Genomic DNA, 124,009 nt, shown 5'->3' with positions numbered 1-124,009 from the left:
GGCCCCTATCAGAGAGATCACACTGGAACAACAGGCCCCTATCAGAGAGATCACACTGGAACAACAGGCCCCTATCAGAGAGGTTAATCAGAGAGATCACACTGGAAGAACAGGCTCCTATCAGAGAGGTTAATCAGAGAGATCACACTGGAACAACAGGCCCCTATCAGAGAGATCACACTGGACGGACGACACAGGACAAAAGAAGGGAAAGGAGCCAAAAATACATGACCGGGACACCCAACGCAAGGCTGCTAGAGATCACACTGGACGACACAGAGCAACGTGGACTCAGGGCAATTCGTATTATTCTGTACGTAAATCTGCGACACTCCATTTAGTATGATATATTATGTTACGTTAGGTTACATTATGAATGGAATAGCGGTCGTAAAATGTCATACGGATTATAGGATGTATAGTGTCATACGTCTTACCTAGTCGTACATTAGCGTACAAATTGGATGAGTAACTTTTCATACATTTTGGAGGATGTATAGTATCATACATCTTTCTCTGAGACCAGGTTGCTTGTTGCGCTGTAATAACAAAGGAAAATGATGGGAATAATTTACGTTAGCGGTTAGGGGAATGAACAACAAAGGTTAAAGGTTAGGGGAACTAACGACAAAGGTTAAAAGTTAGGGTAACTAACGACAAAGGTTAAAGGTTAGGGTAACTAACGACAAATGTTAAAGGTTAGGGGAACTAACAACAAAGGTTAAAGGAACTAACGACAAAGGTTAAAGGAACAAACGACAAAGGTTAAAGGAACTAACGACAAAGGTTAAAGATTAGGGGAACTAACAACAAAGGTTAGGGGACCTAAAAAAGGTTAAAGGAACTAACAACAAAGGTAAAAGGTTAGGATAATTTACATACAAGGTTAGGATAACTACAATGACAAAGGTTAGGTGATTTAGGTAGCAGGTTAGGTGGTTTAGGTAGCAGGTTAGGTAATTTAGGTAGCAGGTTAGGTAATTTAGGTAGCAGGTTAGGTAATTTAGATAGCAGGTTAGGTAATTTAGATAGCAGGTTAGGTAATTTAGGTAGCAGGTTAGGTAATTTAGATAGCAGGTTAGGTAATTTAGGTAGCAGGTTAGGTGAATTGGGTTAAGTTTAGAATAAGAGTTAGGGGAAAGGTTAGATAAAAGGCTACAGTTGGCGCCGACGTGACTCGAACATGCAACCTTTGGATTGCTAGACGGTCATAGATTACGCCCAACCATCCTCCCCGACCAACCTCCCTACTTTTGTCTCTGTCTAAAGTAACTAGACCATGAGTAGGGATCATCCATCTTGGAGGTGCTCGGAAATACGTAAAGTATGTTTCGTTTGGCTCTGAGACCAGGCTGCACAGAGACAGAGAGAGACAGAGAGAGAGACAGAGAAACAGAGAGACAGAGAGAGAGAGAGAGAGAGAGAGAGAGAGAGAGAGAGAGAGAGAGCCCCCCACTCCCACAAAGAGGGCCTCAACATGAAAGTCACACATACGCCCAGGCCGTGAGCAGGCAAACAGGCCCAACACCCACTCTTACACAAGCCCAAGCCAATGGCATGTACCAGATGCTCAGCAGGCTCTGCTCACAATTACTGGCCTGAGGCCAAACCACAAAACCAACAACATTAGACACTTTATGGAACACAAAGCCTTCACTATTTCATCCTGGAATATCCAAGGCCTGAGGTCATCTGCCTTTGGCCTAAAGAGCAGGAATCTGGACTTCACCAAAGAAATACAGACATTGTCATCCTACAAGAAACATGGTATAGAGGAGACGGACCCACTGGTTGCCCTCTAGGTTACAGAGAGCTGGTAGTCCCATCCACCAAACAACCAGGTGGGAAACAGGGAAGGGACTCAGGGGGTATGCTAATTTGGTATAGAGCAGACCTAACTCACTCTATTAAATTAATCAAAACAGGAACATTTTACATTTGGTTAGAAATTCAAAAGGAAATTATCTCAACAGAGAAAAATGTCCTCCTGTGTGCTACCTATATCCCCCCACTAGAATCCCCATACTTTAATGAAGACAGCTTCTCCATCCTGGAGGGAGAAATCAATCATTTCCAGACCCAGGGACATGTACTAGTCTGTGGCGACCTAAATGCCAGAACTGGACAAGAACCTGACACCCTCAGCACACAGGGGGACAAACACATACCTGGAGGTGACAGCATTCCCTCCCCCATATGCCCCCCTAGGCACATCTACGACAACATAACCAACAAAAACGGCTCACAACTCCTGCAGCTCTGTCGCACACTGGGTATTTACATAGTCAATGGTAGGCTTCGAGGGGACTCCTATGGTAGGTACAGTGGGGAAAAAAGTATTTAGTCAGCCACCAATTGTGCAAGTTCTCCCACTTAAAAAGATGAGAGAGGCCTGTAATTTTCATCATAGGTACATGTCAACTATGACAGACAAAATGAGAAAAAAAATCCAGAAAATTACATTGTAGGATTTTTTATGAATTTATTTGCAAATTATGGTGGAAAATAAGTATTTGGTCAATAACAAAAGTTTCTCAATACTTTGTTATATACCCTTTGTTGGCAATGACACAGGTCACAAGGTTTTCACACACTGTTGCTGGTATTTTGGCCCATTCCTCCATGCAGATCTCCTCTAGAGCAGTGATGTTTTGGGGCTGTCGCTGGGCAACACAGACTTTCAACTCCCTCCAAAGATTTTCTATGGGGTTGAGATCTGGAGACTGGCTAGGCCACTCCAGGACCTTGAAATGCTTCTTACGAAACCACTCCTTCGTTGCCCGTGCGATGTGTTTGGGATCATTGTCATGCTGAAAGACCCAGCCACGTTTCATCTTCAATGCCCTTGCTGATGGAAGGAGGTTTTCACTCAAAATCTCACGATACATGGCCCCATTCATTCTTTCCTTTACACGGATCAGTCGTCCTGGTCCCTTTGCAGAAAAACAGACCCAAAGCATGATGTTTCTACCCCCATGTTTCACAGCAGGTATGGTGTTTTTTGGATGCAACTCAGCATTCTTTGTCCTCCAAACACGACGAGTTGAGTTTTTACCAAAAAGTTATATTTTGGTTTCATCTGACCATATGACATTCTCCCAATCCTCTTCTGGATCATCCAAATGCACTCTAGCAAACTTCAGACGGGCCTGGACATGTACTGGCTTAAGCAGGGGGACACGTCTGGCACTGCAGGATTTGAGTCCCTGGCGGCGTAGTCTGTTACTGATGGTAGGCTTTGTTACTTTGGTCCCAGCTCTCTGCAGGTCATTCACTAGGTCCCCCCGTGTGGTTCTGGGATTTTTGCTCACCGTTCTTGTGATCATTTTGACCCCACGGGGTGAGATCTTGCGTGGAGCCCCAGATCGAGGGAGATTATCAGTGGTCTTGTATGTCTTCCATTTCCTAATAATTGCTCGCACAGTTGATTTCTTCAAACCAAGCTGCTTACCTATTGCAGATTCAGTCTTCCCAACCTGGTGCAGGTCTACAATTTTGTTTCTGGTGTCCTTTGACAGCTCTTTGGTCTTGGCCATAGTGGAGTTTGGAGTGTGACTGTTTGAGGTTGTGGACAGGTGTATTTTATACTGATAACAAGTTCAAACAGGTGCCATTAATACAGGTAACGAGTGGAGGACAGAGGAGCCTCTTAAAGAAGACGTTACAGGTCTGTGAGAGCCAGAAATCTTGCTTGTTTGTAGGTGACCAAATACTTATTTTCCACCATAATTTGCAAATAAATTCATTAAAAATCCTACAATGTGATTTTCTGGATTTTTTTTCCTCAATTTGTCTGTCATAGTTGACGTGTACCTATGATGAAAATTACAGGCCTCTCTCATCTTTTTAAGTGGGAGAACTTGCACAATTGGTGGCTGACTAAATACTTTTTTCCCCCACTGTATACATATAGCTCATCTCTTGGCAGTAGTACTGTAGACTACTTTATCACTGACCTCAACCCAGAGTCTCTCAGAGCGTTCACAGTCAGCCCACTGACACCCCTATCAGACCACAGCAAAATCACAGTCTACTTGAACAGAGCAATACTCAATCATGAGGCATCAAAGCCAAAGGAACTGAATAATATTAAGAAATGCTATAGATGGAAGGAAAGTAATGTTGAAACCTACCAAAAAACAATTAGGCAACAACAAATTCAATCCATTCTAGACAACTTCCTGGACAAAACGTTCCACTGTAATAGTGAAGGTGTAAACTTGGCAGTAGAAAACCTAAACAGTATATTTGACCTCTCAGCTTCCCTATCAAATCTAAAAATCTCTAACAGAAAACCGAAAAAAAGTAACAACAGTGATAAATGGTTTGATGAAGAATGCAAAAACCTAAGAAAGAAATTGAGAAACCTATCCAACCAAAAACATAGAGACCCAGAAAACCTGAGCCTACGCCTTCACTATGGTGAATCACTAAAACAATACAGAAATACACTACGGAAAAATAAGGAACAGCATGTCAGAATTCAGCTCAATGTAATTGAAGAATCCATAGACTCTAACCACTTCTGGGAAAATTGGAAAATACTGAACAAACAACAACACGAAGAGCTATCTATCCAAAACGGAGATGTATGGGTAAACCACTTCTCCAATCTTTTTGGCCCTATAACAGAGAACAAACAGCAAAAAAATATACATGATCAAATGCAAATCTTAGAATCAACTATTAAAGACTACCAGAACCCACTGGATTCTCCAATTATATTGAATGAACTACAGGACAAAATACAAACCCTCCAACCCAAAAAGGCCTGTGGTGTTGATGGTATCCTCAATGAAATGATAAAATATACAGACCACAAATTTCAATTAGCTATACTTAAACTCTTTCACATCATCCTTAGCTCTGGCATCTTCCCCAATATTTGGAACCAAGGACTGATCACCCCAATCCACAAAAGTGGAGACAAATTTGACCCCAATAACTACCGTGGGATATGCGTCAACAGCAACCTTGGGAAAATCCTCTGCATTATCATTAACAGCAGACTAGTTCATTTCCTCAGTGAAAACAATGTACTGAGCAAATGTCAAATTGGTTTTTTACCAAATTACTGTACGACAGACCACACATTCACCCTGCACACCCTAATTGACAAACAAACAAACAAACCAAAACAAAGGCAAAGTCTTCTCATGCTTTGTTGATTTCAAAAAAGCTTTTGACTCAATTTGGCATGAGGGTCTGCTATACAAATTGATGGAAAGTGGGTTTGGGGGAAAAACATACGACAGTATAAAATCCATGTACACAAACAACAAGTGTGCGGTTAAAATTGGCAAAAAACACAAACATTTCTTTCCACAGGGCCGTGGGGTGAGACAGGGATGCAGTTTAAGCCCCACCCTCTTCAACATATATATCAACGAATTGGCGAGGGCACTAGAACAGTCTGCAGCACCCGGCCTCACCCTACTAGAATCTGAAGTCAAATGTCTACTGTTTGCTGATGATCTGGTGCTTCTGTCTCCAACCAAGGAGGGCCAACAGCAGCACCTAGATCTTCTGCACAGATTCTGTCAGACATGGACCCTGACAGTAAATCTCAGTAAGACAAAAATAATGGTGTTCCAAAAAAGGTCCAGTTGTCAGGACCACAAATACAAATTCCATCTAGACACCGTTGCCCTAGAGCACACAAAAAACTATACATACCTCGGCCTAAACATCAGCACCACAGGTAACTTCCACAAAGCTGTGAACGATCTGAGAGACATGGCAAGAAGGGCCTTCTATGCCATCAAAAGGAACATACAATTTGATATACCAATTAGGATCTGGCTTAAAAATACTTGAATCAGTTATAGAACCCATTGCCCTTTATGGTTGTGAGGTCTGGGGTCCGCTCACCAACCAAGAATTCACAAAATGGGACAAACACCAAATTGAGACTCTGCATGCAGAATTCTGCAAAAACATCCCCCGTGTACAACGTAAAACATCAAATAATGCATGCAGAACAGAATTAGGCCAATACCCGCTAATTATCAAAATCCAGAAAAGAGCCGTTAAATTCTATAACCACTTAAAAGGAAGCGATTCCCAAACCTTCCATAACAAAGCCATCACCTACAGAGAGATGAACTTGGAGAAGAGTCCCCTAAGTAAGCTGGTCCTGGGGCTATGTTCACCAACACAAACAGACCCCACAGAGCCCCAGGACAACAACAACAACAACACAATTAAACCCAACATGAGAAAACAAAAAGAGAATTACTTGACACATTGGAAAGAACAAACAAAAAAACAGAGCAAACTAGAATGCTATTTGGCCCAAAACAGAGAGTTCACAGTGGCAGAATACCTGACCACTGTGACTGACCAAAACTTAAGGAAAGCTTTGACTATGTACAGACTCAGTGAGCATAGCCTTGCTATTGAGAAAGGCCGCCGTAGGCAGACCTGGCTCTCAAGAGAAGACAGGCTATGTGCACACTGCCCACAAAATGAGGTGGAAACTGAGCTGCGCTTCCTAACCTCCTGCCAAATGTATGACCATATTAGAGACACATATTTCCCTCAGATTACAGCGATCCACAAAGAATTAGAAAACAAACCCAATTTTGATAAACTCCCTTATCTACTGGGTGAAAAACCACAGTGTGCCATCACAGCTGCAAGATTTGTGACCTGTTGCCACAAGAAAAGGGCAACCAGTGAAGAACAAACACCATTGTAAATACAACCCATATTTATGTTGATTTATTTTCCCATTTGTACTTTAACTATTTGCACATTGTTACAACACTATATATATATATATATATATACATACATACATAATATGACATTTGAAATGTCTTTATTCTTTTGGAACTTCTGAGTGTAATGTTTACTGTTAATGTTTAGTTTATTTCACTTTTGTTTACTATCTACTTCACTTGCTTTGGCAATGTTAACATACGTTTCCCATGCCAATAAAGCCCTTAAATTGAATTGAAATTGAATTGAAATTGAATTGAATTGAGAGAGAGAGAGAGAGAGAGAGAGAGAAACATCTGTGAAGACAAAGAGGAATTGACTGTGAGCAGTGTTTGTACCTAATGCGCCTGACCTAATGATTGGAAGAGGAGGGTGAAGAGTGAGAAAAAGAGAGAGCGAGAGACACACAGTCTTTAAGAGTATAGTTGCTGTGGCTGAGCTCTCTCGCTATCTTCACCTCTCTAATTACGCAGCACAGCCCTGCTCTCTCCTTAGCCACAATCAGCCAAGGCAGGCAAGAATTACATGCTCTCTCTCTCTCTCTCGCTCTCACACTCACACGAAAGCATGCCGACACACTTGCACACATTCATTCAAACATTTTTGGAATTAGGACATGCAGTTGATTTTCCCCCTGCTTTCAACAGTACTGTAATCTACTGTACATCGATCCTTCTCCCCCTGGTTAGAGTGGTTACACTGCATCCATCCTCCACCACACATACTAACCACTATATCAACTTTTATCTGTGACAAACACACACACAATCCATTCGCCATCACGCATACTAACCACCGTCCGCTTTTATCTTGCTCACATACACAATCCTCCACCATAGTTACCACTCAGCTTCATTCAGTGTGTGATGGTAGGGCCCCTACACAGCCCATCTGATCAGCAGCAGCTCTGAATTAGGCTAGCGCGTGTCACAGGAGCGACTTAAACCAAACTGTCAATGCCTTTTCTGGAAAACTAAATATACAAGGTATATGTAAACGCTCACTCTCCTTTCAATTTGTGTTGAGTTTAGTATTAATAGATTATACTACGCCCCCTGGTGTTAAGCAAGCTAAACCACACTCTGCGAATGTCATATACTTCTAACCCACTATCATCATTACAGTAAGATGGCACCGACAGAGAGGGCTGCCTCGCTTCTAGTCTTTAGGAAACGTTGCAGTATTTTCTTTTTTTATGTATTATTTCTTACATTGTTAGCCCAGAAAATCTTAAGTGTTATTACATACAGCTGGGAAGAACTATTGGATATCAGAGCGGCGTCAACTTACCAGCACTACGACGAGGAATACAACTTTCCCGAAGCGGATCCTTTGTCCGCACCACCCAGGGCATTTGAACTGATTCCAGAGGCCGACCCAAAACAACGCCGCCGGAGGAGAGGGAGTTGGAGCGGTCTCCTAGTCAGACTTAGGAGGCGTGCACACCACCCATCACTTCCGAGTATATTACTCACTAATGTCCAGTCCCTAGACAACAAAGTTGACGAGATCAGGGCAAGGGTTGCTTTCCAGAGAGACATCAGGGATTGTAACATACTCTGTTTCACGGAAACATGGCTCTATCGGGATAAACTGTTCCCGTCCATACAGCCATCTGGGTTCTCAGTACATCGCGCCGACAGGAATAAACAGCTCTCCGGGAAGAAGAGGGGTGGGGGGGGGGGGGGTATGCTTCATGACTAACGACTCATGATGTAAGTGTAACAACATACAGGAACTCAAGTCATTTTGTTCACCTGACCTAGAATTCCTCACAGTCAAATGCCGACCATATTATCTCCCAAGAGAATTCTCTTCGGTTATAGTCACGGCCGTGTATATCCCCCCTCAAGCCGATACCACGATGGCCCTCATGGAACTTCACTGGACTTCATGCAAACTGGAAACCATATATCCTGAGGCTGCATTTATTGTAGCTGGGGATTTTAACAAAGCAAATTTGAGAAAAAGGCTACCTAAATTCTATCAGCATATTGACTGTAGCACTCGCACTGGAAAAACACTGGACCATTGTCACACTAATTTCCGCGATGCATATAAGGCCCTCCCCCGCCCTCCTTTCGGCAAATCTGACCATGACTCCATTTTGCTCCTTCCTTCCTATAGGCAGAAACTCAATCAGGAATCACCTGTGCTTAGGACTATTCAACGGTTGTCTAACCAATCGGAATCCACGCTTCAAGATTGCGTGATCAAAACAGACTGGGATATGTTCCGGGTAGCGTCTGAGAATAATATAGACGTATACGCTGATTCGGTGAGTAAGTTTATACGGAAGTACATAGGAGATGTCGTACCCACTGTGACTATTAAAACCTACCCTAACCAGAAACCGTGGATAGATGGCAGCATTCGCGAAAAACTGAAAGCACGAACCACCGCATTAAACCATGGCAAGGTGACGGGGAATATGGCAGAATACAAACAGAGTATACCAGTTTAATTTAAGGACCAAAGGATTGACAGCCGTCCCATATAGATTGCAAAATAGTTGGGAAGAGATTTTTGACGTACCGATTCCATGGCATAGTTTTTATGAACTGATACGCAAAACGATGCCAGATTCAAAACTTGAATTTAAATGATTATATACAATTCTTGCTACCAATAGAATGTTATTTATATGGGGGATACAATCTTCCCAGCTCTGCAGATTTTGCTGCGAAGAGACAGAATCATTAGATTTGTTTTGGTACTGTCCATTTGTAGCTTGTTTTTGGACACAGGTCCAGGAATGACTAAAGGATTGCAATATTGACCTGGAGCTAACCCTGCAGATAGCATTACTGGGTGATCTGAAAAGTCAATCGCTCAATAATATAATAATACTTTTAGCAACCAAAAAATATTTTCAATTTACAATATGTAGAAACAATGAGAATAGAAAGGTTCAGAACATTTGTAAAACATTACAGTTGAAAAATATATGGCAAATAGAAATCCAATATGGATGGTGTTAAGAGATAGATGGGAGGTGTTGAATGGAGTTGAAGGATGGGACTAATAACAACAAAATAAGTAATAATGTAACAATACTGTGTCCATAATAAGTATATAGGTTATAGGGTGAGAGCTTTTGTGAAAGAGCACAGTTAGAAAGATATGGCATATAGAAGCAAACCGGATGGACATCATGAAAATTATCAGAGAGGTTGAGGAAGTTCAGGAGTAAAAACAAACAAAATAGAATTCTTGTAAAATTGACTGTGTCCATAAAATGTATATAGTATGTATAAGCTGGAAGTAGAGGGCTAAGCATTGTTGTTCACAAGTTTACTCCAATTAGGGAAGGGGTGGTGGGGTTGGAAAGTAATAAAGGGAAATATATTTTAAAAAAGGATATGTACAGTGGGGAAAAAAAGTATTTAGTCAGCCACCAATTGTGCAAGTTCTCCCACTTAAAAAGATGAGAGAGGCCTGCAATTTTCATCATAGGTACACGTCAACTATGACAGACAAATTGAGAAAAGAAATTCCAGAAAATCACATTGTAGGAATTTTTATGAATTTATTTGCAAATTATGGTGGAAAATAAGTATTTGGTCACCTACAAACAAGCAAGATTTCTGGCTCTCACAGACCTGTAACTTCTTCTTTAAGAGGCTCCTCTGTCCTCCACTCGTTACCTGTATTAATGGCACCTGTTTGAACTTGTTATCAGTATAAAAGACACCTGTCCACAACCTCAAACAGTCACACTCCAAACTCCACTATGGCCAAGACCAAAGAGCTGTCAAAGGACACCAGAAACAAAATTGTAGACCTGCACCAGGCTGGGAAGACTGAATCTGCAATAGGTAAGCAGCTTGGTTTGAAGAAATCAACTGTGGGAGCAATTATTAGGAAATGGAAGACATACAAGACCACTGATAATCTCCCTCGATCTGGGGCTCCACGCAAGATCTCACCCCGTGGGGTCAAAATGATCACAAGAACGGTGAGCAAAAATCCCAGAACCACACGGGGGGACCTAGTGAATGACCTGCAGAGAGCTGGGACCAAAGTAACAAAGCCTACCATCAGTAACACACTACGCAGCCAGGGACTCAAATCCTGCAGTGCCAGACGTATCCCCCTGCTTAAGCCAGTACATGTCCAGGCCCGTCTGAAGTTTGCTAGAGTGCATTTGGATGATCCAGAAGAGGATTGGGAGAATGGTCAGATGAAACCAAAATATAACTTTTTGGTAAAAACTCAACTCGTCGTGTTTGGAGGACAAAGAATGCTGAGTTGCATCCAAAGAACACCATACCTGCTGTGAAGCATGGGGGTGGAAACATCATGCTTTGGGGCTATTTTTCTGCAAAGGGACCAGGACGACTGATCCGTGTAAAGGAAAGAATGAATGGGGCCATGTATCGTGAGATTTTGAGTGAAAACCTCCTTCCATCAGCAAGGGCATTGAAGATGAAACGTGGCTGGGTCTTTCAGCATGACAATGATCCCCAACACACCGCCCGGGCAATGAAGGAGTGGCTTCGTAAGAAGCATTTCAAGGTCCTGGAGTGGCCTAGCCAGTCTCCAGATCTCAACCCCATAGAAAATCTTTGGAGGGAGTTGAAAGTCCGTGTTGCCCAGCGACAGCCCCAAAACATCACTGCTCTAGAGGAGATCTGCATGGAGGAATGGGCCAAAATACCAGCAACAGTGTGTGAAAACCTTGTGAAGACTTACAGAAAACGTTTGACCTGTGTCATTGCCAACAAAGGGTATATAACAAAGTATTGAGAAACTTTTGTTATTGACCAAATACTTATTTTCCACCATAATTTGCAAATAAATTCATTAAAAATCCTACAATGTGATTTTCTGGATTTTTTTCCCTCATTTTGTCTATCATAGTTGACGTGTACCTATGATGAAAATTACAGGCCTCTCTCATCTTTTTAAGTGGGAGAACTTGCACAATTGGTGGCTGACTAAATACTTTTTTCCCCACTGTATATGTGTATATATATATGTGTATATATATATGTGTGTGTGTATATACAGTGGGGAGAACATGTATTTCATACACTGCCGATTTTGCAGGTTTTCCTACTTACAAAGCATGTAGAGGTCTGTAATTTTTATCATAGGTACACTTCAACTGTGAGAGACGGAATCTAAAACAAAAATCCAGAATATCACATTGTATGATTTTTAAGTAATTAATTAGCATTTTATTGCATGACATAAGTATTTGATCACCTACCAACCAGTAAGAATTCCAGCTCTCACAGACCTGTTAGTTTTTCTTTAAGAAGCCCTCCTGTTCTCCACTCATTACCTGTATTAACTGCACCTGTTTGAACTCATTATCTGTATAAAAGACACCTGTCCACACACTCAATCAAACAGACTCCAACCTCTCCACAATGGCCAAGACCAGAGAGCTGTGTAAGGACATCAGGGATAACATTGTAGACCTCCACAAGGCTGGGATGGGCTACAGGACAATAGGCAAGCAGCTTGGTGAGAAGGCAACAACTGTTGGCGCAATTATTAGAAAATGGAAGAAGTTCAAGATGACGGTCAATCACCCTCGGTCTGGGGCTCCATGCAAGATCTCAACTCGTGGGGCATCAATGATCATGAGGAAGGTGAGGGATCAGCCCAGAACTACACGACAAGACCTGGTCAATGACCTGAAGAGAGCTGGGACCACAGTCTCAAAGAAAACCATTAGTAACACACTACGCCGTCATGGATTAAAATCCTGCAGCGCACGCAAGGTCCCCCTGCTCAAGCAAGCGCATGTCCAGGCCCGTCTGAAGTTTGCCAATGACCATCTGGATGATCCAGAGGAGGAATGGGATAAGGTAATGTTGTCTGATTAGACAAAAATAGAGCTTTTTGGTCTAAACTCCACTTGCCGTGTTTGGAGGAAGAAGAAGGATGAGTACAACCCCAAGAAGGAAACATTATGCTTTGGGAGTGTTTTCCTCCTTCACCGCATCAAAGGGACGATGGACGGGGCCATGTACCGTCAAATCTTGGGTGAGAACCTCCTTCCCTCAGCTAGGGCATTGAAAATGTGTCGTATATGGGTATTCCAGCATGACAATGACCCAAAACACACGGCCAAGGCAACAAAGGAGTGGCTCAAGAAGAAGCACATTAAGGTCCTGGAGTGGCCTAGCCAGTCTCCAGACCTTAATCCCATAGAAAATCTGTGGAGGGAGCTGAAGGTTCGAGTTGCCAAACATCAGCCTCAAAACCTTAATGACTTGGAGAAGATCTGCAAAGAGGAGTGGGACAAAATCCCTCCTGAGATGTGTGCAAACCTGGTGGCCAACTACAAGAAACGTCTGACCTCTGTGATTGCCAACAAGGGTTTTGCCACGAAGTACTAAGTCATGTTTTGCAGAGGGGTCAAATACTTATTTCCCTCATTAAAATGCAAATCAATTTATAACATTTTTGACATGCGTTTTTCTGGATTTTTTTGTTGTTATTCTGTATCTCACTGTTCAAATAAACATACCATTAAAATCATAGACTGATCATGTCTTTGTCAGTGGGCAAACGTACAAAATCAGCAGGGGATCAAATACTTTTTTCCCTCACTGTATGTAAGAATGCTGTTCATTGACTATAGCTCAGCATTCAACATCATAGTACCCTGCAAATTCATCATTAAGCTTGAGGCCCTGGGTCTCAACCCCACCTTGTGCAACTGGGTCCTGGACTTCCTGACGGGCCACCCCCAGGTGGTGAAGGTAGGAAACAACATCTCCACTTCGCTGATCCTCAACACTGGGGCCCCACAAGGGTGTGTGCTCAGCCCCCTCCTGTACTCCCTGTTCACCCATGACTGCGTAGTCATGCACACCTCCAACTCAATCAAGTTTGCAGACGACACAACAGTAGTAGGCTTGATTACGAAAACGATGAGACAGCCTACAGGGAGGAGGTGAGGGCTCTTGGAGTGTGGTGTCAGGAAAATAACCTCTCACTCAACGTCACACAGACAGTGGTGAAGAAGGCGCAACAGAGCCTCTTCAACCTCAGGAGGCTGAAGAAATGTGGCCTGTCACCTAAAACCCTCACAAACCTTTACAGAAGCACAATTGAGAGCATCCCGTCGGGCTGTATCACCGCCTGGTATGGCAACTGCACCGCCCACAACCACAAGGCTCTCCAGAGGGTGGTGCGGTGTGCACAACGCATCACCGGGGGCAAACTACCTGCCCTCCAGGACACCTACAGCACCCGATGTCACAGGAAGCCAAAAAAGATAATCAAGGATAATTACCACCCGAGCCACTGCCTGTTCACCCCGCTATCATCCAGAAGGCGAGGTCAGTACAGGTGTATCAAAGCTGGGACAGAGAGACTGAAAAACAGCTTCTATCTCAAGGCCATCAGACTGTTAAACAGCCATCACTAGCACAGAGAGGCTGCTGCCTACATACAGACTTGAAAATCACTGGCCACTTTAATAATGCCACTTTTAAAATGTTTACATATCTTGCATTACCCATCTCATATGTATATACTGTATTATATCTATTACATCTTAGCCTATGCCACTGATAATGACATTGCTCATCCATATATTTATATAATCTTATTACATTCCTTTACTTAGATTTGTGTGTATTAGGTTTTTGTTGTGGAACTGTTAGATATTACTTGCTAGATATTGCTGCACTGTCGGAACTAGAAGCACAAGCATTTCGCTACACTTGCAATGACATTTGCTAACCATGTGTATGTGACCAATAAATTGATTTGATTTTGATTGGTGGAGTGCTGCAGAGATTGTTGTCCTTCTTGAAGTTTCTCCATCTGCACAGAGGAACTCTGGAGATGTGTCAGTGACCATCGGGTTCTTGGTCACCTCCCTGACCAAGGCCCTTCTCCAAATCATGTCCAATCAATTGAATTTACCACACGTAGAGTCCAATCAAGTTGTAGAAACATCAAGGATGATCAATGGAAACAGGATACCCCTGAGCTCAATTTAGAGTCTCATAGCAAATACTTATGTAAATAAGGTATCAGTTTTTTATTTTTAATAGATTTGCAAACATTTCTAAAAATCTGTTTTTTGCTTCGTCATTATGGGGTATTGTGTGTAGAATGAGATTTGTATTTATTTAATCCATTTTAGAATAAGGCTGTAACGTAACAAAATGTGGAAAAAGTCAAGGGGTCTGAATACTTTCCGAATGTACTGTATGTCATAATGGCAGGAAGAAAACAGAAAAATAAAAAGACACAGAGGCTGAAATTATATGAATGAATATATTATGTACAAAAGGACTCTGGCAGTGCAGAATACTTTCACACATTTAAAATATTTGGTAGATTTAGAATGAACAGAGATTACAGTGCTTGAGTTACACATTTTTTATGACTATGTACGACCCAAAAACACTTTCTCCTGAAATTGGGACACGAGATAAATGGATTCGTACTAAAAATCACACGTGCCAAACGAAAAAAGTGGGCTTCACACAGAAATACTTTATTATTCCTTTCTATCAAACTTATAAAACATGCATTGGCCCAAATTAGGGAATACTGTGTACTTGGGGTCATTGAACTAAGAAAATACACTTATGTGAGTCGTTTAAAGATAATATTATAGTGGTTTCTCATGGGACTTTATCCCAATATGAATTTTTTGACCAATCTCTACGAGGCCGGAAACCAGCAACCACAGAAAAGCAGAACCTCCCCACCACATTTAATAACAATTATTTATCTCAGACAGTTACTAAACAAACAGGGCTGTTTCCCAGACTAACCTAAGTCCTGGACTAAAAAATCACTTTCAATGGAGAATCTCTACAAAAAAATACAATGAAGAAAACGTCCCAGAATGTTTTAGCGTCTGGTGAGTAATCATTTGAATTTTAATCGTAAACCAACCAACCACAATGGTCTCACAGGTAAAGAAAATATACATATAAATACGGAAATAAATAGCCAGCACCTGTCTGTACACAGTTTGAGATATAGAGTAGTGTGGACTAAGAAAAAGGACTTTGTGGTGAAGAATTCTCATTTTTAGTGGCAGCTACAGTTCCTCACCCCACCATGAGAGGCTTGTTGTGATTCACTGGATCTTGGAGCAGTTTCCCATATCCAGATTAAGGCAAATCCTGAACTAAAAAGCTCAATTGAAACTCTATATTAAAAAGTGCTTTTTAGTTAATCACTACGCTTAATCTGGGTCCAGTAAACTGTCCCATTGCGTTTCAAGCCTTAAGTGGCAGAATAAAGAAACCGCTTCCACGTATTACCAGTGCAGACAGCATTTGGTTGGCTACAACCATTCTTTGGTTCAGACTAAATACTGACATGGAAGCCTCATGTCTACAGAACGGTGAGAATCTGAAGATGGAACACCAAAAAGGGAAATACGGTGTAGTTTGGGCACTTCCGTGTCCAAAGCATCTCCTCTACAGTTTTGGGTGTCACGGGGACAGAGAATGACAGCCTAACGCTGTAGGGACAGACGATAGTGTGAGAAGAGGGCTTTACTGCAAAGTGTTGAACCCATTCCTGGAAACCAACCTCCAATAACTGCCATTAGTAAAATCAGACAGATTTAAACAAAAGATGCAGCTAGCTTTGTCTTACATAGCTTCAACTAGCCACTTTAAACTGCTGAGATGGACCCTCAAGCTTTGGTCTTGCCTACAGACATTCAGTGAGTGTCCCGTAATAGGACACACAGAGAGGGTGCAGGGTCTAGAGAGGGTAGATGGAAACAGAGAACAAGTAACATACTTGGTTCATTTGACAAACAAGGTGCTTATTTCCCAGATATCTTAAGGGCTGGCGAACTAAACTTGAAACAAACATATAGAAAAAAGTTGGAGTCAGTTCTGTGTCAAAATCGCCCAAACAGATGTGGAGTGTGCATTTAAGCTGTTGGCCATCTGGTAGTGGTAAAATGAAACATGGATTAATACATTGAAAAACAAGGTTCTGTTAAGTTGGTGGTACACCTTTCTGCTCCACTCACTCTCTTTTAACTGAGATCTTCACTATGGGCGAAGGTACATTGCAATGGCCCACATAGCTAAGGCCAATAGCCCAGTGTAGCGCAAGCCCTGGAACATGTTCTTTAGGGCATGACAAGGAAAACATTTGAACATTTTTGCCAAAGGAAAATGAATGTTTCTTATTGGAGAAATCCAGGTAGTCCCGATCTGTTTCAGTCTGTTTTATTCCATTTGGTGCCTAACTAACATTACCATTTTAGGAGGCAGGTTGCTTGGCACCAAGGGAGAGTGGAAAGGAGGCACCTCTTTCTTAGGGAGGAACTGAAACGTCAGGGTGAATCTGCTGCAGGCTGGATGGCTGCTGGGTCTTTGGAGTGGTGGTCTTTGTGGTTATTGGTTCTCCTTTGGTGTGGAGGGCCTGGTCCGTTCTGGTCTGGTGGTATTGGCATGGGAAGAGAGAGACATGGATGGGAGATGAGAGGAGAGCCCAGTTACCTAGGCCACAAACCCCAGACAGCAGTAGTACTGATGCCAGCCATAGGGCTAACTGATGCCAGCCGTAGGGCTAACTGATGCCAGCTGTAGGGCTAACTGATGCTAGCCATAGGGCTAACTGATGCCAGCCATAGGGCTAGTAAGGTTTTAAGGCTTCAAGGTGTTGAGGTTCGTTCCCATGCAGAGGCTAAAGGCCCAGCTGTGGTCAAGGGGGACTGTTGATGTCTTCTGGTCCATTATTACAGTCCTAATGCTCTCTTATGTTATAGCACTCATTATGGTGTCCTCCATTTTATTAGTCTGAATATTGTCCTCCATCACAACAACAGTCCTACTGTTGTCCTTTGGGGGGAGAACACGGTCCATTTAATATCGAGTCCATCGGCTCAGTCAGTGTCCATAATGGGGTCCCAGTTTCAATAAAAGGCCAGAATTGAGGAGGAAAAGTGTCACGGTAAAGTCTTCACCAGTTGTATTGGGTGCATGTGACAAATAAAATTTGATTTGATTTGAAACTGTGCTCAGGGCTGCCAGGGCTTCCGGTCTTTGCCTCTCTGTTCAAGAATGTGTTTGTAGCGACACTTGTCCCCAAAATGGCAACCGGTGGTCCTCCAGAAGTAGCACTCATCTCCGTTCACTGGGCCACAACGTCTGGGACTGGAAAAGGGGCAAGAAGGTTAGAAAGTTACGTAAATGTGATTTTGGGATGAAATTATACAAATGTTAAAGTGGGCCACGTGGCTCATCCTCAACGGATTTGCTCTTGCTTTATCATAAAGGGATACTTCAGGATTTTGGCAATGAAGCACTTTATTTTAAAGGGATTCTTCAGGATTTTGGCAATGAAGCCCTTAATCTACTTCCCCAGAGTCAGATGAAGGATTTTCATATGGATTTTTTAACAAGGTGGTGCTGCTGAGTACGGCTGGGTGGGAGGCCCGGAGGGGGGCAGTGCCAAGAATTTTGCGGTTTTGAACACCTGTAATTGCCATTTCCTGTAATCTAGAGCAAAAAAGTTCCTTATATCATAAAGTTTTTTCACAGTGGTGCAGACAGTCAACAAGGTGGCACAGTGGCGCCGTTTCACCTTTCACGTATCTCAGCTTTAAAAGGTGTTTTCTTACCCAGCAGCTGCCTGTTGCAATGCGAGGGGGCTGGTCTTGAGGGGGATGGGTAGAGCCCTCTGGGTGCGATGGTCTGGGTAGCGAACCACCAACCTTGTGTTCTCTATACTGTAGCCCTGTGGGGGAACACATACACCCACAAAATACAAATACATTACGGTCAATAGAATAGAAAACTTCACTGTGCATTTCTGTAATAAATATAAAACATTCAAATATATATTTAATAAAACAAGACATTCAAAAAAAAAAAACACTGAAAAGAGCCACATTATGACCTCACAGAAGGCCACTCACGTGGAGTTTCTCCATGGCCCGCGATGCCATGTTGGCGTTCTTGAAGTTGACGAAGGCACAGAACCGCTCGTGGAGAACTCGTATGCTGTCTATCTCCCCGTAGGTTTTAAAGAGGTCCAATAGGTGTTTCTCAGTCAGCTCAGAGGTCACGTTCCCCACCCAGAGAGACGCACAAGGGGACCTGAAGGAGGAAGAGAGAGGCCGAATAGGGAAGAGACATCACTTACGTCCACACAGATGTCAAGTTACACACACTTGTCCACACCAAATAAGGAAATCAAAAATGTATGTTTTTCTATTGGGGGCCATGACCCCTGACCCTTATTGGGTCAATGAGATAGGATAATATCCACCTACCCTGGCAAGCCCAATGAGGAATCCTGGCTCACCACTGAGGAGAGAGAAGGCAACAACTGACTTTATTTGTAACCTTCTACAATTCAGCAATAACTCACAGAAATGTCTTCTCTTTCCTTCCCATTCCATTTAAATTAGACTAATTCCTGACATTGCTGCCCTCTTGGCTTAAGAAGAGGAATTGCATGTATTTCCATACCACTGGCACGGCCTGCACAATGGTGTGTGTGTGTGTGTGTCCTCACCACTAGAAGCCTCAGGTGAGGTCAGCACAGCCTGTAGAGTGGTGAATCGCTCCAGCAGCAACACACTCTGCACCTCCTCAAAACCCAGATCCTAGAGACAGAGAGAGTGAGAGTTAGAGTGAGAGAGACACACACACAGAGCGAGAGAGAGCGACACACAGAGCGAGAGAGACACACAGAGCGAGAGAGAGCGACACACAGAGCGAGAGAGATCGACACAGAGAGAGAGACAGAGCGAGAGAGACAGAGCGAGAGAGACACACAGAGCGAGAGAGACACACAGAGCGAGAGAGACACACACAGAGCGAGAGAGACACACACAGAGCGAGAGAGACACACACAGAGCGAGAGAGAGACACACAGAGCGAGAGAGAGAGACACAGAGCGAGAGAGAGAGACACAGAGCGAGAGAGAGAGACACAGAGCGAGAGAGAGAGACACACAGAGCGAGACACACAGAGCGAGACACACAGAGCGAGACACACAGAGCGAGAGAGAGACACACAGAGCGAGAGAGAGACACACAGAGCGAGAGAGAGAGACACACAGAGCAAGAGACACAGAGCGAGAGAGAGACACAGAGAGAGAGAGAGCGACACAGAGTGAGAGACAGAGAGAGAGAGAGACACACAGAGACACAGAGAGAGACACACAGAGACACAGAGAGAGAGAGAGACACACAGAGACACAGAGAGAGAGCGACACAGAGAGACAGAGCGAGAGAGAGACACAGAGCGAGAGAGAGACACAGAGCGAGAGAGAGACACAGAGCGAGAGAGACACACAGAGAGAGAGAGAGAGACACAGAGAGAGAGAGAGAGACAGAGACAGAGCAAGAGACACAGAGCGCGAGACACACAGAGCGAGAGAGAGACACACAGAGCGAGAGAGAGACACACAGAGCGAGAGAGAGACACAGAGCGAGAGAGAGACACACAGAGTGAGAGAGAGACACACAGAGCGAGAGAGAGACACACAGAGCGAGAGAGAGACACACAGAGCGAGAGAGAGACACACACAGAGCGAGAGAGAGACACACAGCGCGAGAGAGACACACAGAGCGAGAGAGAGACACACAGAGAGAGAGAGAGAGCGTGCGAGACACACACAGAGAGAGCGACACACAGAGAGAGAGAGAGAGACACACAGCGAGAGAGACACAGAGAGAGAGAGACACACAGAGAGAGCGAGAGACACAGAGAGAGCGAGAGACACAGAGAGAGAGACACAGAGTGAGAGCGCGCGAGAGAGAATGTGAGAGCGCGAGAGAGAGCGAGAGCGAGAGCACGTGAGAGCGAGAGCGAGAGCACGTGAGAGCGAGCGAGAGAACGTGAGAGCGAGCGAGAGAACGAGCGAGAGAACGTGAGAGCGAGCGAGAGAACGTGAGAGCGAGCGAGAGAACGTGAGAGCGAGACACACAGAGTGAGCGAGAAACACAGAGAGCGCAAGAAACACAGAGCGCGCGAGAGAGGGAGCGCGAGAGAGAGGGAGGCGAGAGAGAGGGAGCGCGAGAGAGGGAGCAAGAGAGAGGGAGCAAGAGAGAGGGAGCGCGAGAGAGAGGGAGCGCGAGAGAGTGAGAGAGAGAGCGCAAGAGAGAGCGAGAGAGAGAGCGCGAGAGCAAGAGAGCGTGAGAGCGCGCGAGAAAGCGCGAGAGAGAGCGCGAGAGAGTGCGAGAGCGAGAGCGTGAGAGAGAGCGAGAGCGTGAGAGAGAGCGAGAGCGTGAGAGAGAACGCGAGAGCGTGAGAGCGAGCGAGAGCACGTGAGAGCGAGCGAGATAACGTGAGAGCGAGCGAGAGAACGTGAGAGCAAGCGAGAGAACGTGAGAGCGAACGAGAGAACGTGAGAGCGAGCGAGAGAACGTGAGAGCGAGCCACACAGAGAGAGCGAGAAACAGAGAGCGCGAGAGAGGGAGCGCGAGAGAGAACGCGAGAGAATGAGAGCGAGAGCGCGAGAGAGAGCGCGAGAGAGAGCGCGATCGTGAGAGAATGCGAGAGAAAGCGAGAGCGTGAGCGAGAGCGTGAGAGAGAACGTGAGAGAGAGCGAGAGCACGTGAGAGAGAGCGAGAGCACGTGAGAGAGAGCGAGAGCACGTGAGAGCGAGTGAGAGCAAGCGAGAGAACGTGAGAGCGAGACACACAGAGAGAGCGAGACACACAGAGAGAGCGAGACACACAAAGAGCGCGAGAAACACAGAGAGCGCGAGAGAGAGGGAGCGCGAGAGAGAGGGAGCGCGAGAGAGAGGGAGCGCGAGAGAGCGCGTACATACCCCAACCAGTGACCGTACGTACATACCCCAACCAGAAGCCATGGATTACAGGAAACATCCGCACTGAGCTAAAGGGTAGAGCTGCCGCTTTCAAGGAGCGGGACTCTAACCCGGACGCTTATAAGAAATCCCGCTATGCCCTCCGACGAACCATCAAACAGGCAAAGAGTCAATACAGGACTAAGATTGAATCGTACTACACCGGCTCTGACGCTCGTCGGATGTGGCAGAGCCTGAAAACTATTACAGACTACAAAGGGAAGCACAGCCGCGAGCTGCCCAGTGACACAAGATTTCCAGACGAGCTAAACCACTTCTATGCTCGCGTCGAGGCAAGCAACACTGAAGCATGCATGAGAGCACCAGCTGTTCCGGATGACTATGTGATCACGCTCTCCGTAGCCGATGTGAGTAAGACTTTTAAGCAGGTCAACATTCACAAGGCCGCAGGGCCAGACGGATTACCAGGACGTGTACTCCGAGCATGTGCTGACCAACTGGCAAGTGTCTTCACTGACATTTTCAACATGTCCATGACTGAGTCTGTAATACCAATATGTTTCAAGCAGACCACCATAGTCCCCGTGCCCAAGGACACTAAGATAACCTGCCTAAATGACTACCGACCCGTACCACTGACGTCTGTAGCCATGAAGTGCTTTGAAAGGCTGGTCATGGCTCACATCAACACCATTATCCTAGAAACCCTAGACCCACTCCAATTTGCATACCGCCCCAACAGATCCACAGATGATGCAATCTCTATTGCACTCCACACTGCCCTTTCCCACCTGGACAAGAGGAACACCTACGTGAGAATGCTATTCATTGACTACAGCTCAGCATTCAACACCATAGTGCCCTCAAAGCTCATCACTAAGCTAAGGATCCTGGGACTAAACACCTCCCTCTGCAACTGGATCCTGGACTTCCTGACGGGCCGCCCCCAGGTGGTAAGGGTTTGATTTGATTTGAGAGAGCGAGAGAACGCGACAGCGAGAGAGCGAGAGACAGCGAGAGAGAAAGACAGAGCGAGACAGCGAGCGACAGCGAGAGAGAGAGACTGTTAGGAAGCAAGACTAAGGATCCATCCCAACAGTCTATAGAGCGGTGTCCTCTCCTCTTCTGGAGAGTCAACACAATGATTTCCCTGTCCTGGGTTTTCAGATGTAGGACTATTCAAAAGGACAAACAGTGCATGATTACTTGTGTGTACACTAGCTCAGTGGTTTTCAAACCTCTCCTCAGTGACCCCTAGACGTTTCACCTTTTTGTTGGAGCTTTTTAATAATTGGTCCCGTTATGCCTGGCGAAAACCAAACACTGCATTCCACAGTAAGAACCTCATACCAACGGTCAAGCATTGTGGTGGTAGTGTGATGGTTTGCTGCCTCAGGTCATGGACAACTTGCCTTAATAGAAGGAACCATGAATTCTGCTCCGTATCAGATAATTCTACAGGAGACTGTCAGGCCAGCTGGGCATGCAGCAAGACAATGATCCAAAACACAAAATCAAGTCTACATGAAAATGGTTAAAAAGCAACAAATTTGAAGTTTTGGAATGGCCTAGTCAAAGTCCAGACCTAATCCCAATTGAAATGTTGTTGCAGGACTTGAAACGAGCAGTTCATGCTTAGAAACCCACAAATGTCGCTGAGTTAAAGCAGTTCTGCATGCAAGAGTGGGCCCAAATTCCTCCAAAGAGATGTGAGAGACTGATCAACAACTACAGGAAGCATTTGGTTGCAGTCATTGCAGCTAAACGTGGCACAACCAGTTATTCAGTGTAAGTGGGCAATTACTTTTTCACACAGGGGAATTGGGTGTTGCATAACTTCGTTAATTAAAAAAATAAAATAAGTATCCATTTTTTCTGTTATTTTTAAACTCAGGTTCCCTTGAACTAATATTAGGTTTTGGTTGAAGATCTGATAACATTCAGTATCAGAAATATGAAAAAATAGAGAAAATCAGAAAGGGGGCAAGTACTTTTACACAGCCCTGTACATGGAACGGTTGGTGGTCTCAAAGTAGAGGTTTGAAAAGCACTAGCCTAAACTCCTCCTGTCCTCTACTGCTTTTCCTCAAAGAAAGGAGACAAGGAAACAGTTTAGGGGATCTGTAACATAGCTATACTTTGCTATTTCCCATACGTATCGTGAGCACGTTGGTAGCACATAGCCACATTTGTGTATTCAGAGATGTGTTTGTTTACCATTAGCTGTAAGACTTTGCAGTTGAAGAGATCGTTGACAGCCTCCTCACAGTCTTTATCCAGCTTCAGCACCTGTTCCATGGCTTTCTCCGCCTCACTGTACCGCTACAAACACACACGCTTAGAGGTCAAGACACAAAATGCCTGCATAAACCTATATTACATAATTTATGAATAATCACTAAATGGAGAATTTGCATCCTATAGAATAGATTACAATAGAACAGGAGAGGACAGTTATGCAGTCTGTGGTCCACCTTCATCCCAATGAGTGCGCTGCCCTTGCGGAAGTATCCTTTAGGCCAGTCAGGTGCAAGCTGGATGGACCTCTCAGCATCAGACAACGCCTGGGGGTACTGCTCCAAACAGCTATAGCAGTACGACCGGTTCCCAAAGAACCTGGAAGGACGGACAGATAAACACACACGGACAGATGGAGACGTGCACATATAAAAACACACATGCATACAGACACACAGAGGGTAAATTGTTGTTTATAGTCTATGTCATACTGTATCAATGTATTGATGTCGGCTCGATACAGTGAGCTCCAAGAGTATTGGGACAGTGACATGTATTACTTTTTTTGGCTTTGAAATTAAATTGTAGACTGTCAGCATTAATTTGAGAGTATTCATCCATATCGGGTGAACCGTTTAGGAATTACAGCACTTTTTGTACATAGTGCCCCCATTTTAGGGGACCAAAAGTATTGGGACAAATTCACTTATATGTGTATTAAAGAAGTAAAAAGTTTAATATTTGGTCCGATATTCCTAGAACACAATGATTACATCAAGCTAGTGACTACAAACTTGCTGGATGCATTTGCTGTTTGTTTTGGTTGTGTTTCAGATTATTTTGTGCCCAAGATAAATGAATGATAAACAATGTAGTGTCATTTTGGAGTCACTTTTATTGTAAATAAGAATAGAATGTTTCTCAACACTTCTACATTAATATGGATGCTACCATGATTACGGATAATCCTGAATGAATCGTGAATAAGTGAGTGAGAAAGTTAGAGGCATAAATATCATACACCCCCAAAAATGCTAACCTCCCCTGTTACAACAAAAATTGTGTCACTGTCCCAATACTTTTGGAGCTCACTGTAACTAGCGTATTGAGGTCAGAGGTCATGCGGTAGTAAGTCATATAATGCAGATATATAACATGTAATGGTGTGATATTACCTGTAATCCTTTGGGTCGTATTTGATGGCTTCTGTAAACATAATGATGGCCTGAGAATACTGGCCCTCCTGCACCAGCTTGATCCCTTTTTCTACAGGACGGACACACACAGCCAGAGGCTCAAATGTACAAACAACATCTGAGCATGTTTGCACAGCAATGTGTGCGCACGTGTGTGCGTGCCCGTGTGAGGGTGTGTACAGAGAGTAGTGTGTGTAATTGATCACTGCCTAACGCTGCCACACCTGGATGGATGGATAAACGTGCACACTCACCTGTCAACGAGGCGCTTCTCTTAGTCACAGCATCTGTTCCATTCACCTGAAGAAACCAGAACATGTTCCGAAAATGTAGGGCAAAACGTTCATTTGTTTGCATATTCACTCCCTAGAGTTTTTCCAACCTAGGAACCTGTTTATTGTCACTGTCACCTACAGCTTTAGGCCTAGGTTGCTGTTATGCTAATAAGGACTTGGTGGAAATGTGTTTTAAAAAAGCACTTAGGCCTAGGCTATATCAGTAAAATGTGACACTTTCTATGAATTTATATAGATTAAATTGTTGGTCACCTCCGACCCAGTGACACGAGTGACCGTGCTCTAGCATGTGCACTGAGGCAGCAGTGTGTGTGTGTGTGTGTGTGTGTGTGTCTAAGACTATGAAAGGTCAAAACACAGAAACATTCCAAGAACTGTTTACGGTTTAAGAACTTCCAGATCCAGAGTTCACCTTGCCTTAGGGAGGACATTGAACCTGCCACAGCCTAAAGCTATCAACACGAGGGGAGACGATATAAAATGTAACACTTTTTGCCTTTTGCTTATTTATGAAAAGATTGTATATAAATAGTATTAATCTAACTCAAACAAACATACAGTACCAGTCAAAAGTTTGGACACACCTACTCATTCAAGGGTTTTTCTTTATTTTAACTATTTTCTACATTGTAGAATAATAGGTGAAGACATCAACACTATGAAATAACACATATGGAATCATGTAGTAAGAAAAAAGTGTTAAACAAATCAAAATATATTTAATATTTGAGATTCTTCAAAGTAGCCACCCTTTGCCTTGATGACAGCTTTGCACACTCTTGGCATTCTCTCAACCAGCTTCATGAAGTTAAAAGTTAATTTGTGGAATTTCTTTCCTTCTTAATGCATCGAGCCAATCAGTTGTGTTATGACAAGGTAGGGTTGGTATACAGAAGATAGCCCTATTTGGTAACAGACCAAGTCCATATTATGGCAAGAACAGCTCAAATAAGCAAAGAGAAATTACCATTGTTACTTTAAGACATGAATGTCAGTCAATCCGGAACATTTCAAGAACTTTGAAAGTTTCTTCAAGTGCAGTCGCAAAAACCATCAAGCGCTATGATGAAACTGGCTCTCATGAGGACCGCCAAAGTAAAGGAAGACCCAGAGTTACATCTGCTGCAGAGGATAAGTTCATTAGAGTTACCAGCCTCAGAAATTGCAGCCCAAATAAATGCTTCACAGAGTTCAAGTAACAAACACATCTCAACATCAACTGTTCAGAGGAAACTGCATGAATCAGGCCTTCATGGTCGAATTGCTGCAAAGAAACCACTACTAAAAGGACACCAATAAGAAGAAGAGACTTGCTTGGGCCAAGAAACACGAGCAATGGACATTAGACCAGAGGAAATCTATCCTTTGGTCTGATGAGTCCAAATTAGAGATTTTTGGTTCCAACCGCCATGTCTTTGTGAGACGCAGAGTAGGTGAACGGATGATCTCTGCATGTGTGGTTCCCACTGTGAAGCATGGAGGAGGTGGTGTGATGGTGCTTTGCCGGTGACAATGTCGGTGATTTATTTAGAATTCAAAGCGCATGGCTACCACAGCATTCTGCAGCGATACGCCATCCTGGTTTGCGCTTAGGGGGACTATCCTTTATTTTTCAACAGGACAATGACCCAACACACCTCCAGGCAGTGTAAGGGCTATTGACCAAGAAGGAGAGTGATGGAGTGCTGCATCAGATGACCTGGCCTCCACAATCACCCAAACTCAACCCAATTGAGATGGTTTGGGATGAGTTGGACCGCAGAGTGAAGGAAAGGAAGCCAACAAGTGCTCCGCATATGTGGGAACTCCTTCAAGACTGTTGGGAAAGCATTCCAGGTGAAGCTGGTTGAGAAAATGCCAAGAGTGTGCAAAGCTGTCATCAAGGCAAAGGGTGTCTACTTTGAAGAATCTCAAATATAAAACATATTTAGATTTGTTTAACACTTTTCTGGTTAATATAGGATTCCAAATGTGTTATATTATAGTTTTGATGTCTTCACTATTATTCTACAATGTAGAAATTAGTAAAAATAAAGAAAGACCCTTGAATGAGTAGGTGTGTCGAAAATTTTGACTGGTACGGTATGTCTCAGCTACCATTACACAATAACTACGTTTCTAGGACATACCAGTCGTTTACTATTTAACCGAGAGTGGCGGAAGTGAAATGTTACAATTGGCCCCGTATGTGGGGTTAAATGTAACAGGCTGCGCTGCAGGGAAAAACAAATGCTATTTGCTGAATATTAGGAGTACAGCATTATTAGGAGTACAGTATTATTAGGAGTACAGTATTATTAGGAGTACAGTATTATTAGGAGTACAGTATTATTAGGAGTACAGTATTATTAGGAGTACAGTATTATTAGGAGTACAGTATTATTAGGAGTACAGTATTATTAGGAGTACAGTATTATTAGGAGTACAGTATTATTAGGAGTACAGTATTATTAGGAGTACAGTATTATTAGGAGTACAGTATTATTAGGAGTACAGTATTATTAGGAGTACAGTATTATTAGGAGTACAGTATTATTTCTGGCACTGTTGTAAAGTTGAGATTCTCCCCTTTTGAAGGAAATGACTTCAACGGTTATGATGGGGAGAAAATCTGAATTGTAAATTGTTTAACCTGTAGCCAAGGCTTTATAGCCATATGGTTAATTATGGCTGGCATTGGTTACAATCTGCCACAATAGCAATGTTGCCAGCTAAGGTACAGTGCATTCAGAAATTATTCAGACCCATTGACTTTTTCCACATTACTTTACAGCCTTATTCTAAAATGGATTAAACAAAAATCCCCCCCCCTAAATCAATCTACACACAATACCCCATAATGACAAAGCAAAAACAGGTTAAGAAATTTTTGCAAATGTATGTATAACAAAACAAAAACTGAAATATGACATTTACATAAGTATCCAGACCCTTTACTCAGTACTTTGTTGAAGCGCCTTTGGCAGCGATTACAGCCTCGAGTCTTCTTGGGTATGACGCTACAAGCTTGGCACACCTGTATTTGGGGAGTTTCTCCCATTCTTCTCTGCAGATCCTTTCAAGCTCTGTTAGGTTGGATGGGGAGCATCGCTGCACAGTTATTTTCAGGTCTCTCCAAAGATATTAGATCGGGTTCAAGTCCGGGCTCTGGCCGGGCCACTCAAGGACATTCAGAGACTTGTCCCGAAGCCACTCATGCGTTGTCTTGCCTGTGTGCTTAGGGTCGTTGTCCTGTATGAAGGTGAACCTTCGCCCCAGTCTGAGGTCCTGAGAGCTCTGGAGCAGGTTTTCATCAATGATCTCTCTGTACTTTGCTCCGTTCATCTTTCCCTCGATCCTGACTAGTCTCCCAGTCCCTGCAGCTGAAAAACATCCCAACAGCATGACTCTGCAACCACCATGCTTCACCGTAGGGATGGTGCCAGGTTTCCTCCAGACGTGACACTTGGCATTCAGGCCAAATAGTTCAATCTTGGTTTCATCAAACCAGAGAATCTTGTTTCTCATGGTCTGAGAGTCCTTTAGGTGCCCTTTGGCAAACTGCAAGAGGGCTGTCATGTGCCTTTTACTGAGGAGTGGCTTACTTCTGGCCACTATCATAAAAGGCCTGATTGGTGGGGTACTGCAGAGATGGTTGTCGCTCTGGAAGGTTCTCCCATCTCCACAGAGGAACTCTGGAGATCTGTCAGAGTGACCATCGGGTACTTGGTCACCTCCCTGACCAAGGCCCTTCTCCCTTGATTGCTCAGTTTGGACGGGCGGCCAGCTATAGGAAGAGTTTGAGGTTCCAAACTTCTTCAATTTAAGAATGATGGAGGCCACTGTGTTCTTGGGGACCTTCAATGCTGGAGAAATATTTTGCTACCCTTCCCCAGATCTGTGCCTCGACATAATCCTGTCTTGGAGCTCTAAGGACAATTACTTCGACCTCATGGCTTGGTTTTTGCTCTGACATGCACTGTCAACTGTGGGACCTTATATAGACAGGTGTGCACCTTTCCAAATCATGTCCAATTATAGAATATACCACAGGTGGACTCCAATCAAGTTGTAGAAACATCGGAAACAGGATGCACCTGAGCTCAATGTCGAGTCTCATAGCAAAGTGTCTGAATATTTATGTAAATAAAGTATCTGTTTTTTATTTTTATTAAATTTGCAAACATTTCTAAAAACCTGTTTGTTTTCGCTTTGTCATTATGGGGTATTGTGTGTAGATTGAAGAGGATATTTATTAAAATCCATTTTAGAATAAGGCTGTAACGTAACAAAATGTGGAATAAGTCAAGGGGTCTGAATATTTTCAGAATGCACTGTATATGAGGGGATAGTAGACCTAGTTGGAGAAAGCTATGTTAATGTGCACATTATGGAAGTTAGAGGTACATTTTTATTATTTAATGGGGGAAAAAACTATTATGTGACTAAAATTACTGACTAAAACTAGATAAATTGTCCAGAGTTTTAGTCAACTGATAATAACTAAACCTAACGAAGGATGAAATGACAATTTACTAACAGTTATTTTAGTATTAAAACTAAGAAATCTACATCTAAAATAGCTGCTGCAGGGTTAAATTTCACACTGTCTTCAACTGTAAAAATTAGGGGTAATTGAAAATGATATTTGTATGAAAATCAACAAAATCTATACAATATTTCCCATTTGATCTTTTAGGCATGTCATATTGACCAAAAACGGAGTAGCCAAAATGTACATATTTTATATAAGATACTTATAGCGTTCAAAAGTATGAATTTGGCTTTTTGCATATTTCTAAAAGGTATTATCTTAGTTCTACTGGTAAACTTGATGTAAAGAAGTGACATTTCATATCATTATGTGAATGTGTCTAAATACCATAAAAAATACCATAGACTTTAGGTAAGGGGTAAATTGTAACATGCGTTACATTTGACCCCCAAATACACATTTCAGTCTAATCTGAGTCTTGAGAGGCAACAACAATTATACTGAACAAAAATGTAAACACAACATGTGAAGTGTGTTGGTCCCATGTTTCATGAACTGAAATAAAAGATCCCAGAAATGTTCCATATGCACAAAAAGCTTATTTCTCTCCAATTCTGTGCACACATTTGTTTACATCCCTGTTAGTGAGCATTTCTCCTTTACCAAGATAATCCATCTACCTGACAGTTGTGTCATATCAAGAAGCTGATTAAACAGCATGATCATTACACAGGTGCACCTTGTACTGGGGACAATAAAAGGCCACTTTAAAATGTGCAGTTTTGTCACACAACACAATGCCACAGCTGTCAAGTTGAGGGAGCGTGCAATTGGCATGCTGACTACAGGAATGTCCACCAGAGCTGTTGCCAGATAATTGAATGTTCATTTCTCTACCATAAGCCACCTCCAACGTCGTTTTAGAGAATTTGGCAGTATATCCAACCGGCCTCACAACCGCAGACCACGTGTAACCACGCTAGCCCAGGACCTCCACATCCTGCTTTTTCACCTGCGGGATTGTTTGAGACCAGCCACCTGGACAGCTGATGAAACTGAGGAGTATTTCTGTCTGTAATACAGCCCTTTTGTGAGGAAAAACTAATTCTGATTGGCTGGGCCTGGCACCCAAGTGGGAGGGCCTATGCCACTCCCAGGTGGGCCTATGCCCCTGCCCAGTCATGTGAAATCCATAGATTAGGGCCTATTGATTTAGTTCAATTGATTGATTTCCTTATATGAACTGTAAATCAGTAAAATCGTTGAAATTGTTGCGTTTATATTTTTGTTTCAGTATATTTTCATCAACTACACCAATCAAAAAGACATCTTCTTACTGAAAAACTATATATTATTAGACACATGGGGAATGTTCCACAGGTAAATAAAAAAAAGAGGTGGCAATTTAGGATTATAGTAAATGAAGCAAACTCAGATTATTTCAATAATCACATCTATGTCTTCCTACTTTAAACATTTAGAGATGTAAGATTATCCTGAGCACAATTTAACCCGGCACTCTAGACTAGAGCATCCATAGGGTCTGTGCAGCAGGCTGAACATTTGATGTGCCTACTTTTACCCCTGGTCTCCCCTACTACAGTAGACAGTTAGCTATCTTTAGCCCCCACACTCCTACCACAGTAAATAGCTACTGTACCTAGCTACCCTTATCCCCGTCACTACTACCAGAGCAGACAGTTAGCCATCAACACTCCCAGTACAGAGAGCAAGTAATCACCAACACTGCTATAACAGCTATCAAACAGCAAGCTTTCACCAACTAGCTAGCTACCTCGCTATCCTTAGCCCCAATAACACTTCCACAACGCAGCGACTTCTAGCTAGCAAGATATCCTATGCCTCACAGCAGACAGGTAGCTAGCTATCATCAACACTCCTACCACAGAAACTAGCTACCTAGCTAGCATCATTAGCCCCAACAACACTGCTACTGCCACAACTTCTAAGTAGCTAGCTAGCGTTAGCCCCAACACCTCTTACAGACAGACATCAACAAAACACCCACCACAGCAACTACAGTGAGGGATAAAAGTATTTGATCCCCTGCTGATTTTGTACGTTTGCCCACTGACAAAGACATGATCAGTCTATAATCTTAATGGTAGGTTGATTTTAACAGTGAGAGACAGAATAACAACAAAAAATCCAGAAAAACGCATGTCAAAAATGTTATAAATTGATTTGCATTTTAAATGAGGGAAATAAGTATTTGACCCCCTCTCAAATCAGAAAGATTTCTGGCTCCCAGGTGTCTTTTATACAGGTAACGAGCTGAGATTAGGAGCACACTCTTAAAAGGGAGTGCTCCTAATCTTAGCTTGTTACCTGTATAAATGACACCTGTCCACAGAAGCAATCAATCAATCAGATTCCAAACTCTCCACCATGGCCAAGACCAAAGAGCTCTCCAAGGATGTCAGGGACAAGATTGTAGACCTACACAAGGCTGGAATGGGCTACAAGACCATCGCCAAGCAGCTTGGTGAGAAGGTGACAACAGTTGGTGTGATTATTCGCAAATGGAAGAAACACAAAAGACCTGTCAATCTCCCTCGGCCTGGGGCTCCATGCAAGATCTCACCTCGTGGAGTTGCAATGATCATGAGAACGGTGAGGAATCAGCCCAGAACTACACAGGAGGATCTTGTCAATGATCTCAAGGCAACTGGGACCATAGTCACCAAGAAAACAATTGGTAACACACTATGCCGTGAAGGACTGAAATCCTGCAGCGCCCGCAAGGTCCCCCTGCTCAAGAAAGCACATATACAGGCCCGTCTGAAATTTGCCAATGAACATCTGAATGATTCAGAGGAGAACTGGGTGAAAGTGTTGTGGTCAGATGAGACCAAAATCGAGCTCTTTGGCATCAACTCAACTCGCTGTGTTTGGAGGAGGACGAATGCTGCCTATGACCCCAAGAACACCATCCCCACTGTCAAACATGGAGGTGGAAACATTATGCTTTGGGGGTGTTTTTCTGCTAAGGGGACAGGACAACTTCACCGCATCAAAGGGACGATGGATGGGGCCATGTACCGTCAAATCTTAGGTGAGAACCTCCTTCCCTCAGCCAGGGCATTGAAAATGGGTCGTGGATGGGTATTCCAGCATGACAATGACCCAAAACACACGGCCAAGGCAACAAATGAGTGGCTCAAGAAGAAGCACATTAAGGTCCTGGAGTGGCCTAGCCAGTCTCCAGACTTTAATCCCATAGAAAATCTGTGGAGGGAGCTGAAGGTTCGAGTTGCCAAACGTCAGCCTCAAAACCTTAATGACTTGGAGAAGATCTGCAAAGAGGAGTGGGATAAAATCCCTCCTGAGATGTGTGCAAACCTGGTGGCCATGTTTTGCAGAGGGGTCAAATACTTATTTCCCTCATTACAATGCAAATCAATTCATAACATTTTTGACATGCGTTTTTCTGGATTTTGTTGTTGTTATTCTGTATCGCACTGTTCAAATAAACCTACCATTAAAATGAGACTGATCATGTCTTTGTCAGTGGGCAAACCTACAAAATCAGCAGGGGATCAAATACTTTTTTCCCTCACTGTATCTAGCTAGATATCCTGGCTAGCAACACTCTTACCACAGCAACTAGCCAGCAAGGTAGATATCCCAAAGCTCAGGGTCCACTTACCTCTCTGGTTCTGCCCTCGTTCTCCTTGTTCTCTTTGGACTTGCGCCCAGGTTTGGTCCAGCCTTTTGGCCTGATGTGGCTAGCAGCGTTGGCAAAGAACGCACTGCTCACATCCCACTCCGGTTCCTACAGGAGAAGGGGAGAAGGAAAGAAAGAAAGAAAGAAAGAAAGAGAGACTGGTTTACAAAGGTAGCCATCAGTGTGTATTAAGACTCCTCAAGTAGAGACCTAAAAACTAGCCTGGGTAGTTTCCCAGACGGTTTCTGAACTCAACAACACTGCATCATCGGCCTGGTTCCATATCAGTTTGTGCTGCCTTTCCAATTCCTATAGCCATTGTCACACAGACAGCACAAACAGACCTGGGACCAGGCTCTTACGCCATTGCCTTGCCAAGATGAAGGAGTCCGTCTGCCCCTACCTCTTCAGAGGGTCGTGCAGCGGTCTTCTGGGGTCCTTTAGTCCCTGAGGGGGCTGGAGATGGGGCGGGGGGCTCCTTGGAGCGATGGATGGGGGGAGGAAGAGGAAGAGCTGCGCCATCCTCTTTTTCTTCTACCTCCTCAGAATCGCTCCCCTCTGCTTCCTCCTCCTCCGATTCACCATCATCATCATCATCTTCAGCGTCCTGGTAAACACAAACAGAGAGGGCATATAATAACCTAGTTGGAATGCAAACTGTCCATTCCTTTTTATACATAACATTCCTTTTTTCGATTACTGCAAATGAGGCTGCTAAGTGTCGCATGATTCAGATTAATTCTGAAGACATGTAATACTGGTTTGTAGTTTACCTGCTCAGTGCTCTCAGGCTTCTTCACCTGCTCCAGCTTCTTGCGCTCCCGTCGACGCTGAGCAAAACATAGGAACAGCATCACGCATCAGGAATACAGATTATGTGCTGACTATGTTCTTCACTGGTCTCATGATTTTTAACGAAACACTATGGCTCAGGTGGAGTACGCGTGTGTATGGCTGTGTGTTGCTAACCTTTCTCTTGGCTCTGCGTCGCTCCGCTCTGCGTTTGGCTTTCTCCTCCTCACTCAGACTGTCCTCTCCACTGATGTCCTGTTCCTAGCACGCACACACACCCACTTAAAGACATTATCTGGTACTACCGTATACTTTCTAGCCAGTAGTTCTGAAAGTAGCGCTCACAAACCATAAGGGGAGACAACTTGGTCTCCAAAGATTGCATACTATGTCACATATGTGCAGATATGTGCACCACGTCATGCTCTCCCTCTCGATCTGCTGTGTGTGCGCGCGTCTTGCTAGCGGTCACTCAAATGTCGAGGAGCTGAAGCTCATTGGCTAGAAGTCGTATTGCTAGGCTGCTGGCTCATGTGGGGGAAAATGTAGGGAAAATTGCACAGCACAGCTCCCAGAAAAACAGTCGCTTTCAAACGAGGGATTTCATGGCTAATTGAGGTAAAACAGTAATTCTGCTCATAGATTATGCATATATGAACTACAGATTGACACATCTAGCCTAAAGCGGGCGGTTTCAAAAATACTCAATCGTCACCAAAGTTCCGGAGCATGCCTTTAAAAACTTTAAGACCACAATTCTCCGAACACTGTCCTTCAGAGTAATGTCTTTACCTCTGACTGCAAAAAAATATGATTTGAAGATGATTACCTTACCTGGGACAGTGTGACATCATTGGTGGGGTCAGGGGTCGCTGCTCCACACTCCATCTCCTCCTGGCGCTGGGCATTGGGGGCTTCTGGGCAAAAAAAAAAAAAAAAAAACATACACTAGTGTACAAAACATTAGGAACACCTTCCTAATATTGAGTTGAACCCCTATTTGCCCTCAGAACAGCCTCAATTAATCGGGGCATGGACTACAAAGTGTCGAAAGCATTCAACAGGGATGCTGGCCCATGTTGACTCCAATGCTTCCCACAGTTGTCTCAAATTGGCTGGATATCCTTTGGGTGGTGGACCATTCTTGATACACACGGGAAACTGTTGAGCGTGAAAAACTCAGCAGCGTTGCAGTTCTTGACACACTCAAACTGGTGCGCCTGACACCTACCACCATACCCTGTTCAAAGGCACTTAAATATTTTGTCTTGCCCATTCACCCTCTGAATGGCACACATACACAATCCATGTCTCAAGGCTTAAAAATCCTTCTTTAACCTGCCTCCCCCATTCATCTACTCTGATTGAAGTGGATTTAACATCAATAACAGATCATAGACTGACCAGGTGAAAGCTATGTCATGGAAAGAGCAGGTGTTCCTAATGTTTTGTACACTCTGTGTACATCAGGGTTCTATTCATACGTTACTCAAAGAGATAAGCCAATCAATGTCTGATATAGAAAACGGGTTGAAACCTAGCTAACAACAACAGAACTGTGCAGTCAGATACAGGCTTGTACCTGGTCACGGCTTCGCTGCCATCTGATTCAAGTCACAGTCAGCCGCGCACAGAAGTCTAACAACTGAACGGTTCCTTCTGCAAAAGGAGAACTGAGAACATTTATTTGTATATTGTTTACTGTCAAAGCATGCCTTAAACCAGGGGTGTCAAACTCATTCCATGGAGGGCCTAGTGTCTGCTGGTTTTTGGTTTTTCCCTTTCAATTAAGACCAAGACAATCAGATGAGGGGAGTTCCTTACTAATCAGTGACCTTAAAATGTATCAAATCAAGTCCAAGGGAGGAGCGAAAACCCGCAGACACTCGGCCCTCCATGGAATGGCTTACACCAACAGGACTCAGTCTTCTGTGTTTTTATATTTCAATGAATTCTGATGGAGAGCAATGGACCAAAACGAGGGCTGAAGAAATGAAGAAGTGAAAGAGGTGAAGAGGTGTACATGTGACTTCTCTAGAAATACAGTGCATTCGGAAAGTATTCAGCCCCCTTGACTTTTCCCACATTTTGTTACGTTACAGCCTTATTCTAAAATGGATTGAATTGTTTTTTCCCCCCTCATCAATCTACACACAATACTCCATAATGACAAAGCACATTTTTTTTTGCAAAATGTATTACAAATAAAAAACATTTACATAAGTATTCAAACCATTTACTCAGTACTTTGTTGAAGGACCTTTGGAAGCGATTATAGCCTCGAGTCTTCTTGGGTATGACACTACAAGCTTGGCACACCTGTATTTGGGGAGTTTCTCCCATTCTTCTCTGCAGATCCTCAAGCTCGGTCAGGTTGGATGGGGAGCGTTGCTGCACAGCTATTGTCAGGTCTCTCCAGAGATGTTCGATCGGGTTTAAGTCCAGGTTCTGGCTGGGCCACTCAAGGACATTCAGAGACTTGTCCCGAAGCCACTCCTGCATTGTCTTGGCTGTGTGCTTAGGGTCCTTGTCCTGTTGGAAGGTGAACCTTAGCCCCAGTCTGAGGTCCTGAGCGTTCTAGAGCAGATTTTCATCAAGGATCTCTCTGTACTTTGCTCCGTTCATCTTTCCCTCGATCCAGACTAGTCTCCCAGTCCCTGCCGCTGAAAAACATCCCAACAGCATGACTCTGCAACCACCATGCTTCACCGTAGGGATGGTGCCAGGTTTCCTCCAGATGTGACGCTTGCCATTCAGGCCAAATAGTTAAATCTTGGTTTCATCAGACCAAAGAATCTTGTTTCTCATGGTCTGTGAGTCCTTTAGGTGCCTTTTGGCAAACTCCAAGCAGGCTGTCATGTGCCTTTTACTGAGGAGTGGTTTCCGTCTGGCCACTCTACCATAAAGGCCTGATTGGTGGAGCGCTGCAGAGATGGTTGTCCTTCTGGAAGGTTCTCCCATCTCCAAAGAGGAACTCTGGAGATCTGTCAGAGTGACCATCAGGTTTTTGGTCACCTCCCTGACCAAGGCCATTGTCCCCCGACTGCTCAGTTTGGCCAGGCGGCCAGCTCTAGGAAGAGTCTTGGTGGTTCCAAACTTCTTCAATTTAAGAATGATGGAGGCCACTGTGTTCTTGGGGACCTTCAATGCTGCAGACATTCTTTGGTACCCTTCCCCAGATTTGTGCCTCGACACAATCCTGTCTCTGAGCTCTACGGACAATTCCTTCAACTTCATGGCTTGGTTTTTGCTCTGACATGCACTGTCAACTGTGGGACTTTATATAGACAGGTGTGTGGCTTTCCAAATCATGTCCAATCAATTGAGTTTACCACAGGTGGACTCCAATGAAGTTGTAGAAACATCTCAAGGATGATCAATGGAAACACGATGCACCTGAGCACAATTTCAAGCCTCATAGCAAAAAGTCTGAATACTTATGTTACCTGTTTTCGCTGTAACGTCCCTAACTGTGGAAAAAGGGAATACTTTCTGAATGCACTGTATGTCCTTACACAGGGATAAACCTTGCAGGGCTTGCAGTTATGTTTTCAGTGAAAGCCTGGCTGTGACACAAACCTGTGCCTTTCCACAACTTTGTCCCGGAGTTCTTTTGAATGCTCCTTGGTCCTCATGGTTGAGTGTTTCCTTTGCAAGTCACTACCCAGCAGAGGGAATCTACAGTAACTGCTGAATGAATCCTGAAATCATGTGAATCACTACAATTTAACACAGGTGGAGGTCAATTAACTTGGTGTGTGATTTTGAAGGTGATTGGTTAGACCTGAGCTAATTTAGGATTGCTATTACAAGGTGGGTGGATGCTTACAATATGCAACCAAGGTACTTCATTTTTTATGCATTTTAATTCCAGGCTATAAAAAGGCAACACAAGGTGAATATAGACCTTCTATAGGCACTGTATATTTCGTTTAAAAAAATGTCTGCCTTACGTAAGTTTAAGAAATTCCGTTACCAAAAACTCACATATCTTTAAGATATTTTCTAATTTCTCTCCCTCATGAGGCGGGAGGATAACTAAAGTTAACAGAAGTAATAAGTAAAGGTAGACCTATCAAATAGTTAGTTTTTACTGATTTAAATTATTAAGTCAAATAAAATACAATTGTATTTGTCACAAGCTGAATTTCAGAAGAAAAAATAAATCTGTAACGGAATTTATGCAATGGAATTGGCTACAACGGGAAATAATAGAAATCAAACCACAGTTGGGTTCACAAGTTTGGACAGCACAGTACAGCAGAGTAGAGTAGAGTTCAGCACAGTAGAGTTCAGCACAGTACAGTACACATTAGAGTAGAGTACACTATAATGTACTGTATTGTACTATACTGTTCTGTGCTCAACTGTACTGATCTCTACAGTGCTGTACTTTGATGTCCAAACTTGTGAAACATAGACGTCTATGATTGGTTCAGATTTGGTCCGGACCAACCAAATTTGGTCTTGTTTGGAATAATAGCCAGTGTGTAGAATAATACCCAAATATGCAAAGAAGGATATTGCATATTTCTACCTTTGTGTATCTATTCAGGATACATCACCATGAAGAGAATGGCATTCATATCCATCATTACGCATTTCTATGCAGTACAGAGGGACCCATGATGAAATTCCGTTACCGGGTATAAATCCACTTCACTTACTGTAGTTCAATAAAAAAAATATATGTTTTCAAAGTCAATGTGTTATGTCATAGATGACACCCCCTTCTTTCTGCAGACATTGTTGAATCTTAATTCGGAGCAGATATTTAACATAGTTTTGTAAAAAGTGGACACAGAAAACTGAGGGAGATTTTACAGAAATTCTGTTACCAAACTTTGCATCTGAACAGTTCTTCCAGTAAATATGTTTTTGTAAAAATGTCAGTGTAAATTGTTAAAAAGGAGTCTTTGTGCATAGAGTTGTATGGTTTGTTAAACTTTGAAATCAATGGTTTTTGTTTGGTATACATTCTAAGTGAAAAATCCAAGTAATTCACTGGTCAACAAAAACCATGTTAATTCACTGGGCAACAAAAACCATGGTAATTCACTGGGCAACAAAAACCATGGTAATTCACTGGGCAACAACAGACAGTGATTCACTTGACACAGAACTGAGAGTTCAGTGGTGAAACAGTAAGTTCCGTGGTTAAGGAGTGAAACTGATTGTTCTGGAATCATGTGTCATGTGTCTAGTCTAGTGACCTTTGCCTACAGTTTGTCTGAGGGGCGAGAATAGGGAACCTAAAATAACAGAAGGAAATGAGCTCCGAAGGAGGTACGTGTTGGGGCTACGACTGAGTAGGAGGATGTTGCCCCTAAACCGATCTAAGATCAGTTATACGTTTTCCCTTCTAATGGTTAAGGCTAGGATTTGGGAGAAGATAAACGGATTTGAGTTCCGTAGAAACAAATCAAATGTATTTATAAAGCCCTTTTTACATCAGCAGATGTCACAAAGTGCTTATACAGAAACCCGGCCTAAAACCCCAAACAGAGTTTGTGTGAGCCTAGTAAAGGCTGGGACAGGGCGACTATGAATTGAATGACTATGCAGATCATGAGATCTCTGAGTGTGACACAGAGAGAAGAAGGGGGCAGGTGGGGATGGTTAGTATCCATATATAGAACATATGCTAAGATCAAACCAACACACATCAAAACCATGTGTATCTGTCTCTGTCCTAGAGGCTGAATCAGGGCTGTTTTCCCCCCACTGCGTCATGTCCTTTCATGAAGCCTTCCTCTGGGTCAGGTTTCCCCAACTGCTGGCCAGTGGGTGATTTTATGTAATCCCCAATTTCTGAGCAATTTATTATTTAATTTAGGAAATCTGTTAGAATGTATTCCCACGCATAAGAGATATTTGATCGTATACAAATGTAAGCAAGGTTTGAAAATATTATGTTTTAGTCAAACGCTATATCTGTTTGTGCTTCTTGCGGTCAATTTGCAGTCTACAAATAATTTGTAATTATGTTCTGGCCCCCTGACCATCCGCTCAAGAAAAAATAAAGAAATGGCCAGCGGGCTGAATCTAGTCGATGATCCCTGCCTGGGCTATGGCTTTATCAGAACAGCCATCTATTCTCTATGACTTCAAATGGCTGAACATGGACAAAGTCAACCAACAATATGTTCTGGGAGGGCAGGGAAGGTCTGGGGAGCTGGTTGACCTGTCACATCACATCGCATACTAGGGCCCACAGTCCCTTCCCTGGTCTGAGTGCAAACTTCTTAGGGGAGAAGGGAAGACATTTAAAGGCCTTTATAGTGTTCTTACCTCGAAAGGAGCTCTGTGAAAAGTAGTCACATGAATACACCTTTTGAAAGGTTATATACATATTTTTCAGAAAGCTGTTCCTTTAATCTGAATGGCCATGTCCATTGAGGTACAAGTCCATTGATTAATATAATACTAGAGTGGTTGATGTCATAAGTTCCCCTCACATGAGGGTATGCTGATTTCCTATTGGGCTGCTGGGGGCCAGGTCAGGGCCACCGTGTCAGTTCATTCACCATGGAACACACCAGGACAAATATACATGGAATGGGATACAGATACAGTGGCATGTTCAGTAGGGCACAATGTAGCAAAATGTTTTCCAAAACGGAAAGTGAACAGGGAGTGTCAACAAGTGCAGAGGGGAAGTTTAGATAAACACTGGATTGACATCCATACATACACCTATACACTGTTGAAATGTCCATCTCCTCAGTGTAGAAGATCTGTGGCGTTTCCTGCAGTAGTTCACACGCACACAAACACCAGCGGTGACTAACCATCTGTCTGTGACTCGCCACCAGACCATATAGGGATGGAGTAAATCTCAGCATTTGGTCCCATCCAGAAACCCTGAGATCTGAGAGGACAGGATAGACGTAGCCTAAACACTAGGCAATATGGCAAAAACTCTACCCAGCCAACAAACATGTCAGTGTCCAGCCTGCTACTTAAATGGCATGACACGCATGTTCTTAATGCACCGTCTGAGTATCCATTACCTGCTAAATCATACAGTTCCTTCAATCCCCATCATAAAGGAATGTTCTCTATTAAACAAATGATCCAGATCTGATGCCAATAGCAACAAAAGAGCCTGTGTTCACATCTTGAAGGAAACAGGCTGGATTAGTGGTGCTGAAAGGGGATTTTGCTGACACAAGAATGTAAAATATACAGTATATCATCCCAAACTGTGGGAGGCTAGCTATATCGTCTAGCTAAATACGGTACTCAGCCTCCCTCGTCATCGCTATTCACTCACTACCCAAATCAGAGCTCTCCGACTCTCCCCTGTCCTGGAGAGCTATGCCTACTGTGTGTGCAGGCTTTCATTCCAGCCTAGCACTTGGAGTATTATTTCTTCATCCTATGTAAATTGTAAATTATTTTGTAATGTCTTTTCGGTTTTGTGTCAGACCCCAGAACGACTAGCTGTCGCCATTGGCATCGGCTAATGGGGATCCTAATAAAACCAAATTAAAAAAACAATGTACTGTACCTACCTACATAATTACCACATGTCATCAAGTTTACGCATCAAAAAAATGGGAACAGGGCTGCAAGCTACACTTTCTGCGCCTGGAATCTGGCCTAGACAAAGGGATCAGAAACCAGGGGATTCAAAGAGCTACCTTGTAATCACAGCTACCCAACATGTCGTGGCGAATTTAGAGAGAGAGTAAAGTCAGTGATCAAAAAGAAAGAGGTACAGCACGTCAGTATTTTCCACAAATGAGAAGGGGAAAAGTATTTAGTCTCTCTCTGCCAGTGGAGGCTGCTGAGGGGAGGACGGCTCATAATAATGGATCCAAAAGGGGTGAATGAAATGGCATCCAATGCATGGAAACCATGTGTCTGATACCATTCCACTTACGCTGCTCCAGCCATTACCACGAGCCTGTCCTCCCCAATTAAGGTGCCACCAACCTCCTGTGCATCATGTTATATAACTAATCTCTGATATTTGCAAGAAAAATTGTCAAATTTTTTAGGGAAACTTTGTAGAAAGTTTAAACTGTTAGAACATTTTATGTGGTTCCCGCAGCTTGGTTGGTTGGTTGGGGCAGTTGTGGGTTTGATTCCCCACATGGGCCACAAACGGAATACCGTAAAACTTCAATTAATAGCCTGGGTGTTTATTTGCTTAAATCACTGAACACAACAGGCACTTATTAGAAACAGGCTTCTATTTGAGCCAGGCATCTAGCATCTATTTCCTTAATTCACACAACCTTTTGCATGGTTAAATTGTTTATTCCAGCATTTTAAATCAATTACTTCATTTTCTGCACAAATGCGTTATTTAAACACTGTAACTAGGTTTCCATCCAATTGTCGACAGATTTTCATGCGAATACTCTAAAATCTGCATAAAAACTATATGCTCACACCAGAGATGCGTTTCCATCAAACTGACTTGTTGCGGATAAAAGGCTGTGCGTGATGACATAGTTAAATGGGTATCCATCGCAATTTCAATTCTACTGATGGTTTTGTCACAAAAGATGTTGCGTTATATAGCCACTCTGGTCTTGGCATGTGTAATTTAGCCAACAGCTCACAGATAGAGTGTGGGTAGGCTACCTACATTATTAGATTATTATGGATAAAAGTGAGATTATTTTTGATTTGTCAAAACGGCAGCCAAGCGTCGACCATCATGTCACCAGAATAAAACCCTCAATATTTATTGGAAAGGAGCATCAAGCTCATCACCGTGCACTTTCCCCACCCTGTGAAGTTCATAATAACTTATTTCATCTCCAACGTGTACTTTACTCACATCAAAAGGTGGGATGGAAACCTGGTTTGTGTCACATTTCTTTTATCTTAGTATGCCTCTATTTCGGAAAAAATTACTTAATTGACAGAATAATTATTCTCCTCTGACTGTGCATTTGTCAGTTCTTACTTTCGCCACTAGAGTGCGATAGGCCAACTCCTGGGGGTCTGTACTCCGGAAGTTGTTGACTGTTTTTGTGCTTGCCAGTTAGATAGCAAATCTCAGCTGTTAGCAGCCAATGGCTAGCAGTTTCTTACTGGCGATAAAAACTGATTGACATCATTGAGTCATTACTGAATTTCTTAATATAACAAATCAAACAAACCTAGCAAACAATTCATGGTAACCTCGTAAACAATTCATTTAGGAGTGGCATTTATTTGAAACAGGCGTTTATTTGCTGAAACGTGTGCCGTTGCCCAGCTATTAAAAGGGCAAGCAGCTATTTGAGACTCTGCGTTTCATTGAAGTTTTACAGTACATGTGTTGACTTGAAGTGGCATTTGGATAAAAGTGTCTAGTAAAATATGTCCATATTATTATTACGAAAACTGTATCTCGATTCAATGACACAGAGTTTCACGGTAATTAGAACCTGTTCTAACAGTGTAGTCATCACATGAAGCCTATAGGCCTATCATGAGTCAGTGATGTTCTCAAATGCTAAAAGTAAACAAGAACTTTAAGAATGTTCACTGAAAAGCTACTCCTGGATCTTCCATGCATTCCAATAACTAACTCTTGAAGAGGTATTAATCTAGAAATCTGAGATAATTCTATCTATCCCACCCAAAGTCCCCACAGGAACTAGATATTTGTTTGAACAGGGGTCATAATGTAGACCAAACATCCTAGTAGGTTACTGCGTCCCAAATGACACCCTATTCTCTACAAAAGGTGAAGTAATTTAACCTTTCTTTTTTTGAAAATCTTACCACAAGCCATGCATGTTAACGCTCAGAACGAGCGTCGGGGCTCTTAAACCTCCCCCGGCCAGAAGACACCTTCATGAATAGACGCTAAAGGTAGTTAGCATCTATGAAATGGGCTAGACATAGCTAAGCCAACCATTTCTGAAAATTAATGTACATCAGAGAAAGAACACACACTCCCGTTATCCACCAATGTCATCATACCTTCGCGTTCTAAAAGTAACCCTATTCCCCATTTAGTACACTACTTTAACTTTCATATAGGCCAGATCTTGTCAAAAGTAGTGCATTTTATTGGGTTAGGGCAAGTGTTCCCACACGGCCATATCGCCATGTTACAGCGCTTGTTTACGATAGACAGAGGCGACCACCTGTGCTAATTAGGTATCTACTGTGGTCGAACACCTGTGTGTAAACGTAACTGGGGAGGAAGTGTAGTTCGTCGGCTGGAGGCACACAGCCATATGGATCTGTGCAAACCTGCTACAGTAACGTCTTTCACACATAGTTTTGAGCTATAGTTCGAATCAGAGTTCGACTATGTTAAAATGCTCGCAGTCAAACAACCAATAATAATGCGTGACTCTGGTTCTTTTCCTGTGTTTGGTCTGGACTGTGTTCTCACCTGCAGCGAACCGCACCACGGTACGAATTGGACCGAGACCACCCTTTTTGAGCGAACCACGGTGTGTTGTTTAGTGTGCGCCCAAGTGCGGATAGAGTGTTCACAGCAGTCCAAACGAACCGAAGTTCGGAAAAACCGCACCAAACCAATTTGGTGTGAAAGCCCCCTAACTGTAACTTTTTTATTTGAACGATTCTCTCTCGTTGATATGAATGGTCGAAAATGAGCAAACCCCGCCCACCAGGTCACGCAAAACGAACTCACCCACTGGAACATCTGATTCTGGTGAGTTTTTCGCTTTAGCCAGACAAGACGTGGTTAGTACTTGCCATTGCTCGGGAAATAGCTACTCTAGTTAAAATGGGCTTCCATAAAGTTCAACAATCTTGGGCAGATGGCCAGTATATGAATGATATCTGACTAGCTTCTACTTGGGCTGTCAACCGTCAAACCTGAGACTGGTGTGTTGTTGGTAAGTAGCTACATTTTGTTTATAGCTAGCTACATATTATTTGATAGGCTATGCTGCTATGATACTAGGCCAGTGATTCCCAAAATGTTTCTGTTACTATACCACCAACTGAATTTTGCTCTACCCGGTGTACCCCTGAAGTATCCCCTCAAGTGTATTTTACCAGTAGGCTTATGGTCTCATGAGTCTTCAAGTACCCCGTGTGGATAGGGCAGGTACCCCCAGGGGTCCTAGTACCCATGGTTGGGAATCACTGCCCTAGGCTATGATACCGTGATACACTATGTGGACACCCCTTAGAAATAGTGGATTCCGCCATTTCAGCCTCACCCGTTGCTGACAGGTGTATAAAATCGAGCACACAGCCATGCAATCTCCATAGACAAACATTGGCAGTAGAGTGGCCTTACTGAAGAGCTCAGTGACTTTCAACGTGGCACAAGTCCGTTAGGTCAACTTTAAGTGCTGTGAAGTGGAAACGTCTAGGAGCAACAACGGCTCAGCCGCAATGGGACCGCCGAGTGCTGAAGCGTGTAGTACATAAAAATTGCCTGTCCTCGGTTGCAACACTCACTACCAAGTTCCAAACTGCCTCTGGAAGCAACGTCAGCACAAGAACTGTTCGTCGGGAACTTCATGAAATGGGTTTCCACGGCCGAGCAGCCGCACACAAGCCTAAGTTCACCATGTGCAATGCCAAGCATTGGCTGGAGTGGTGTAAAGATCACCGCCATTGGACTCTGGAGCAGGGGAAACGCGTCCTCTGGAGTGATTAATCACTCTTCACCATCTGGCAGTCCGACGGATGAATCTGGGTTTGGCGGATGCCAGGAGAATGCTACCTGCCCCAATGCATAGTACCAACTGTAAAGTTTGGTGGAGGAGGAATAATGGTCTGGGGCTGTTTTTCATGGTTTAGGCTAGGCCTCTTAGTTCCAGTGAAGGGAACTCTTAACGCTGCAGCATACAATGACATTCTAGACGATTCTGTGCTTCCAACTGTGTGGAAACAGTTTGAGGAAAGCCCTTTCCTGTTTCAGCATGACAATGCCCCCGTGCACAAAGCGAGGTCCATACAGAAATGGTTTGTCGAGATCAGTGTGGAAGAACATGACTTGCCTGCACAGAGCCCTGACTTCAACACCATCGAACACCTTTGGGATGAATTGGAACACCAACTGCAAGCCAGGCCTAATCGCCCAACATCAGTGCCCGACCTCACTAATGCTCATGGCTGAATGGAAGCAAGTCCCCGAAGCAATGTTCCAACATCTAGTGGAAACCCTTCCCAGAAGAGTGGAGGCTATTATAGCAGCAAAGGGGGGACCAACTCCATATTAATGCCCATGATTTTGGAATGAGATGTTCGACGAGCAGGTGTCCACATACTTTTGACCATGTAGTCTACATAGCATCTCCCTAATGTGTAATGTGAGAGGAAGATTTGCAAGCAAACCTGATGGCATGTTTGATGCATGTTGCCAGCTTGCTTTTAATAATGTTTAAACTAGAACTGGCTAGTTACTGTAAGATTCCTGCTGAATAATCAAGCAAACTAGTTAGCAAGCATTTGAGGGCTTCAGCTACCCGCAAAAAAGATGCCAACAAGCAACAACATTGTGTATTTTCTAGGGCAAAAAAGAATGACAGATCACCAGATAAGGAGGCAGTGACCAGACACCAGTCTGTTTTAGAGTAATGGAGGACATAACCACCAGGGCCGGGACGATACCAGTACCGCGATACTCGTGAGTATCATGGCAAGGAAACAAAACACCAAGTGGATTTAACTTCTTTAGGAAAACAGCCCTAATGTTGGAAACAAACATCATTATGTTGTCATCCAGAGTCACATTTATTTATTTTCCAAGCTATTGGCACACAATAGTTTACATAGAGCAGGTTTTTAAAGGACCAAAGAGTTCGGTCTACTTCGTGTTTTCATTTTTGTTATCAAAACACTTTAGAATATCTACATAAGTTAATTCTTCTCATATTACGCTGTAGGTTACTCAGTATGAGAAGAGGGCCATCCTCCTACATCTTACATCTGCCTGGAGTTATTGAACTCTGCCTGCTACACACATGAGGCAAACTCTGTCATATCCAGGATGGAGTGTCATGCACTCCACCCCTTCTGCCACCTGACTGCACATGTCCGTAACCTGTAATACATTACATAGATGGGACTTATCACCCACTGGCAGCTTGAAGACAGAACCTCACCCAGAAAGGTATGCATGTCAGTGTGTTAGATAGTTCAATAATCCTTAGATTTGGGCAAATAGACCATAGAAATGCCATTCCAGTTCTGGTCTTTATAAGCACATCAATATGATATTTACAGCAGAAAATGTTTTATCTTTGTCGAACACATCCTTTGATTTTTTGTTGATGCATCTACACTCAAGTTGGGTGATGTTTCCACATGTAGCCTACACATGTAGGGATATTATTTCTGGGATTTGTCTCCTGGGAAAGATCTAAAAGCGGACATAAGGAGAGACGAGACAAAACTAGCCAGTTATAGAATATTGTGTAGCTGAGCTGACTGAAGACCATGGGCATTCAACTCGCAGTAGTTGATAGTTTCCATGGTAATATGTATTTATATGATGTAATAAAATGTTTAAACTAAGTTGCAAGCTACTTTTGTAGCAAGGTGTTGTATTAAGAGTGTCTTATGAAACAAGGTCCTAAATGATGTCACCATTGCCCTTGATTCTAAGCAATGTTGTGCTGCTATTTTTATTGACTTGGCCAAAGCTTTTGATACGGTGGACCATTCCATTCTTGGGGGCCGGCTAAGGAGTATTGGTGTCTCTGAGGGTTCTTTGGCCTGGTTTGCTAACTACCTCTCTCAAAGAGTGCAGAGTATAAAGTCAGAACATCTGCTGTCTCAGCCACTGCCTGTCACCAAGGGAGTACCCCAAGGCTCGATCCTAGGCCCCAAGCTCATCTCAATTTACATCAACAACATAGCTCAGGCAGTAGGAAGCTCTCTCATCCATTTATATGCAGATGTTACAGTCATACTCAGCTGGCCGCTCCCCGGATTTTGTGTTAAACGCTCTACAACAAAGCTTTCTTAGTGTCCAACAAACTTTCTCTGCCCTTAACCTTGTTCTGAACACCTCCAAAACAAAGGTAATGTGGTTTGGTAAGAAGAATGCCCCTCTCCCCACCGGTGTGATTACTACCTCTGAGGGTTTAGAGCTTGAGGTAGTCACCTCATACAAGTACTTGGGAGTATGGCTAGACAGTACACTGTCCTTCTCTCAGCACATATCAAACCTGCTGGCTAAGGTTAAATCTAGACTTGGTTTCCTCTATCGTAACCGCTCTTCTTTTACCCCAGCTGCCAAACTAACCCTGATTCAGATGACCATCCTACCCATGCTAGATTACGGAGACGTAATTTATAGATCGGCAGGTAAGGGGTGCTCTCGAGCGGCTAGATGTTCTTTACCATTTGGCCATCAGATTTGTCACCAATGTTCCTTATAGGACACATCACTGCACTCTATACTCCTTTATAAACCTGTCGCAAGACCCACTGGTTGATGCTTATTTATAAGACCCTCTTAGGCCGCACTTCCCCCTATCTGAGATACCTACTGCAGCCCTCATCCTCCACATACAACACTCTTACTGACAGTTGTGGCTGCTTCGCGTGATGTATTGGTGTCTCTACCTTCTTGCTGTTGTCTGTGCCCAATAATGTGTGTACCATGTTTTGTGCTGCTACCATGTTGTGCTGCTGCCATGTTGTGGTCATGTGGTGTTGCCATCCTATGTTGTTGTCTTAGGTCTCTCTTTATGTAGTGTTGTGGTGTTGCTCTTGTCGTGATGTGTCCACAATGAGCACTTGCTGTCTCTCAAATACATTGTTAGAGTCGTTGGTTAGCTAGCTAGCGAATTTTAGCCATATTATAATTAACATGAAATCAGTCAAAGACACACCCAAGAAACACCCACATCCCCAAGGCAACTCTTGTTTGCCTTCAGCCATGGCCACCAGCATTTTCTTTTATGAGCATTGATGAAAACGAGGCCAAATCATTAAGTGCAGTAGCCCTTTAAAGATGCAAAATGCAGAAATCACAAAATGCACACACACTGCTAAAATTCTAATAGTTCGCCTAATTTCAGTTTATGTGACAAAACAAGCAAGTATAGTGTAGAGAATCATTGTACCATCTAAACCGCTGTGAAATATATTTGTCATAACCAAACATATTGTATTTTCAGTTGTTTGAGGCTGGTCTACAAACTTGAAAATAAGATGCAAAAATGAAACTTCAGAACGGGAAGCATAGAAATAGTGCACATACGTCGGGTAAGCTTGGCTTTATACATAGTTTGGGCTTTGTCGAGTAAGGCTTAAACTATGTATTTAGATTGTAGTTAGGTATTGTAGGTAGTTATCGTGGGTTGTTGTATGTAATTATTGTAGGTTAATATTGTATTCGGCTGAGCTCGGTGAAGCACGAAGATAGCTGGCTAACCCACTACCTAGCGGGTAGCTACTGGCAACTATTAGCAACGGTATAGTTGTTTCACGCCTGAGAGTGCCTGTAATTACGCCAGCTGGCTGCCTACAATAATTACATACAATAATTGCCTACCATTCAGCTGTTTTCTAACCTCATTGTCTGAACCGTTAACGTTAGGTAGTAAGTGGCTACTGTGCTTGAAATTTAGCTAGCTTGTTGCTACCTGGATAGCAACTAGTAAACAATAGCTGGAACGACCTAGCGAACAGACGCGAACTGGCTGAGTCAATTCAGTGGCTAGCTTTGCACTTGGCTAGCTAACAGTAGCTACTAGGGGTAAGTCATAACCTACATTTGTGTTTTATTTTTACATATTGGTAGCTAGAGTCATTCAAGGAATTCGGGACATGGGTGACTAGTTAACGTTAGTTTTGCTCTCTCTGTGTGTTCGTGCCGTGAAAGGAGGGGTTTCTTCTTTGTCTGAAAGCAATGGCTAGCTAGTATGCTAACTATTCTAGCTAACTAACTGGCTGAATAAGTTGACGACGGACTCGCTCAAGCTGTCGGGACTAACCCACAACGTTAGACACGGACGATCTGCTTGGCGTGTTGACACACTGGTGGTTTGTTGTGGCCGAGTATTGGTGCTAAACCGTGTTGTTGGAGTCCAGCATGCTAGCTGGCTGTGGCGTCTTATGACTAGGTGCCCTGGACGATTTTCACGGAAGAATACTGTACCTAGTTAGCTAGCTGAATAAACTAAGTTAGTCTATTCCTAGAAAACATTGAACCGCTGTAGTTTACAACAATTATAGTTTCTGAGGTGGAAGTTGGGAGAGTTATATTTGGGTGTTGTGGTGAGGGAGGCCCCGCTCTCTCCTTTCCCAGATGTTTAGTTCATTTCATTCCGATCTCCTTTGCATTATTGTAGCCATTTTCTGCAGCCTGTCAACTATGCCTCTGTCTATCCCTGTTCTCTCCTCTCCGCACAGGCTATACAAACGCCTCACACCGCGTGGCTGCTGCCTCTCTAACATGGTGGTCCCTGCACGCACCACCCACGTGGAGTTCCAGGTCTCAGGCAGCCTCTGGAACTGCTGTTCTGCTGCCAACAAGGCAGAGTTCATCTCAGCCTATGCTACCCTCCAGTCCCTCGACTTCTTGGCGCTGACGGAAACATGGATTACCACTGAAAACACTGCTACTCCTACTGCTCTCTCCTCGTCTGACCATGTGTTCTCGCATACCCCGAGAGCATCTGGTCAGCGGGGTGGTGGCACAGGAATTCTCATCTCTCCCAAATGGACATTCTCTATTTTTCCCCTGACCCATCTGTCTATCTCCTCATTTGAATTCCATGCTGTCACAGTCACTAGCCCATTTAAGCTTAATATCCTTGTCATCTATCGCCCTCCAGGTTCCCTTGGAGAGTTCATCAATGAGCTTGACGCCTTGATAAGTTCCTTTCCTGAGGATGGCTCACCCCTCACAGACTTCAACCTCCCTACGTCTACCTTTGACTCATTTCTCTCTGCCTCCTTGCCACTCCTCTCCTCTTTTGACCTCACCCTCTCACCATCCCCCCCCTACTCACAAGGCAGGCAATACGCTTGACCTCATCTTTACTAGATGCTGTTCTTCTACTAATCTCACTGCAACTCACCTCCATGTCTCCGACCACTACTTTGTAGTGCGAGAGTTGCACCCCTTCTCAAAAAACCAACACTCAATCCCTCTGATGTCAACAACTACAGACCAGTATCCCTTCTTTCTTTTCTCTCCAAAACTATTGAGCGTGCCGTCTTTAGCCAACTCTCTTGCTATCTCTCTCAGAATGACCTTCTTGATCCAAACCAGTCAGGTTTCAAGACTGGTCATTCAACTGAGACTGCTCTTCTCTGTGTCACGGAGGCTCTCCGCACTGCTAAAGCTAACTCTCTCTCCTCTGCTCTTGTCCTTCTAGACCTGTCTGCTGCCTTTGATACTGTGAACCATCAGATCCTCCTCTCCACCCTCTCCGAGCTGGGCATCTCCGGCGCGGCTCACTCTTGGATTGTGTCCTACCTGACCGGTCGCTCCTACCAAGTGGCGTGGCGAGAAGCTGTCTCCGCACCACGTGCTCTCACCACTGGTGTCCCCCAGGGCTCAGTTCTAGGCCCTCTCCTATTCTCGCTATACACCAAGTCACTTGGCTCTGTCATATCCTCACATGGCCTCTCCTATCATTGCTACGCAGACGACACACAACTAATCTTCTGTCGTTCAACTAACATCAAGGCGGTGACCCGATCCTGTAGGTTCATTCTCTACAACATTCGGAGAGTACGACCCTGCCTTACACAGGGCGCGGCACAGGTCCTAATCCAGGCACTTGTCATCTCCCGTCTGGATTACTGCAACTCGCTGTTGGCTGGGCTCCCTGCCTGTGCCATTAAACCCCTACAACTCATCCAGAATGCCGCAGCCCGTCTGGTGTTCAACCTTCCCAAGTTCTCTCACGTCACCCCGCTCCTCCGCACACTACACTGGCTTCCAGTTGAAGCTCGCATCTGCTACAAGACCATGGTGCTTGCCTACGGAGCTGTGAGGGGAACGGCACCTCCGTACCTTCAGGCTCTGATCAGTCCCTACACCCAAAACGAGGGCATTGCGTTCATCCACCTCTGGCCTGCTGGCTCCCCTACCTCTGCTGAAGCACAGTTCCCGCTCAGCCCAGTCAAAACTGTTCGCTGCTCTGGCACCCCAATGGTGGAACAAGCTCCCTCACGACGCCAGGACAGCGGAGTCACTCACCACCTTCCGGAGACATTTGAAACCCCACCTCTTTAAGGAACACCTGGGATAGGATAAAGTAATCATTCTAACCCCCCCCCCCCCCAAAAAAAATGTGTAAAGTGGTTATCCCACTGGCTATAAGGTGAATGCACCAATTTGTAAGTCGCTCTGGATAAGAGCGTCTGCTAAATGACGTAAATGTAAATGTAATAGAACACATCTACCGCTTCTTAAACTTGCTTTCAATGAGAACGACATGTCTATAACACACGTTTCTATGTGAATTTGGTCTGGTTGTCCAAAAAGTTACACATTGCAGCTTTAATGGCGTGGGTTCTGGAGAGCAAAGCTATGCCATGTTATCTATTGGGCAATTCTTATCAGTAGCGCTTCATTAAAGTGTTTTTGTGTTTGGACTCAGCGATTTTAGAGTGTCACTGTAATAACAAAGCCTTTATGGATATGCTTTCAGATTCCTGCATTCAGTAAGATATGGAAATGTACAAAAACCCTGTGCTGTTCTCAGTATAGACCGACATACTTTATTGAAATATAGTTGACACGTTACAACTCTTTTTGTGGTCCATTCAACAATCCACATCGTGAGAACTCCGAAGTAAATGCGTGTAGCAATCATTACATTTGATATTTACTCGGTCGACCACTACAGACCAATGTAGCGTCGAGAAGGGTAGCGGGAGTGTTAAGCGTAGCCCCTTCTTTGAATGTATTTTAACTTTAATCATCAAAAAGCAACAAAAGCGCCGTAGTGTGTTATTACAGAGTAGTTATTCTAGCAGTTTAACTGGTCAAATGTTACAAACACTCCCTTAAAACGGTTGCAATCCTAGTTCAAAGACCAAGGACACTTTTTTTTGCCGACTAACGAGTTGGGAGGAAAGTTAGAAAATAGTTGAAAAAAGTGGAGATTTCTTACCGCTCCCAAGCCCCAATAGCCTGTAAATATCCCATGTGAACCGCATGACACCGACCATCCAGCATTATCGACTCAAATACCCGTTAATAAAATCACACACATTGTTACAAAGTAAAAAAACAACAACGCTTAGAACATGGGGACCTCAGCTGTCTCGGGTCTGCGGGAATTTGGGAGGTTTGGTCCGGGCTTCCTGGGCGTCAGGCGTCCGAATATTTGGTTCGTTGGAGGTCCCACCCAATGCCCACGTCTTAAAGGGGCAGTTCACGACAAAATCCAAAGTTCATATACGTTTTCACATAGAAATAGAATCTAGAAGTGTCCTCTTCAATCTGTGCTGTAATGTTTTGAGTTAACGCAACTGACATTACAACAAATAGGCCTACATTCCTTTCCATGAGCCACATCAGTTAGCATAATTTGAATTAACATTCGACATTTACATTTACATAATTTAACAGATGCTCTTATCCAGAGCGACTTACAAATTGGTGCATTCAACTTATGATAGCCAGTGGGACAACCACTTTTTTTACTTACAAGCCCTTAACCACTTACTTACAAGCCCTTAACCAACAATGCAGTTTTAAGAAAAATAAGTGTTAAGTAAAAAAGAGCTAAGTAAAAAGAAAAAGAAAAAGAAGAAAAATAAAAATAAAAATAAAAAATAATTAAAGAGCAGCAGTAAAATAACAGTAGGGAGGCTATATACAAGGGTACCTGTACAGAGTCAATGTGCGGGGGCACAGGTTAGTTGAGGTAATTGAGGTAATATGTACATGTAGGTGGGGGGGACAATGCAAATAGTCCGGGTAGCCATTTGATTAGCTGTTCAGGAGTCTTATGGCTTGGGGGTAGAAGCTGTTAAAAAGCCTTTTGGACCTAGACTTGGCGCTCCGGTACCGCTTGCCGTGCGGTAGCAGAGAGAACAGTCTAGGGTGGCTGGAGTCTTTGGCAATTTTTAGGGCCTTCCTCTGACACCGCCTGCTGTAGAGGTCCTGGATGGCAGGAAGCTTGGCCCCAGTGATGTACTGGGCCGTACGCACTACCCTCTGTAGTGCCTTGCGGTCAGAGGCCGAGCAGTTGCCATACCAGGCGGTGATGCAACCAGTCAGGATGCTCTCGGTGCAGCTGTAGAACTTTTTGAGGATCTGAGGACCCATGCTAAATCTTTTCAGTCTCCTTAGGGGGAATAGGCTTTGTCGTGCCCTCTTCACAGCTGTCTTGGTGTGTTTGGACGATGAAAGTTTGTTGGTGATGTGGACACCAAGGAACTTGAAGCTCTCAACCTGTTCCACTACAGTCCCGTCGATGAGAATGGGGGAGTGCTCGGTCCTCTTTTTCCTGTAGTCCACAATCATCTCCTTTGTCTTGATCACATGTCTTGATCACATACCCCCCCCCCCAAAAAATTGTAAAGTGGTTATCCCACTGGCTATAGGGTGAATGCACCAATTTGTGAGTCGCTCTGGATAAGAGCGTCTGCTAAATGACGTAAATGTGCCCTTGAGCAAGGCACTTAACCCTAATTGCTCCTGTAAGTCGCTCTGGATAAGAGCGTCTGCTAAATGACTAAAATGTAAATGTAAAATGTGAGGGAGAGGTTGTTATCCTGGCACCACATGGCCAGGTCTCTGACCTCCTCCCTACAGGCTGTCTCATCGTTGTCGGTGATCAGGCCTACCACTGTTTTGTCATCGGCAAACTTAATGATGGTGTTGGAGTCGTGCTTGGCCATGGAGTCATGGGTGAACAGGGAGTACAGGAGGGGACTAAGCACGCGCCCCTGAGGGGCCCACATGTTGAGGATCAGCGTGGCAGATGTGTTGTTACCTACCCTTACCACCTGGGGGCGGCCGGTCAGGAAGTCCAGGATCCAGTTGCAGAGGGAGGTGTTTAGTCCCAGGGTCCTTAGCTTCGTGATGAGCTTTAAGGGCATTATGGTGTTGAAGGCTGAGCTGTAGTAAATGAATAGCATTCTCACGTAGGTGTTCCTTTTGTCCAGGTGGGAAAGGGCAGTGTGGAGTGCAATAGAGATTGCATCATCTGTGGATCTGTTGGGATGGTAGCTCAGCGGCAGCTCTACCCTTTAGCTCAGTGCGGATGTTGCCTGTAATCCATGGCTTCTGGTTGGGGTATGGTCACTGTGGGGACGACGTTATCGATGCACTTATTGATGAAGCCAGTGACTGATGTGGTGTACGCCTCAATGCCATCGGAAGAATCTCAATATTAAATTGAGATCTTTCACAGACAGACAGACAGACAATCATTTCAGCTGGATTTATTCAATTCAGATATTTGGTTAAAAGTTCCATCTCTATTTGTAAACAATAGAGATGGAGTTTTATTCACATTAGAAAGGATTGTTCGAAGCATATTCATTCACAAAACACATATATGAATGTCAATGTTTAACACAATCAAAACAATAATCAATGTCATACTGATACTCATACTTCTGTTTGTTAATCTCCTGAATTGTGTGTGTGTGTGTGTGTGTTACAGCTGGGACGATAAACCGAAAATTATCGACACCGACTATCAAAAAAATCAAAACTGATCACTTATCACAGGCATTTTGCTGATATCAACTCCTTATAGTGTTCTATTCCAGAATTCAGCTACTTATTCTACAAATCTAGTTTGCTAAGGTTTGAATTAGCAGCCCTTTGGAATGTCATCAGTCGCAATCAGTTCAATGTTCAATAAAAGACGTGTCATGCAGTCATGGCGTCCCCATACCATGCAAATGGATGGCGATCTCTGTGGAGGTGAGATCATTCCTCTAGAAAGAGACATCAGAGAGAGCATTAGTTTTAGCTCAGCAAGGTTACTGGGTGGGCGGAGTTTGCACATCATGTGCATATCTTGCATTACTCATCTCATATGTACACTACCAGTCAAAAGTTTGGACACACGTAGTATGCCAAGAGTGTGCAAAGCTGTCATCAAGGCAAAGGGTGGCTATTTGAAGAATCTCAAATATAAAATATATTTTGATTTGTTTAACACTTTTTTGGTTACTACATGATTCTATATGTGTTATTTCATAGTTTTGATGTCTTCTCTATTATTCTACAATGTAGAAAATAGTAAAAATAAAGAAAAACCCTTGAATGAGTAGGTGTGTCCAAACTTTTGACTGGTACTGTATTCTATAATATTCGACTGTATCTTAGTCTATGCCGCTCTGACATTGCTCGTCCATATATTTATTTATATTTTCTTAATTCCATTGCTTTACTTAGATTTGTGTGTATTGGGTATATGTTGTGAAATTGTTAGATATATTACTTGTTAGCTATTACTGCACTGTCGGAGCTAGAAACACAAGCATTTCGCTACACCCGCAATAACGTCTGCTAAACACGTGTATGTGACCAATAACATTTGATTTGATTTGATGTCATTAATCCTAAAGTGCAAGCTCCACCCAAACTATGAAGCACCTACAGCTGGGAGGATAGTGTTGAGGCATTGGCATAGACCACCTCCCTCTTTCTCCATCCCTCTCTCCCTCCATCCATCTCTCCCTCCATCCATCCATCCCTCCCTCCATCCATCCATCCCTCCCTCCCTCCATCCATCTCTCCCTCCATCCATCCATCCATCCATCTCTCCCTCCATCCATCTCTCCCTCCATCCATCTCTCCCTCCATCCATCCATCCCTCCCTCCATCCATCTCTCCCTCCATCCATCCATCTCTCCCTCCATCCATCTCTCCCTCCCATCAGAGCGAGTTGGTAAGGTTTCAGCCACGTTTCAGGCCAGCCATGGCAGCCAGAGCAGCATTCCACCCTGGAGACCCCATCACTCCACCACCTGAGGAGGAACACACACACATGCACAAGTGCATGCACACACGCAAGCACGCACACACACACATACACTCTTAGAAAAAAAGGTTCCAAAAGGGTACATCGGCTGTCCCCGTAGGAGAACCCTTGTAATAACCATTTTTGATTCCAGATAGAACCCTTTTAGGTTCCAGGCAGAACCATTTTGGATTCCATGTAGAACCCTCTGTGGAAAGGGTTCTACATGGAACCCAAAATGGTTCTACCTGGAACCAAAAGGGTTCTATCTGGAACCAAAAAGGGAAGAACCCTTTCGGGTTCAAGATAGCACCTTTTTTTCTAAGAGTGTACACACACACACTCTTAGAACAGAATGAACACATCCACACCTGAGCACCATATACAGTAGGTCTACATACTGTACATTCATTCACTTACTTGAGAATGGAGCACGCACACACACATCTGAGAACACACACTCACTCAAGCATTTTCTCCTGTCACAGAGTACACAGAACTGTGTCCATTCTAGTCATTCTATTTCTGTGTGTTGCATATGAGAACAGATGCAGTAACAGCAATAACATCTCCCCATTAACCCAATTCTCTTATCTTAAAGGTGCAATATGCAGGAATCGCTCCACCATTTCCTGGTTGCTAAAATTCTAATAGTTTGCCTAATTTCAGTTTATGTGACAAAACAAGCACTCGAGAATCCTTGAGAATCATTGTACCATCTAAAGCGCTGTGAAATATATTTTCAATAACCAAAAATATTGTTTCAAGCTGGTTTACAAAACCGAAAGTAAAAGACGCCAAAAAAAAAAAGTAAGAACTGGAAGCATAGAAATAGTGCACATAGAACATATCTACCCCTTCTTAGACTTGCTTTCAATGAGAATGACATGTCTATAAATCACATTTCTATGTGAATTTGGTCGGGTCGCCCAAAAAGTCTCTAACAATGTCCAAAGGTCCAAAAGGGATATTATACGTCCAACAATCTGGTGCCATGTGTAGCACACCTTCATGTAGATACTCTCTCTCTCACACACAAACACACACACACACACACACACACACACACACACACACACACACACACACACACACACACACACACACACACACACACACACACACACACACACACACACACTAGGATGACTTGGAGCTGGCACCGGATAAAACGCAAATAAACAATTTACGACCAATCACAAACCTGGATGGCAGCCGCTCCCAAACAGATAAGGTCCTTTGATGAACGGTAGTCTGAAAGGGAGGGCAGAGGTCGAGCGAGGTAGAGCTGAGCCAATGACATTGCTCCGTGGAAGATATTCTGTAAAGGATAAAAGAACATACTACATAAACCCAAGTCCAATTTCCCCCTTCTCCCTAAATTGCCCTCTCGTTCAATCCCCCTCAATGATCTAAAAGCATTCGATTGGCGCGAGCATGTGCTAGGGAGAGATCCCACCATATTTCTTACACCACTCCATCCCTTTGAACCTTTTAGCCATCAAAGCTCTAGGCCTAGATCCATGGGAAGTGTACGAGTGCACACTTCAGGGGGAAGGATAGATGATCGGAGAGAACAATAAGGGTTTAGGGCATAACTTTGCTAACCCCACTTCTCATTGAGGCATGACTTGGAAGACAGGGGCTTTGACTCAGTCATCCTCATCTCTAAACCCCTGATGGGGAACTGAGAGAGTGGCAAGAACAGGACTGAGTGAAAAAAGCAGAAATGGAACTGAGCCTGTGAACGAGTAGAGGAGATTGAAAAAGTGAACGTTAGTCCAGTTGATAAAATCTTGATTTATATAGTCCAGATAGTAATCGACTGGGACTTACTAACTGCACTAGTCTAAGACTTAACTCTTTAAACTGCACTTTCAGACTCCATTCATCGGCTTTGCGAAAGCAGCAGTGTAAAATCGTCAGTAGTTTATGCATGCAAATACTGAAATACTACACTATCAACCTCTACCATATGATAACACTTACACAAATACTGCAGGACCCATGTGCTTGAACTACTTTGAATAGCAGATATGAACTTTGATTCTGAAGGACAGTATCATGGTAACTGATGGCCTAAGCATAAACCATTCAATGCCTTTAGTTAGATGCTTTGTTCTGTAAAATCTCTCTCTCTCTCTCTCTCTCTCTCTCTCTCTCACACACACACACACACACAAAGGAAAGCAGCAGAAGGAGGAAGAAACTGCTGCTGCTGCTATACACATCACTTCCTGGTCCAGAGCCAGTTGTTTAGCGGTATGCAAATCCATCCCAGTGGAACACTATCTACTCTATATTTTTGCACACACAGAAATATTCACACACACACAGGAGGAGTCAGGATTTCTTTGCCAATGATGGAGGATTTGAACCCAGGGGCATACTGCTCAATCCAGCTAATGCTACACAGATACACAGACATAGTTTCATATCTGTGAAATAATGCCTTCTCTTCTGAGGATGATCACGTTCTGTGACAATGTATTTGTTACTGACTATTCACTAAAGTTATATAGCTTCAGTGACCACTGTCTAAGAGTATGTGTAAGTCGGTGTGTGCGTGCGTATGTCCATGTGTGCATGTGTGTGTATGTGTGTGTGTGTGTGTACTGTATGTGTGTGCGTTGTAACCTGAGTCTGCAAAGGCCTCTGTGTCCCGGTCTGTCCACGCTCTCCCTCCATCCAGACAGTATGAAACAAACTGGGTGAACAGTGAAACTACCTGACAGCCAGGGGGAGCCAACACCGACGGAATGGTCATCTCTAACATGGGCCTGTAGGGGAGAGAAGAGGAAGGACGTGTGTGTGTGTGTCTGTGTGTTCCTTTGTGCAAAGGAAGGAAGCAAAGTCTCCTCCCTCGTAAACGGAAACTCTCGGGCAAACCCCTCCCTTCCGCAGATTTCACCCATGTTTATCATGGCCAAAAAGCACATTTTTGTTTCATGAATTTTGACAATATAGCCAATTTTGACTTTGTGGCTGTGGAATCTAGTGGAAACCGTTTATCATCCGCACACAGGCTTGAAAATTACTGCATCAGTTTAAGCACCGCCTTCGCCCAATCCTGATTCCTCCAAATAATCAACGACGAAAATCAAAAACCAGGAAATACTACTGCTGCTCGTAATCACATATTTCCACGTGAGCCTTGACAGATTCTCTCATCTGTCCACCAGAGATATTATAATTATTATAATTATTATTATATTAGGATTACAGTAAGAGGACACACAGTATATTACACTCTGAGCACAATATAATATAGGCCAATTCCCGACGCACGTCCTCCCTCAGGCTAAATCTGTAGTGGTCAATGAAGGCCCTCTCATTCCATCCCGCGTTGGCAGCCAGCGTCCGGAAGTCCAGTGCGAACTCCTGTGCGCTCCTCCTCCCCTGTCTGAGGTGGAATAGACGCATAGTTGACAGTAGCGGCGTCTATTCCCCCTCACTCAGCGTTGGCCCACTCCAGCGCCTTGCCGGACAGACAGGAGATGAGGGCGGACACGCTCTCGTATCCCGAGGGCACCTGGTGGATGGTTGCCAGGTAGAGTTCAACCTGGAGCAGGAAACCCTGACACCCGGCAGCTGTGCCATCATAAGCCCTCGGGAGCGAGAGCCGAATCCCACTGGACCCCGGAGGTGAAGCGATGGGCATCGCCGATGGTGGTGGTATCGTCGGAGGAGGTGTAGGCACCCCTCTTTCCCATCGCTCCATAGTGCTCACCACCCGTTCCATGGCGGTGCCGAGAGCCTGGATCATGGCCGCTTGTTGTTCGACGCGTTCTTCCATTGATCCAGCTGGCACCGCCGCTCCTGCTGACTCCATGTGTGGTGTGTGATTCTGTCAAGGGTGACGTGTATGCGGTGAGCGAAGTCAAGCGCAGGACACCGAGCTACTGGCAGACGTACTTTACTACACAGTAAAGGAACATACAAAACAAAACCTCCTAACAGGGAGGAAACAATATTCGCATACAAACAGCAATGCCGACCTTACTGAAAACAATCACACACAATAACCAATGAGAGACAGGGGGTTATAAAGGGAATACAATGTAACATAATGGGAAACAGGTGTAAACAATAAAGACCAAACAAGACGACCACCGAAACATAGATCGGTAGCAGCTAGTACTCCGGGGACGACGAACGCCGAAGCCTGCCCGAGCAAGGAGGAGGAGCAGCCTCGGCTGAATCCGTGACAGTTCAAATAAACCTACCATTAAAATTATAGACTGATCATTTCTTTGTCAGTGGGCAAACGTACAAAATCAGCAGGGGATCAAATACTTTTTTCCCTCACTGTATATACACTGCTCAAAAAAATTAAGCGAACACTAAAATAACACATCCTAGATCTGAATGAATGAAATAATCTTATTAAATACTTTTTTCTTTACATAGTTGAATGTGCTGACAACAAAATCACACAAAAATTATCAATGGAAATCAAATTTATCAACCCATGGAGTTCTGGATTTGGAGTCACCCTCAAAATTAAAGTGGAAAACCACGCTACAGGCTGATCCAACTTTGATGTAATGTCCTTAAAACAAGTCAAAATGAGGCTCAGTGGTGTGTGTGGCCTCCACGTGCCTGTATGACCTCCCTACAACACCTGGGCATGCTCCTGATGAGGTGGCGGATGGTCTCCTGAGGGATCTCCTCCCAGACCTGGACTAAAGCATCCGCCAACTCCTGGACAGTCTGTGGTGCAACGTGGCGTTGGTGGATGGAGCGAGACATGATGTCCCAGATGTGCTCAATTGGATTCAGGTCTGGGGAACGGGCGGGCCAGTCCATAGCATCAATGCCTTCCTCTTGCAGGAACTGCTGACACACTCCAGCCACATGAGGTCTAGCATTGTCTTGCATTAGGAGGAACCCAGGGCCAACCGCACCAGCATATGGTCTCACAAGGGGTCTGAGGATCTCATCTCGGTACCTAATGGCAGTCAGGCTACCTCTGGCGAGTACAGGAGGACTGTGCGACCCCCCAAAAAATGCCACCCCATACCATGACTGACCCACCGCCAAACCGGTCATGCTGGAGGATGTTGCAGGCAGCAGAACGTTCTCCACGGCGTCTCCAGACTCTGTCACGTCTGTCACGTGCTCATTGTGAACCTGCTTTCATCTGTGAAGAGCACAGGGCGCCAGTGGCGAATTTGCCAAACTTGGTGTTCTCTGGCAAATGCCAAACGTCCTGCACGGTGTTGGGCTGTAAGCACAACCCCCACCTGTGGACGTCGGGCCCTTATACCACCCTCATGGAGTCTGTTTCTGACCGTTTGAGCAGACACATGCACATTTGTGGCCTGCTGGAGGTCATTTTGCAGGGCTCTGGCAGTGCTCCTCCTGCTCCTCCTTGCACAAAGACGGAGGTAGCAGTCCTGCTGCTGGGTTGTTGCCCTCCTACGGCCTCCTCCACGTCTCCTGATGTACTGGCCTGTCTCGTGGTAGCGCCTCCATGCTCTGGACACTACGCTGACAGACACAGCAAACCTTACTGCCACAGCTCGCATTGATGTGCCATCCTGGATGAGCTGCACTACCTGAGCCACTTGTGTGGGTTGTAGACTCCGTCTCATGCTACCACTAGAGTGAAAGCACTGCCAGCATTCAAAAGTGACCAAAACATCAGCCAGGAAGCATAGGAACTGAGAAGTGGTCTGTGGTCACCACCTGCAAAACCAGTCCTTTATTGGGGGGTGTCTTGCTAATTGCCTATAATTTCCACCTGTTGTCTATTCCATTTGCACAACAGCATGTGAAATGTATTGTCAATCAGTGTTGCTTCCTAAGTGGACAGTTTGATTTCACAGAAGTGTGATTGACTTGGAGTTACATTGTGTTGTTTAAGTGTTCCCTTTTTTTTTTTGCAGTGTATATAATTCTATACAGAAGTGAACAAATCTAAAATCAAATCAACATATCTCCACCATGCAGCCGGGTCAGAGAGAGAGAGAGCGAGAGAGAGCGAGAGAGAGCGAGAGAGAGCGAGAGAGAGAGTGTAAGAGAGAGGGTCCGCTCACCAACCAAGAATTCACAAAATGGGACAAACACCAAACTGAGACTGCATGCAGAATTCTGCTAAAATATCCTGTGTACAACGTAAAACACCAAATAATGCATGCAACCACCTAAAAGGAAGGGATTCCCAAACCTTCCATAACAAAGCCATTACCTACAGAGAGATTAACCTGGAGAAGAGTCCCCTAAGCAAGCTGGTCCTGAGGCTCTGTTCACTAACACAAACAGACCCCACAGAGCCCCAGGACAGCAACATAATTAGACCCAACCAAATCATGAGAAAACAAAAAGATAATTACTTTACACATTGGAAAGAATTAACAAAAAAACAGAGCAAACTAGAATGCTATTTGGCCCTAAACAGAGAGTTCACAGTGGCAGAATACCTGACCACTGTGATTGACCCAAAATGACGGAAAGCTTTGACTGTGTACAGACTCAGTGAGCATAGCCTTGCTATTGAGAGAGGCCGCTGTAGGCAGACCTGGCTCTCAAGAGAAGACAGGCTATGTGCACATTGCCCACAAAATGAGGTGGAAACTGAGCTGCACTTCCTAACCTCCTGCCAAATGTATGACCATATTAGAGACACATATTTCCCTCAGATTACACAGACCCACAAAGAATTCAAAAACAAATCCAATTTTGGTAAACTCCCATATCTATTGAGTGAAATACCACAGTGTGCAATCACAGCAGCAAGATTTGTGACATGTTGCCACAAGAAAATGGCAACCAGTGAACAAACACCATTGTAAATACAAACCATATTTATGTTTATTTATTTTCCCATTTGTACTTTAACTATTTGCACATCGTTACAACACTGTATATAGACATAATATGAGGGAGGGAATGGCCAGCAGGGATGTAGCTCAGTTGGTAGAGCATGGCGATGTGGGTTCGATTCCCATGGGGGGCCAGTATGAAAAAAATTAAAATAATGCACGCACTCACAACTATAAGTCGCTCTGGATAAGAGCGTCTGCTAAATGACAAAAAATTTATAAAAAATAAAATAAAAATTGTGATGACATCACTGTCAGAGACACCTCTGATTGGTAGACCTGTATAACAGGGTTGTTGGAATCACCAGCTGATCCAATAGAGACGTATGGGTCGAGCCTCTCAGTAAATGTGTCTTTATGAGTGTAGCTATGTGTCATATGTTTGGGGTCGTAGAAGGACACCTCCCACCTGTTGTAGTCCAGCTGCACTCTGATCACTCTGGGGTCTCGTCTTCAGAGGGAGGGTCTCACCTTGTCCTCCTCTATACTTACCATTCTTCAGCGGTAGAATCCAGATTCCATACTTTAGTGATGCCTTCAGCTCCCCCTTCCTGTCAACAGACTCTTTAGCCACACCCAGGTTCCGGTCAGGATGGTCCCCCACCTCCACCTCCCAGCTGTGCTTTCCTGAGCTGAACCCCTCATAGCCCAGAACATATGCATATTTCATGAATCTCTCTGGGTTGTCAGGGAGCTGCTGCCTTTTGGCTAAATGTCTCACACTGGTCAGATCATTAGACAGAGAGATACTGGGGTTTGCATTGTTGGGGTCCAGAATCACCGGAGCTTCAAAACAAACACAGAGACATTGTAAACCCTGTAGACTATACTATTTTATTAGACACATATTAAACTGGAATGGCCGGCAGGGGATGTAGCTCAGTTGGTAGAGCATGGCGTTTGCAATGCCAGGGTTGTGGGTTCGATTCCCACAGCGGGAAAAAAATATAATGTATGCTAACTGTAAGTCGCTCTGGATAAGAGCGTCTGCTAAATGACTAAAATGTAAATGTGAAAAATGTAAACCATCTATTTTAGATTCAATTAAAGAATCGATTGTTATTCTCAACCACATCCTCTCTTGTCCAGTACTCACTGCGTTTGACAATCCCCTGCATCTTTTCCCAGACTCTGAACTGTAGGTTGCCCAGGTGATTGGCTTCGTCTTTCAGCGCTCCTGAGACCAGCTGTGGATCTGGTAGGGTGTACTGGGCTCTGGAAGAACATTCAGGAGTCAGTGCTGCTCAGAACAGAAAAGACAGAGACAAAAGGCAGATAATTGACCTTTTCTTCATGGTCATGAAGTTCTGAAGAGGAACAGAATAGTAGATTAGTCATCATACCATCAATGATATCAATAATAAAATTAAAATAATATGCCATTTAGCAGACGCTTTTATCCAAAGCGACTTACAGTCATGCGTGCATACATTTTTTGTGTATGGGTGGTGCCGGGGATCGAACTCACTACCTTGGCGTTACAAGCGCCGTGCTCTACCAGCTGAGCTACAGAGGACCATATCATAGTCAGTCTTTTAATTATTTTACAATCTACCTGTACATTGGAGAGAGAGTGAGAAGTTCTTACCTGGAGGAACAAGATGTCCTCTTCTATGGCTCTGATTGTGTCTGAAAGTGATAATATCTCTCAGCTCATCTCTCCATCTTTTCCTTCATCATCTGCCTCTTCTGCTCCTCTTCCTCCTTCAGTGCAGCTATCTTGGCCTCCTCTTCTGCTCGTAGAAACTGGTGAAGCTTCTCAAACTCCTCCTTAATCTGCGTGTCTGTGTGCTGGCTTGGCTCTGGAGGCATTGGGAGGAAGAGATCTAATATCTCAGAATATTCATATAGGGATAATATTATTGTAACATAAAACTGCTAGTGAATATGCTTGCAGATCCTGACATGTGACACCACATCTTTCCTAAAGCAACATAATCTAATACTGAACAGAACAAGAAAATATATAACTGAACAATTAACCCTGAACAACATATACAGTACTGATTTTAATGTGCTCTGTTGTTTTATCACAGGTTTGTTAACTTTACTAAAGACCTTCTCCTTCTCCTGTAAGAGCTCCAGAGCAGTCTGGAGTTCCTCCTGGAATGAGACAGAACCTCTTGAGAGAACATCTGAACACCACAACTCTATCACTGCAGCCTGATTTTCAATCAATCAAAAAGTTCAAATATGATTGTTTATACCATATTGCTCTATCACAGATTTCCAAATGGTTGTCTTTCTCTTACCTTATGATCCTGTATAGCCTTATCTATGGGGACGCAGTCATGAGATTTATGTTTCTTTGAGGCCTGACACACCAAGCAGACAGGCGGTTTATCCTCCAGACAGAAGAGTTTGAGTTTCTCACAATGTACACTGCAGAGCACCTCAGACCCTGCTGAAGCTCTCTGACTTCTCTCCTGTAAGAAGGCCTCACACAGGTTCTTTAGAGCCAAGTTACATGGAGGTTCAGACATCGAAAATCTCCTACAAACTGGACATTCCTGAGATACTTTCTCAGTCCAGCATTCCTATAGACAGGCCTTACAGAAGCCGTGGCTACACGACAGGAGGACACGATTCTTGAAGATGTCACAGCATACAGGACAGGAGAGGTCCTCCTCTGGGACACACGATGTCTAAGCCATTTTCACTGCTGGAATAACTTCTGAAAGTTACTTTCACTTGTAACAACTTCCTCTCTTAAAGGGACACTTCCCCCAAACGTTAAGCTGCACTTGGAGAATCTTTTGTTTTTCATTTTTGATGGTATATCAATATCTCTAACCAAAGATTTCTCAAGATATTTCAATATCTCTAACCAAATCCCAGAGTTCCGTTGTGGATCCAACAGAGCTGAACTCTAGAAAACGGAATGTTACAGCATTGAGCTGCACTTTACCCTCAACAGGTGACTCAGAGGTGCAGGTTTACAGAAAACAAGGAGTCTGGTTAGTTGTGCATGTGTGTGTGTGTGTGTGTGTGTGTGTGTGTGTGTGTGTGTGTGTGTGTGTGTGTGTGTGTGTGCGTGTGCGTGTGTGTGTAGTTTTGCTGTGTGTGCAGACCAATAGCTCATTTACAAAAAATTGTTATTTATGGACCCACCCATTGATTATTTCAATGAAGATGGAAGCACACATAGACCATAGAATCAATTCATCAATTCACACTTGACATTTTAAGAATATAGATTTTTATTGACATAGCAGCAGCTTCAAGATAGTAAAATAGACATTTAAAAAGACTGAACAGCCTGAACAGCCTGAACAGCCTGAACAGACCGAACAGACCGAACAGACTGAACAGACTGAACAGACTGAACAGACTGAACAGACTGAACAGACTGAACAGACTGAACAGACCGAACAGACTGAACAGACTGAACAGACTGAACAGACTGAACAGACCGAACAGACTGAACAGACTGAACAGACCGAACAGACTGAACAGACTGAACAGACTGAACAGACTGAACAGACTGAACAGACTGAACAGACCGAACAGACTGAACAGACTGAACAGACTGAACAGACTGAACAGACCGAACAGACTGAACAGACCGAACAGACCGAACAGACTGAACAGACCGAACAGACTGAACAGACTGAACAGACCGAACAGACTGAACAGACTGAACCGACTGAACAGACTGAACCGACTGAACAGCCTGAACGAAACAATAATGTGTTTCTATTTGAATGAGACTTTTTTAGTGTGTTTATCTTTTTCATGCACAGTCCCAGAGCTAATAAATGTTTCATACATGTTTATAAAGGGTTTATAACACATTATAAATGGCTTATTACATGTTAACTACTGCAAGCTCAGATGAATAGGTTAAGGCTTAAGTAAGACTGGGAATAACTATTCTAGCAGATAACAGTATGAAAATGTATGCACTCACTAACTGTGAGTCGCTCTGGATAAGAGCATCTGCTAAATGTCTACAATGTAAATGTAATGACTGGACAATACACAGCTTTCTGGAACGACTGCCTCTGGTCTGCTAAAGCCTATAACTGGTCTGTTAAGCTCTATAACTCCATTCATGTTAATTTCCCAGACAAATCTGTTTCCTTGATCATGATATACAGTGCTTCTTTAAAAATCTATACATTCAATAAATCAGTTCAATAAATGTGCTGTGGATCTGGTAGTTATGATCATTAGTTATGATCATCTATATGACATGTTATTTTTATCACTTATTTTCATGTGTGTGTTTGTGCATACATGTTAAGACATAATACTTTTGTGAGCAGTTAAAAACATTTTCCATTATTATTTGAGATTATTGTTTGGGATTAATTGAGGATATGGTCACTTGTCCATCCAATTGAGGATTATTGCCAAGATCTGTGGCCGGGCAGTTCATGACCCCTGCAGTGTTAGTAAAGATATAGCAGGACCTTGTATTTCTCAATGTGCTCCATCTTTCAAGTAAATAGACTACTGTGCTCCTACGTTCAAGTACATTAAGTGAAATGACAGGACTAGGAGTGCAGGAAAGCTCTGGGTCCATTTCTATAAAGAGTCTCAGAGTAGGAGTGTCTCATCTAGCTATCTGGACAAAAATGTAAATAAAAGCTGATCTAGGATCAGGTCCCCCCTGTCCAGATAATCCTATTCATCATGATCTAAAAGGCAAAACTCATCCTAGATCAGCACTTTAAAACGCTTTATGAATACAGGCCTGGGATTAAAGGGACTATACTCACTGAATGGCCACAGACCTTTCCTCTCAGAAATCACTGCAGGACAGATGTACTCATTTCCATTTAGCTAATGAGAGAATAGTAAATGTTCAGGTTTGTAGGGGAGGGTATTTGTTATCACTGAATGAGTTGTGTTTTCTATAATCTAGCAACACAAAGAGAAGCAGAGAGAGATGTGGTGGTGCGCGTGTTAATATATTGCTCTCAAAGAACAGTCAATGGCACAGGCTACAAAAAGCACCATGGACCTAAATAGATGAATCAGATAGATGAATCACATAGATGAATCACATAGATGAATCACATAGATGAATCACATAGATGAATTAGATAGATCAATAGAATCAGATTTGAAACCATAGATGTGGATCTCTCTAACAGTTACAGTACTGTGGGTTTAGGACAGGGATGGACAACTCTAGTACTCAGGGGTGCAGCAGTGTTCGCTGTTCTCTCTTCTCCCTGTGGCACTTAATCAATTAATATCACTCATTGCCGAGAGAAAACACGCCTGGACCCATGTTAAAAAAGCATCTCAGAGCAGGAGTGCTGACCTAGGATCAGGTCCCACCTTGTCTATGTAATCCTATTCATTATAATCTACTGATCCTAGATCAGCACTCCTGCTCTGAGACTCTTTGTGAATATGGGCCCAGGTTTCCCAGGTAGCAGTCAGTCACTGATTTACAGGAAAACACTAAAACCAGCAAACACAGCGCCCTCCTGAGGACCGGAGTTACCCATCCCTGGTTTAAGGTTATTTTTATCCTCCCTACACAGGTTCATCTGTAGAGCAGGGCAGTACATTATGATATCAGTTTTAAAGAGGATCTGTAGAGACATATAAAACTACCATGCAAGCAGCTTTCAGCATCTTTGAGAAGCATTGTGCAACATTCACATGATGCCAAAGTCTGTTTATCTATGCACTTTTGGTTTACAGTACGATTCAAAATGGACGTCAAGATAAACAGCTTAGTCATCATGTCCACTGTTATAAGCCCCATACTCACTGTCACTTCTCCCAGAATACATAGTGACTATGACTAGCTAGCAGCACACAGTGTCCTCCTTTAGGCACGATAGGATATACTATAGTACATAACGCAATAGATACACTGGAATAATGCACACTCCCTCACACACACACACACACTCACAAACACATGCACACAATCTTAAACAAACATGCCATATGTTAACTCATCAACTATACTGTAACAGCTAGAGGCCATGACACAGCAGATCCTCACTATCTAAGAGTGTGCATGTCTCTGTCTGTCTGTCTGTCTGTCTGTCTGTCTGTCTGTCTGTCTGTCTGCCTGTGTGTCTGTCTGCCTGTGTGTCTGTCTGCCTGTCTGTCTGTCTGTCTGCCTGCCTGCCTGCCTGCGTGCCTGTCTGTGTCTGTCTGTCTGTCTGTCTGTCTGCCTGCCTGTCAGTGTGTCTGCCTGTCTGTGTGTCTGTCTGTCTGTCTGTGTGTCTGTCTGCCTGCCTGTCTGTCTGTCTGCCTGTCTGTGTGTCTGTCTGTGTGCCTGCCTGCCTGTCTGTCTGTCTGCCTGTCTGTGTGCCTGTCTGCCTGTCTGCCTGTCTGTGTGTCTATCTGTCTGGCTGTCTGTCTGTCTGTCCTTCCTATCTTCTCTCCATGTTAGAAAGTGCAAAGTGAAGCAAGAAGGGGTGGGATAGTGACTCTGGTGGGGAGAAGAGGTTAGTGGCTAGGGTCTGATGACCCTCCTTCTCCCTTAATCTCTCTGGTGCTCTTTCCGGCAGCGTTCGTCAAGATCCTCTCCACAAATGCTTTGCCTCGCCCTGCTACACGTGGCCCTGAGCACACGCAATCATGCATGCACACAAATACCCACACATCCACACAATTAACATACTTACATTAAAATACAGTCACACTCACAGGGTCTCATGAAAGTCCAAACAGACTACATACTCACTACTCACCAGCTGATTCCTTCAGAATGTCCTCCAGTCTCTCTCTCAGAGATCCTCTCTCTGTGTCTTCTTCTCTGTTCTCCACTCTCTGGCGGATCAGCTCCTTAATCTGCAGCACCGCCCCCAACAGGCCATCTGAATGAATTACACCACCAGAGACATGAAGGATCGACTGAATGAGCTAAAATGGCTGCATACAGGCTAGGTTCCCATGGAAAGTCTCAGTATAAATTAAATAATACAAATGTATATTTAAAGTGTGAAAAATGATTGTATGAAACAGATAATTATCTACAACAGTGTGTTAGGACCAGTGGCTGTCGGTGCCGTTTAAGATCAGGGAGGTGGATTAAATTTTTTATGAGCATGGCCTTATTTCTATTACAGCATATTGGATGACTGTCGTTCATATTCCATCCACCCAGCTCGATATGTTTAGGCTACTACATAATACTCGAATTTGCCCTATATCCATCATGAGGTTGCTACAACCTAGACTACAAATTGAAGTTTATAAAGTAGGTGCACTGGTCGAGAGACAAATTAGCGTAATCAAGGTGACAGACAGTGACACATTCAACAATGCCTTGCACACTCTTGCCTGCATCTAGCTGATCTGGGGTGTAATCATAGTCCAAACAGAAAGTTTTGCAACTAAAACGAGAGTTTCTATTGGACAAATTCAGGTAGGTCCTTCCCACTTCCGTTTGCTTCTGTTTAAGAAATGCTTTTCAACAGAATCGGCAGAATGAATATACCCCTGATCAGCCGCACACACAGTTCACTTTCATAGCAGACAAATACGGCATCATCTCTAATCCTCATTGTATAATTCCTTTTCGCATCTACGCGCTCTCCTCTCATCTTTTTCCTTCGCTCGTGGACTTCAGTGCACAACACAACAGCTCTCTATGACCAAGCGCAAAAACCTCTCCAAGCCAAACCTTCATACCATAACCGTTAACCGCTACACAGCCTACGTCGTTGTCACCATAGTAACGATATAGTCAACAAACTAGAACTAACGCGTTAGTAAACCCACAATCCAATCCATGTGTACAATCACACAGTACAGTGTACAGCAAGCAGTTTAGCAGTTAAACCAGCGGGCCCAGGTGGCAATAAATTAATAAAACAGAAATCTTACCTTGACTTGAAGAGTTGTAGCGTTGGATAGCCATAGCCAGCTAGCCAGCTAGCTAGCATAAATAGCATTCCTCTCTGTTTTGTGTCAGGTTGTTGAGCAGGCTAAACTAACCGCATTAGATAAGTAAGTGAAAGGTAAACTAAGAAGAAGAAAAAAAAATACAACGAAATATAGCGATCTCTCTGCTGCTTCTACTTAATTTGTTAAAAACTGTTCAACTATTGTCTTTCGCTCTCTTTGAGTCAACTACTCACCACACTTTATGCACTGCAGTGTTAGCTAGCTGTAGCTTATGCTTTCAGTAGTAGATTCATTCTTTGATCCTTTGATTGGATGGACAACATGTCAGTTCATACTGCAAGAGCTCTGATATGTTGGAGGACGTCCTCCGGAAGTCGTCATAATTACTGTGTAAGTCTATGGAAGGGGGTGAGAACCATGATCCTCCTAGGTTTTGTATTGAAGTCAATGTACCCAGAGGAGGACGGAAAATAGCTGTCCTCCAGCTACACCATGGTGCAACCCCAGAGAGTGCCATTGAGGCTACTGTAGACTTTCAGCGCAAAACAGTGTGTTTTAATCAGTAATTTGGTGACGTGAATATATTTAGTATAGTTTTATCTAAAAAGGATAACTCTTTTAATGTTGTACTATTTTAACTTTTCTGAAATTCATTGAGTAGCATGGTCCTCCCCTTCCTCCTCTGAGGAGCCTCCACTGGTCAGGACCCTGTGGCTTCTGGTTGATTAGGTTGGGTCACATCTTGAGAATAGCCTGGTCCCAGATCTGATTGTTCTGTATTACCAAGTCCTAAGACTGCAGATACAGATCAGGGACCAGCTAACTTGAGACAGGGTCCTGGCTAGAAACACAATCTTTCTCTACTGGGTGGATCACCAACAGAACCCATAACAACAGTTTTAGTTGGGTCACAGATTATAATCGGCAGAAATAAAAAAAACTCACCATACTCCTGGTTCAGACCCCACAGTTTGATTTTGTTGGCCTCATGCTGGGCTTTCTTCTTCAGCCGACACGCTCTTGGCGGGGGGGGGGGGGGGGGGGGAGAGAGAGAGAGAGAGAGAACAGACTCAGTCAGCATAGCCTTGCTATGGAGAAAGGCCGCCGTAGGCAGACCTGGCTCTCAAGAGAAGACAGGCTATGTGCACACTGCCCACAAAATGAGGTGGAAACTGAGCTGCACTTCCTAACCTCCTGCCAAATGTATGACCATATTAGAGACACATATTTCCCTCAGATTACACAGATCCACAACGAATTTGAAAACAAACCCAATTTTGATAAACTCCCATATCTACTGGGTGAAATACCACAGTGTGCCATCACAGCAGCAAGATTTGTGACCTGTTGCCACAAGAAAAGGGCAACCAGTGAAGAACAAACACCATTGTAAATACAACCCATATTTATGTTGATTTATTTTCCCATTTGTACTTTAACTATTTGCACATTGTTACAACACTGCATATATACATAATATGACATTTGAAATGTCTTTATTCTTTTGGAACTTTTGAGTGTAATGTTTACTGTTAATATTTATTGTTTATTTCACTTTTGTTTATTATCTATTTCACTTGCTTTGGCAATGTTAACATCTGTTTCCCATGCCAATAAAGCCCTTAAATTGAAATTGAATTGAATTGAACTGAGACAGAGCGAGAGAGAGAGAGCGAGAGAGAGCGAAAGAGAGAGAAAGAGAGACAGTTTACCAACCTATAGCCAGAGCTTATGCTCCGCTACACTCGACCTCACTAGCACTTAGCTAGACGCAGGTTGAATTTAATACATCATAGTTCTGTTGAGTGCACTGGATGGTACTTCAAACCGGGACACCCTGCTGTACAAATCAAATGTACTTTCTGAAAGTGCAGTGTGTGAAAAGCCACAAATGAATTATGCCTCTATAGTTAGTCAGGTAAGTCATGTGTCCCAGTGTGTATGTGTACCTGGAGGCCAGTTTGTTCCTCTCCTTCCGTGTTGGGGTCCTGGCAGTAACAGGCAGGTCACTGACAGGAGTCATGTCCTCCAGAGCGGAGCTGAGTGTGTGGAGCTGCTCCCCCAGGCTCTGTAGCTTCCCAGGGCTGGGGGTCAGGTCACTGGCGTCTGTGCGACGGGCCTTCCTCTGGCCTCGCTTACCTTTGGAACACACAGGAGTTTGTGGTCGGTTTTACTTAGTTGCAATGTCTGTAAGTCACTCTGGATAAGAACATCTGCTAAATGACTAAATGTAATTGTATGTTTCCAAGCCCTCAAGCACTCAAGACGCAACTGACAGTGCAGCTAATGCAGCTATGCTTTAGACTCCACTAACAAAGTATTTGTGTGTGGCAATATCATTGAGAGATGGCGAGGTTGAAGCAGTTGTACACAGAAAATAGTACTTCTGAATTTTATCACCCACAGTGTTAAATGGATACTTCAGGATTTAAAGGGATACTTGGGGATTTTGGCAATGAGGCCTTTTATCTACTTCCCCAGAGTCAGATGAACTCCTGGATATCATTATTATGCTAGTCGATACCCATAGACTTCCAGTCAGTGTGCTAACGCTAGTTAGCATTGGCTAGCGAAACTACCTCTAACTTCCTTCATACTGGACACAGAGACATAAAAATGGTATCCACGAGTTCATCTGACTCTGGGAAAGTAGATAACGTGCCTCATTGCCAAAATCTCCAAGTATCCCTTTAAAATTAACACTTTCCTATTATGTATGTGACCCACCGAATGAGTGTTGATAAATTAAGACTGCCAGAGTGTTGGGTCTCCAACACTGTGGGTGTTGAAAATGTATATAAATTGAGGCATTATGAACATATAAAATGTAAAAATGTTTTACATCTTCCTTTCCTTATTCTATTGTACATTTGTGGCCCTTATGGGCTTGAGGTCTCACCATTGGTGGAGGTCCCCTCTTTCAGGCACATGGTGCTGAGTAGGGTGCTAGGGCCCCAGATTATATCCCCTTCATATTTAACTTCATCCCTTTCTTCATCTCTCTCTCTATCTTTCTCTCCATCTCTCCCCAGGTCACTGAAGAGGCTACATTCCCAGTAACGCCGGCGTTTCTTTGGTCTCACGTGGGACTGAAGCTCCTCCTCTTCCTTCCCTTTCTCTTCCTCCATGGTTTCTCTCCCGTTCTCCTCTTCCTCTTTCCCATCTTCTTCCTCCTTCTCCTCCTCTTCCTCTCCAATGTCGCTGTCTGTTCCTTGACTAGACTCAGTGTCTGGCTCACTCTGTAGAGAGTAGTTAAGTACCGCCTCTTCCTGCCCCACCTGCTGCAGATCTTCCCCAGCTTCACTCTCCCGCCCTCCAGCCTCTTCGCTCCAGGACTCTGGATCTCTCCCAGCCTGGGGGAGGTGTCCAGCCCCCAACCCCACACAGGGTGTGAGGTCTGTAGGGCTCCTCGGCTGCCTGCCCCTTGGTCTCAGGGATAACCATGGTTCTTCTCTGTCTCCCTGTGGAGAGCATAACAGAGTAGGTAGAAGTTTGCTCTAAACCAGGGTCAGAGTTCCCAAGGACTAGCCATGGACCCACATCAGACTCAACTAATCAATAGCTGCCTCAGTTGTGTTAGTGCTTGGCTGGACACCCTGTAGATCTCCAGAACCAGAAGTGACTTCCCAGGATCTAATGGTTAAGGTTAGTGAGGATGTTAATCCGGATAATCTGCGGTTAAGAGTAACTCATACCTCAGGTGAGACGGAGGAGCTCTCGCAGCTCGGTGGCGCCCCCTCTGGGCTGCCTTTGGCATAGTGTGTGATGTCATCCAAGGCCGAGACGTCCCAGCAACGCTCAGAGGTGTGTGTGTCGTCAGTGATCACGTCCTCCAAGAGATCACTGAGTAGCTCACATCCAGGCTGCTGACCTCGACACAGGGACAGGGACAGGGACAGGGCTGGGGCCCCCAACATCACCACCACACCCTTAGGACACTGCAACACAGAGACCAAACACATACACTATCTAGATGTCCTTCTATAAGTCTATCAATATAACACTGAGTTACATACACATACATCATTTATACTTCTGTGGTATTCAATTCCAGATCCAGAGGTCAATAACACTGATGGTTTTCATTCTTCCATCCCCTCTAATCAGGGACTGAGTCAGACCACAGGAGGTTGGTGTCACCTTAATTGCGGAGTACGGGCTCGTGGTAATGGCTGGAGCGGTATCAGTGGAATGGTACCAAACACATCAAACACATGGTTTCCATGCGTTTGAGGCCATTCCATTTACTCCATTCCAGCCATTACTATGAGCCGTCCTCCCCTCAGCAGCCTCCACTGATTCAGACGTGGGACACAAATGTTTTCCACTGTACCTACGTTGTCTGACTCTGTGCTTTCCCCTGTAGGAGAGATGGTGAATGGCTCTAAGGTCACAGATAACCCGTTGGTCCCATACGCCTCACCGAAGACAGGCTCCATCCCACTGCTACCTGGCTGGAGAGAGAGAGAGGGGGAAGGGGTCAGAGTGGGATAGGGGGAGATAAAAAGAGAGAGGGGGAGGAAGACAGAGAGAGAAAGAGAGAGAAAGGCAGATATGACTCTCAGTTATCATATTGTACAATAGCCAGCATTAATTTAGTAACCTAGCAACTCATCATGGTAAAGTATCTATATATTATGAAGTATAATGTATATATATCGTAGTATAACAAGGCTGTGTACCTGAGGCATGATGGTGCTTGGGCCTGGTCAGAGGCAGAAGGAAGGGTCAACAGTTTAGAACGGTTAGCTTCCTCATCATCAGTACACCAACCGCCCAGAGGTCAGAGTTCACATAATCTGACAACAGACAGACAGTTAGCCTTAACATTAAAATGTTAAATCGAGCAGCTGATTTAGTTCAGGTAGCAGATTAGTTACATGTCTCCCGTGACAGATCGAGTAGCTTGTCATGTCTTTAAGACTCGGTTTTGGGCTCTGAGATTACTTAGTTACTGATTAATCCAGGGCCAGTCCTTGCCCGCCCTAGGCAAGACCCCCTCAAAAAAAGCCCCCTCCCAGTGAGCAAAATGACATTGAAAAGACATGTAAAATACGTATTTTTCAGACGTTGAAGTTAGGTTAAATTTAGGTTCTGAGTGAAAGGTGAAAATATGTATTTTCCGTACGTTTAAAATACATATTTTCCAGGACGTTGAAAAGGCGTCTTTTCCGGACGTTGAAAAATACGTATATTCTGGATGTTGAAATCAAGTTCATTTTCAGTTCTGAATGAAAGTTGAAAATACTTATTTTCTGGATGTTGAAAATACGTATTTTCCAGATTTTGAAAATATGTATTTTCCCGATGTTGAAATCAGGCTCATTTTTGGTTCTCAATGAAAGTTGAAAAGACGTCATTTATAGACGTCTATGTTTGGGCCAAATGAAGGCTGGTTCAGACCGGACAAAATTCTGAACCAAACATAGACGTCTGTGATTGGTTCAGATTTGGTCCGGACCGGACAATACCCCATAATGACAAAGTGAAAACAGGTTTTTAGAAATTTTTGCAAATGTATTAAAAATAAACAACAGAAATACCTTATTTACATAAGTATTCAGACCCTTTGCTATGAGACTCGAAATTGAGCTCAGGTGAATCCTGTTTCCATTGATCATCCTTGAGATGTTTCTACAACTTGATTGGAGTCAACCTGTGGTAAATTCCATTGATTGGACATGATTTGGAAAGGCACACACCTGTCTATATAAGGTCCCACAGTTTACAGTGCATGTCAGAGCAAAAACCGTCAGAGAGATCCTTGATGAAAACCTGTTCCAGAGCGCTCAGCACCTCAGACTGGGGTGAAGGTTCACCTTCCAACAGGACAACGACCCTAAGCACACAGCCAAGACAACGCAGGAGTGGCTTCGGGACAAGTCTCTGAATGTCCTTGAGTGGCCCAGCCAGAGCCCGGACTTGAACCCGATCGAACATCTCTGGAGAGACCTGAAAATAGCTGTGCAGCGAGGCTACCCATCCAACCTGACAGAACTTCGAGAGAATCTGCAGAGATGAATGGGAGAAAATCCCCAAATACAGGTGTGCCAAGCTTGTAGCGTAAAAAAATCAAGGGGTCTGAATACTTTCAAAATCCACTGTATTTAGGTTAGGCTATATGATCAGAGAATCCTGCATGATGTAAAAGGTGTCAATCTCATTACATTGTCATACATTTTATCTCCAGCCTGTAGGCTACAGAAAAGACCAGATTCTCTTTCTACCATATCCTACATGATTTATGTTAGATTATTGTTTTGACGGAACGTTGGTGGACCGCCCCAGCGATGAGTCTCTCCAACAGCACCCTGGAGAGGCGCGCTGGGAATGGACAAGCTAAATATTTTGTGCCCCTGCCGTTGACAAAGGGGGGGAGGGGGGCAAAATTATGTGAGGTTTATGTGTTGTTGTTGGAAGTGCGCCTTGGTCAGTTTAGCTCCTCAATCTGCCGCCATAGGCAGCCGCCTAATCCTGCCTAATGGATTCATCACTGCAGTGACATCTAGGTTAATCTAGCAGCTCATCACGAGCACAATGTCAATATAGACCTCAGCAAGACCATATAGCTTCTAGCTGGTAGAGAAAAGGGGTGATCTGGTACAGTTACGTTGGTTTGCCAGGTTACACTTTATTTGATAGACCACATTTCTTTTTGCTCTTTGGGAGTCATTCAATCAAGCACTACAACTTATTGTTATGTTTGTATGTTATCATTGTTCACATGGTTTCTGAACAACTATCAGGACCGTAAAACAACTATCAGGACCGTACAACAACTATCAGGACTCTAAAACAACTATCAGGACCGTAAAACAACTATCAGGACCGTAAAACAACTATCAGGACCGTAAAACAACTATCAGGACTGCAAAACAACTATCAGGACTGTAAAACAACTATCAGGACCGTAAAAACAACTATCAGGACTGTAAAACAACTATCAGGACCGCAAAACAACTATCAGGACTGTAAAACAACTATCAGGACTGTAAAACAACTATCAGGACCGTAAAACAACTATCAGGACCGTAAAACAACTATCAGGACTGCAAAACAACTATCAGGACTGTAAAACAACTATCAGGACCGTAAAAACAACTATCAGGACTGTAAAACAACTATCAGGACCGCAAAACAACTATCAGGACTGTAAAACAACTATCAGGACTGTAAAACAACTATCAGGACCGTAAAACAACTATCAGGACCATAAACAACTATCAGGACTGTAAAATAGGGTTGCTGTTTTCCATCCAATGAGCACAGAGAGAGATAGAGAGAGAGAGGAGGAATGACTATAATATTCACAGCCAACATCCTGTGCCCCAGATCCCTAAAATAGTCCTAATCAGTCATTTCAATGTGTCACACACACACACACCTCTACATATGGATAGTCTGAAGAAGCAGCCATGAGACAGAGAGAGGAGTGCCTACTTATTTCCAAGAAATAAGAGGAATAGCAACGCTCTGTACCTGACAGCTGTGGGGTGAACTTATTTTCACTATAAATCGACTATTATTCTCATTCAGTCTAATGGCCTCATTGAGGTCATTAAAGTTTTCTGAATCTGAGCATACACCTAGCTGAACGTCATTCAAGCCCTTTAAACAACATTTGGCAACAATATCACCCGGACACTGTCCCTGACACTAAAGTTACGAAAAGGCAGTATTTTGAACGAACAGCTAGCTGTCTTACCTCCTGCATGGACCGTGTGTCACATTTTCCGATGTTGAAGCGCGCCCCCGTCATCTGTCAACGCGCAGTCCCGCGGTTCTGACAGCGAGCGCTCTGGAAGCCAGCAGCCTAAAGTCCGATAGGAAATAGGCTAAACATTTGACCACTAAATAGTACTCGTTTCAACGATAAGCATATGCAGCATAAACTATTCTATTTGTATTAGGCGTACACAGCTATAACCTAGGAGGCCACTGTATATAACACAGGAAGAGCACATCAGCATCAGTCGCAACAAAATAACCAACCTAAAACAGTAGGCTACAGGGTTATTGCTCGATTCATGGCAACCTTGCTGTAGTAGGCTAGGCTACTTACCGTCAACTGTTCCAGCTGTTAAAATCTGGGGCACAAAGTAACATCCACATAAAGCAATGTTCTTCTCCACAAGACTGCATAAATTACAATAATTAAAGATATGTTGTGGTCCTCTAGTATATCGACGCAAAATATATTTGGGCTAGTTCTGAACAGCTGGCTTTGGAATGGTCTAGCCATGGGGAAACAAGGAACCATTTTTCTTTATTTCCCATGAATACACACATTGGTTGTTATTATAAATAACATATATTACATGAATGTCCTAAAATTAACATAGTCATCTTCAAGATTCCATTAGGCTAGGATATATTTCCTCTAAATGAAATAATGTGTAACTTTCTGATAAATAAATCCCCTCAGAACCCAAATGGTTCAGTCCGAGATCAGCTGTGAAAATGCAGGATTTGTCCCAAAGGAACCATAGAGAAAGTAAGGAAGGAAATTAAAGGAGAACACCAGTCATGTACTTTTTGTAGGCAGATATGTCTGATTATGTTATAATTACTGAGAACTACCTGCTACACACAGTGCATGGATTTTACTACACCTAAATCAGCTTTTCCTGTGGGGCCAGCCCCCCTTGGGAAGAACGAGGGGTTGACAGGATGGTGCGGAGAGGTAGCCTACGGTGTGGCACGTTTTAGTGGCTAGAGACAATAATGCTTATGAGTTCTATTTTAAATTGGTCGACTCACTGTGCGGTGCTGGGGACCTCGTGTTAATCATTCACTCATCTTTAAATAATGTGCATGTTTTCGTAGGCAGAGACGGTATAGAAAGGATAGAATTCCTCCAATATCTCTGGTACTAGGGATCCTAGTAGCCTAAATAGCCTATTGACTTGGACTACCCTGCTTAAGGCCATACACATTTAATTACATGTTTAACACATTTCATTTCTTGAAAAGTGAGGTGAGCGAGCAAAGGAAAAAATTTTTTGTTAAATTTCTATTGCAAATGCAACCTTAGTTCAACACCTATAGCAACCTAATCAATACATTTTAGCCTCTTGAAGACGTTAAAAGATAGTTCAGCCATTATGCGAGAGGAAGTTGGTTTCTCTTTAATTCTATAATTTGCTATAATCGTGCAATAAAATAAAATAAACATTATATATATATATTTTTTTTTAATCCCTAAAGGGGAATGGAAACGTTTTACAAGCTCAAATAAGACAATCTATACAAACCCTAAATGTATTACCTGGGGGTTTGTCAAATACACATTTACTGTATACTTTTAAAACAAATGCTAACTGGGCGCCACCATTAAAATTACCATGGTAACGATGATGCTAGCTGCAACATTATCTGCTGGATAGAACAACTTGGAATGCTGATTTATGATGGATTTTACTATAGGGAGTGAAAGCTCTTTCCTCCAAATATTGAACAAAATTACTAAATGCAATATAGCTTTTGATCGTGATTAGTTACAGGTGTAGGATATTTGACTACATGAGATCAATAAGATGATGATGTAAAAAACAAGTGACAAGGGGAAAGGTCATTAGAGCAGGTGGGTGGCAATTAACTATGCCAGGGTTCCCAGAATTCGGTCCGTGGATGATTTTATTTTATTAAATATGTATATATATTTTTTGGACATAAAAGCAAATCAGCCCCAAGTGATTTTAATTTTGGAAATCTGTTCCAAAGTATTCCCACGCATAATAGAGAGATACATGTGATCGTATACAAATGTATGCAAGGTTTGAAATGATTATGTTTTAGTCAAATATTATATCTGTTTGGGCTTGCAGTCTACACATTATTTGTTATTATGTTCCGTCCCCATGACCATCCGCGCAAGAAAAAAATGAATCTAGTTAATGATCCCTGCCCTGTGCAAACAGAGCGATGGATCGTCGGTCTGTTCAAACATTTGAGCCGCACAAAAGTACAGTATGTAGAACTACGTAGAACTGTAGAAAACGACGCTCCTTCGCTGCGTTTGCGAAGTTTGCGTAAAGTGTGTAGCGGCCTTGATTAAAACAGATATGTGGTGATAATCAAAACAAGCACAACAGTCTGAATTCAGTAGTTTATGGACACAAAAGGTTGGAGGGGTCTTGCTGGGGTGGGTTAACAGGTATGCCAGAAGCATATTGGAGGCAGATAGATGTATATGTTGTTACACAGGAGAGGGGAGTTTTCCAGGATAAGGACTCGACCAAGGTCTTCTCTCAGACAGTCACTGCTGTTCTGCCCTCTGCTGGAGAGGAAGAGAAACATTCAGTCACAAATTCCGTGGTGAAGTTTCCCCTAGGTACAGATCTAGGATCAGCTTCCCGTCCCCCAACGCCTAATCTTACCCATAAGTAAGAAACATTAAAAAACTGACCCAAGATCATCGTCTAGGGGCAACTTCATCCCAGTCACACTCAATACTGTAATGTTATGGATACACTGATAGCAATGAGGTTAGCTGGTCACAATGTGATGATAAAGTTTTACATACAGCAAAATAAAAGACAAAGAAAGATTTGTGTGGTTAAAGATCGACATTTGGCACGAGAAACGGTCCATCTCCGCCTCTTTTTGATTTGATTTGATTCTCTCTCAATTTTCAAACAGAAATGGGTTGTGCCTTTGGTGGGCCTCCCGAGTGGCACAGTGGTCTAAGCTGTGTCACTAGAGATCCTGGTTCGAATCCAGGCTCTGTCGTAGCCGGCCGCGACCGGGAGACCCATGTGGCGGCGCACAATTGGCCCAGCGTCGTCCAGGGTAGGGGAGGGAATGGCCGGCAGGGATGTAGCTCAGTTGGTAGAGCATGGCGTTTGCAACGCCAGGGTTGTGGGTTCGATTCCCACGGGGGGTATGAAAAAATTATAATGTATGCACTCACTAACTGTAAGTCGCTCTGGATAAGAGCGTCTGCTAAATGACTAAAATGTAAAAATGTGGTTCATCGATGTGTCAATCTAGGGCCGCATTCGTAAATTCACTCTGGCTATCTACTCCAGAGTGCTGAAAAACTGATGAATTTAGGAACGCTCAACACCTGTTGAATATTGCCAGTAAACTTCGGCAAAAAAGCGTAATTAAATCGTTGCCACCATCACAGTTACAATCACCATCGCTCTGGATAACGTGAAAACAGCCTAACCAGCTCTGCTGGGTTAGGTATTCTCTAATTTTTGTCAGGAAGTAGCTAGCAAGCTAGTCAACGTTAGCCTGTTAGCTTGGGTGCTTGACTGCTGTTATGAGCTCAGAACGCTCGGATCACTCCTACTCCTCGGCCAGAGCGTCCAGTGTGCGCTCTGAACGTTCCGAGAGCGAAAGCTCTGAATTTACCAACGGACAATCTGACAACGCACTGATTTTACGAACGCCCAGAGCGCACTCTGAGCCCCCTCTGGCACTCCAGAGTGAATTTACGAACACACCCTATGCGCGCCACTAGCTAGCCAGTAACTCCTCCAGTATGTGTTGACGTCATTTCACAGGATTTGTTTTTGGACGGATGCTGGAGAGACAGGTAAGAAATGGCACTTCTGTAGCCAAATTCAACAATTGTTGTTTTGTTTTTAAGCGTTAAATGACCTGGTATGATGGTGCATTGATCAGTTATACAGTTTAAATTCGTTATTTGTGGGTTTTTGCCCAAAGTCGACCTTTAAAGATTGATGTTTACTACACATAGCAATGTGGTGTTGTCTGTATCTTTGTTGAGAGATCAGCATCATCTGGTACAACAGACAGAGGAGACACCAACACTGACCTGTGTGGTCACCTGTAGAGCTAGTGAGCTGTAGACCACATTATCATCTGGTTCTGCTGCCTACAGAGGAGGAACAGGTAGAGAGGTGAACAGGGACATTTTGTCATGATAGATTGTACCATGAAATTGACATTTATATAATGGTGATACAGAGAACATGTTTACTAAACAATCAACCAATGCACACATTTATTAAAGTACCTTAATATGAAGCTGTGGCTAGAATACATCCAACTAGATGAACAACATCAGCCTGTGAGCTGTCTGAATAAGACAACCACGATGGGAATAATAATAATAATAGTAATAATAGTAATAATAATAATAATAATAATAATAATAGTAATAATAATAATAGTAGTAATAGTAATAATAATAGTTATAGTAATAGTACAAATAATAATAACCACAGTGGTAATAGTAATAATAGTAATAGTAATAATAATAGTAATAATAATAATAATAATAGTAATATTAATAATAGCAATAGTAACAATAATAATAGTAATAATAATAATAGTAATAATAATAATAGTAAAAATAATAATAATAACCACAGTGGGAATAAGTCTGTAGACTATTATGTTTTGGATGTGTTTTGTCCTTTTCTCATCGTTGAAACAACATTATATGTATAAAAATATTGTCAAATCCATTTCATTCGTTCATTCTTACCTTGGTCTGTAACTTTAGCTGGGTCTTCCTCTTTAAGATGACAGTACTGTATGTTACATCATCATTGTCAGGAAATGGGTCCTGCTGGTAGAGAGACGGACTAAGACTCATACTGTATGGAAATGACTATATCAAGAATAGAAAGGTGCATGTTTGATTGAAAAGACAAGATGAACGTAGCCTACCGCTGCAGTGCTTGTTGGCTGGTTCTCAGCTTTATTGTCCTCTAGAGAGGGAGAAATGAATGTCCTTCATTCGTTCATTCTTACCTTGGTCTGTAACTTTAGCTGGGTCTTCCTCTTTAAGACGACAGTACTGTACGTTACATCATCATTGTCAGGAAATGGGTCCTGCTGGTAGAGAGACGGACACAGACTCATACTGTATGGAAATGACTATATCAAGAATAGAAAGGTGCATGTATGATTGAAAAGACAAGATGAACGTAGCCTACCGCTGCAGTGCTTGTTGGCTGGTTCTCAGCTTTATTGTCCTCTAGAGAGGGAGAAATGAATGTCCTCTGTGTTACAGTGGACCCATACATGATTGGCAGTTACGTTTCATGTCACTTCAACACCACCTGTCTCCTCAGAGCTAAATGAAGATGTACTGTACGTACATTCCATAATGTGTGCACAATTCATTCTATTGTATATTCCAATACTATAACATATTGTCATGTATTTAATTAATATATTTTAAATAAATACTTACTATGCTTTCTCCACATCTTCCATGCCACTAGGACACCAGCTGTCACCACCACCAACATGCCCAGAGAGATCAGTAGGACTTTCACATCTATGGACCTGATGGATTACATAGAAGAACTTGAATCAAAAATACAATTAAAATAGATCATTATAAATTGATCATTTGTGAAAAAGTTATAATTTGTTGTTTGCAGCTATACACGTGCGGAACTTCACCATGCAAATAAAGAGATTATATTATTACTATTGAGATTATTACTATACAAATGAGGTTGATTTTAAGTGTGCAACCTTTTTTCGACAGTGTGCTGGTCTCTATCTCGTCCAGTATTGTTATGTTGACTCCTACGCACCTGGAACAGACTGTCAGTTCAACCGATGTGGATGTGGTGGAGGAGTCAGGCGCAGGACACAGAGGTTTAGTCCAACAGACTTTAATAGTCCAAAAAGGAAAAAGCGAGAACACGACCTCGACCACAACAAGAGGTGAGGGAACTAATACGCTAGACACGCGTACACACTAAACACAAAACAGAGAGCAAACACGTAGCTCCGTCAGACTGGCAGTGAGCAGCAACACACAATAAACTAGAGCACAACAAGGAACTTATAATACAGGTAATCAACACTCAACGAGACACAGGTGTAACAGACAGACAAAAGCAATCGATACACGAAACATAGAGCGGTGGCAGCTAGTACTCCGGGGACGGCGACCGCCGAAGCCTGCCCGAACCAGGAGGAGGAGCAGCCTCGGCAGAATCCATGACAGTACCCCCCTTGACGCGCGGCTCCAGCCGTGCGCCGACCCCGGCCTCGGGGACGGCCAGGAGGACGCGGACCAGGGCGCGTGGGATGCCCACGGTGAAACTCAGTCAGGAGGGATGGATCGAGTATGTCCCTCCTGGGCACCCAGCACCGTTCCTCCGGACCGTACCCCTCCCACTCCACGAGATACTGGAGACCACTCATCCGGCGCCTCGAGTCCAAGATGGTCCGGACTCTGTACGCCGGGGCCCCCTCGATGTCCAAAGGGGGCGGAGGGGTCTCTCCTATCTCATCTTCTTGGAGTGGGCCATCTACCACCGGCCTGAGAAGAGACACATGGAACGAGGGGTTAATATTTTTATACTCTATAGGCAGTTGTAACCTGTAACACACCTCGTTCAATCTTCTCAGGACTTTAAAGGGCCCCACAAACCGCCGACCCAGCTTCCGGCAGGGCAGGCGGAGGGGCAGGTTTCGAGTGGAGAGCCAGACTCGATCTCCCGGTGCGTACACCGGTCCCTCACTGCGGTGGCGATCGGCGCTCGCCTTTTGTTGACGGATGGCACGCTGCAGATGGACATGGGCAGCGTCCCACGTCTCCTCCGAGCGCCGAATCCATTCGTCCACCGCAGGAGCCTCGATCTGGCTCTCGTGCCATGGTGCCAGGACCGGCTGATAACCTAAAACACACTGGAAAGGTGTTAAATTGGTGGAGGAGTGGCGGAGAGAGTTCTGGGCCATCTCTGCCCAGGGGATGAACCTAGACCACTCCTCCGGCCGGTCCCGGCAATAGGACCTCAAAAACCTACCCACATCCTGGTTGACACGTTCCACCTGCCCATTGCTCTCTGGGTGATACCCCGAGGTAAGGCTTACCGAGACCCCCAACCGTTCCATGAACGCCCCCCAAACTCGGGAGGTGAACTGGGGACCTCGGTCAGACACTATATCCTCGGGGACCCCATAGTGCCGGAACACATGGGTAAATAGGGCCTCAGCGGTTTGTAGGGCAGTAGGGAGACCCGGCATTGGAAGGAGACGACAGGCCTTGGAAAACCGATCCACAACGACCAAAATGGTGGTATTCCCCTGGGAGGGGGGTAGGTCGGTTACGAAATCCACCGATAGGTGGGACCATGGTCGTTGTGGAATGGGCAGGGGATGTAACTTACCCCTGGGCAAATGTCTAGGCGCCTTACACTGGGCACACACCGAGCAGGAGGAGACATAAACCCTCACATCCCTAGCTAACGTTGGCCACCAGTATTTCATGCTAAGACAGTGCACGGTCCGGCCAATACCTGGATGTCCAGAGGAGGGTGATGTATGAGCCCAATAAATAAGTCGATCACGAACCTCGAGCGGAACGTACGTCCGCCCCACAGGACACTCGGGGGGAGTAGGGTCGGTACGCAGTGCCCGCTCGATTTCCGCATCGACCTCCCATACCACCGGAGCCACCAAACAAGACTCCGGCAATATGGAAGTAGGCTCGTTGGACCTCTCCTCTGTGTCATACCGCCGGGACAGGGCGTCTGCCTTACCATTCTGGGACCCTGGGATGTATGTGATCTTAAAAACAAACCGGGTTAGGAACATGTTCCACCTAGCCTGACGAGGGTTCAATCTCCTAGCTGCCCGGATGTACTCCAGGTTACGGTGATCTGTCAGAATGAGGAAAGGGTGTTGAGCCCCCTCAAGCCAATGCCTCCACACCTTTAGGGCCTGGACTACGGCTAACAGCTCCCTGTCCCCAACGTCATAGTTGCGCTCCGCCGAGCTGAGCTTCTTGGAGTAGAACGCACAGGGGCGGAGTTTAGGTGGCGCGCCGGACCGTTGTGACAGGACTGCCCCAATACCGGTCTCGGACGCGTCTACCTCTACTTGGAATGGTAAAGAGGGATCCGGATGCGCAAGCACAGGAGCCGAGGTGAACAGGTTCTTTAGTTTGACAAATGCCCTGTCCGCCTCAGCCGACCACTGCAAACGAACCGGACCCCCCTTTAGCAGAGACGTAATGGGAGCTGCAACCTGTCCAAAACCCTGAATAAACCTCCGGTAGTAATTAGCAAAACCCAAGAACTGCTGCACCTCTTTTACAGTAGTTGGGGTTTGCCAATTACGCACGGCCAATACCCGGTCTACCTCTATCTCCACACCAGACGCGGACAACCGATAACCCAAAAAGGAGACGGACTCCTGGAAGAACAGGCATTTCTCTGCCTTGACATACAAGTCATGCTCCAGCAGTCTTCTCAACACTCGGCGCACATGGGCTACATGCTCGGCTCGTGTAGAAGAGTACACTAGGATGTCGTCGATGTAAACTACTACACCCTGCCCATGCATGTCCCGGAAAATCTCGTCAACAAAGGATTGGAAGACTGAAGGAGCATTCATTAACCCGTATGGCATGACGAGATACTCGTAATGACCCGAGGTGGTGCTAAATGCTGTTTTCCATTCATCCCCCTCCCTAATGCGCACCAGATTATACGCGCTCCTGAGATCCAACTTTGTGAAGAACCGCGCTCCGCGTAATGACTCCGTCATCGTCGCAATCAGTGGAAGTGGGTAGCTGTATTTAACTGTGATCTGATTGAGACTACGGTAATCAATACACGGGCGCAATCCCCCGTCCTTCTTCTTCACAAAGAAGAAACTCGAGGAGACCGGGGAAGTAGAGGACCGTATGTATCCCTGTGCCAAGGACTCGGCTATGTAAGTCTCCATAGCCGCTGTCTCCTCTTGAGACAGGGGATACACACGACTCCGTGGCAGAGCCGCTCCTGTTTGGAGATTTATCGCACAGTCCCCCTGTCTATGAGGAGGCAGCCGTGTTGCCCTCGATTTGCTAAACACAAGTGCTAAATCCTCATACTCAGGGGGAATGCGCAGTGCGGGCACTTGGTTCGGACTCTCTACCGAGGTCGCCCCTACGGAAACACCTAGACATCTCCCTACACACTGGGCAGACCACTCCATAAGAGCCCTCTGTTGCCACGCTATGGTAGGATCATGGGTGCTCAACCAGGGAAGTCCCAACACCACGGGGTACGCAGGAGAGTCAATCAGATAAAACTGAATGGTCTCCTCATGACCCCCCTGCGTCGTCATAGTCAGTGGTGCTGTGACCTCCCTGATCAGGCCCGACCCCAACGGCCGGCTGTCTAATGCGTGGACAGGAAATGGAGCTTCTACCGGCCGAAGGGGAATTCCTAACCTACAACAAAATGCCCGATCAATAAAGTTCCCAGCTGCGCCTGAATCTACTAGCGCCTTATGCTGGGAATGAGGTGCCACCTGTGGAAATCTCACAGGAATACTCATGTGACCAACAGAAAGCTCTGGGTAAGTGGGGCGCCTACTCACCTGAAATGACTCCCCAGTGCGTGGCCCGTTGTCACCTCTCCCAGGAGACCCTCCCCAGCACCTGGACGCGGTGTGTCCTCCACGACCACAGGTGGTGCAGGGGATGGCCCCCCTCGGGTTCCCTCTCCTCCTCTCTCTAGCGCCAGCAACCCCGAGCTCCATAGGAATCGGCTCGGAGGTGCTGGAGGGTGGAATGGACGACCCCCACTCGGGACGTCCGCGGGTAGCCAGCAGGGTGTCTAGACGGATGGAAATGTCCACCAACTGGTCAAACGACAGGTTGGTGTCCCTGCAGGCCAGCTCACGACGAACGTCCTCTCGTAGGCTACACCGGTAGTGGTCGATGAGGGCCCTCTCATTCCACCCCGCATCCGCTGCTAGTGTCCGGAACTCCAGTGCGAACTCCTGTGCGCTCCTCTTCCCCTGTCGGAGGTGGAACAGACGCTCTCCCGCCGCTTTCCCCTCAGGTGGATGATCGAAGACAGCCCTGAAGCGGCGGGAGAACTCCGCGTAGGTGATGGTCGCGGCGTCTATTCCCCTCCATTCGGCGTTGGCCCACTCCAACGCCTTGCCGGATAGACAGGAGATGAGGGCGGAGACGCTCTCGTATCCCGAGGGCGCCGGGTGTATGGTGGCCAGGTAGAGTTCCACCAGCAGGAGAAATCCCTGACACCCGGCTGCAGAACCGTCATATGCCCTCGGGAGCGAGAGCCGAATGCCACTGGGTTCCGGTGCTGAGAGAGGAGGACTGGCCGTTGGTGATGTGATGGTAGAAGAGTGCGTAGGCGCCTCTCGAGTCACCAACTGGCGCAGCGTGTTGGACACCTCGTCCATGGTGGCCCCGAGGTGCCGGATCATGGCGTCTTGGTAGTTGATCCGGTCTTCCAGTGTTACGGGTGCCGCCGTTGTTCCTGCTGACTCCATGGCGGTGTGTTGTTCTGTCAGTTCAACCGATGTGGATGTGGTGGAGGAGTCAGGCGCAGGACACAGAGGTTTAGTCCAACAGACTTTAATAGTCCAAAAAGGAAAAAGCGAGAACACGACCTCGACCACAACAAGAGGTGAGGGAACTAATACGCTAGACACGCGTACACACTAAACACAAAACAGAGAGCAAACACGTAGCTCCGTCAGACTGGCAGTGAGCAGCAACACACAATAAACTAGAGCACAACAAGGAACTTATAATACAGGTAATCAACACTCAACGAGACACAGGTGTAACAGACAGACAAAAGCAATCGATACACGAAACATAGAGCGGTGGCAGCTAGTACTCCGGGGACGGCGACCGCCGAAGCCTGCCCGAACCAGGAGGAGGAGCAGCCTCGGCAGAATCCGTGACACAGACACTTTTCAGTAGTAAGGACCTTAAAAGAGCGCAGACGGCCTCTGATCATATAAGTTTGCAATTTAACCATGCAAATGATAGACTGAGAATAACAGCAACATTGCTGCTACTTCTCACAAGGCAACCACAGAGATGTTATTCTACCCAAGAGGAAATGGTAACTCACGGGGCACACACTGGTTAAATCAACGTTGTTTGAACGTAATTTCTCAACGTATTGTGACGTGGAATCAATGTAAAAAATATATTGGGTTTGAAAAAAGTCATCAACCAGTACTGTTTTCAGCTCTTAAATACATTGACTTAACCTGACTAACAGGTTGTTACATCAATCTATTTTTAACATAATCATCAAAACTATGTATGTTGAAATTGCGTTGAAAACATAAAATGTGATTTTTCTGTCTATATTCGATTGGGTGGTTGAAATTATGTTGAATTTGAGATATGATTAGACATATTTTATTTGACCTTGTTCCAATGTTGATAGTAAAATGGTATGTTTGAATCAACTTCATTGTTTCAATGTCATGCTTTTAACCTAAATAAAGAGGTATATTGAAATACAACGTGAAGCCACAGTCCTGAACAGTCACTCCTACTGGTATATATGGGGTAATGCACTTCAGTGAGAACCAGTCTACCATCCAGATGCCAACCAGTCTACCATCCAGATGAAACAAGCTGTGTTCAATTCAGCTAAACTATCATGTCAACACATTTAGACATTGATCAGTTTCCACACTAATTTGCGTAGATTACCTAAATAATGTTAAATAGTTGAAAGTAACTCCTCTAACTTCTCTTACACAAGCTGTATGTGAAAGTAAATTCAGAGTGAGGTTGGGTTTATGTAGGCTACATTGACATCTGATTTGCCCAACAACGAACACCATCATTTCAACGTGAAGCTAGGTATGCTATCATTCGGCCTTGGTTGATTGTATCTTTGGAAGTTTAGAAACTTGAAGAAATGATATGATTACTATTGAAATTACGTTAATTTTATGTGTGCAATTCATTCAAAATGAGTGAGAATGACACCAACATTGCTGCTACTCCTCACAAGGCAACCACAGAGATGTTCTACCAAGAGGAAGTGCTAACAGTCTCTATATGCATTTAGGAGGATGTTTGGTTAGCTTTAACTGTTGTAGTGTATGATGGAATTGTAACGCTTCTTTGTGTTCATATTATCAGCCAATTGCCATAATATGTGGGATAATACAGCTGAATGAGTGATAATAACCTCTGGTGGACGTCCTCCATGTTCCCCTCAGCTCCTTGACTTGTGTTGTCAGTCTGAACAGGCTCAGCAGTTGGAGAGACATAGGGTTGTTGATTGGTTGGAGCTTGGGTTGCTGTGATGTAAAACAACAATGCCATCAATGAAATTACTGGTATACCAGATAGTCAGGTTGTATAGCAACATCACATTCATAGTTAATATTAAAATGAATTCCAGATGATGCCACTGGATAAAACAAAGTGAATCATGTTTGATCATAAAGTATGTGATTGATCTACTCACTTGACGTCATTGTAGTGGTTCTCTGTGTTGCAGTTTGTTGACTGACAGTGATGTGAACAGGCAACTCTAGTTGTCCCACTTCACACCAATACCAGTCAGTGTTCTCCATCTTCAGTCCACTCATAGTCACTGTTAAGACTTTTCTGTTGTTGGCATCACTAGTCCGCTTTAATGTCACTGATGTTCCATGTAAAGTCCCAGAATACAAACTCACACAATCACCACCCATCCTGCACCACTTTATATATCCAGAGTAACTAGAGTAACAACGGACAGTGACACTCCCTCCTTCTACTCCAGTCACTTCCTGTTGGTCCACATAGAGTTCTGGAGTAGCTGAACACAGAGGTAAAAAACAAGAATTCAGAGAAGAAAAAAGTGTTTTTACAACAGGCTCCTTACAAATTCCTTAAAGCTGCAGTCTGTGATTGGTACATCCATTGTTAGTCTTTTGAATTCATAATAATTATATATAGCCATTGATTATTAAAGAATTTAAGTTGCCTCACGAGTTTAGTTCAACTGTTACCCCATCATGACCCCAAATAGAATCTTGTTTTACTCAGTGGTTTGTAAATAATGTAATTGTAAACATGGTCAGTTCTTGCACCTACGTATACAGTATAGCTCTGTCTATGAATTTCAGACTGGTTACACATTTATCATTTCATTTGTTGTAAAACAATATTTATAAATGGGTCATTATTTTGTATTTGACATTGCAGGTTTACAGGACAATCCATAGGACATTGCTGAGCACTATTCATTCTACTTTACTAGATACAAACAGTGAAGGGATCTTACCTGGAGTGACAGATAGGTAGAACCATTGTATCCTGATATCTGGTCCTCCATTGATCTCCACAACACACCTGTAATTCTCAGAGTCCCGTGACTTCAGGTTAGTCATGGTCATAGTGAAGATTCTCTTGTTGATGTCATCAGAGATTGAGGCCTTACCACTGATCTTAGGATGGTCAGTACGTACCACATAAGAACATCCTTCCCAAAGTAATCCTTTACACCAGTATTTCACATGGTTGATGTGATTCAGATCATAGCTACATGGGATGGTGATGGAGCCTCCTGTCTGCACAGACACATACCTCACTGTGAACACATCAACACAAAACACATTTAGGTTGGAATTCAACAGAATCTGCACTCCAGAAAAAAATCCCATTGCTTATACACTATAAAACATCTTGTTAATGATTGAGACTTATTAAACAGTGTTTGCAGTGAATTGACCCAATTGACTTCAGCCTTTATAGAAACATGTTACACATACCTGCTGAGACTCTGTAGAGGATGAGGAAGAGGAGGAGGAGGGAGAGATGAAGAGCCATGTTTATTGTTTCAGTCTGCCTGGTATATTATATGGTACCTGAGTACAAATGTGTGTCAAGTACCAAGGTACCAGCCAGAATGACTCTACTTCCTAATGTTAATAGACTTCACTGTCTGTAACTATCTTCCTGCTTCTGTTTGTGTGTACATGGCCCCCTCAGTGGTAGATAGCAACTATTGCATCATATGGACTAGTTTAACCCCAAAATCAAAGTCACTACAAAGTACTGCATATGCTAGAAATGTATAGATTTGAGGGGTCATGTGCTACAGAGATGTAGTGATGGGTACTAGACCAAGACCTCCACAGACTCTCATTTTAAACCAGGTTCATGGTTCAGGGTCCTCCGGACCACAACCCAGTCTGATATTATTTTACGTTCAACAAGAACGCTCTCTGACTCTCTCCCTTTTCTATACAGGAAATGAACAGCTCACAACCACAGATGTCCTCTAAGCAAAAGTGTGAAAGTTAGCTCAGAATGCTGCAAGTTTAAGCTAAACTCATTCCATAATGTCATGTTAAATACTGAGCTATTCATTCTGTTGTTGGCTCCAATACAGCAAACTACTTCAGATACATCAGAATGTCACTCTCAAAATCACAGAGCACAGAGCTCACATCATGTTGTGCTAATGATCTTGAGAAGAATAAAATGTCTTTATAAATATACATGACATTTAAAAAAATTGCTTTCATACTATTTTCACAAGTATGTGGTAACATTTCACAACTCTTAGTACAAAACTCAAAACAGATCATCAAAAAGGCAGTTTTTTAAAATCTTTAAGCACATTTTCAATTGACTAATAAGTACAACACACAAAATCACACCAACATTTTCACCAAACATAATCAGTGTTTCATCTAGAAATACCTTTCATATAAAGTAAATGCCTTTCACAATGTAATAATCACAATACTTTTCAAATGATTTTCTTATCATTTGTTTAAATACATTTGACCATCACTTAATCCAACTGTGCGTAATGGTTAATCACTTAACCGTTTGGTAAAACTATAGATTTTGATCTGGTTTGCCTGCTACATATGGATTTTGAGAACTACAGAAATACAATATGTGTTTATTTACATTTACATTTACGTCATTTAGCAGACGCTCTTATCCAGAGCGACTTACAAATTGGTGCATTCACCTTATAGCCAGTGGTATAACCACTTTACAATATGTTTTTTTTTTTTTTTTGGGGGGGGGGGGGGGGGGGGTGTAAGGGGGGGGTAGAAGGATTACTTTATCCTATCCCAGGTATTCCTTAAAGAGGTGGGGTTTCAAGTGTCTCCGGAAGGTGGTGAGTGACTCCGCTGTCCTGGCGTCGTGAGGGAGCTTGTTCCACCAATGGGGTGCCAGAGCAGCGAACAGTTTTGACTGGGCTGAGCGGGAACTGTGCTTCCGCAGAGGTAGGGGGGCCAGCAGGCCAGAGGTGGATGAACGCAATGCCCTCGTTTGGGTGTAGGGACTGATCAGAGCCTGAAGGTACGGAGGTGCTGTTCCCCTCACAGCTCCGTAGGCAAGCACCATGGTCTTGTAGCAGATGCAAGCTTCAACTGGAAGCCAGTGGAGTGTGCGGAGGAGCGGGGTGACGTGAGAGAACTTGGGAAGGTTGAACACCAGACGGGCTGCGGCATTCTGGATGAGTTGTAGGGGTTTAATGGCACAGGCAGGGAGCCCAGCCAACAGCGAGTTGCAGTAATCCAGATGGGAGATGACAAGTGCCTGGATTAGGACCTGTGCCGCTTCCTGTGTAAGGCAGGGTCGTACTCTCCGAATGTTGTAGAGCATGAACCTACAGGATCGGGTCACCGCCTTGATGTTAGTTGAACGACAGGGTGTTGTCCAGGGTCACGCCAAGGCTCTTCGCACTCTGGGAGGAGGACACAACGGAGATGTCATCCGTGATGGCGAGATCATGGAACGGGCAGTCCTTCCCCGGGAAGAAGAGCAGCTCCGTCTTGCCGAGGTTGAGCTTGAGGTGGTGATCCGTCATCCACACTGATATGTCTGCCAGACATGCAGAGATGCGATTCGCCACCTGGTTATCAGAAGGGGGAAAGGAGAAGATTAGTTGTGTGTCGTCTGTGTAGCAATGATAGGAGAGGCCATGGGAGGACATGACAGAGCCAAGTGACTTGGTGTATAGCGAGAATAGGAGAGGGCCTAGAACTGAGCCCTGGGGGACACCAGTGGTGAGAGCACATGGTGCGGAGACAGATTCTCGCCACGCCACTTGGTAGGAGCGAGCGGTCAGGTAGGACGCAATCCAAGAGTGAGCCGCGCCGGAGATGCCCAACTCGGAGAGGGCGGAGAGGAGGATCTGATGGTTCACAGTATCAAAGGCAGCAGACTGGTCTAGAAGGACAAGAGCAGAGGAGAGAGAGTTAGCTTTAGCAGTGCGGAGAGCCTCCGTGACACAGTGAAGAGCAGTCTCAGTTGAATGACCAGTCTTGAAACCTGACTGGTTTGGATCAAGAAGGTAATTCTGAGAGAGATAGCAAGAGAGTTGGCTAAAGACGGCACGCTCAAGAGTTTTGGAGAGAAAAGAAAGAAGGGATACTGGTCTGTAGTTGTTGACATCAGAGGGATCGAGTGTTGGTTTTTTGAGAAGGGGTGCAACTCTCGCTATCTTGAAGACGGAAGGGACATAGCCAGCGGTCAAGGATGAGTTGATGAGCGAGGTGAGGTAAAGGAGTAGGTCACCGGAGATGGTCTGTAGAAGAGAGGAGGGGATAGGGTCAAGCGGGCAGGTTGTTGGGTGGCCGGCCGTCACAAGTCGCAAGATTTCATCTGGAAAGAGAGGGGAGAAAGAAGTCAAAGCATAGGGTAGGGCAGTGTGAGCAGGACCAGCAGTGTCATTTGACTTAACAAACGAGGATCGGATGTCGTCAACCTTCTTTTCAAAATGGTTGATGAAGTCATCCACAGAGAGGGAGGAGGGGGGGGGGGGGGGGGGGAGGATTCAGCAGGGAGGAGAAGGTGGCTGGGGGCGGCAGGTAGCTTAGTGGTTAGTAGCGTTGTGCCAGTAACCGAAAGGTCGCTGGTTCTAATCCTCGAGCCGACTAGGTGATCTGTCGATGTGCCCTTGAGCAAGGCACTTAACCCTAATTGCTCCTGTAAGTCACTCTGGATAAGAGCGTCTGCTAAATGACAAAAATTTAAATGTGATGTAAATGTGGCAAAGAGCTTCCTAGGGTTTGAGGCAGATGCTTGGAATTTAGAGTGGTAGAAAGTGGCTTTAGCAGCAGAAACAGATGAAGAAAATGTAGAGAGGAGGGAGTGAAAAGATGCCAGGTCCGCAGGGAGTCTAGTTTTCCTCCATTTCCGCTTGGCTGCCCGGAGCCCTGTTCTGTGAGCTCGCAATGAGTCGTCAAGCCACGGAGCAGGAGGGGAGGACCGAGCCGGCCGGGAGGATAGGGGACATAGTGAGTCAAAGGATGCAGAAAGGGAGGAGAGGAGGGTTGAGGAGGGTTGAGGAGGCAGAATCAGGAGATTGGAGGGAGAAGGATTGAGCAGAGGGAAATGATAGGATGGAAGAGGAGAGAGTAGCGGGAGAGAGAGAGCGAAGGTTGCGACGGCGCATTACCATCTGAGTAGTGGCAGAGTGAGTAGTGTTGGAGGAGAGTGAGAGAGAAAAGGATACAAAGTAGTGGTCGGAGACATGGAGGGGAGTTGCAGTGAGATTAGTAGAAGAACAGCATCTAGTAAAGATGAGGTCAAGCGTATTGCCTGCCTTGTGAGTAGGGGGGACGGTGAGAGGGTGAGGTCAAAAGAGGAGAGGAGTGGAAAGAAGGAGGCAGAGAGAAATGAGTCAAAGGTAGACGTAGGGAGGTTGAAGTCGCCCAGAACTGTGAGGGGTGAGCCATCCTCAGGAAATGAAATTATCAAGGCGTCAAGCTCATTTATGAACTCTCCAAGGGAACCTGGAGGGCGATACATGACAAGGATGTTAAGCTTGAATGGGCTAGTGACTGTGACAGCATGGAATTCAAATGAGGAGATAGACAGATGGGTCAGTGGAAAAAGAGAGAATGTCCACTTGGGAGAGATGAGGATTCCTGCGCCACCACCCCGCTGACCAGATGCTCTCGGGGTATGCGAGAACACATGATCAGACGAGGAGAGAGCAGTAGGAGTAGCAATGTTTTCAGTGGTAATCCATGTTTCCGTCAGCGCCAAGAAGTCGAGGGACTGGAGGGTAGCATAGGCTGAGGAACTCTGCCTTGTTGGCAGCAGAACGGCATTTCCAGAGGCTGCCGGAGACCTGGAACTCCACATGGGTCGTGCGTGCAGGGACCACCAGGTTAGAGCGGCAGCAGCCACGCGGTGTGAGGCGTTTGTTTAGCCTGTGCGGAGAGGAGAGAACAGGGATAGACAGAGGCATAGTTGACAGGCTACAGAAAATGGCTACAATAATGCAAAGGAGATCGGAATGAAATGAACTAAACATCTGGGAAAGCGAGAGAGCGGGGCCTCCCTCACTTACGTTTCACTGAAACACCCAAATATAACTCTCCCAACTTCCACCTCAGAAACTATAATTGTTGTAAACTACAGCGGTTCAATGTTTTCTAGGAATAGACTAACTTAGTTTATTCAGCTAGCTAACTTGGTACAGTATTCTTCTGTGAAAACCGTCCAGGGCACCTAGTCATATGACGCCACAGCCAACTAGCATGCCGGACTCCAACAACATGATTTACCACCAATAGTCGGCCACAACAAACCACAAGTGTGTCAACACGCCAAGCAGATCATTCGTGTCCGTGTTTAACGTTGTCGGCTAGTCCGGACAGCTTGAGCGAGTCCGTCGTCAACTTATTCAGCCAGTTAGTTAGCTAGAATAGTTAGCATACTAGCTAGCAATTGCTTTCTGCCAGCGAAGAAACCCGTCCTCCCACGGCACGAACACACAGAGAGAGCCAAGCTAACGTTAACTAGTCACCCATGTCCTGAATTCCCTTGAACGACTCTGACTACCAGTATATAAAAACAAAACACAAATGTAGGTTATAACTTACCCCTAGCAGCTACTGTTAGCTAGCCAAGTGCAAAGCTAGCCACTGAATTGACTCAGCCAGTTCGCGTCTGTTCGCTAGGTCGTTCCAGCTATTGTTTAGTAGCTATCCAGGTAGCAACAAGCTAGCTACATTTCGAGCACAGTAGCTACTTACTACCTATCGTTAACGCTAACGAGGTTAGAAAAACAGCTGAATGGTAGGCATTATTGTATATTTATATAGTATAAACATTTAAATGACATGTATGATACATGATAACCATACATAATGACTATTCATTATTAATAATTGATTTCACATAGTGGTAACCACTATTGGTCACCATATAAAAGGGTGTGTGTGAACACTTGCAATTTCTTTCAATATGGAGCAGGATAGACAGCAAGGGAGAGCAATAAATCAAAGAGCTCGTGAACAAGGGGCCGTCAGAGAGGTTTTGATGGGGCATGTGCCCCATCAAAGAGGTCAAAGAGGTGGGCATGGGCCCCATCAAAGAGGTCAAAGAGGTGAGCATGGGCCCAATCAAAGAGGTCAAAGAGGTGGGCATGGGCCCTGTCAAAGAGGTGGGCATGGGTCCCATCAAAGAGGTCAAAGAGGTGGGCATGGGCCCCATCAAAGAGGTCAAAGAGGTGGGCATGGGCCCCATCAAAGAGGTCAAAGAGGTGGGCATGGGCCCTGTCAAAGACATCAAAGAGGTGGACATCAGAGAGAGGGAGGCAGACGGCAGAGAACTGTTCTGTCTAATGAAGTCTGGGCCATCGTTGCTGACCATGTGGTAAACAGAGGCCTTACCATGGCAGAGGCTGCCTGATTAGTTCACCCAAATCTGAAAAGATCAACTGTCAATTTGATCATGTGAACATTTCGCCAAGAGAACCAGTAAGTCTACAGGATATGCACTATGCTTTACAATTACATTTACAGTAAATTACATATTGTAATGCATGTAAATTCACAAAACATGTTACAATATTCTTACAGTATGATCTATTGACAGTATACTCTCTTCACACCAATACCAGTCAGTGTTCTCCATCTTCAGTCCACTCATAGTCACTGTTAAGACTTTTCTGTTATTAGCATCACTAGTCTGGTTTAATGTCAGTGATGTTCCATGTAAAGTCCCAGAATTCAAACTCACACAATCACCACCCATCCTGCACCACTTCATACAGTGGGGAGAACAAGTATTTGATACACTGCCAATTTTGCAGGTTTTCCTACTTAAAAAGCATGTAGAGGTCTGTAATTTTTATCATAGGTAAACTTCAACTGTGAGTAAATATATTTAAATACAGAGCCCTGATTGGCGGAGAGGATTGTATAGACTAGAGCCTACCCAGCTAACCCCTTCAAAGTAGGAGGATACATATGCAAATAAAACAGAATCAGAATAATCATTTCAGATTGTGATGTCATTCTGTGGGTCAAAACTCCATCCCACTTGAACAGTCTGAAAATCCTGGCGTTTCTTTCTTCAAAAAGCTCTTACACTAAAAGGGCATTATCCAAATGTGTTACAATTTCACAGTATTATTTCAACCTCATAGTGTGGAAATATAATTTAAAAACAAACAGGAAACTCACATTTTGACTGCACTGCCCCTTTCAGCTTTCTCTAAGGGCTCTTTGGGACCAATAGTCACAATTATCCTCTCACCATCTGCTGGAAAATAGGTCACTAATGATTACACAAAGAAATGTATAGAATTGAGAGGGCAGGTGCTGCAGAGATGGAGTGATGGCTGCCTTCTATACAGGAAATGAACCCTGGTCACAGTAGACACAACTCAAAACCTCAGATGTCCTCCAACCTAAAGTGTTAAAGTTATGTCAGGAAGTTGCAGTACCAGAAGGCTGCAGGTTTCAGGTAAACTCATTCCATGACATGATGTTAACTACTGAGTTATAATTTCTATTGTTGGCTCCAACACAGCCAACTATTTCTGATACAACAATTTCACACCTAAACTCACAGAGCACATAATCTTGTGACAAATGATCTTGAGAACAGTATAATGTCTTTAAAAATGTTTATTAGCAAAGCATTTATATTTTCCATTAAAGCTGGAGAAGGTAAAGACAGAATAGTAGTCCAAGGCTCTGATTCAACAAGGAGAGGATTTGTTACAGTAAACTAGACGACCAAAAATCAACTACGAAACAACTCAAGAACTAAGGATTCATAAATCATGCTAAAAACAAACAAATTAAAATGTAACCTTGTTTTGTGTGTGTGTGTGTGTGTGTGTGTGTGTGTGTGTGTGTGTGTGTGTGGTTTAGTTCTACTATCCTTGTGGGGACCAGATGTCCTTACAATGACAGTAAAACAAGGACAAGTTGGGACAAGTGGGGACATTTCACTGGTAAAAGGTAAAAGGCTATTTTAGGTTTAGGGGTTAGGTTTAGGGTTACGGTTAGGGTTTAGGTTAGAATTAGCATTAGGGTTAGGGAAAATAGGATTTTGAATGGGCATACCTTTTTGATTCCCACAAATACAGTAAAACAAACGTGTGTGTGTTTTATCCTGAAGAAAGCTCAAAATATTTGTGTACATGCCCCCTTCAGTGAAAGATAGCAACTATTGCATTATATATACTAGTTTAACCCAAAACTCATAGTCACTACAATGTTTTCAGCTTCCAACATTCTCTAAGGGCTCTTTGGGACCAAGAGTCACTATTATCCTGTTACCCTCTGCTGGAAAATAGGTCACTAATGAGTTTCTCCCATTCTTCTCTGCAGATCCTCCCAAGCTCTGTCAGGTTGGATGGGGAGCATTGCTGCAAAGCTATTTTCAGATCGCTCCAGAGATGTTCGATCAGGTTCAAGTCCAGGCCAAGGCAGGGCCACTCAAGGAAATTCAGAGACTTGTCCCGAAGCCAGTCCTGTGTTGTGTCTTGGCTGTGTGCTTAGGGTCGTTGTCCTGTTGGAAGGTGAACCTTCGCCCCAGTCTGAGGTCCTAAACACTCTGGAGCAGGTTTTCATCAAGGATTTCTCTGTACTTTGCTCTGTTCATCTTTACCTCGATCCTGACTAGTCTCCCAGTCCCTGCCATTGAAAAACATCCCCACAGCATGGCGCTGCCACTACCGTGCTTCACCGTAGGGATGGTGCCAGGTTTCCTCCTGATGTGACGCTTGGCATTCAGGCCAAAGAATTCAATCTTGGTTTCATCAGACCAGAGAATCTTGTTTCTCATGGTCTGAGAGTCTTTAGGTGCCTTTTGGCAAACTCCAAGAGGGTTGTCATGTGCCTTTTACTGAGGAGTAGCTTCCGTCTGGCCACTCTACCATAAAGGCCTGATTGGTGGAGTGCTGGAGAGATGCTTGTCCTTCTGGAAGGTTCTCCCATCTCCACAGAGAAACTCAAGAGCTCTGTCAGAATGACCTTTGGGTTATTGGTCACCTCCCTGACCAAGACCCTTCTCCCCCATTTGCTTGCCCGAGCGGCCAGCTCTAGGAAGAGTCTTGGTGGTTCCAAACTTCATCCACTTAAGAATGATAGAGGCCACTGTGTTCTTGGGGACCTTCAATGCTGCAGAAATATTTTGGTACCCTTCCCCAGATCTGTGCCTCGTCACAATCCTCTCTCCGAGCTCTATGGACCTCATGGCTTGGTTTTTGCTCTGACATACACTGTCAACTGTGGGACCTTATATAGACAGGTGTGTGACTTTCCAAATCATGTCCAATCAATTTAATTGACCATATTATTCTTTATTTGATTTACCACAGGTGGACTCCAATGAAGATGTAGAACCATCTCAAGGATGATCAATGGAAACAGGATGCACATGAGCTCAATTTCGAGTCTCATATCAAAGGGTCAGAATACCTATGTAAATGATGTATTTCTGGTTTTAATTTTTTATAAATTAGCAAACATTTCTAAAAAACATTATGGGGTATTGTGTGTAGATTGTTGAGGATTTTTATTTATTTAATCAATTTTAGAATAAGGCTGTAACGTAACAAAATGTGGAAAAAGTAAAGGGGTCTGAATACTTTCCGAAGGCACTGTAATTTCACAGAATTTCGTAACAGATGATCTTGAGAAGAGTAAAAAATGTTTATTAGCAAAGAATTTAAATATACCAATAAAGCTAGAGAAGGAGAAGAAGGTGAAGAAGGTAAAGACATATCCCTCAATGAAAAATTTGCAAATGCTAAATAAATCTAGTTTCTACTCATCCTGTTTGACCTCAGAGTCGGTTTGCCGTGAACTTCACCACAGCAATGATGGTGCACAGGAGGAAGAGCACTGCATTAACAGTTTTCGGAAGGTAGAAGAGTGTTCTTTCCCATCTGTAGAAGAACAACATTGCTTTGAGGACATGACACTATGCAAATTGCAACCAGACAGTGTTAGTTGAAGACTGAGGCATACAGAAGGCATTTAGTTTTTTATTTTAAAACAACACAATTGACTCATCCAATAATTAAAATAAATGACCTTTTTGCTTATTGAGTACCGACTAAAGAGGTGGTAGTGTTCACCTACCCCTGGGCTCCATCGTGTGTGTTGTTGACTGGGGCCTGAGAGGTGGAAGAGGACACAGCAGGAACTACAGTTGTGGGTGAGGTCAGAGAGATGTCTTGAGGGGTCAGCTTTTCTGTCAAGGTTCAACAGCTTCTGTATTTCATTTATTAGTGTTGAAGTGACACAATTTCAGCGTGATATATCAATGTATCATGTATGCAAAATGACTTAAGTTGAATTATGTGAATTTGAAAGACTAATTTCACTATATTTGGTTAAAACTGGTCTCTCATTACTTACTGATGATGGTGTCAGTCTGCGTTGTGGTCAGTTGATCGACAGTGGATATGGTGATGGTGGAAGTGGGGGTAGGGATGGTGGTGGAGGCAGGTGTGATACTCTGTGTTGTGGTCAGTTGATTGACAGTGATGTGAACAGGCATCTGTAGGTCACCTCTGGAACACCAGTACCAGCCAGTATCCCCCATATTCAATCCATTCAGAGTCACTGTTAAAATGTGTCTGTTGTTGTTATCAATGGTCTGCTGTGATGTCACTGATGTTCCATCTAAAAGACCTGAATATCTTCCCACCAAGGGGACATAGTAGAGAACCATCTTACACCACAACCACTTCTTAGCCACAGTGTTACTATAGTGACAACAGACAGTGACACTCCCTCCTTCAACTCCAGTCACCTCCTGTTGGTCCACATAGAGTCCTGGAGTACCTGAACACAGAGGTACAGACACAAATTCACCAAGGGAGAAGCAACGCATGTCATATCATAGACAATGATGTACACTGAGTGTACAAAACATTAAGATCACCTGCTTTCTCCATGACATAGACTGACCAGGTGAATCCAGGTGAAAGCTAGTATCCTTTATTGATGTCACTTGTTAAATCCACTTCAATCAGTGTAGATGAAGGAGAGGAGACAGGTTAAATAAGGATTTTTAAGCCTTGAGACCATTGGGACATGGATTGTGTATGTGTGCCATTAAGAGGGTGAATAGTCAAGTGCCTTTGAATAAGCACCGGTTTGAGTGTGTCAAGAACTGCAACGCTGCTGGGTTTTTCACGCTCAACCGTTTCCCATGTGTATCAAGAATGGTCCACCACCCAAAGGATATCCAGCCAACTTCACAAAACTGTGGGAAGCATTGGAGTCAACATGGGCCAGCATCTGTGTGGAACACATTCGACACCTTGTAGAGTCCATGCCCTGACGAATTGAGGCTGTTCTGAGGTCAAAAGGGGGTGCAACTCAATATTAGGAAGGTGTTCCTAATGTTTTGTACACTCAGTGTATACAAACACTAGATTGCTGATGCTATGTATTGGCCAATGAGGGGATTTGAAGCCACCGTCCGCCATATTGGTACTCCTCAGAAGGAGCGGTCTTCAATAGGAAGAATGGAATTCTATAGTATTTCAATTTAATGTCTCAAAGATAATTAATAAATCAGCATTTGGTTGTGATTTTGATTTCATTATGCATGGCTTATGAATGTGTTATGAAGTCCTTATGTAGAAACCCTTCATAATAAAGTGTTTCTGTTCTCCACAGTATAACAATGTATACCCACAATGAAAACACACTCCATACATACATTGTATCTGCCTATATGTATAGCCATGTAAATACATTGTATTTAGAGCCTTAAAACAGTCTTCCCCAAATCAATAGCTACATAGCTGTGTCATAATGAACAAATAAAAAAACAGTGTGATTGAGGAGAGGTATGGGGAGCTAACCTGTGGTAACTGACAGGTGCAAGTATGTATGTTGATCTCTTCCTGTAGTCTCCACAGCACACCAGTAATACCCAGAGTCCTCTGGCTGCAGATCAGTCATGGTAACAGAGAAGATTCTTCGGGTGACATCATCAGAGATTGACACCGTCCCAGATATCTTTGGTTGGTCTGTGCGTACTAGAGCAGAACAAGAATTCCAGTAATCTCCTTGACACCAGTATTTGACATATTCTATGTATCTCAGATTATAGCGACATGGGATGGTGATGGAGTTTCCTGTCTTCACAGACACCTTACTCACTGTGGACACACCGTACTCCCCTGCCTGGGTACCTGCAGACACAGCAACAGAAAACACATTTAGACTCAGTCCTTTTGGTCAACTGATAAGGTGGTCTACCAATTACCCATTCAGGTGGACAAGGACAACAGTCGGAGTGAGTAGTGCACAACATTTTCTTTTTCACTTCATAAAAACATTTTACCCTTACCTGAGAGTCTGGAGAAGAGGAGGAGGAGGAGGGAGAGATGAAGAGCCATGTGTGGTTTGTGTTTCTGTGTTATAGTACCTGTACACAAATGTATATGTCAAGGACAGAGGCACCAAAGACAATGACTCCTATACACATCACTGTCTGTACCCCTCATTCTGCTTCTGTTAAAGTGAACATTCCCCTGATTGGCTGGTAACAATACATTCTGTGGATCAGTCATTACAATTGATATGATTTGATTTATTCAAATTAATTGATTTCAATTCTTTATTTATGTACTTACTTGATGTATTTGTTCCCAATAAAGTTAGACCAATATCTCCACAGACCAGACCAAAAATCAGCTTCAAAGTAAACCCATGATTAGACTTCCAGTCTATGTGATTTTAAGGTGTTTTGCCAAAATCCAGATATGAACCCTCTCTGTCTTAAAAATAATTAGACTAGAAAGGAATAGAAATAGAAACAATAAACGTTGTCCAGGAAATGAACCCTGGTCATAGACACAGCTCCAAACCACATTGTCCTGTAAGGTAGCGAATCAGCAGTAGCTCAGGAAGCTGCTGTACCACAAGACTACAGGTTTCAGGTTAACTCAATGCATTACATGTTGATAAAAGACTGCTTAGCTAAACTGTAGGGTTGGTTGGCAGCGGCTGGTATGGTGTCACTATTGGTTTATTTGACAAAAAGGTTGTTGGAGTTCCAGAATCCAGTGAGGAATATTTGCAGTGCGGGAAAAAAACAGGAAAACCACACCAAAAAATTACAAATTTGAAAAACACGAGACTAGACTTGAACTTGGTTTTCAGTCGATACCCATATGTCTTGGGCTCTAAACGTTACATGCTTCTGCATCAAAGGTTCATTGCCGCGTTCACGTGCTGTCGGATTTCTTTGAAATTCCTAGTCCTGACTGGGAATTTTCACATGAAAAACCCTCCAAGTCGGAATTACAAGGGGATTTGAGAAAATGTTGCTGCCCGAGTTGTTGAGTTGTGAAGTTTCACCACTGACCTTTTAACCTTTTCAACCAAAGGATGACAACAAATACATTTTTGACCACTACAGCCTCATCAATATGTATAATGTAGCTAGTTTGACCATATTGTCAATGTTAAGTAAGCTAGCTAAACTCTTATTAGTTGAAGAATTGTTCCCACCAAATCACTAAAAAGCACATGAATGAAACAAAGTTGTATTTCCGACACCACAACTAGGAAATAGGAAGTTCTGATGAGCACGTGAATGCAGCATTTCATGGTCGTCACTAGCTTCCATAGCAACAAAGTCATTAACCCCGCCCATTTCTACAATTGATGTTCTTAAAATTCTATTTTAAACCTAACCTTAACCCTAACCTAACCACACTGCTAACCTTATGCCTAACCTTAAATAAAATGTTGACTTTGTGGCTGTGGAATCTGAATCGGTGGCTATGGAAGCTAGTGGAATCTGCTTATCATGGTCTGCCCGCGACTCCAGGTCCGGGACGAGCTCTACCCCAGCCTATAAATTGCCATAGCCCCTCCTACGGAAACAATCAAATTCAATATAAAGAAACTATACATTCAAAATTGCAAAAAATATTCTAAAAAACATAATAAAAGGTGCCATAAATTAATCAAAGTAAATGTTTACAGAAACCAACTTAAGGTACTTAAACAGTAACATATGATAAATGCCCCACTGTTCATCAATTCCCCTGCCCTGTACTTTAACAGATTTGGTTTGAACCCCGGGAACTCCTCCACAATTGTCCTTTGACTTTCCACTCGGGTTAATAATTTATTTTGGGCAGACGGAGACCAGGACACGTGAATGTTCAATGGCGACCACAAACAGTTCTGATTTTGTATATAGGTTCAGAACCTTTATGAAACAGCAGAGTTGAAAAATATATAGCAAATATAAATCAAAACTGGATGGTCTTCAGAGATAGATAGGATGGGTTGAAAGTAGCTGAAGGATGGGACTAAAAACAAACAAAAGAGAGCTATTGTAAAATATACTGTGTCCGTAAAATGTATATAGTTTGTATAAGCTGGAAGCAGAAGCTTAAGTGTTGTTGTCCCTTAGTTTACTGGAGAGAGGAGACAGAGGGCTGTGAGACAGAGGTTTAATCCTTGATACATGAAAAGAGGGATGTATACGGAGGGTGCGGGGCAACAGGAGACGAACAGCAGAGTGGCTAAGAATCTTAGAGATGGGGAAAGGGCCGATATAACGGGGGGAAAGTTTGCGGAACTCCACCCGGAGGGGCAGATCCCGAGTGGTCAGCCATACCCTCTGCCCAAGACGACAATGGGGAGCCGGGGTCCGATGGCGGTCCGCCTGTCGTCCATACCTGGAAGTGGTCTTGAGAAGAGCATACCGGGCTCTCTTCCAGGTACGGCGACAGTGGCGGATGGACATCTGGGCCGAGGGTATGCTGACCTTGTCCTCTTGCTCAGGGAAGAGCGGGGGCTGATATCCCATCGAACACCCAAAAGGCGAGAGACCAGTGACTGAGCAGGGAAGGGTGTTGCGGGCATACAGTGGGGGAAAAAAGTATTTAGTCAGCCACCAATTGTGCAAGTTCTCCCACTTAAAAAGATGAGAGAGGCCTGTAATTTTCATCATAGGTACACGTCAACTATGACAGACAAATTGAGATTTTTTTTCTCCAGAAAATCACATTGTAGGATTTGTAATTAATTTATTTGCAAATTATGGTGGAAAATAAGTATTTGGTCACCTACAAACAAGCAAGATTTCTGGCTCTCACAGACCTGTAACTTCTTCTTTAAAAGGCTCCTCTGTCCTCCACTCGTTACCTGTATTAATGGCACCTGTTTCAACTTGTTATCAGTATAAAAGACACCTGTCCACAACCTCAAACAGTCACACTCCAAACTACACTATGGCCAAGACCAAAGAGCTGTCAAAGGACACCAGAAACAAAATTGTAGACCTGCACCAGGCTGGGAAGACTGAATCAGCTTGGTTTGAAGAAATCAACTGTGGGAGCAATAATTAGGAAATGGAAGACATACAAGACCACTGATAATCTCCCTCGATCTGGGGCTCCACGCAAGATCTCACCCCGTGGGGTCAAAATGATCACAAGAACAGAGAGCAAAAATCCCAGAACCACACGGGGGGACCTAGTGAATGACCTGCAGAGAGCTGGGACCAAAGTAACAAAGCCTACCATCAGTAACACACTACGCCGCCAGGGACTCAAATCCTGCAGTGCTAGACGTGTCCCCCTGCTTAAGCCAGAACATTTCCAGGCCCGTCTGAAGTTTGCTAGAGTGCTTTTGGATGATCCAGAAGAGGATTGGGAGAATGTCATATGGTCAGATGAAACCAAAATATAACTTTTTGGTAAAAACTCAACTCGTCGTGTTTGGAGGACAAAGCTACTGTGAAGCATGGGGGTGGAAACATCATGCTTTGGGGCTGTTTTTCTGCAAAGGGACCAGGACCACTGATCCGTGTAAAGGAAAGAATGAATGGGGCCATGTATCGTGAGATTTTGAGTGAAAACCTCCTTCCATCAGCAAGGGCATTGAAGATGAAACGTGGCTGGGTCTTTCAGCATGACAATGATCCCAAACACACCGCCCGGGCAACGAAGGAGTGGCTTCGTAAGAAGCATTTCAAGGTCCTGGAGTGGCCTAGCCAGTCTCCAGATCTCAACCCCATAGAAAATCAGTTGAAAGTCCGAGTTGAAAGTCCGTGTTGCCCAGCGACAGCCCCAAAACCTCACTGCTCTAGAGGAGATCTGCATGGAGGAATGGGCCAAAATACCAGCAACAGTGTGTGAAAACCTTGTGAAGACTTACAGAAAACGTTTGACCTGTGTCATTGCCAACAAAGGGTATATAACAAAGTATTGAGAAACGTTTGTTATTGACCAAATACTTATTTTCCACCATAATTTGCAAATAAATTCATAAAAAATCCTACAATGTGATTTTCTGGATTTTTTTTCTCTCATTTTGTCTGTCATAGTTGACGTGTACCTATGATGAAAATTACAGGCCTCTCTCATCTTTTTAAGTGGGAGAACTTGCACAATTGATGGCTGACTAAATACTTTTCCCCTCACTGTATTCCACCCACACGAGTTGCTGGCTCCAGGAGGTGGGGTTGGCGGAGACGAGGCAACGAAGAGTCGTCTCCAGGTCCTGATTGGCTCCCTCCGACTGGCCGTTAGATTGGGGGTGAAAACAGAGGACAGGCTGGCCGATGCCCCAATGAGGGTGCAGAACGCCTTCCAGAACCAGAACGAAAACAGAGGACCGCGATCGGAGACCACCGGAAGTCCATGGATCCGGAAGACGTGTTGCACCATGAGCTGGGCCATTTCCTTGGCTGAGGGTGACTTGGGAAGGGGAATGAAGTGGGCGGCTTTGGAAAACCTATCCACCAACGTGAGGATAGTGGTTTTGCCATCTGATGGAGGGAGACCCTTGACGAAGTCAAATGATATATGGGACCAGGTGCGGTGAGGAACGGGAAGAGGTTGAAGGAGGCCAGCCGGTGCAGGCGGTGATGAACATGGAGACGTCATGAACCAAGGTGGGCCACCAAAAAAGTAGTCGTACAAAGGTCAGGGTCCGACGGGAGCCAGGATGGCTGGCCAGTCGGGAGGAATGAGCCCATTCCAGAAATGGGGAACAGGCAGAGTCCGGGTCAAACATCTGGGTAACCGGGCCCCCTCCCCGGGGTCAGGCTGGGAACACTGCGCCTCACGGACCTGGTTCTCTATACCCCAGACGAATGCAGCCGCGAGACAAGAGTTAGGGTAGGGCGGTCTCAGGATCCGTATGTGTAGCAGAGGGGCTATAGAGGCGTGAAAGCTCATCCGGCTTCACATTCTTGGATCCTGGGCTGAAGGAGATGGTGAAGTTGAACCGAGTGAATAGCAGGGCCTGTCGAGATTGCCTGGAGTTGAGGCGCTTGGCGGTGTGGAGATATTCCAGGTTATTGTGATCCATCCACACTATGAAAGGGTGTTCCTTCCTCTCTAACCAGTGCCTCCACTCCTCTAATGCCATCTTAACCGTGAAGAGTTCTCGGTTACCCGCGTCGTAATTCCTTTCAGTGGTGTTGAGACGATGGGAGAGGAAAGTGCAGGGATGCAACATTTGGTCTTGGGCTGAACGCTGGGACAGGACAGACCCCAATCTGATGTCCAAGGCGTCGACCTCCAACACGAACTGCCGGGACTGATCCGGATGGATTAGGATGGGGGCGGTTGTGAATCGGTGCTTGAGGTCCAAGAACGCCTGGTCTGCAGCTGGAGACCACGTGAACGGGACCTTGGGAGAGGTGAGTGCTGAAAAACATGGAGGACATGTTCTTGAGCCAAGCGGGAAAAAACGAGAATGTCATTGAGGTAGACAAACACGAACTGGTTCAACATGTCACAAAGAATATTGTTAACCAGGGCCTGGAACACTGCAGGAGCGTTGGTCAGTCCGAATGGCATAACAAGGTATTCGTAGTGCCTGCTAGCCGTGTTAAAGGATGTCTTCCACTCGTCCCCTTCCCGTATCCTTACCAGATGGTAGGCGTTCAGGAGGTCCAACTTGGCGAAGATGGTAGCCCCCTGGAGAGACTCAAAAGCCGAGGCGATGAGGTGAAGTGGGTAACGTTTTTTTAACCGTGATGTCATTCAGGCCCCGGTAGTCGATACGCAGGCGCAAGGTTTTGTCCTTCTTCTCCACAAAGAAGAACCCTGTGCCGGCGGGGGAGGCAGAATGACGGATACACCCTGCATCCAGGGAGTCCCCAGTGTACTCATACCTCCTGATGAGCCGGGTCTTTTTACAGGACAGGTAGAAATATAATGACAGCCCTATGTGTTCAGTCTGTGTAACCATTCGGCAGGAGACAATCTAGCTCTGCCAAGTTGCATAGGCGAGTCGGCAACCCTCTGTGATTTCTGAGAGAACTCGGGTGACATCGGATTCACACGGAAGTGTAGACTTTGGGGATTTCCGGGATTCCTTGGAGGCGAGGTGGAAATTGAGGACGTGCGAGGGCAACCGGAACAGAAGATGAGGGAGTACTGGGAGAGAAAAGCCTGGCAGGTTCCAGAATCTCCAGCATAGCGCTCCGGAGGTAAGCATGGTTCTCGGGACACCATGGTAGGCTGGGAAGAAATGCCGCTGGTGGCGGGGTTGCTGAGAGCCTGGGGGATTAAAGTAGTGGCTGCTGCCTAATAGACAATCTGCTGACTTTCTCCGGCAATGAATGGCAAGCACAGCCGTGGCGTTCAGCCAAGGTCTGGAATCCTTCCATAAGGTTGTGAAGTAACTCCTCGTGTCTTGCAATGGTGGCTCAGTGGGAGGAGACGGCATCGCAGAGCTTGTCCGAGTCTGCTGGGTCAGCCAGTTTGTACTATCAGGAATCAGGATAAGACCCATATGCAAACAGTTCAAATCATAGATGATTATTACAAAACAGTGGGCAGGCAAACGACAGGTCAAGGGCAGGCAGAGGTCAGTAATCCAGGGCAGAGTCAATAAGGTAGAGAACGGCAGGCAGGCTCAGGGTCAGGTCAGGAAGAGGTTTGTAAACCAGGTCAGAGTCAGATATGTCCAGGACAGCAGGCACGCTCGGAGTCAGGACAGGTAGAATAGGTCAGAACCGGGAGAACTAGAAAACAGGGACTAGAGAGAATAGAAGTACGGGAAAAACACGCTGGTAGGCTTGACGTAACAAGACAAACTGGCAACAGACCAACAGAAAACACAGGTAGAAATGCACAGGGGATACTGGGGAAAATGGGCTACACCTGGAGGGGGATGGAGACAAGCACAAGACAGGTGAAACAGATCAGGGTGTGTTGTGGAAAATAACCTCTATACTTTATTACAAATAAGGTCTTACAGAGTTTTTGTTGCATCAAGAAATGACTTTATTAAAGTTTTCAACAAAGCCGATACCAGTCTGCAGGGGGGCACACATCCTTAAGGTCTCCCTCCATCTTATATAGTCCTCTTCAGTTTTCCCGTTCTTTTATTGCTCCGCCCACTTCCTTTGTCCCTGAGGACATTACATTTACATTTACGTCATTTAGCAGACGCTCTTATCCAGAGCGACTTACAAATAGGTGCATTCACCCTATAGCCAGTGGGATAACCACTTTACAATATCTTTTATTTTATTTTATTTTTTATTTTTTTAGGGGGGGGGTAGAAGGATTACTTTATCCTATCCCAGGTATTCCTTAAAGAGGTGGGGTTTCAAATGTCTCCGGAAGGCGGTGAGTGACTCCGCTGTCCTGGCGTCGTGAGGGAGCTTGTTCCACCATTGGGGTGCCAGAGCAGCGAACAGTTTTGACTGGGCTGAGCGGGAACTATGCTTCCGCAGAGGAAGGGGAGCCAGCAGGCCAGAGGTGGATGAACGCAATGCCCTCGTTTGGATGTAGGGACTGATCAGAGCCTGAAGGTACAGAGGTGCCGATCCCCTCACAGCTCCATATGCAAGCACCATGGTCTTGTAACAGATGCGAGCTTCAACTGGAAGCCAGTGGAGTGTGCGGAGGAGCGGGGTGACGTGAGAGAACTTGGGAAGGTTGAACACCAGACGGGCTGCGGCATTCTGGATGAGTTGTAGGGGTTTAATGGCACAGGCAGGGAGCCCAGCCAACAGCGAGTTGCAGTAATCCAGACGGGAGATGACAAGTGCCTGGATTAGGACCTGTGCCGCTTCCTGTGTAAGGCAGGGTCGTACTCTCCGAATGTTGTAGAGCATGAACCTGCAGGAGCGGGTCACCGCCTTGATGTTAGCGGAGAACGACAGGGTGTTGTCCAGGGTCACGCCAAGGCTCTTCGCACTCTGGGAGGAGGACACAATGGAGTTGTCAACCGTGATGGCGAGATCATGGAACGGGCAGTCCTTCCCCGGGAGGAAGAGCAGCTCCGTCTTGCCAAGGTTCAGCTTGAGGTGGTGATCCGTCATCCATACTGATATGTCTGCCAGACATGCAGAGATGCGATTCGCCACCTGGTTATCAGAAGGGGGAAAGGAGAAGATTAGTTGTGTATCGTCAGCGTAGCAATGATAGGAGAGGCCATGTGAGGATATGACAGAGCCAAGTGACTTGGTGTATAGGGAGAATAGGAGAGGGCCTAGAACTGAGCCCTGGGGGACACCAGTGGTGAGAGCACGTGGTGCGGAGACAGCTTCTCACCACGCCACTTGGTAGGAGCGACCGGTCAGGTAGGACGCGATCCAGGAGTGAGCCGCGCCGGAGGTGCCCAGCTCGGAGAGGGTGGAGAGGAGGATCTGATGGTTCACAGTATCAAAGGCAGCAGACAGGTCTAGAAGGACAAGAGCAGAGGAGAGAGAGTTAGCTTTAGCAGTGCGGAGAGCCTCCGTGACACAGAGAAGAGCAGTCTCAGTTTAATGACCAGTCCTGAAACCTGACTGGTTTGGATCAAGAAGGTCATTCTGAGAGAGATAGCAAGAGAGTTGGCTAAAGACGGCACGCTCAATAGTTTTGGAAAGAAAAGAAAGAAGGGATACTGGTCTGTAGTTGTTGACATCAGTGGGATCGAGTGTTGGTTTTTTGAGAAAGGGAGCGACTCTCGCTCTCTTGAAGACGGAAGGGACATGGCCAGCGGTCAAGGATGAGTTGATCAGCGAGGTGAGGTAGGGGAGAAGGTCACCGGAGATGGTCTGGAGAAGAGAGGAGGGGATGGGGTCAAGCGGGCAGGTTGTTGGGCGGCCTGCAGTCACAAGTCGCAGGATTTTATCTGGAGAGAGAGGGGAGAAAGAAGTCAAAGCATAGTGTAGGGCAGTGTGAGTAGGACCAGCAGTGTCATTAGACTTAACAAACGAGGATCGGATGTCGTCAACCTTCTTTTCAAAGTGGTTGACGAAGTCATCCACAGAGAGAGAGGAGGGGGGGGGGGGGGAGGATTCAGCAGGGAGGAAAAAGTGGCAAAGAGCTTCCTAGGGTTAGAGGCAGATGCTTGGAATTTAGAGTGGTAGAAAGTGGCCTTAGCAGCAGAAACAGATGAAGAAAATGTAGAGAGGAGGGAGTGAAAAGATGCCAGGTCGGCAGGGAGTTTAGTTTTCTTCCATTTCCGCTCAGCTGCCCGGAGCTCTGTTCTGTGAGCTCGCAATGAGTCATCAAGCCACGGAGCTGGAGGGGAGGACCGAGCCGGCCGGGAGGATAGGGGACACAGAGAGTCAAAGGATGCAGAAAGGGAGGAGAGGAGGGTTGAGGAGGCAGAATCAGGAGATTGGAGGGCGAAGGATTGAGCAGAGGGAAGAGATGATAGGATGGAAGAGGAGAGAGTAGTGGGAGAGAGAGAGCGAAGGTTGCGGCGGCGCATTACCATCTGTGTAGGGGCAGAGTGAGTAGTGTGGGAGGAGAGCGAGAGAGAAAAGGAAACAAAGTAGTGGTCGGAGACATGGAGGGGAGTTGCAGTGAGATTAGTAGAAGAGCAGCATCTAGTAAAGATGAGGTCAAGCGTATTGCCTGCCTTGTGAGTAGGGGGGGACGGTGAGAGGGTGAGGTCAAAAGAGGAGAGGAGTGGAAAGAAGGAGGCAGAGAGAAATGAGTCAAATGTAGACATAGGGAGGTTGAAATCCCCCAAAACTGTGAGGGGTGAGCCATCCTCAGGAAAGGAACTTATCAAGGCGTCAAGCTCATTGATGAACTCTCCAAGGGAACCTGGAGGGCGATAGATGACAAGGATATTAAGCTTAAATGGGCTAGTGACTGTGACAGCATGGAATTCAAATGAGGAGATAGACAGATGGGTTAGGGGAAAAATTGAGAATGTCCACTTGGGAGAGATGAGGATTCCTGTGCCACCACCCCTCTGACCAGATGCTCTCGGGGTATGCGAGAACACATGGTCAGACGAGGAGAGAGCAGTAGGAGTAGCAGTGTTTTCAGTGGTAATCCATGTTTCCGTCAGCGCCAGGAAGTCGAGGGACTGGAGGTTAGCATAGGCTGGGATGAAGTCAGCTTTGTTGGCAGCAGAACGGCAGTTCCAGAGGCTGCCTGAGACCTGGAACTCCAGGTGTGGGGTGCGTGCAGGGACCACCAGGTTAGAGAGGCAGCAGCCACGCGGTGTGGGGCGTTTGTGTAGCCTGTGCAGAGAGGAGAGAACAGGGATAGGCAGAGGCATAGTTGACAGGCTGTAGCAAATGGCTACAATAATGCAGAGGAGATCGGAATGAAATGAGCTAAACATCAGGGAGAGGAGAGAGCAGGGCCCTCTCACCAAAAACTTCTACCTCAGAAACTATAATTGTTTCACTGAACCACCCGAACAAAAACTCTACCAACTTCCACCTTTAGAAATTAGAATTGTTGTGAACCACAGCGGTTCAATGTTTAAAGGAATAGACTCAACCCACTTTATTCAGCTAGCTAACTATGACACCATAGCTAACTAGCATGCTAGCATCCAATAACACACCGTTTAGCACCAACACTTGGTCACAACAAACCACCAATAGTGTGTTAACACACTAAGCAGATAGTTTGTGTCCGTGTCTAGTTCCTATCATAACGCAGCAATGATTAAACGTTGGCTAGCTAGCACAAATATATTGTATTTTAGCTACTACAGTACAGTTAGCTGGTCGTGTTGGCTAGCTAGCAATGGCCACTGTGTTGACCTTGTTTGAAGAACGGCTAGCTTCGTGCTACCCCCGGCACCGCCGAAAAACAATATATATATATATATATATGTACATGTATGTATGTGTGTATGTATGTATGTATGTATATATGTATAAAAAACATGGGGGATTGGAAGTGATGCAGACAATTACATTGATGGAAGTTACAATCTATCTGCAATATCAGCCCAGAACTACACGTCAGGACCTGGTCAATGACATGAAGAGAGCTGGGACCACAGTCTCAAAGAAAACCATTAGTAACACACTACGCCGTCATATATTAAAATCCTGCAGCGCACGCAAGGTCCCCCTACTCAAGCCAGCGCATGTCCAGGCCCGTCTGAAGTTTGCTAATGACCATCTGGATTATCCAGAGGAGGAATGGGAGAAGGTCATGTGGTCTGATGAGGTAAAAATAGAGCTTTTAGGTCTAAACACCACACGCCTTGTTTGGAAGATGAAGAAAGATGAGTACAACCCCAAGAAGACCATCCCAACCGTGAAGCATGGAGGTGGAAACATCATTCTTTGGGGATGCTTTTCTGCAAAGGGGACAGGACGACTGCACCGTATTGAGGGGAGGATGGATGGGGCCATGTATCGCGAGATCTTGGCCAACAACCTCCTTCCCTCAGTAAGAGCATTGAAGATGGGTCGTGGTTGGGTCTTCCAGCATGACAACGACCCGAAACACACAGCCAGGGCAACTAAGGAGTGGCTCCGTAAGATGCATCTCAAGGTCCTGGAGTGGCCTAGCCAGTCTCCAGACCTGAACCCAATAGAAAATCTTTGGAGGGAGCTGAAAGTCTGTATTGCCCAGCAACAGCCCCGAAACCTGAAGGATCTGGAGAAGGTCTGTATGGAGGAGTGGGCCAAAATCCCTGCTGCAGTATGTGCAAACCTGGTCAAGACCTACAGGAAACGTATGGTCTCTGTAATTGCAAATAAAGGTTTCTGTACCAAATATTAAGTTCTGCTTTTCTGATGTATCAAATTCTTATGTCATGCAATAAAATGCAAATTAATTACTTAAAAATCATACAATGTGATTTTCTGGATTTTTGTTGTAGATTCCGTCTCTCACAGTTGATGTGTACCTATGATAAAAAATTACAGACCTCTACATGCTTTGTAAGTAGGAAAACATGAAAAATCGGCAGTGTATCAAATACTTGTTCACCCCACTGTATGGATTTTGAGAACGACAGATATACAATATGTGTTTGTATAGTATAAACATCTGAATGACATGTATGATACATGATAACCATACATAATGACTATTCATTATTATTAATTGATTTCACATAGTTGTAAGCACAATTGGCCACCATATAAAAGGGTGTGTGTGTGAACAATTGCATTTTCTTTCAACACGGAGCAGGATAGACCACAAGGGAGAGGGAGAAATCAAAGAGCTGATGGACAAGAAGCCCTTCAGACACGTGGGCATGGGCCCTGTCAAAGAGGTGGGCATGGGCCCTGTCAAAGAGGTCAAAGATGTGTTCATCAGAGAGAGGGAGCAGATGGTAGGGAACTGTTGTGTCTAATGAAGTCTGGGCCATCGTTGTTGAACATGTGGTAAACAGAGGCCTTACCATGGCAGAGGCTGCCAGATTAGTTCATCCCAATCTGAAAAGATTGCCAATGGGTGACCATCAAAGTTCCTACATGTGAAGGAAATATCTCCATGTGTGCAGATTCCTCTGAAGATGGTGGTGTAGGACGTAGGCCATTACTTGGATCCTATAAAGCTGCACACCTCATTGTGTTTCTCAATTAAATTGAGCAGGCCTGTCAAGGTGAAGGGGTCACCTATGTCATTGTGTGGGACAATGTCAGGTTCCAACATGCAGATGTGGTTCAGGCATGGTTTCGGGCCCATTCCCGATTCATGACCCTATACCTGCTCCCATACTCTCCTTTCCTCAACTCTATTGAGGATTTTTTTTCAGCATGGAGGTGGAAGGTGTACGATCACCATCCCCATGAGTGTGCCACCCTCCTTCTGGCCATGGATGAGGCATGCCACGACATCAATTCAGACCAATGTCTTCCTTAGATGTCTTCATTGATCACATCTTTGATTACACATTGGATAGATATTATGGAAATTATAGATTTTCTGTCAATTTTGTAGCGTAATGTAAGTGTATTGCCTAATGTGAAAACAGTGTAATCTACTGTAATTGACAGTACTGTAGCATATTATTTTCAGCACTTCTAAGGGCGATTTGAAACGACTATATTAATTTTGTTGAGTTTTGGTGATTAAACAATGTTCTTATTACACGTTTACAATCCAAATGAATGCACAATGACAGGTTCCGAAAGAAAGACTGGCTGCATTACAAGTGTGACCAGTTTGAAGTTGTGAAAATGTACCACATACTTGTGAAAAAAGTGCCAAAGCGATTTTAAAAAACTGTAACAAAGCATTTATATATTCCATTGAAGCTGGAGAAGGTAAAGTACTCCAAGGGTCTGATTCAACAAGGAGAGGATTTGCTACAGTAAACCAGATGACCAAATTACAACTACTGTCAAAACACTTTGGTGATTGTAACACCAGGATTCCTGAATGAAACGATTTACAAAAAAAACAAATTCAATGTTTTATCAAATAATTTAGTTATTCTATTTTTATATACTTAACAATTCTAAATCAAATAGCTAAATTATCCTTGGTATGATCCTATGATGATGTTAAAACAATTTAATATGTTTTAGTAGAATCCAAGACCCGGGACCTCCCGATTAAACTTTTGTAAACTACATAAGAATAACATTGTTTTGAGGCTCTGCAAATTGCAATCAGATAGACATGCAGACTATGTTTTTCACATACTATCATCTATGTGAGGAAGTAAATCATGGACTAAATACATATTATCAGGGTGATGCTAATGTAAGAAAAGTATTGAATTATATGTGAAGTAACTATGCATATTAAATAGTTTATCAGGACCCAACCAGACTTGTGTTATAGTTTGTTGACTGACAGTGATTTGAACAGGCATCTCTAGTTCTACCACTCTACACCAATACCAGTCAGTGTTCTCTATCTTCAGTCCACTCATAGTCACTGCTAAAAGGGCAGTGCAGTGAAAAACATGATATTACAGGTTTTTTTACGATAGTTGCACACTATGAAGTTGAAATAATACTCTGAAATTGTGAAAAGTGTGATAATGCCCTTTTGGTGTAAGAGCTGTTTGAAAACAAAATCTGTTCAGGTGGGATGGAGTTTTTGTCCCAGAGCATCGCATCTCAATCTGATCTGATTATTCTGACCAATGACCAGTCATATTTTATTTGCATATGTATCCTCCTACTTTGAAGGGGGAGTCTAGACGATCGTTTCCGCAAATCAGGTCTGTAAATGTAAATATATTTACATTTGTATCAACACACCCACACGACCAGACCAAGCATTTCAATGGAAAAATAAGGTTTAGGGAAAGAAATTATAAAAAATATATTTGAAGCTATTTTCATTAAATAAACACACACAGTAATTTGCTAGACATACAGTCATGATTTAAACATTTTGGCAGCATCAGTGGTCTGATTAAAGTCACTGATCTTTGGCGCGGCATTAGTTGTTAAGAGCGTTGTGCCAGTAACCGAAAGGTCGCTGGTTCTAATCCCCGAGCCGACTAGGTGAAAAATCTGTCGATGTGCCCTTGAGCAAGGCACTTAACCCTAATTGCTCCTGTAAGTCGCTCTGGATAAGAGCGTCTGCTAAATGACTAAAATGTAATGTAAAATCTAAAGCTCCAGAATTGCTCCTCACACAGGAACCACTACCACCCAGCCTGCACCACCTCATACCACCAGGGTTAGTGAAGTACCAATGAACAGTGGCACTATCCACTGGGCACAGACGTCAGTTCAACATCTAGTTTTGATTTACATTTGGATGAGTTCAACTAATGTGAATTAAACGTGAAATAAAAAAAAGAGTATAACTTTACATGTTCACAGATCTCACTGTCTTTAACTCTCTTCCTGTTTCTGTTTGAATGTACATGTCCCCCTCAGTGGCAGATATCAGCAATGGTATTTTATGGTCTAGTTTTAACCTAAAACATATTCATTTCAACACATTTTGTATTCAGCATCATCATAATCATAATTATTTTGTTACACAGCTTGTACATGTAATTTACACTCTTGATCATGATTAGTTACAGGTGTTGGACATTTGACTAGATACATAAGATAAATAAGATGAACATGTAAAAAACAAGTGACAAGGGTAAAAGGTGGGTGACACATAACTACTATAACAGATAGTGTATGTGGTGACAATGAAAACAAACACAGCAGACTGTCTTCAGTAGTTTATGGACACAAAAGGATAGAGGGGTCTTTCTGGGGTGGGTTAAGAGGTATGACAGAAGCATATTGGAGGCAGATAGATGCACCTGGCCTCACCCTACTAGAATCTGACGTAAAATGTCTGTTTGCTGATGATCTGGTGCTTCTGTCCCCAACCAAGGAGGGCCTACAGCAGCACCTAGATATTCTGCACAGATTCTCCCAGACCTGGGCCCTGACAGTAAATCTCAGTAAGACAAAGATAATGGTGTTCCAAAAAAGGTCCAGTTGCCAGGACCACGAATACAAATTCCATCTAGACACCGTTGCCCTAGATGAAACAAAAAACTATACCTACCTCTGCCTAAACATCAGCGCCACAGGTAACTTCCACAAAGCTGTGAACGATCTGAGAGACAAGGCAAGAAGGACCTTCTATGCCATCAAAAGGAACATGAAATTCGACATACCAATTAGGATCTGGCTAAAAATACTTGAATCAGTTATATAACCCATTGCCCTTCATGGCTGTGAGGTCTGGGGTCCGCTCACCAACCAAGAATTCACAAAAGGGGACAGACACCAAATTGAGACTCTGCATGAAGAATTCTGCGAAATTATCCTCCGTGTAAAACGTAAAACACCAAATAATCCATGCAGAATAGAATTAGGCCGATACCCGCTAATGATCAAAATCCAGAAAACAGCCGTTAAATTCTACAGCCACCTAAAAGGAAGCGATTCCCAAACCTTCCATAACAAAGCAATCACCTACAGCAGGGGTGTCAAACTCATTTTAGCTCAGGGGCCACATGGAGGAAAATCTATTCCCAAGTGGGCCGGACCGGAAAAATCATGGTATATATAACTTAAAAACAACAACTTCAGATTGTTTTTTTGTTTTAATACGATCAACATACAACATAAAGCTGGAGCCTGAGGACAGTGTGTCCAAAATAGTACAAGCACAACATCACTATTAATCATAAAACACGTCAAGTTTATTTGAAGATTCTAAAGAAAAAGAACACACAAACACACAATGCCTCAGTGATTAACAGAACTGTTTCACAGATCACAGAACTATATCAGGGTGTCATTTCTCAGGCAGAAATGTAGATAAAAATAATGAAATCCTGTTCCCCAAACAAGTGCAAGAACAACAGAGTCAAGAATAGGTTAAATATACAAATAAAATAAAATCAATTAAAAACAATAGCACATCAACATAAAAACATTTAAACATAAAGCTGGAGCCTGAGGACAGTGTCCAAAAGCACAACATCACTATTAATCATAAAACACCTCAAGTTATTTGAAAGTTCTGAGGACAAAGAACACACAAACACATAATGCCTCAGTGATTAACAGAACTGTTTCACAGATCACAGAACTATATCAGGGTGTCATTTCTCAGGCAGAAATGTAGATAAAAATAATGAAATCCTGTTCCCCAAACAAGTGCAAGAACCACAGAGTCAAGAATAGGTTAAATATACAAATAAAATAAAATCAATTAAAAACAATAGCACATCAACATAAAAACATATAAACATAAATCTGAAAGCGTTGCTCAAACTCCCGTAACAGTCCCGTTATTTTATCTTTGAACCGCTTCATGTCTGCCACATGTTGGGTCGCGCACACATTTTTCAGACAGGGGAAGTGAGCTGCATCACCACCGGCAAGTTGCGTCTCCCACAATGACAGCTTCAACTTGAAAGAACGTATGCTGTCATAATACTGCGTGACAACTTTGTTGCGCCCTTGCAGCTGTTTGTTCAAGTTATTCAGGTGCTCTGTAACATCCACCATAAATGCAAGGTCCTGCATCCATTCTGCGGAATGAAATTCTAACACTGGTTTGCCCCTTTCTTCCATGAACTGTTCAATTTCTTCTCGTAAATCAAAGAAACGCCTCAGCACAGCACCTCGGCTTAACCATCTTACCTCAGTGTGGTATGGCAGGCCATAGATGTGGTCTTTCTCTCTGAGAAGGCTGTCAAACTGACGGTGATTCAGGCTTCTGGATCGGATGAAATTAACAGTTTGGATGACCACCTTCATGACGTTATCCATCTTTAATGACTTGCAACACAAAGCCTCCTGGTGCAAAATACAGTGAAAAGTCAAAAAATCACGTCCTCCATTTGCAGATTGCACTTTCTCTCTGAACTTTGTCACAACGCCTGCTTTTTTCCCGATCATTGAGGGCGCACCATCTGTAGCCAGGCTGACAGCGAGGGACCAGTCCACTCCGACCCTGTCCAGCGCGCCGATGAGTGCGGTAAAAATATCAGCTGCTATCGTTGTATCTGTCATCGGCACCAACTCCACGAACTCCTCGGTGACGGTCAATGTGTCATCAACTCCGCGGATGAAAATGGCCAGTTGTGCAACATCTGTAATGTCCGTGCTTTCATCAATTGCAACCGAAAACGCAATAAATGACTTTACTTTTTGCTTCAACTGGCTGTCCAAATCCACTGAAAGATCGGAAATCCTGTCTGCAACTGTGTTTCTTGTCAGGCTGATATTTGCAAAAGCCTGCCGCTTTTCAGGGCACACAATCTCCGCTGCCTTCATCATGCATGTTTTTACAAATTCACCCTCACTAAATGGTTTTGAAGCCACTGCGATTTCATTAGCAATGAGGTAGCTAGCTTTCACTGCAGCGTCACTGATTTCTCGGCTGTGAGTAAACACAGACTGCTGTTTCTTCAGACCCGCCAACAGCTCATTCACCTTCTCTCATCTCCGCTGTCCTTGAAAGTTGTCATATTTGTCGGCATGAAGACTCACATAGTGGCGACGAAGGTTATATTCTTTCAGCACTGCAACATGCTCTGAACACACCAAACATACAGCTTTCCCATTCAATTCCGTGAATAAATAGGATGACCATTTTTCTTGGAACACTCTGCACTCTGCGTCCACTTTTCTCTTTTTTGACAGAGACATATTGTGGCAATGAGGGTGCCAAAGCACATAATGTTAAAAGTAGAAGCCGTAATAAATATCGCGGGCAAAACAAAGTAGCTCATTGGCTGCACGTGCTTGACCTACTTGCTCTGCCCCGGTATAAACAGTTTGCTTGCTTAACACAATTGCTATTGCGCCATCCAGTGGACGCAATTGGAACAGCAGTTTATTTAATTGAAAAATTGCAGCGCATTTTTATACTTTACAATTATTATTATTATAATTTTTATAATTTTTATTTTATTTTTTTATCATCTCGCGGGCCGGATTAAACCTGTTTGCGGGCCTGATCCGGCCCGCGGGCCGGACGTTTGACACCCCTGACCTACAGAGAGACGAACCTGGAGAAGAGTCCCCTAAGCAAGCTGGTCCTGGGGCTAAGTTCACAAATACAAACACACCTCACAGAGCCCCAGGAAAACAACACAATTAGACCCAACCAAATCATGAGAAAACAAAAAGATGATTACTTGACACATTGGAAATAATTTACAAAAAAAACGGAGCAAACTGGAATGCTATTTGGCCCTGAACAGAGTACACAGCGGCAGAATACCTGACCACTGTGACTGACCCAAAAGTTAGGAAGTGCAGCTCAGTTTCCACATCATCTTGTGGGCAGTGTGCACATAGCCTGTCTACCCTTGAGAGCCAGGTCTGCCTTCGGCGGCCATTCTCAGTAGCAAGGCTATGATCAATGAGTCTGTACATAGTCAAAGCTTTCCTTACCTCCTGCCAAATGTATGACCATGTTTGAGACACATATTTCCCTCAGATTACACAGATCCACAAAGAATTCGGAAACAAATCCAATTTTGATGAACTCCCATATCTATTGGGTGAAATACGACAGTGTGCAATCACAGCAGCAATATTTGTGACCTGTTGCCACAAGAAAAGGGCAACCAGTGAAGAACAAACACCATTGTAAATACAAGCCATATTTATGTTTATTTATTTTCCCTTTTGTACTTCAACTATTTGCACATCATTACAACACTATATATAGACTCAATATCACATTATAAGTATCTTTATTATTTTGGAACTTTTGTGAGTGTAATGTTTAC

The 124,009-nt window shown here is 44.2% G+C and overlaps 3 protein-coding genes and 1 pseudogene across 6 annotated transcripts; all 4 read right to left on the bottom strand.

Moving 5' to 3' along the window:
* Positions 1 to 14,888: 14,888 nt before the first annotated feature.
* Positions 14,889 to 53,373, bottom strand: LOC311121849 (uncharacterized protein). Its single transcript, XM_084196289.1, has 15 exons — positions 53,190 to 53,373; positions 34,990 to 35,072; positions 34,333 to 34,416; positions 34,137 to 34,193; positions 33,767 to 33,970; positions 33,346 to 33,471; positions 25,160 to 25,205; positions 24,885 to 24,975; positions 23,946 to 24,087; positions 23,689 to 23,793; positions 19,207 to 19,297; positions 18,962 to 18,995; positions 18,605 to 18,785; positions 18,308 to 18,423; positions 14,889 to 17,840 (listed from the first exon to the last, which is right to left on the bottom strand). Exons 1-15 carry the CDS (start codon positions 53,245 to 53,247, stop codon positions 17,705 to 17,707), a joined length of 1,554 nt encoding a protein of 517 aa, XP_084052415.1. The 5' UTR covers positions 53,248 to 53,373; the 3' UTR covers positions 14,889 to 17,704.
* Positions 53,374 to 58,611: 5,238 nt separating this feature from the next.
* LOC311121842 (zinc-binding protein A33-like) lies at positions 58,612 to 66,043 on the bottom strand (annotated as a pseudogene). The gene is made up of 4 exons (XR_014615946.1): positions 65,424 to 66,043; positions 64,932 to 65,075; positions 64,088 to 64,621; positions 58,612 to 58,695 (listed from the first exon to the last, which is right to left on the bottom strand). The product of XR_014615946.1 is annotated as a zinc-binding protein A33-like (transcript).
* A 1,012-nt stretch (positions 66,044 to 67,055) lies between these two features.
* On the bottom strand, positions 67,056 to 79,848 carry LOC311121848 (uncharacterized protein). Of its 3 annotated transcripts, none has more exons than XM_084196286.1 (10): positions 79,728 to 79,848; positions 79,371 to 79,478; positions 76,348 to 76,464; positions 76,003 to 76,119; positions 75,361 to 75,603; positions 74,565 to 75,126; positions 73,615 to 73,804; positions 72,611 to 72,684; positions 70,507 to 70,632; positions 67,056 to 70,377 (listed from the first exon to the last, which is right to left on the bottom strand). In XM_084196286.1, the coding sequence occupies exons 3-10, from the start codon at positions 76,354 to 76,356 to the stop codon at positions 70,262 to 70,264; spliced, it is 1,437 nt and encodes a 478-aa protein (XP_084052412.1). In that variant the 5' UTR covers positions 76,357 to 76,464; positions 79,371 to 79,478; positions 79,728 to 79,848; the 3' UTR covers positions 67,056 to 70,261. The 3 variants fall into 3 exon arrangements, with proteins under 3 accessions (XP_084052412.1, XP_084052413.1, XP_084052414.1); XM_084196287.1 differs by having other exon boundaries at positions 76,003 to 76,115; XM_084196288.1 differs by lacking the exons at positions 76,348 to 76,464; positions 79,371 to 79,478; positions 79,728 to 79,848 and having other exon boundaries at positions 75,999 to 76,066.
* Positions 79,849 to 81,923: 2,075 nt separating this feature from the next.
* LOC311121841 (polymeric immunoglobulin receptor-like) lies at positions 81,924 to 93,236 on the bottom strand (the record flags this gene model as incomplete). Its single annotated transcript, XM_084196282.1, has 9 exons — positions 93,155 to 93,236; positions 92,668 to 92,973; positions 91,864 to 92,199; positions 91,582 to 91,693; positions 84,843 to 84,937; positions 84,583 to 84,623; positions 84,398 to 84,478; positions 83,454 to 83,513; positions 81,924 to 81,941 (listed from the first exon to the last, which is right to left on the bottom strand). Exons 1-9 carry the CDS (start codon positions 93,210 to 93,212, stop codon positions 81,924 to 81,926), a joined length of 1,107 nt encoding a protein of 368 aa, XP_084052408.1. The 5' UTR covers positions 93,213 to 93,236.
* Between the last annotated feature and the right edge of the window lie 30,773 nt (positions 93,237 to 124,009).

Source organism: Coregonus lavaretus, assembly GCF_964263955.1.
Source record: "Coregonus lavaretus genome assembly, contig: HAP1_SCAFFOLD_372, whole genome shotgun sequence".
NCBI lineage: Eukaryota > Metazoa > Chordata > Actinopteri > Salmoniformes > Salmonidae > Coregonus > Coregonus lavaretus.
The sequence above is the reverse complement of the archived record's forward strand: the minus strand, read 5'-3'. Positions and strand labels throughout refer to the sequence as shown.

Excerpts from the sequence above, each read along its gene's own strand:
- LOC311121849 (XM_084196289.1), bottom strand. The coding sequence starts at position 53,247 with ATGGTCGGTGTCATGCGGTTCACATGGGATATTTACAGGCTATTGGGG. Across the intron at positions 33,472-33,766 it reads CTGCACGACCCTCTGAAGAG|GAACCGGAGTGGGATGTGAG; the intron begins GTAGGGGCAGAC and ends CTTCTCCTGTAG. Across the intron at positions 18,786-18,961 it reads TCCTCATTGGGCTTGCCAGG|GTCCCCTTGTGCGTCTCTCT; the intron begins GTAGGTGGATAT and ends TTCCTCCTTCAG.
- LOC311121848 (XM_084196286.1), bottom strand. Across the intron at positions 75,127-75,360 it reads GCTCCTCCGTCTCACCTGAG|GGAGACAGAGAAGAACCATG; the intron begins GTATGAGTTACT and ends TGCTCTCCACAG. Across the intron at positions 70,633-72,610 it reads GGGTCTGAACCAGGAGTATG|ATGGCCTGTTGGGGGCGGTG; the intron begins GTGAGTTTTTTT and ends TAATTCATTCAG.